At 42.7% G+C, this 144,179-nt stretch overlaps 4 protein-coding genes and 1 non-coding gene across 14 annotated transcripts; 3 read left to right on the top strand and 2 right to left on the bottom strand.

Moving 5' to 3' along the window:
* Positions 1-25,925: 25,925 nt before the first annotated feature.
* Positions 25,926-38,868, top strand: LOC110130351 (uncharacterized). Of its 2 annotated transcripts, XM_070473604.1 has the most exons (10): positions 25,926-26,274; positions 26,515-26,699; positions 26,853-26,978; positions 27,110-27,302; positions 28,020-28,142; positions 30,366-30,517; positions 31,548-31,634; positions 33,280-33,426; positions 33,862-34,059; positions 37,542-38,868. In XM_070473604.1, the coding sequence occupies exons 1-10, from the start codon at positions 25,926-25,928 to the stop codon at positions 37,692-37,694; spliced, it is 1,713 nt and encodes a 570-aa protein (XP_070329705.1). In that variant the 3' UTR covers positions 37,695-38,868. The 2 variants fall into 2 exon arrangements, with proteins under 2 accessions (XP_070329705.1, XP_020737922.2); XM_020882263.2 differs by having other exon boundaries at positions 25,926-26,699.
* Positions 38,869-54,082: 15,214 nt separating this feature from the next.
* Positions 54,083-80,904, bottom strand: BTG4 (BTG anti-proliferation factor 4). Of its 3 annotated transcripts, XM_020882244.2 has the most exons (7): positions 79,715-80,904; positions 69,068-69,209; positions 68,080-68,271; positions 67,441-67,639; positions 66,626-66,763; positions 58,022-58,220; positions 54,083-54,796 (listed from the first exon to the last, which is right to left on the bottom strand). In XM_020882244.2, exons 4-7 carry the CDS (start codon positions 67,611-67,613, stop codon positions 54,617-54,619), a joined length of 690 nt encoding a protein of 229 aa, XP_020737903.1. In that variant the 5' UTR covers positions 67,614-67,639; positions 68,080-68,271; positions 69,068-69,209; positions 79,715-80,904; the 3' UTR covers positions 54,083-54,616. The 3 variants fall into 3 exon arrangements, with proteins under 3 accessions (XP_020737903.1, XP_020737905.1, XP_020737906.1); XM_020882246.2 differs by lacking the exon at positions 79,715-80,904 and having other exon boundaries at positions 69,068-69,838; XM_020882247.2 differs by lacking the exons at positions 68,080-68,271; positions 79,715-80,904 and having other exon boundaries at positions 69,068-69,841.
* Positions 71,096-71,167, bottom strand: TRNAA-AGC (transfer RNA alanine (anticodon AGC)). Its single transcript has one exon. It is a non-coding gene; the product is annotated as a tRNA-Ala (tRNA).
* Positions 80,905-81,879: 975 nt separating the features above from the next.
* HOATZ (HOATZ cilia and flagella associated protein) lies at positions 81,880-115,396 on the top strand. 3 transcript variants are annotated; one of them, XM_070473603.1, is made up of 7 exons: positions 81,880-82,544; positions 83,601-84,076; positions 84,548-84,589; positions 85,084-85,154; positions 110,088-110,147; positions 111,162-111,214; positions 114,851-115,168. In XM_070473603.1, exons 2-7 carry the CDS (start codon positions 83,851-83,853, stop codon positions 114,876-114,878), a joined length of 480 nt encoding a protein of 159 aa, XP_070329704.1. In that variant the 5' UTR covers positions 81,880-82,544; positions 83,601-83,850; the 3' UTR covers positions 114,879-115,168. The 3 variants fall into 3 exon arrangements, with proteins under 3 accessions (XP_070329704.1, XP_020737910.2, XP_070329703.1); XM_020882251.2 differs by lacking the exon at positions 114,851-115,168 and adding an exon at positions 115,192-115,396 and having other exon boundaries at positions 81,882-82,544; XM_070473602.1 differs by lacking the exons at positions 81,880-82,544; positions 114,851-115,168 and adding an exon at positions 115,192-115,396 and having other exon boundaries at positions 83,549-84,076.
* A 3,388-nt stretch (positions 115,397-118,784) lies between these two features.
* LAYN (layilin) lies at positions 118,785-141,657 on the top strand. Of its 5 annotated transcripts, XM_020882253.2 has the most exons (7): positions 118,785-119,048; positions 122,780-123,077; positions 132,273-132,430; positions 136,999-137,031; positions 137,646-137,729; positions 138,699-138,795; positions 140,654-141,657. In XM_020882253.2, exons 1-7 carry the CDS (start codon positions 118,964-118,966, stop codon positions 141,015-141,017), a joined length of 1,119 nt encoding a protein of 372 aa, XP_020737912.2. In that variant the 5' UTR covers positions 118,785-118,963; the 3' UTR covers positions 141,018-141,657. The 5 variants fall into 5 exon arrangements, with proteins under 5 accessions (XP_020737912.2, XP_020737913.2, XP_020737921.2 ...); XM_020882254.2 differs by lacking the exon at positions 136,999-137,031 and having other exon boundaries at positions 118,786-119,048; XM_020882262.2 differs by lacking the exon at positions 122,780-123,077 and having other exon boundaries at positions 119,027-119,048.
* The last annotated feature ends 2,522 nt before the right edge of the window (positions 141,658-144,179 follow it).

Below are 144,179 nucleotides of genomic sequence, written 5' to 3'. Positions count from 1 at the left end.
GATTTTTGTTCACAGATGACTTTGGATGGGAGATAAGGAAGTTTGATTCCATTTTTATAGAGGCAAAGATGCTGCCACAAGAGAGGGGGATTAATTCGGACTTTGGGTCCCGTTCTGGCCCTTGCAGGACAGCCCCAGCAGCAAGTCCCTGCGGAGGGAAAGAGACGTCACTCTGTCACTGCTCTAAGTCTCCCTGGGTGTCAGAGGGGAGCCTTGAGATGGAGACCGCAAGGTGAATGGGAGATGGAGACCGCAAGGTGAATGGGAGATGGAGGGTTGGGATAGGGTTCTATCTCCGCAGCACCAAGGTGCTGAGTCACATCAACCTCAAGCAACTCCTGCTTAGACAGGCTTCAGCAGACCTATCTGGCCCGAACCAGCTGCACTCTCCCCAGCTCCAGGCAGGGAGAGGCGGGCATCTGACAGGGCAGTCGTCACCCCAGCAGCAAGTGTGCAAGGTCACGTAAGCCAGCATTACTCACAGGTCTTTTTTTTTTTTCTATTTTCTTCACTAATATGTTTCAAATTTTATTATGAAATATCCATGCCATACAAAAAGGAATAACTAATACCCAAACACCCATTCACCCACCCCCTAACTTAAGAAATAAAATGTTACCAATAGTGTTGAAATTCCCTGTCCCACATGTATTTTCAGGACCCTGGAGAGTTGGAGAGGAAAGGGGGTCTGCTCAATTTCCATGCAGGAAGGGAAGGGTGGGGAAGAAGGAAGCTATCCTTGGCATTAGCAACAGCTGCTCCAACTAGAAAGGGCTTCTAATTATAATTAGGTATTATAGCATCAAGGGATACTTTATAAGAATCTGGGAGTAGAATATAAAGAATTAAAACATTATTTCCAACACCCAGCTCAGAGACTTCCCACATCCCACAGTCTGAATTAATCACCACCTCCTTAAGGAATCTTTAGAGATTGACTTTTATGTCTCCATGTCCATCTACATCCCACCCTCGACTAAACTCCATGACTGTGCATTATTCATTTTTTATCTTTCTCAAAGTTCTTGTGCAGAGTCAGGATTTCTTTTGTTATTGACGTGAATGTGTAATTAACTCTTGGGTGATCCTCATGATAAATGGACAGGGCAGGGAAGACTTAACAGAATAGGAAAGAAAAAGTAGGTTGATAAAAATAAGAGCCCAGAGCACACTTAGCACTCAGATCTTTGTAACTAAGGCCATTCTCCCATAAAAAGAACAAAAGTTCCTTGGAGAAATGACTGTTTCTAAGACTAGGAAAAGAAATACACAAGAGGAGAGGATGAGCCTCAAGCATCTTACAGTGCCACAAAGGAAATGGCTTAAAAATACCCTAAAACCCACAAGGATGGGTTATATCAAAGGGCCCAGGAGCCAAGAGCAAAATTTCAACTGTTCACCACTGGATCATTTTGAGAAAAGCAAAACTTTCAACCCGAAGTTCAGTTCAGTTCAGTTCAGTCACTCAGTCAAGTCCGACTCTTTGCAACCCCATGAACCGCAGCACGCCAGGCCTCCCTGTCCATCACCAGCTCCCAGAGTCCACCCAAACCCATGTCCATCAAGTCGGTGATGCCATCCAGCCATCTCATCCTCTGTCACACCCTTCTCCTTCTGCCAAAGTATTAGAGTTTCAGCTTCAGCATCAGTCCTTCCAATGAACACCCAGGACTGATCTTTAGGATGGACTGGTTGGATCTCCTTGCAGTCCAAGGGACTCTCAAGAGTCTTCTCCAACACCACAGTTCAAAAGCATCGATTCTTCGGCACTCAGCTTTCTTTATAGTCCAACTCTCACATCCATATATGACCACTAGAAAAACCATAGCCTTAACTAGACGGACCTTTGTTGGCAAAGTGATGTCTCTGTTCTTAAATATGCTGTCTAGGTTGGTCACAACTTTCCTTCCAAGGAGTAAGCATCTTTTAATTTCATGGCTGCAGTCACCATCTGCAGTGATTTTGGAGCCCAGAAAAATAAAGTCTGACACTGTTTCCACTGTTTCCCCATCTATTTGCCATGAAGTGATGTGACTGGATACCATGATCTTAGTTTTCTGAATGTTGAGCTTTAAGTCATACTGATATACATATACTGTATAAACAATTGAATGAATGAATAACTAGGAAAGAAAATTCAAATTTCCCATTCAGAAGAATTCCACAAACTTACTGTAGGTGATCAGCCTTCAGGGAGAGGGAAGCATAGCTCTCCCCTTCTTAAGTGTGGGCTGTACATAGGGACTTCCTTCCAAGGGACACAATATGGAAAGGAGGAAAGAGAGTAACTTTACAGTGGAGAAAATCTGACAAACACATCCTCTTCCAGGTGACCAAGGTCAACATGAATGGGAACTCACACGTCATAGCGATGGTATGCATCCTTGATGTAAAGTGATGCAAACAGAACTTTATGGTCTTCCTCTCAAGAAAACATGACTCCTGATCAATCATGAGAAAAACGTCGAACAAATCCCAATGGAGGGACTTCCTGCAATATACCTCATGAGTTCTCCTCAAAACTGTCAGATCATCAAGAACAAAGGAAGTCTGAGACAGTGTCATAACGTAGAGGAACCTAAGGGGACCCAATAAATAAACAGAGTATGGTGTCCTAGATGGGATCCTTCAACAGAAAAGGACATTAGGGGGAACCTAGACAGATTGTGGATGTTAGTTCATAATAATATATTCATTCATTGATTATAACAAATGTACTGTATTAATAAAGATGTTTATAATAAGGGAAACTGAGTGTGAAGTGTTTGGGAATGCTCTGTGCTACCTTTGCAGTTTTTCTACAAATCTAGAACTGTTCTTTAAAAAAAAAACTAAAATCATATTCCAGGGGGGGGAAAAAATTAAACTGTAAAAGCAGAGGGAAAAATAGCCCGAGGGGACTTTGGACTCATTGAAGTTAAGAAGTCCCCAACCTGTCCAAGCCAGTGAAGAGTCAGGTAAAATCAAATGTGAAAGATGTCGCCCAGCCAGGGGTGCTGCTGGGGGCCTGGGAGAGGGCAGTGCTGAGATGACGGCCGTGGAAATCAGAGACCTGGGGGAGGCAGTACAAGGACCCTGGGGCAACAGCTGTGACCCACCATCTGAGAGTGTCCCTGAGGACAGACCACAGATGGGATGAAGCACACTTCCTCAGTCAGAAGCCTCAGACTAGATACACAGTGAGCATCACGGGCCTTAAAACAGTGCTGAGGCAAGAAGGGAAAAGCAGGATGAGATGGCACAGGCAGTTTTACAGATGTTTGTGGAGTGCATGCACGGGGCTTCCCCGATGGTCCAGGGGTTAGGAATCCACCTGCCGTGCAGGGAACAACAGTTCAATCCCTGGTCTAGGAAGATCCCACATGCCAAGGAGCAGCTACGACCCTGCACCCAAACTACTGAACCTGTGCTACAAGCCCATGAAGCCCAACTACTGTGCCCACGAGCCTAACGCAGAGCTCTACAACAGGAGAAGCCACCACAAGGAGAAGCCGGCACGCTGCAACAAAGAGGAGCCTCCGCTCACTGCAGCTAGAGAAAGCCTGAATGCTGCAACAAAGACCCACCACCGCCAAAAACAGAAAATGAATAGATCTTTCTAAAAACATTTCAAGGAAATAAAGTACATGCATATAAACACATGTATTTGTGTTGCAAAAACACTCACAAATACATGTTAAATTTATTGGAATGATTGTCTATGGGGAGAAGAAAATGAGAATAAATGGGGGAGATTAATGAATAAAAATAGGAAGGTGTTCTTGCCCAAATCAGAAATGAAAATATGCCATAAACTGAGTATAATTAAATCAGATCTTTAAACCTCAGGGATGTGTATGTATGTATGTGTGAGAGAGAGAAAGAGAGTGAGACTGTTGAGAGTGAAGAAAAGGAAGGAAAACAGAACAGGTAAAGGAATCAGGTTTTCCTCCAACCTGGAGGAAAGGCAGAAGAGAAAGAAATCATGCAAAGGCAGAGGGTGGTTCTGCCCGGGAAGGAAGGCAGGTGGGCACAGCACCTAACATGAGTTGGGGTTTCTCTATGGAAGGGGGGCATATCAAAGTCAACTGTCAGCCCAGAAAGCTTTGGGGAACAACAACAAAAATATGTATATTTTTGAGAAGAAGTTGTGGCTAAAAGGAAAGACTGGGAGCTCGAAAGAAAACCCAGGGATCCCATCACGGTCTTGTGAAAGAGCACTGAAAGGGTTTGGACAGTGGCCAGCTGTTAGACCTTGAGGAACTCTCACCCTCTCTGAGCCTCGGGTTCCTCATCTCTAAAATGGGGGTTTGGAAGCAGTGTCTAAGTTCCCTTCTCTGACTCCGCAGTGAGTGACATCTGTGACTTAAGGCAGGAAGGAAGATTAGTTGTGTTACCCAGCCGCAGCTGGTTTCCTATCCTGGTCTTCATCACTTCTCTCTTGCTCTTTTTGCTTATCACACCAGTGAAGTCCTGGGAATGTCCTCTCGCTGCGCCCTCTCAGCGAGTATAATCACTCACACAACTTAGCACTCAACTGTACATCTTTTCCTGTGCCTTCATTGCTCATACACAAGGCCTATGAGGGCAGAATCCTTTCATGTCTTGCATTCCTTCCATAGCCCCTCAGGACTGGGCCTTAGAAAAGCATTCATTATTTTGCCCCAAATATCCCCAAGTAGCTAAAGCATCTAAGGCCAATCTTCCCAAAGCAGTTCTCTACAATTAGGATCAGAATTTTTATTCAAACTTTTATGTGAGGCGCAATCTGAACTTTTCCCCCCTTTTCCAGTTTATTCCTAGAATCCAATCCAGTACCCTGGCCTCACGGGAATTTTCCACCTTGTCTTGTCCCAAGATAAGCCACTTTCCTTCTGTGGGCCTTGGTTTCATCATTTGCAAAATAAGAGGAATGGTGGACAAAACTAGAATGCCTTCTAACAGTCTTTACCCAACGGAGTAATCCGAAGCTAATTAGGCCCCCAGGATTGTCTCACCAAGCAAACACAATCTTACTGCCCCATTCGCCAGGTAGAAAGTAAAGTTCGTCAAGGTTGACTTCACAGCAGGAAGTAGAATGAGGAGGGCTACTAGCTGTGACTTTTAGAGACACAGGATGAAGAGGGTTCAGAAGGTGACTGAATTTTCCATAAGATCTCAGAACAGGAAGAAGCTCATCTATCTTCTCACAGAGGAAGGAAGGTTGACAAAACGAGCCCACATTCTGCCACCTGGGAACTGTGTATCAAAGAGCATGCTCAAGAACCAAAGTACCTGAATTCTACCCCGATCACCCCCTCCTATGAACAGGATAATCTCAGGCAAATGGTCTCCGAGCCTCCATTTCTTACATGATAAGATGGGTTAATTGCAATGCCTATGTCCAAGGTGGTTGAAATATCAGAAATCATGCTGCGTGTCAAAGTTCCTTATAATACTTTGACACTTACCTCCCCTTATCTGAGAGCTTGTTTGAAATGCACAATCCTTGGCCCCACCCCAGATCACCTACAGCACTGACTCAGAATCTCCCTTTTAGGAGCTCACTCAGTAGCAAGAAAACAAACAACCCCATTTTGCAAAACGGGTAAAGGACCCGAATAGACATTTTCCCAAAGAAGACATACAAATGACCAACAGACACATGAAGAGATGCTCAACATCACTAATCATCAGGGAAATGCAAATCAAAACCACAAAGAGATATCACCTCACACCTGTCAGAATGACTGTTATCAAAAAGACAAAAGATAACAACTGTTGGCAAGGATATGGAGAAAAGGGAACCCTTGTGCACTGTTCGTGGGAATGTAAATTGGTACAGACATTATGGAAAAGAGTATGAAGGTTTCTCGAAGAAATTAAAAATAAAGCTACCATAAGATCCAGCAATCTTGTTTCTGGGTATATGTCTAAAGGAAATGAAATCAGTATGTTGAAGAGACAGCTACTCCCAGTTCACTGCAGCATTAGTCACAATAACCAAGGTATGGAAACAACCCACATGTCCATCAGCAATATGAATGAATAAAGAAGATGTGATGATATATTTAGGCCTGTAAATCATTTTGAGTGTATTTTTGTATATGGTATGAGGGAGTGTTCTTACATGTAGCTTGTCCAGCTTTTCCAGCACCACTGGCTGAAGAGACTGCTATTTCTCCACCGTATATTCCTTCTTGGAGATTAATTGGCCATAGGCATATGGGTATTTCCGAGCTCTCTATTCTGCTCCATTGACCTGTATGTCTGCTTTGTGCCAATACCATGCTGTTTTGGTACTAACGGTTTGTAGTATTGTCTGAAGTCTGGAAGGGTTTTGCCTCCAGCCTTGTTCTTTTTCCTAAGGTTTGTGGTTCCGTATAAGTTTTAGGATTCTTTGTCCTAGATTGGAGGCTTTCCTGATGGCTCAGATGGTAAAGAATCTGTCTGCAATGCAGGAGACCTGGGTGCAATCCCTGGGTTGGGAAGATCCCCTGGAGAAGGGAGTGGATACCCACTCCAGTATTCTTGCCTGGAGAATTCCAAGGATAGTCCATGGAAAATGTCATGGGTATTTTGATATAGATTGCATTAAATCTGTAGATTGCTTTGGGTAGTATGACCATTTTAGTCTACTAATTCTTCCAATTCAAGAGCTTGAGATGTTCTACTTCTTTGCATCACCTTCAGCTTCCTTTATCAATGTTTTATAGTTGGAAGCTTACAGTCTTTTATTTCCTTAGTTAAGTTTATTCCTAGAGCTTTTTTTTTTGGAGGGAATATGATTTTAAATGGGGTTATTTTTTTACTTTCTCTTTCTGATATTTCATTGTCAGTGTAAGGAAATGCAATGGATTTCTGTATGTTAATCTTGTATCCTGCTACCTTGTTGCATTCATTTGTTCTGATAGTTTTTGTGTGGAGTCTTTGGGGTTCTCTGTGGCATCCCAGGTAGCTCAGTGGTAAAGAAACCGTCTCCAATGCAGGAGATGCAAGTTTGAGCCCTGGGTCAGGAAGATCCCCTGGAGTAGGAAATGGCAACCTCCTCCAGTATTTTTGCCTGGAAAATTCCATGGACAGAAGAGCCTGCCCAGCTACAATCCATGGTGTTGCAAAGAGCTGGACACAACTGAGAACAATTAGCTAGCTGGCTAGTTTGGGAGTTCTCTTCATAGAATATCATATCACCTGCAAGTAGTTCCATTTTTCCCTGTTCCTTTCCAAAGTGGATAACTTTTATTTCTTTGTCTTGTCTGATTGCTGGCCCTAGGACTTTCAATACTATGATGAATAGAAGTGGTGAGATCATAAAACTCCTAGAAAAGACAAAGGCAGAACATTCTCAGACATAAATCATGTTTTCTTAGATCTGACTCCCAAAGAAAAAGAAATAAAAGCAAAAATAAACAAATGGGGCTCAATCAAGCTTAAAAACTTTTGCACAGCAATCATCAGCAAAATTAAAAGACAATATACAGAATGGGAGAAAATATTTACAAATGATGTGACTGACAAGGGCTTAATATCCAAAATATACAAAGAGATCATACAGCTCAATATTTAAAAAAGCAACCTAATCAAAAATGAGCAGTAGACCTAAATAGATATTTCTCCAAAGAAGACATACAGATGGTCAGCAAATACAAGAAAAGATGCTCAACATCGCTAATTATTATAGAAATGCAAATCAAAACCACAATGGGGTATCACTTCACACTGGTCAGAATGGCTATCACCAAAAAAATCTGCAAATAATAAATATTGAAAAGGGTGCAGAGAAAAGGGAATCCTTGTACACTGTTGGTAGGAATGTGAATTGGTGCAGCCACTATGTAAAACAATATGGAGGTTCCTTTAAAAACTAAAAATAGAGCTACCATACCATCCAGCAGGCTCAGCTGGTAAAGAATTCACCTGCAATGCAGGAGACCCTGGTTTGATTCCTGGGTGGGAAAGATCAGCTGGAGAAGGGATAGGCTACCCACTCCAGTAATCTGGCCTGGATAATTCCATGGACTGTATAGTCCATGGGGTCGCAAAGAGTCAGACATGACTGAGAGACTTTCACTTTCACCATCCAGCAATCCCACTCCTGGACATATATCCAGAAGATATAAAAACCCTAATTCAAAAAGATACATGCAGCCTAACATTTATAGCAGCACTATTTACAATAGGCAAGACATGAAAATAATCTGAGTTAATTGCCTTAAGAATTTGTGAGATATATATATGTGCATATATATATATATATATATACAGGTTTCCCTGGTAGTTCAGCTGGTGAAGAATCCACCTGAAATGCAGGAGACCCCAGTTCATTTCCTGGGTCAGGAAGATCCCCTGGAGGAGGGATAGGCCACTCACTCCAGTATTCTTGGGCTTCCCTGCTGGCTCAGATGGTAAAGAATCTGCCCGCAATGGGAAAGACCTGGGTTCAACCCCTGGGTTGGGAAGATGCCCTGGAGGAAGGCATCATAACCCACTCTAGTATTCTCGCCTGGGAAAGCCCCATGGACAGAGGAGCCTGGAGGGCTACAGTCCATGGGGTTGAAAAGTCAGACACGAGCGACTAAGCACAGCACAGCAGCATACACACACATACACACACATACACACACACACACACACACACACACATATACACATACACACAGACACACATGCACACACATATATATACCATCTACAATGGAATATTGCTGCTGCTGCTGCTGCTAAGTCACTTCAGTCGTGTCCGATTCTGTGCGACCCCATAGACGGCAGCCCACCAGGCTCCCCCGTTCCTGGGATTCTCCAGGCAAGAACACTGGAGTGGGTTGCCATTTCCTTCTCCAGTGCATGAAAGTGAAAAGTGAAACTGAAGTCGCTCAGTCGTGTCTGACTCTTAGCGACCCCATGGACTGCAGCCCACCAGGATCCTCCGTCCATGGGATTTTCCAGGCAAGAGCACTGGAGTGGGGTGCCATTGCCTTCTCCACAATGGAATATTACTGAGCCGTAAAAAGGATGAAATATTGCCATTTGCAGCATCATGGATGGACCTAGATAATATCATGGTGAAATAGAGATAGAGCAAGTCAGGTAGAGAAAGACAAATATTATGATACTACTTATTTGTGGAACCTAAAAAATAATACAAATGAATCTATATACAAAACAGAAAAAGACTTAGAAAACGACCTGTGGTTTCCAATGGGGAAGAGGGAAGAGGTAGATTAGGAGTGTGTAATTAAGAGATACAGACTACTATACATAAAATAGGTAAGCAAAAAGGATTTACTATCTAGCACAGATAACTACATTCAATATTTTATAATAAACTATGATGGAAAATAATCTGAAAAAATATATAACTGAACCACATTACTATCTACCTTAAACTAACACAATATTGTAAATCAACTATACTTCAATGTTAAAAGATGTGACATGTATATTAGAGTATTGAAATAATAATGAAGCATTATTCAATCAAGAGAATAAAGGAAGTCCTGCCTTTTGTGACATGGATGACCCTGGAGGACACTAAGCTAAGTGAAGAAATCAAGATGGAGAAAGACAAATACTGCCTGACCTCACTTATATGTGGAGCCTAAAAAAAGTCAAACTCATAGAAGCAGAGAGTATATGGTGATTATAAGGGGTGGGAGAAATTGGGAAATGTTGGTCAAAGTGTACGAAAGTTTCAGTTACATAGAATGAATGAGCCTAACTAATGCACAACAGGATGATTATAGTTAACAACACTGTATTGAACACTGGAGACAAGTTAAGAGAGTAGATTTTAAGAGCCATTATCACACAGCCAAAAAAACAGGTAACCAAGTCAAGAAAAGTGAAGTGAAGTGAAAGTCGCTCAATCGTGTCCTACTCTTTGCGATTCCATGGACTCATCCATGGAATTCTCCAGGCCAGAATACTGGAATGGGTAGCCTTTTCCTTCTCCAGGGGATCTTCCCAACCCAGGGATCAACTCCAGGTCTCCCGCATTGCAGGTGGATTCTTTTAGTTAATTAGCTTAACTGTAGTAATCATTTCACATATGTGTGTATCAAATCATTTTGTACATCTTAAATAGATACAATTTTATTTTAAATATATATATATAAGAGAAATATGTAAGTAAATAAAAATTAAAATTTTAAGTAAATATAAAGATCACCAGATGATTAGTAGGGATAGTCAAGTTTAAGAAGAATTGTAAAGCACTGTATAGACATTAATCTTAATTTCCACCAAGATAATTAAAGTAGTGATGCTAATTTGCACATACACATGCACACACACTCTCCCTTGTGACTGCATTTCTTCCACTTTCACCATTCCCCACTCCCCATCACACACACCCACACCCACTCACACAATTTCCCATGAGCTCATAGTGCCACCTTCTGGAAAGAAAAGGGCAGGAAGCCTGCGCCATTCAGCAGAGAACAAAGCAGATGACCGAGGGGTGTACTGTGCAGGCATCCCTCACAGGCCGGCAGATCCCCTGAGAGAAGTGACCTTGGGAGATGTCATCCTGCCCTGTTCACTTTGGCAACCACTTAGCCCCATGGAGCTACTGAGCACTTGAACTTGTCCTAAGTGAGTGTGCTATAAATATAAAATGGATTTCAAAGACTTAATACTAAAAAAAAAAAAATCAGAAATAACATATTATTAGTTTTTATACTGATTACATGCTGAAGTAACAGTTTAGATACATTGAGTTAAGTAAAACATATTGTGATTCAATTTATTGGTTACTTTTTACTCACAAAGTGGCTACTAGAAACCTGTACAGTACTCGATTCCCATTACATTTCTATTGCACAGCATTGATGTAAGCTATGTTGCTTCAGAATACATGTTCCTAGGAATCTTAACCTCTTCCACCTTCAATATACCTGTAAAAGAGCTTTTGATTCTGCACCCCAGTAATTCTCCTTCCAGCCCCAGCTCCACAAGCAGCATCCAACAATCCTTTGGAGTTTGCAGCACTTTCTGTTAGATACCAGGAGACCAGGAGCCCCAGAAGAGAGTATGGAACACAGTTAAGATGCAAGAAATATCTGTGGAATAAATAATGAATAATAAATAAGGGAGCGAAGAAGGCACTCCACTGCACAGGGACACCTTGTCCTAGAAAACAGATCCCTTTTTAGAAGCAACCAAACCAAATTCAGTGGAAAATTTGCTGAATTATATCAGATACATGATTTACTATTTTCAAAACCAAGGCCTGATTACAAATCCATGCAACAAGTCCTCTGCAGACTCTCCCAATGCAGCACTATTCAACCTTGAGATCAGGGATCTTATTTACCAATTTAAGTTATGAGGAGGACAAGCTGGGTGACCTCGAAGTCCTGGAGCTTCCGTTCCCTTTCCCTGGAAGCCACACCTCATCTTACAACTAACTTTCATTAGCGCTTTATGGCTTTCTAAGCACTTCCTCACCTGTTAGCCTGATCAATTTTCACAGCTGTAAGGAAGAAAGCCGTGGAGTACTATTTATTTCCACTTTTTCTTTAGAAGTCTTAAGTCAACTGATTATCTGATTTCCAAGGGTAATTAACTATAAGGCCAGGCCTGGCCTTTTCTCTCCACCATATGCTGTGTGCTTTATCCATCACATCTCTTGGTTATTCCAAGGGCTCACCTGCTGTTTTATAGGTTTCAAGTGCTTCATGGATGCATATTCCTTAAGCACATGGTTTGACAGGTTGTGTAAATTTGTTCAAATTTCTCATCTTTCTGACCGTAGTCTTCTCATCTGTAAATTGGGAGGATAGAATGAAATGAACTGTAATGTTAAAATAGTATGTATCTCTGAAACTAGGGAGAAGCCTTGTTTCTCATTCCTCTTGCAGGATTTTGCACATGAAAAGTGCTTCAATGAGGTTGACTGGCTTTGCCTTGCAAAGGAAAGGAGATGAAATGTTCCTCCTCAGCATAGAGCCCCGTTCTAAACACACACACACACACACCCCAGGCTGCTTTAGGAAGGAAAATTGTATGGAGAAAGGAAAGAAAGGGTGGAAATGTTTCAGTTGCCTGGGCCAAAGCCTCCCAGAGGACCAGTATCTCAGATTTCCTTCCATGAAATATTCAGTGAGTGCTTCCCGCAGCTCCTGTGAGTGGCAGAGGCTGGCCCTCCGGGGCACTTGTCTCTGTCTCCCGGGTCCAGGCCCAGGTCTCTCTACCCCTCTCCTGTCCTGGGGAGGCTCTGTTACTGTGTCTTCGCCTTGTGCTCCCCTCTTTCTCCGTGCGTGTCTCCAGCAATCCTCCTTGGTGTCCGTCCTCCCCCATGTCCGCCTCCCTCCCTGCCACCATCGCCCTTGCCCAGAAGGTGAAGATGATCCCCTTGCGGAGCATCCCAGGGACATGGACCTGCCTGCTTCTCTTTGGCTTCGCCCTCCAGAACGCCATGTGCCTGAGCGGGGAGAATCCTCCGGACTGTGGGAACCAGATGCCTTGTGCAGAAGAGCCGGACCCAGCGGGGTGCCCAGAGGGTAGGGGCTGGGGCTGCATCTGCGCCAAAGGAATTGGGGCTGAAGTTGAGGAGGGTGACGAAAAACAGCCCTGAGGGAAGATGATGGCTTCAAGAGACCCCTGGGCTGGGCGGGGATCAGAAGCCCTTTAGTGGGGGAAGAGAGCTCCTGGGGGGAATCAGCAGGGGACCCCAGCCCTGGCAGCTTAGTCTCAGCCCTGACTCCTGTTTGCCCATCACTCCACAGGCGGACTCTGTCCTGATTCTCCACCTGCCCCCTGTCCCCCTGGAACGTTCTTTTCTGGAGCGAGTCCCCACAATGCCTCCTTCTGCCACCTCTGCCCTCGGGGATTCTTCAACCCCTGGCCTAGCCAGGATGCCTGCCTCCCCTGTGGCTCAGAGGCCACCCAGCCGGAGGAGGGCAAGGACACGTGTGTATGCCTGGGGTCTGGCCGAGTGTTCCAGGTATGTCCTCTGGCGGGGAACCCAGGAACAGCCTGCATTGTCATGACCTGTTTCGTTCTTGAGTCACGTGCAGCTCAGGAGTAACCTGATCAGGGGTGTTAGTTCAGGTTTCCAAGCGACAGGGTCGCCAGGTAAAAGAGAGGATGTTCAGCACCACTTGAATTTCAAATAAATGATGGGTACGTCTTTAGTGTGTCTCAAACACTGAACGGCACACACTTATGTGAAATCCAAGTTTGAGTGTTCTGCATTTTTATTTGCTAAATCTGGCAACCCTACTTGGAGAAAAGGGCAGACATTTTGTGGCTATCCTCCACAACTGCTCCTAAAATACACCCGGGCCCAAGTCCTTCCACTTTGAATTTGCCCTATAAGCCAACAAATGCGCATGTGAATGCTTCCTTCCCTGAGCTTTCCATGTCTTACTGACTGAAATGGTAGCATCACCTGGACCCTAAGAAGCATGTGTCAGTAAACTCCCCTCTAACCCGACCCCCCTCCACCCTGGTGATCCCTTACTTCCCCTCCCCCTGCCCCTATTCTCTGGTCTGTCTCGGGCAGGGTCACAGCCAGAGGGTCCTGCGTGGTCCCTTGGTTTCACAGCAACCAAGCTCTACCAGCCAACCTGAAATTGCATCCCTTCCCACCCAACCCCCAGCCCAGCGACGGGCAGTGCCCCTGCCTCCCGGGCTACCACGATGTTGGAGAGCCAAGAGGCTGTGTCCAGCGGGAATACAAGACCTGCAAGCGTGGGGCCGCCCGGAACCAGGAGGGGCTCTGTCTGACCAAGGATCAGTGGAATGACCACTGTTCCCATGAGGTAGGAGGCACCCATACAGTGCACCTTCCCCACTCCTGGACCTCTGCCCACCTGTCCACCTGCCCAAGCTCCTAGCCACTGGAGGCTTATTCCTCTAGTCCCCCTCTGGGAAGCCAGAGACCTGTGCTCTGCACTCTGAAGCTGGAGAGAGTTGGGGGCAACATCCTCCCAGGGACATGTCGCCAAGAAACTTGAGTCTTCCTGCAGGTTTGTGCCACTCCAGAGGATGCACATGGCTATGACCCAGGCCTGGGGCTCTGTCTGTGCTGGGGACCTCACTCAAGTGAGATGTGCGGTCCCCTGTGCCCCAAGAGACAGAGACAGGTCCTGCAGCTCAGCTGCCCCGAGGGCAACCCACAGATTTCCATCACTGAAGACACGGGAAGCCAGGTACAACGCCCCAGCTCTCACCTACTGAGGACCGCAGACCCAGGCCTGCAGGCCCTGCCTCTTTCCTAAAACGGAGTGGGTGACAGGCTTGTGCACTGGGTCTGGGGCCCTGCCCACTGACCCACATCCCTGACCCAGCCTCTGGTGCCAGAAAGTAAAGAAAGTGAAGTCGCTCAGTCGTGTCCGACTCATAGCGATCCCATGGACTGACTGCAGCCTACCAGGCTCCTCCGTCCATGGGACTTTCCAGGCAAGAGTACTGGAGTGGGTTGCTATTTCCTTCTCCAGGGGATCTTCCCAACCCAGAGATCGAACCCAGGTCTCCCGCATTTAGACAGATGCTTTACCATTTGAGCCACCAGGGAAGTAAGCCCCAACTGTTGATTTAATTACATCCTAGAAAACGTCTTGGAAAAGTCATTGGGAAAGTGTTATGGAAATCGTCCCACATGGAAGTGAGGGACCGTATTCAGAGTCATGACTCAAGGTTACCCCTGCCACCCCCAGGGCTCGGAGACTTATTTTCACCACGGCCACCCCTCCAACCCCCTCAGGACACTCAGACAGGGCTTGAGGAAGGACCTGTGCTCTCCCTGCCTCCCTGCCAGGCGAGGGGGTTACTCGTGGGTCTTAAGGGAAGAGCTGACACCACACCTCCCTGTTCCCAGGTGTTTTTCCTTCCAGACGGGCCTTCCTCACCCCGTGCTGTGGGCCACCCCTGCCACTTGGACCAAAGGCAGAATCCTGTCCCTCTGTACGTGGTCAGGGTGGACGGTAAGAGAGCAGGATAGAAGGAGGCCCCATGGAGGCCTTCGTGGGCAAGTCTCGCCCTTTCTACAGCACGAGCGTGGCCCTTGCATGGCCCTTGCATGCGGCAGCTGGGGGGTGGTAGGCAACTCCTACCCCAGAGATGCCTCCCCAAGAAGTGCATGTGGATCCTGACATGCCTCCCCTGGTTTTATAGAAAGTCAACTCCTGCCTCATGCGAGTCAAGGATTGACAGCTTCTGCTGTATCCATGCACCAGGGCTAGCTCTCTCCCCAGCCCTGCAGGTTCAGGAAGATGCCCATCTTGTTCCAGGGATCGGCTTCCTGGGCCTGACCACACCTGGTGTGGAACTACTGCACTCTCTCAGCCTGCCCCTCGGGGACCTGGGGCTCCCGGGCCAGGAGGCAGGTGAGCATCACGGCTGATGCCTGTTGCCTCTCCTCCCCCTCCTTCCTCCCTCCCTCCTCCACCCACCCCCAGGCCCCTGAAAGATGACTGCCCTTCCTCACATTCTAAATCTTGCCCAGGAAAGGGAAGGAATGCACACCTGAGCTCTCCTTCATCCCTAAGCCTCAACTCCTCGCACCCTGGGAATCTGTCATCCCCAGAGGCGGGCATCCGAAACCCCACAGTCTGCCTCCAAACCAGGGACACACTGGCCTTCCTGGTGACCCGTGAGCATTACCCTGAGTACGACCTGTGAGTGTCAGAGGGCCCGGCTCCGCTCCCACCGGAAATGCTCCTTGTGCCTCCAGCCAGGAGACAACATGCCCCCTCCTTCCTCCACCCCAGGGGCCACTTCTACAACACGCCGGGGCAATTTGACTGGGGGCGCTTTCGGGCCCTGGCTGAGGAGTCCCAGCTCCAAGATCAAAGCCCCCACCTCTTTCTGCAGCAGTTCCAGGAGCCTGGGGTCTATGTCTTTCGTCTGAACAGCAACTGGCATCGGAAGATGGTTTGTCTGTGATGGTTTGCCTTGTTTAAGACATTACCCCAACATTTCCCCACTCTCTCTTTCAAAAATACTGCCTCATAACAACCCGTGGCAACCCTCTCCAATATTCTTGCCTGGAGAAGCCCATGGACAGAGGAGGTTGGTGGGCTTCTAGTCCATGGGGTTGCAAGAGTCAGACACAACTCAGCAACTAAACTGCTACTGCTAACCACCCCTAGACAGAACTCCAGGGAAGGAGGGGCCCCAAATGCCCCTACAACATCTCACGGTCTCATGGCCCCAACTGATAATTCTGGGGATGCCAAGATTCATCCCATGGCAACCCAATCTGTGTGTGTAAGGAGGGGACGATTGTGAGGATGCTGAAAATACAGAGTGTCTCGAAGGACATCAGGATGTTTAGCCATCTCTCACAGCCGTCTACTTCATATCCCAGGCCAGTCTATGCAGGGTTGTATCTACATGACCTCTGCAAGATGCCACCACTGAGCCAGAACTGGTTACACACAGGGTTTAGTATCTCGACCTGTCAGTTCAGCTTCCAAGAGGTTGTGCTAACGCAGCCCCGGAACATGCAGACAGCTCCCCCAAACAGCTATCTGATACGAAATCATTTCCCAGGGAAAAGGCAAGTATGCACAAAGATCTGGGCTATTTGGTTAATGTTGACAGGCTTGGGTTCCCACTCTGTCCCCTGGCCAGGCTCCGGCAGACAGTGGGACAAAGGCTAAACAAGATTTCTCTCCACCCAGTACGTCCGCACCCTCCCACCAGGTGGCCAGTGCTTTGGGGAAGGGCCCTTTGTCCCCACAACTCCCAGGTACCTCATCCAAACCGGTATCGCCAAGATCCCCAGGCCACTGAAGAGGCCCAACTGGCCAGCAGTCCTGGGGGAGATTGTCCTGCTCCTGGGACTCTGCCTGCTTCTGTCGGTGAGTAAAGCTGGACAGATGATCTTAACCGCTGTGCGGGAACCTCTCTCCAAAGCTGTGGAAGTGGGTCTTCCACTTCCCATCTGCAGTAGGCATTATCCTAGTTGCTAAGATACTAAAGTGATAAAGGTCCAGCCTGTAAAGCCTCAAAGTTCAATAAGGAGAACATAGACAAGGAGACAAATTAATGCTAGCGAGTGTTGTAAAACTCCGGTGAGAGTGTGCCAATGGGCCCTGGCCGCACAAAGGAGGTGCATGACTGTTCCCCCTGGGTGGTAAAGACAGACCTTCCTAAGGAGGTGATCCCTGAAAGAGGCTTGAAACATGTTTGGTTCCTACACGGACAAAGGGGTTGGTGAGTCGGGGGTAGGAGAGTAATACTCCTGGGAGGCAAGGTGGGGGTGAGGAAGGCAGCGTTATGAGTCAGGCAAAGTGGCATGAACATCGTTCACCCGCTCAGGGAACCACACTTGGTCCCTGGGCCTGCAGGGATGAGGCTGAAGCCGGGAGGGAGGCCAGACTGTGGATGATCTCGTGCACAGTAAGCTCTAGGCAGTGGGGAGCTACTAAGACTTTTGAGCAAGGGAGAAAACCTGGTAAGACTTTTACACTTACTCTAGCAATACGGTGGAAGACAGAGATGGATTATGGAGAGAGACGGATTATAGAGAGATGAGGGCTGTTAGAATGGTCCAACAAGAGAAGACGGGGTGCTCCCTAAGCACCCTGAGCAGGATCCTCCTCCTCTAAGAGTCCGAGGAAAGAACGCTTCTCCCTTCCCTTCACATCACCCGCGATGCATCCTGTAGATTCAGTGTCACGGCCTGAGCTGGGCCCGGAAGGCTGCTCCCCAGCCCACCTTCAGGAAGCATCAGCAGAGCTACAACCTGGATGCCTACACTTCCCCAAGAACCAGGATAACATCAGTGAAGAGAGGCCAACCACACCAAGACTCTGATGACCCCAGGGTTGAGGGAGGTCACGGTGAGTGAAAGGCTTGGACTGGGAGCCCAGAGATGCCCCCACATTCAGCTGGCCAGGTCCTGCTTCCTTTGTTCATTGTTCCATTCCCCTCCACACATTCATTCATTCAATGAATAAGTCAATGTTTACTGGGTAGCCAGTGTATGCCAGACACTGCCAGGTTCTAGGGGTGCACAGTGTAGAAGGGCACAGAGACATCTAAGCACAACTGGCCAAAAGAAATGTACAATAATCACATATAACACCGAGCTGGGAAATGACCAGTCCCTCTACAGACGGTGTTATGAGTCACGCGGAGGTGTTCCACCTTCTACTCTGGCTACTCCAAGCATGGGCCTCAGAGAGAAGCAGTTTGCCCTTCTCAACTTCAGGGTGATTATGAACATGTGGGGAACTCCTGCTGCCATAGGTCTGGGACAGGGGCCTACATTGTTAGCAAGCTCTTCAGCAAAGTGCTCTCCAAATACCACACATTCAGCAGTAAGACCGTTAGGCTCTGAGGAGGCAGGTACACTGGGACTCATAATTGCATTTCAGGGAGAATAATCCTGCTCCCTGTCCCCTCCCAACCCCTGCCCATAGGTGGGAGCTGGGAGGCCAAAGAGCAGGTGGATCTGGAGGGGTTTGACACAGAAACCTTCTTCAAGATCCTGCTCAGGCAGTGTCTGTCAGTGACGACCAAACTCAGCCAGACCAAGGAGGAGGTGAGTGGGGAAGCCTGCAAATTTGTCTCTGGGAGAGTTGGTGACGGGACAGAGAACCTAAAGAAATCCTTAGTGTATCCAGGGGGAGAATTATTCAGGGAGGGGAAACAGAAGATTTCAGACTCAATTTAGGGCTGAGCCCTAGGCCCTCACATCACCGGTAGGAATCTAACCAGGCCACTTCTTGAGCGTCTTAAGAGTCCCACTAGTGATCCAGGTAGCCCACCCAGGTGAGCAAATGCAGACCAGTAGGGGACAGGCATTGGGGGCAAAATGAGCACAGTAGAGTCCAAGTCCCCAAGCCGGACCAAGGGTTCCCTAGGGGGGAGGTGCGAATTGTGACTTGCCCGGGGCGGGTCTTCACCAGACCCTCCCAGTGGAAGGGCACTTTGTCCGCTGCAGCCCCTCCACAACCCGGCAGCAGGGGGCACTGCGATCCCAGCCGTGACGGCGGCTTGGCACCTCGGAACAAACTCTGCGCTCCCTCGCACAGCTCAGACTCCTCTGCCTCAAACTGGGGAGCGAAGCGCGGCGTCTCCAGCAGCTGTGGGGTCCTGAGCATCGCACCGCAGCCTCCGCGGGCCAGCTTCTGGGGAGCCCGCAGAGAGAGCGACAACAGGTCGGACCGTGTTCACGCTTCCCACCTCTCCCCTGTGCCCACATGCAACTCCCCCTCCTCACTGAGGCCAGAAGCCCCGCAGCACCTGTTCCCCATCTCCAGGGCCCCCCGAGGTTTTAGTCCCTCCCGCTGCGCCCCCGGAGCCTCTGCTGCACGCCCACTCGCAGTGCTCCGCAGGGCCCAGGGGGAGCGCTCAGGGGGACCCCCCTAGGCCGCGGTCCCCGGAGGCTGTGGCGCTTGGAGCCTTAAGCAGGCAGGGTGGTCTCTGACCCCAGGATGCAGAGGCAGCCGCCAGGGCCGCGGAGGAGGAGGCCAGGCGGAGGGGGCGCCTGGCAGGCGAGTACGCAGCATGCCTCCGTCACCAACTGGTACTCCTTCGCCAAGACCTCCGTGCGAGGCAGGAGCAGTGGGGCTCCTTCTGCTCGGCGCTGATGGCCGCTCGGCGGCTGCTGAAGGCACGTTCAGGCTCCATGCCCGCGAAGTCCTCCCAGGCTGGGCAGAACCCAGAAGGGTATGTGCCTGGTAACTCCGAGTCAGGCTGCGTGGGATCAGGGCTAGGGAGGGGCCGCGTGGCCTCGTGGGGTCCCAGGGCTGGCCACGCCAAAGTGTCCTTCTTCCATCCCTAGTTGTCCCTCCCTCTGATTTGGTCCTCCCCTCCCCACCCCCGCAGGGAAGTCCCCCAGCTGGCCGCTCTTCTGGGCCGCCTGTCCCAGGTCGTGCTGCAGGAGGGCCACCGCTTGAAAGCCTGGGGCGTCCTGGGCACAGGTACTGGGGCGGAGCTGCTGCAGCCAGGTGAGCCCTGCTCGGACTCAGCCCGGACCACCCCTTTCCCCCAAGAAACCTGGCCCTGTATCGGGTGGGAGGAAGGCAGGAGGAAGGCTAAACCAAAAGGAAATCCCCAAGATTGGGAGGGGCTTCCTGTGCAGCGGCCTGGGCAAACGGCTGTGTTACCGAAGAGGGAACCTCCGCAAGGGGAACAGCAGAGGAGGAGACCAACAAAACCGCCACAAACATAGCTTTACAGACAAGGTAGCACTTCCTGAGAGCAAAAGCCTGGCTGCTGAATGCAAACGCTCTGGTTTGGAAAATGCTGGACTTGCCAGAAAAGAAAGAGGGGGGAGGGGGGTACGATCCTACAATTTGATTATGTCAGGCTCACATCCCAAATGTGGAGCCCTGACCTGGACTCTGCACACATACACACAAAAATGTCCTTCCCAATCTCCTGCTACACCCTCCTACCAGGGTTGGTTTGGGTACGGGGTGTTACCAGCTCCTTCCAGTCCACCCAGCCAAGGGAGCCCCTGACCTGCCAGATGTGGCCTCAGACCCAGGGCTAAGGTGGTGTTTGCTTTCCTGCAGCCTCAGCAAGCCCTCCGGGAGGCGCCAAAAGCATCAGCGTGCATCCTGTCACCAAGTTAATGGTCCCTGGCCCAGACTGTGTGATGCTTCCAGCCAGTGGCCAGGCAGGGCCCATACCCCCAGGCTACTTCATCCACCCTGACACAGGGCGGGTGCTGCCCGAGGCTGGAAATCTGGGTTATGATGTGCAGGAAGCGACCCTGGTACCCACCACTGACCGCAGTTCTGGTGAGACTCCTACCACTCCACCCAGTGTGAGCTGTCCAGAATGAACCCCACAGGGGCACAGCACGGGAAGCAGGGCTCTGCCCTTGGACAGTGCGGCTTGGAGACAAGCAGAGCAGTAAACACCTTCTCCCCCTCCCTTCCTTTAACATTCTTGCTACAAAGGTGCCATGCTCAAGAGAACAGTCAGATGAAACTCATGCCAGAGGCTCTCTGCCCCTGCCCTGCTGGGCTCGGGAGGGATGCAGACAGGCCAGCCCGTGTTAACGCCTCCCTGTCTCCCTGTCCAGGTGGCGTCCGAACCTCAGAAGCTGCCATCCTCCCCTACGTGCCCTACCCGCCCTGTCTTGCCACAGGCTCCCTGACAGCCATCCGCCTGCCTGTCCTGCAGCTGAGACGGACGACACAGTCCGGGGCTCTCATGACGGACCCCATAACGGGCATCGAGGTGCCCGTGCTGGCTGTGACTCTGCACCCACAAACGAGACAGTGGCTCACTCTTGGGGGGACGTACCGCAATCCACTTACCCAGACTCTGGCCCCTTTGGAGCTGGGGGGCCCCATGGAGGATCCGGTCACAGGAGGCATCTCGCCGATCCTGGGAGTCGGGTTGGATGAAAACACAGGTCTGCTGGCAGCTCTCGTGCCTTCCTTCTGCCCCTCCTCCCTCTGGTCTGGCTTCCCAAGCCCTTCCCCTCAGCACCCCAGACCTTCCACATTCTGGTCCAGTCTGCAGACTCTACCCCAGGCCCACCCGTATTTCCACCCTTCATGCTCTGGCCACCTTTCCTCTCCTTCCCGGTTTCCCTCACCCTCATCTTCAGCACAGTACCCCCCTCCGCTCCACCCAGGGTGGGGGGCAGGGACGAGAACTGAGATGCTTCTGCAGTAAAAGCATATGGATGTTTTACTATCAAGAAAGACATTCCTTCTCCCCCCTGCCCTCCCTCACCCGACTCTGCCCCACCCCCCAGCCTCCACCCCCATCCTGTCACTCACTCTGTCCTGGCCCCCGGTTCTCTCTTTTGCCTCATCCACCTGCATCCCTTCCTGCATCCCCCTCTCTCTGGTTCCTGCCTCCAGGTCAGGTGCTTGCACTGGGAGGACTGCGAGATGCCTCGGGGAACCTCCTGCTGCCTGGTGACAGCTTTGTGGAGCCACTGAGCAGGAAGCCAGTCCGGCTCCAGGGGGCTTCCCGACAGGAGGGCCGGACTGTGCCCCATACAGGAGGGCCCCAGGACCTGCTGGACGCCAACGTGCTGGCGGCCCAGAGACGAGTGATTGCAGTGCTCCAGAGCTCCCAGGAGATGCCAGGGCTGAGGGGACAGGGGCTCCTGGAGGCTGCCGTCAAGGACATGAGACAGGCACTGGCCCTGAGCCTGCACCACCTCCTGCAGCAGGCCTGGCGGCTACAGAGACAGCAAAAAGCAGCGGAGAACCTGGAGGCCAGCGGCGGCAGGATAGGTATGGCTCCCCAAGCCCTGACAGCCCAGACCCAGAATGACCTGGTGCTTCACTGCCCCCTCAGCCCGTAAGCTCAGGGACAGGCCTGCAGCCCCACCGGCCAGTCACACATGGGATCAAGGGAAGAGAGAAGGAATTCGGTGACTTCATGCCCTGAGCTCATGAATGCTTGGTTTTCAATCTGTCTGTTAACCTCCAGCCAATTCCACTGGGTCTTACATTTGATGTTAGTAAAGTGGATATCCTCTGGTAATTTCATAGGACCCCCAAGCACCATAACACGTGATGATGCCCACTTTACAATGCAGAATCTGAAGTCAAGGGAGCTAAGAGACTCACCCACCAGGATCCCTTAGCTAGTTAACTGCACAGCCGGACCTGAAGCCTGAGTCTCGGAGTCCCCACTCTCCTTGTCAACAGCCTTCAACTTACCGTGAATAAACTCAGGAAGGAGCCCATCCAACTCCTCCACGTCCCCTACTGCCCCAGCACAAGGAAAGGCAGGGAAAGGAAGTAGAAGTGGCGTCTTCCTGGAGCTTATCTCACACACTCCTTCTAGAAACTTCTGCCCAGGATGTGTCAGAAAAGAACCAGGCTTTGGGATCAGAACTGACTTGAGTTTGAAGACCTACCCCACCGTTTGTAACCTCTTTGACCTTGGGCAAGTTACTAAACCTCCCTCTGCCTCTGTTTACAACATCTTTAAAATGAGGATTAAAAGAGCACATCCTTTAGAGATTTAGCTGTAGTACCAAGTAAAGTCCATTTTATATGGAGTTCTGAGCTTAGATTCTGGCACATGTAGGTGTTTCAAGAAAGTCTGTCCCCTGTCTTCCACCTTTTCAGCCTAGCCTAGAAATTGCTCTCAGTTTCCCCCAAAGACCTGCTGCCTTATTTTTAAGTACTCAGTCCTTCCTTTATGGATTCAAAATGCTAAGGTGGGCAAACAGAGGCAGTCTTATCAGGGATGGACAGAGACACAGCCCCTCAAACCTCGGTGTGGCCCTCCGCCCTCACTTCCTCCCCCTGTGTCCCTCGCTTTGTGTTAGGGGCGATGCGCTATCTGGGGACAGCGCTGTGGGTCCCGGCCTTGTATGGGATGGAGATCCTAGACCCTGCGGGCTCAGGGCTCATGGTGCCCGTCCTGGGCATGGAGAGTGACGGGGATGCTGGCCATGCCACACCCGTGGCAGGTTCGATGGAAGATGCAGATGGAAAAGGTAGGAGGGAACCTGGGGGGTCCCTGAAAGCCCTGGGGGGATGTGGCTGAAGACCTCATAAAGCTTAGGAGGGGTGCCTGTAGCCTGCGCACTCATGAGCCAAGGAATGGGATCATTCTGATGCTACCACCAGGGCTGCTGAGACCCCAAATAGAGGAGCTCAGAGATTCCAGACCCCTGCTACCACAGATCACTTACCCCCCCTGAGAAAATTCAAAGATGAGCACTTCAAAAACCCCACTCCCCCTTCACCCTCAGGGTCCTGTGGCTTCAGGAAACCCTCTAATCCCGCTCAGAGCTCCTCAAAGGATCAGCATGTTTCTTAGGGTTCTTTAGCTCCCTCACAGCCATATTTCCTTCTTCCCACGACTACCCCTGCCTTCTTTCCCCATCTCTGGTTCCAGAAACCACCAGTGGTGGTCTTGGCATCCCACAGGTCTGGTCCCAATTGCAATTGGGGCACAAGCCATAGACCCCTTGACTGGGGAACCTGGTCCCGTCATTGGCGCTCAAACGGACCCTTCCACCGGGGTTGTGGTGCCCATTGTCCAAGTGCTGGAGGCCTTACCCCGGGCAGTGAGAGACCCTGGTCTGGTATGTAGGAGGCATTTATTCTATTTCTTCATTCAATCAGCAAATACTCATCAAGAACCTCCTGTGTCCCAGGCACTGTGTTAGGTGCTGAGAAGCAGACAGCTAGACGGGGCGCTGGGCAGCTGTAGGTGCCAGCCATGGTCATGGTTTACAAGGGTGTGGAGACAGCACAGAGGAGGGGCATCTAAGTCACAGGGTGAGCATTCTAGGAAGGCTCCCCAAAGGGGCAGCCCTGCTGAAACCTGAAGAAGGACTCAGAGAAAGGCCTCAGGGCCCAGCGAGGGCAAAGTGGCAGGTGTGAGACCATGAGTGTTCCAGGACAATGAGGAAGGCAGAGGGGCTAAGGCAGCAGGTGAGGCCAATGCGGAAGACAGGAAATGAAGCATAAGCAGCCTTGGGTGCTTGGCTGAAGCCAAGAAATGTGATTTATGATGAAAGCCACTGAAAGATTTGAAGTTGATATGATCAGAATCCAAGTGAAAAGATCAGACATGCATGTTTTCAAGGCTCTTAAATTTGGAAATCTTGGGACAATACAAAAAGAAAACAAATTACTCAGAATCCTACTATTAATATATTTTTTAAAGTATCCAAATAAAGATGAAAGAGCTTCCTGCTCCCACTTTCTCTCACTCCACCTGCCATCAACAACTCCCTCCCCCCAGTCTGCTCCTCTCTCCAGACACTACACACCTCTCCTCCAGTCTCTCCCTCCAAAGGCAGCCACTGTTAACAGGTTGGCACACCTCCTTCCAGACATTTTTATGCTTGATATGTGTGTATATGGGGCTTCCCAGGTGGCACTAGTAGTAAAGAACCCGCCTGCCAATGCAGGATACCTAAGAGATGTGGGTTCAGTCCCTGGGTAGGGAAAATCCCCTGGAAGAAGGCATGACAACCCACTCCAGTATTCTTGCCTGGAGACTCCCATGGACAGAGGAGCCTGGCAGGCTATGGTCCATAGGGTCACAAAAAGTCAGACACAACTGAAGTGACTTAGAACGCACGCACATGTGTATGTGTAGTCAGCATTCTAGAAAGTTCCCTCTAAGCAGTGCAGAGGACAGATGAGACCAGGGCCAGACTAGAGCAGGAGGTTCCTACAGTAATTCAGCCTTTGGCAGGTTCTCCACTGAAATGAAAATGATTTAGGGTCCTCCCCTGCATTCTCAGCCTAGTTATACTTCCAGAGACAAAAATGGACAAGTCATAAAAGATTCTGGTTAGAAGTCAAGAAATGTAATGCTAGCCCGGACATCCAGGGTCACAGACAAGTGTAAAGGGGCGATACAAGCATCCAAGAACAGTTTCCTGCTGCCTCCTGCCCATCCCTGGCTCCCCAGGAGACAGGTGGGCAGGGGCAGTGACCTAGGAGAGTCTAGGTGTTAGAAATAGGGGGGGAAGGCCTGAGAGCTTGCAGAAGGTGCCTGGTGATTATTTTTCCATCTCCCACGGAAGCAGCTGCCTCACCAAGCTTTGTCATAGATGCCCCGGGAAAGGGGAAGCCAAAGGCTTAAGAGGCTTTGGGGGGTCTGAAGCCAGACCCCAGGCTGGGAGCAGAGAAAGTGTCTGGGCCCTAAACAAGCTGAACGTTGTAGCTGGACACCCTGGAGAAGGAGCTGAGAGCGCGGGAGCAGTACTGGCACTGCCAGGAGCAGGAAGAGGTTCGGCTGGCAGAAGAGCTGGGCGCTGCAAGCCCGGGACTGCTCTCCACACCCGGCGAAATCCCGGGGCTGCGGGTGAGCCCAGAGGCCCCTCCTCCGGGCCCCAGTCCCCACAGGTTTCTCCTGGAAGCAGGGAACCTTTTTCTCCCACCAACCGCAGAAATGGAGTCCATCTCAGGGCAGAAAATGTTCCAGGATTCATCCCCCAGCTCCAAGCCCAGACTTCGGGGCTTTTGGTGGCTCAGAGGGTAAAGAGCCTGCCCTCAGTGAGGGAGACCTGGGTTTGATCTCTAGGTCGGGAAGATCCCCTGGAGAAGGAAATGGCAACCCGCTCCAGTATCCTTGCCTGGGAAATCCCATGGATGGAGGATCCTGGCGGGCTACAGTCCATGGTGGGGGCAAAGAGTCGGACGCGACTTCACTTTCCCTTTTCTTTCCTAAGTGTCTCAGCAGGATGGGGGGAGGGGGGAGGAGCTGGCCCAGCCCCCAGCTCCTGCCTTCCCCTCCTGGACCCATCTTTCTGTGCCCCTCATCTCCCGCCCTCTCAGCTGAGGGCCGCTGAGGAGGCCTGCAGAGCCCTGGAGGCCCGCTGCCTGCAGGAGACCCAGAGGAGAGCCGGAGCCCTGAGCGGCCAGAGCAGCCAGAGCGAGCGGGACCTGCTCGCTCAAGGTGGGGCGCCGATCCTCGGAGCAAAACCTCCCGGGAGGGGTGCCGCCAACCCCAGGTCCCCAGCCTGGGTCCCTCCATCCCTCTCCACGTGTTTCGGAACCTCCCAGGTATCCAGCCAGTCCCCGGCTCTGACCCAGCAGGTCCCTTCCCTGGGCTCCAAAAAACCACCGTGTCTTTCCTTCTCCTCCCTCCCTCCAGAGGCAGGCGCTGCCACGTGGCTCTTCTCTCTGCCCCTTGCAGCAGACAGAGAGGAGTGGGCGCAGGAGGCGCAGGTGGTGCTAAGCCTGCAGCAAGTCCTGCAGAGTTTAGGGCAGGCCGAGGAAAAGCTCAGGCAAGCGGTAGGCCGGCTGCGGGGCCAGGAGGAGGAGATGCGGCTACAGTGCAGCAAGGGCCAGAGCCCACAGGTCTGGAGCCGCTCCAGGAAGGTGAGACTCGGAGGCTGATGAGGGGATCCCATGAGAGAGCACGTTCACCCGTGACATCAGACGTGGCTCTTCTGCAGGTGGGCTGGGAGGGGAGTAGGGAGAAAGAGAAAGACTCTCCCTTCTACTCACGGCACTTCACTTCCTGTGTCCTAGGTGGTCCAGCATCTCTCCAATGAGCTTCAGGAGGTGGTGAGGGAGAGGCAGAGTACCCTGGATAGGGCCCTTGGTCAGCTGCAGTACCAGCGGGAGCTGAGCCGCCTCCAACTCTTGCACATCCAGGTACTGACCTCTGTCCTTGGCCAAGGAGATGTGTGTGTCCAGCTTTTGTTGGGAGCTCTCCAACAGAGAGAAGCTCCAGAGAAACCATGCGGAGCCAAGCACAGGACTAGGTTCTGACTGTTTCATCCTAGATTGTTGCCTCGGGGACCCCTGTGTGTTTGGAGAATTACCCTGCAGACAGGTTTTATGGAACCAGCACCACTTCTCCCAGGGACCAGGCTGCTGCCTGCCCCCTGTTGATTCCTTTCCTGAAGAGCCTCACTGGAGCATTAATGGGAGATCAAGGCCACGGCCTAGGACTGGAGGATGGGGGACCAGAAACAGGTGAGGTGGATCGTGGGGCCAGAGTTACCTTCTGACGCCAGTTCTGATCATGTGTGATGAAGTGCTAATGCTACAGTTAGAGCTTCGAGCTCCGTAAGGGTGTGGCTGTGGCAGGTTCTTCAAGAACATGAAGAAACTCAATGTATTTCTTATACCTTGCTGTGTAACAAACTGCCCCAAAGTTGTGTGGCTTGAAACAATGAACATTATCATCTCACAGTTTTTCTGTGGGTCAAGAAGCTTAGCTAGTGGCCTCTGGTTCAGGGTCTCATACAAGCTACATCGAGAGATCAGGCCAGGCTGCTGTCATCTCCAGGTCTGACTGCACAGTCTGAGTTCACTCTCATGGCTGTTGGCATAACTCAAGTCCTCACTGACTTGTGTCCAGAGACATCAGTTCCTTGCCAAATGGACTTCATAAGGCATTCACAACATGGCAACTGGTTTCCTTCAGAGCAAGTGAGAGAGCCCCCGCCCCAAATGGAAACAATAGCCTTTTTGCATCCTGATCTCATCGCTTTTGCCATATTCTATTCATTAGGAGCAAATCAGTAAATCCAACCCACACTCAAGGAGGAGATAACCCAGGGGCATGGGCACACACAGGGGTGCATGGAGGCCGCTGCAGAGCCACCTGTCACACCCGATGCTCTTTTAGACTTTGGCCACAGCCCTCTGCCCTTAGTCACAACAGCCACTTTCTTCTCCTCTGTTCAGATGCAGATAAAGTTGACATCCCGTGGACCTCACCACTCTTCTCAGCCCTGAGGAAAGTAGACATCAGGTCCCAAGCTCTCAGGGATGAAGCTGAACTGCAAGGACAGGCACATCACAAACCAGGTGACCTCCTTCCCCTGGGGGCTCTGGTTTAGACTTACCATGACACAGTGAAGGTGTCCAGTGGTGTAACCCGCAGGACTGGAAGTACCAAAATCCCAACTCACCATCATCCCTTTCTCCTCACCCCATCCTAAGATCCAAGGGGTTTTCCATATGAGGAATAATGAACAGAGATCAAAAGTCCCCAAGGGAATTCCTAAAGGCCCTCTATCTACCCACTAAGCACTGAATCTAAATCTTGAGATTCTATCCCAGTCATGTGTTACAAGCAGTTAATGGAAGAGTGTGAGATACAGGGAGATAGAGGAGACAGAGAGAAAGAAGACCTTGCCCCAGAAAGGGACTCCAGATTACTTTACTAAAACCACCCCCTTGAAATTGGAAAGGGAACATGGCTGGCCTGCCTGAACTGGAGACTCAAATCTGTTTCAACTCACCTACATCCCAGGTGGGAGAGGATTAACAGGAAATGAGTGCATGTCTTTCAGCTGACCATGATGCAGGCCACTAGTAAGCACAGTTCCAAAAACATCTTTGAATCTGATTTCACGTCAGCAAACCATTGCCTACAGGCCAACTCCAGCTTGCTACGTTTTCATGCAGTCCATAAGCTTAGAATGGTTTTATATTTTTAAATGATTAGAAAGTGAAAGTCAAAGTTCCTCAGTCATGTCTGACTCTTTGTGACCCCATGGACTATACAGTCCATGGAATTCTCTAGACCAGAATACTGGAGTGGGTAGCCTTTCCCTTCTCCAGGGGATCTTCCCAACCCAGGGATCGAACCCAGGTCTCCTGCATTGCAGGCGGATTCTTTACCAGCTGAGCCACAAGGAAAGCCCAGCAATACTGGAGTGGGTAGCCTATCCCTTCTCCTGGGAATAGGGAAAATGTCAAAAGAATAACATTTCTGCAGAGTGCTTTACAATATATCCTGTGGTATTCTAAATCTTTTGTTCTGTTAGTTCATTAAATCTTTACAACAACCCAGCAAAGTATGTGGTGTTAGCCATTTCATAGATAAGGAAACGGAAGCTTCTGAATAGGTCAAGTAAACAGTCAAAACTCATATTGCTAATGAGTTCAGCTAGAATTCAAGCCCAGAGAGTCTCACCCCTGAGTATGTGTCCTTAACCTCTCCCCCAAATGAAAAATTATCCAACATTCTAAAGGCAGTGCAGAAAGGAAGATGAAGGCAGCAATTTTGGTGAGTTCTCAGGAGGGCGGATCTTTGTGTCAGAGAAGCAAGGGGAGGTTTTGTAAGGGAATAAAGCCACACTTCTACCGGGATGATCGGGAACACTAACTGTGAACCCCAATCTTGCCTCTTGATTGTAAAAGCCTAAAATATTTACTGTTTGACCCTTACAGAAAAAATGTGCAGGCCCCAGAACTTGACCATTCTCAATATTAATTCTGCCTCCCCTTGGGGTAAACTAAGAAGAATACAGTCAGAGTAGCCACCACTGCTTCAATGTTCATTGTCTTTATAATGAAGCCTATGTTGACTTCATAATGTAGAAAGCAATTTTGTACAGATTGTCTTGTTTACACCCAGTAACCCAAATTCAGATTCTATGAGACAGTGGAGTATTTTTTTGACAGTGGAATTTTTTTATAGATGAGATAACAGATACTCAAAGTGGTGAAGTGACTTTCCCAGAGTCTTACCAAACCTGGACCAGAAATCAGGTCCTCTGACTGCTAGCTCAGCATTCTTTCCTATACCATGCTAGTCAAGTCTTTTTTTTTTATTGTCCTCTCAAGAATAAAAAGACAATAGAAAATGTTTAAAGACCCAAAGTGCAATAGAGACAATTCTGTGGGGCAGTGAGACTCTTAATACAACTAACATTTACTGAGTGCTTACTGGGTGCCAGACACTGTTCTGAGTACATTATATTTAAATGCTCCAAACAACCCTATGAAATAGAAGAAAACGTGTTGCCATCTTTTCTGGACCCTCATTCTGTTGTTCTGGTGACTTTGTTCCTAATGACTGGGACTCAGTTTCTTTTCCATGAACACTGGCAGAAGGCTTGAGCCACAATGTATATATAGGAGGCTTTAGCACAGGAGGATGGATGGATGGATGGATGGATGGATGGACAGATGGATAGATCCAAATACACCTTTTCCTAAGTTGAATTGTGTTGTTGTTGTTTAATTAATGTCTTGTTACTGCACAGAATAGTCAGTGAAGTCTTGCTGTTTCCCCTGCAGCCCTCAAAAGCTCTTTGCAAGATCTCCCCAAACCTCAGATAATGCAGAAGGAAGAGCTGATAACTGTGCCATCCACAGACCTCTCTGCCAGGGAGTTCGTGGTTTACCAGCATGGCCTCTCCATCCTACACCTCCTCACCCCCCAGCTTCAGGTGAGTTTGGTTCTGGTCTCTGTGGAGCAGTCGTCCATGGAGTTTAGAAGAGCAGGGTCACCAGGAAGGAGGCTTGGAGGTAGTGGATATTTCTTAGGCTGAAGCACCAGGAACAGAGAACTTTCTAAGTCTCTCCTAAGTGAATCATTTTACCAATTGAAAGCCTAATCTCTCAAATGATAGGATAATGGGGAGAAGAATACAGGCAGAGAGTGGGCTCTCCTTTGATTTGAGAGTTCCCACCACTGCTTCAACGTTCATTGTCTTTATAATGAAGTCTATATAGACTTTATAATGTAGAAAGCAATTTTGTATACATTGTTTTGTTTACACCTAGTAACCTGAATTCTGATTCTATGAGACAGTGTAATATTTTTTTTTGACAATGGAAATTTTTTATAGGTGAAATAACTGATACTCAAACCGAATGAATTACATGACACAAAACATGTTCATGATTGTTCTATTGCATATGCATACGCATGCTCAGTCATGTCCAACTCTTCTGAGACTCCACGGACTGTAGCCCACCAGGCTCCTCTGTCCATGGGATTTCCCAGGCAAAAGTACTGGAATCGGTTGTCATTTCACTGTTATATTAGTCTGTATGAATTAACTCATTTAATCATCACAAAACCCAAATGGCATAGATACTAATTTTTTTCTCATTTTAAAGTTGAGGGAAAAAGATACAGAATGGGTGAGGAAACTTTTCCAAGAACACACAACCAAAAGGGTTAGAAGGCAGGCATCATGGCCCGAGAGGCTTCATGCCTGACTGCTACTGTACCTCTGTTTAGAAAAGTGGCAAATCAAATCTGGTAGTGAGCATAAATTTCAAACACCAAGTTAACAAATACTCCTTCCACTTTCCTGTAGTCTATACTGAATCCACTTACCTGTTATAATTTAAATTAATACCCCAGTTCATTTACTTCCCATTTATTGGTTGGTGCTATGTAACTGAGCTACATGAGAATTTTTTAGCAAAGGGATAGGTTTTGTTTTTATTTGTTTTTATTCTTTTTAGGCTCCAGAAATCACCCTGCAGATTGCTTCTCATCTTCCTGCCATGGAAGCCTCAGACAATGCCTTCCAAGGTTCCTTCTTCTATCAGGTATTTCAAATTCCCAATCCCAGGTGTGAGGTTTGTCAAATTCTAGGTCTAGTAGAGACAGGCGCAAAAAGAGCAAATGTTATAGAACATTTTTCTCTCTAAGTCCTCAGATGTTTTATTCCCTCTAAGTAATAAGTCATCTGGCTAAGGCGTAATAAATGTTCCCATGTAAGAGCTTTCTCTAATTAGTGAAATGACTATGTCCTGGCCTGTGCCCAGAGAATCACAATGGCTTTGTGCCCATTAATGAATCTGTCCTTATCGAAGCCAGTGGTTCCAGACTGGTGTTTCCCGTAAGAGGCATGGTTCCAAGCTCAGGAAATCCTGCAGAGCCAGCATCTTTCTATGGAGAAGGATCTAAATTGTTCCTGTCCTGGTAGTTCCTCAAACACGTAGACTGGCAGTGCTGTGGCGGTCCTCTCAGCTAGTGTATATGGACCTTAAACACTATGACAGAAAACAGTGATTGTGAGAGGGGGCTGCTAACCAAGGTTAGAGGACAGGCAAGTGGCTTATACTTGGCTAGGAGGTTGTTAGGGGATTTAATAAGACCAAAAATTACCCATGTATAATATTCTCCAGGTATTATTTCACTTGATCCTCAAAGCATCTATGAAGTAAGCAATCTTTACTCCTATCTTACTGATGGGGAAGCAAACTCAGGAGCCACGGAGTGTTATGTGCCAGGCACTTGGCCATATGTCTCACATGCATTATCTCATTTATAATTATAGCCACCTAACCCCAAGGGTTGGGGAAGGGTACTCCTGTTGTTTCCATTTTATGCATTAGGAAATTGCGTCCCGGAGAGGCCAAGTTACTTGCCCAAGATCACAATGTGGCAAGAGTCAAAACTCAAGTCCAGATGAATTTTACACCAAACTCATTTTTTAACCATGCGTCTGTGCTGACACCCGCAGCTAATTCCAGAAACTGATCTCAGACTGTCTGATTCCAAATTACCTAAGGTTTTTCCATGCCAACCTATCACCTCTTAAGAGAATTAACAAGGAGTTATTTCAAATCAATTAGGCAAGACAAGAGATTTGAGAACTTGATTACAAAAAAGGCATGAAAGACAAAGAAAACCTGAGAGGCCCATAAGACTATGCTTCTCAAACTGTGGTCTTTGGGCCCTTGTGTATCAACGACCTGGGGAGCTTGGTAAAATGGAAATGGCGAGTCTACCTAAAGCCCACAGAACCAGAAATTCTGGGATAGGTTCCCAAAATAGAATCACACCCAAATGATCCTTATTCACACTAAGTTTGAGAACCACTGAATAAGTTTCTCCAATAAGTAATTGGAGTTCACGTATTAAAAAATAAAAATAAAAACAGAGATACATGAATAGTTTTTCTCTGAATTTCCAAGTTTGCTTTCTATAAGATAGGGGTAGCAAAAAAAAAAAAAAAAAAAAAGATGGGAGATGATGGATAAAGTGATTTATTCAGAGAGTTGAGCTGAAACAATTTTCCCTTGCCCTCTGAATCCTCCCTTCGATAAATTTCCATTTAACACAGGGGGTCTCTAACTTCATGATCCCCAAAGTTGTTTTAGATCAGATAAAACTAGAAAAAGAGAGAGGCAGTGGAAATATTCCCTGAGGTTGACATACCCATGTTTGGGTGTTTTCTCCACTCAGAGAGCTGAAAACACACTGTTTGTTAGGAGAGAGTGTTTGGCATCAGTGGGAAGTTTTGTTCTGCTGTTGATCCACTGCCTGGCCCACATTGCTGCCGATGACCTCCACCAGGACTCCAGCCCTGCCTTTCTGAGGTCATTTTACAAGGTATTTATAACGTGCAGAGGGCTTTTTGCTTCTCTTACTCTGTGACTCATGCCTATTCCCCAAGATAGTAAATGCTATAAGCTCTGAAACATTTCAGGTCTACTTAAGTCCCATTGGTGGCCCTTGGTTTCTACTGCCTGGCTAAGATTTTCCTGACCAAATTTCCCATGGCAGCATATGAAAAATGCATACACCTCTCTAAGAATTCTGGAAAGAAGTGGCCTTCCTCTGAGAACAGCATCGCCACTTTCTGTGGATATTTCATTGTCAGTATTTGAACCTCACCAAAATTACAAATGACAATAGTAACCCATGGTGCAGGCGAGTAAAGATGGTCCATCTCAAGCCCCATATTTTTTTAACTGTTATTTTAAAGCTTCACTAGCCATTTCCTAGAGGCCAGACTCATCTTCTGCTCTCACTTTTCCTGACCAGGGGCTGCAGGCCTATTTCAGAGAAGCATTCTCTATCACTCTGCAAATGTCGACAGTTTCCCAGGACAGTAAACTTGGCCAAAACATAAGTGCTCTTCTGCTGGGAGAGCAGCCCGTCTCTGAAAGAGGAAGAGACCTTCTCTCTAAACTCATCGTAAGAAAGCATGAGTCCCGCTTGGAGCCAGAGTCGTCGGAGGAGGTAACAGATTTTAACCTGTGTAGCCTGTGGTTTTGTTTTTGTTTGTGTTTTTTGTTTACACTTTCTATTTTATATTGGAGCATAGCTGATAAACAATGTTGTGGTAGGTCGGGTGCACACAGTGACTTAGCCATACATATACATGAATCCATTCTCCCCTGAGCTCCCTGCCCATCCAGGCTGCCACGTAACACTGAGCGAAGTTCCCTGGGTAGCACATGGTTTTAAAATCGACTCCTTCACAGAGTAAATGCCTCTGTGAACGACCTATGCAGGTGTTTCTTGCCTCCCTAGATGGCACATTGCCTTGACATTCAGGCTGCTTCTCAAACCAAATATGACAGTATTTTTTAAATCCTATGTTCTACAGGGCAGACAGTGGGGACCTGGCTCTTGGGGATTGCAAATATGGCTCCACAGTTCATTCATGTCCCATTAGCATATTATCAATAAATAAGCAGAATTCCATCTATAAAACTTACTGTGACTTAGAGACTACATTTAGATGCCCAAGTGGTAGCTTGTTTACCCAAATTTATTGTATGCTCTTTTCTGCTCAAGTTTGACAGTGGCATTCTTAATACTTATTAAGTACTTTTATAACAATATTATCTCAGCTTTTTAACTATTAAAATATAAAATTTAAATCTATCATCTTAAAAAGACTATTTTCTATTCTTCCATTAAAGGTCAATTCATTGTTGAGTTATAAATAAGAGCATATCTTTTTTTCATTATGTATATAAAACTTCATACATTTTCAAGGCATATATATGTGTGTATACACACACACACACACACACACACACACACATATAGTCTCATTCAAGCCACCCAGCAATCTTGGTAGCATACATATTTTTAGTCACATTTGTATTTAAAGGTAGATTAAGCAGTTTGCTCCAAACCATACAGCTATTTGTAGTGGTAGAATTGAGACTAGGTTCTTGATCACCTGACTGCTGAGGAAATAGTCCATATACATCTCCCTGTAATTAAATCTCCATTAGTTACTGATTTATCTTGTGGCTGTTGCTGGTGATGGTGATGTTGGTCATCCAGATTACAAAATTGTTACAGTCTAGCACAAGTTTCAGAAAACAGCCAACACTCTGTCCTCACCTAATAGCAGCATTTGACACACCTGATCACTTTCTCCAATTCGATCCATCTTCTTTACTTGACTCCCAGGACACTGGCCTCCTCTAGTTTTCCTCCTACCTCTCTGACTGTTCCTTCTCAGTCTCCTTTGCTGATCCTTCCTCTGCTCCCTAGCCTCTTTAATATTCAAGGGACAGGATTCAGTCCTGTCCCCTTCTATATTCACTCCCCTTGGGGATCTCGTCCAGTCTTCTAGCTTTAAATCTCATCTATATGTCAACAACTCTTAAATTTTTTCTTCACCCTCAACCCAACTCTATCTCAACTCATATATCCAACTGCTTACTCACCATCTGGGCTTCCCTGGTGGCTCAGTCAGTAAAGAATTTGCCTGCAATGCAGGAGACCCAGGTTCGATCCCTGGGTCAGAAAGATCTCCCGAAGAAGGAAGTGGTAAATCACTCCAGTAGTCTTGCCTGGAGAATTCCATGGAGAGAGAAGCCTGGCCAGCTACAGAGGGTTACAAAGGATCAGACATGACTGAGTGACTAACACACACACTCACCATCTCCAGGGGAATGTCTTACAAGTAGCTCAGACTCAACATGCCCAAAGCCAATCTTCTTTCCAGACCTGCTCCACTTAAAACATTCCCCAAAAAAAAAAAAAAAAAAAACATTCCCCATCTCCACTGATGGCAACTGTGTCCTTCTGATTTTTCAAGTCAAAGTCTTCTCTTCAGGCCAAATCTCTCTCTGTTTCATATACCCCACAACCGATCCATCAGGAAATTCTTCAGAAACTCATCCTTCACAAACTGTATCTTCAAGTATATCCATGATTGATCACTTCTCATCACTTGCGCTGCTACCAACCTGATGCAAGGCATCCCTTGCTTAAACTACCATCAGACCTACTAACTCATCTCCGAGCCCAAGCTTGTCTCTCTACAGTCTAGTCTGAGCACCGTAGTCAGAGTCATCCTTTGAAAGTAAAAGTTGGGACTGCTCAAAGTCCTGCTGTGTTCCTCAGTTCACTTGGGTAAAAGCCTAAGAAGTCATGTCCCCTTTGTGTCTCACACTGTCACCTACTCTTCCCCTCATTCACTCACCTCCGACCACAGTGTCCTCCTTGCTGTTCTTCAGACACTCCAGGGACACTGATCTTAAGGCTTCCACCTGCAATGCTCATCCCTCTAAGGCAGTAGCTCCCAACAAAAGCAATTTTATTCCTGACAGGACATTTGGCAACCTCCAAAGACACTTTTGATTGTCTGACTCAGAGGAAGTGGTGCTACTGACTGTTAACCAGTGGGTAGAGGCCACGGATGCTCCTAAACAGCCTACAGTGGATGGGACCGCCCCACAAAGAAAATCATCCATCCCCAAATGTCAGTAGCGCTGACTTTAAGAAACCCTGGTCTATGCTGGACTCCCTTGTCTTCTTCATGTCTCTGTTCAAGTGTCACCTCAAGGACTATCCTGACAAGCCTGTCTTACTCTGCCACCCTCTTTACCTTGCTCATCAGCTTCTCTTTGCTCCACATTTCTTTATCCTGTATCACGTCCTAACATATTACAGAATTTATTTTTGCCTGCCTGTGTGCTCAGTCGCTCAGCCATGGCCAACTCTTTGCAACCCCACGAACTGCAGTCCGCCAGGCTCCTCTGTCCATGGGATTCTCCAGGCAAGAATACTAGAGTAGGTTGCCATTTCCTCCTCCCGGGGATCTTCCCGACCCAGGGACTGAACCTGTGTCTCCTTTGTCTTCTACATTGGCAGGCATATTCTTTACCACTGCACCACCTGGGGAGCCCCTCAGGATTTACTTACGTTTGCTTATTCCGTTTTCCCTGCTAGAATATAAACTCTATGAGGGCAGAGTTGTTTGCTTTGTTTTTTCTGATATAATCCACATTCCAGCCTCAGAGCAGGCTTTTAATATGTTTACTGTGCTAATGAATAGATTTATGTCGACACTGATGCTATGTAATAAAACTTTTCAATCTAGGAGGCAGATACTAGCAAACATTACACACTTGCCATGTGTCAGGTGTTCTATTGAGAGCTTTACATACATTATCTCACTTAACCTTCTCCATGCCTTTATAGAGTAGATGTTACTCTTATTCTTAACTTACAGATGAGAAATCTGAAGCTTAGAAGTATTAAAAGCCTCTTTTCCAAGACAGAGATAGTTGCAGAGCTTGTATTAATTAGTACTCTGCCAACCCATTTATGAAGAGATCTCATTTTATTTTAGGAAAGCAGAACTGTGTATAGTACTCTGAGGTACTGGCAAAGAAGATTCAAGAGTACTCAGAATAAATGAGAGCAAAAATCTTAAGTTTATTATAATTTATCTTTCATACTCTCTACAGTATATTAAGAAAAACAAAGATCTTCTCCTTTTTACCAACATGGAACACTTCCTAAAAAGCATCCTTGCTTCAGAGCAAAAACTCCCAAAAGAAACAAGAGATCAGCTTGGGGATGAAGATAAGGTGAGATGTTCGGATGAGCTACAGCATTGAGACCATACTTTTCTATATACTTTGCAACTTTTTGGTGTGTGTTTGGGACCATGTTTATCATTGAACATGTCAGCAGAACACAAGATTGGAAATCAATGGTGATATAAGCAAGTAATATCATCAGTCATTTATTTTAAAACTTTATCAACAGATGGTGGATCTTAGATTCCAGAGTTAATCCCTCTGCTTTCAGGCAGGTCAGGTCTTAAAGAGCTGGAACTGAGACTTGGACTTGCCCTAGTTCACCCAGCTGGAAGAGAACAAGTAGTCACCAGATCTATTGCCTTCTCATTCACGATTTCTCCCACTGTTCCATAATGATACCTACTACCATTTTGTTTTTAATTGGAAGCATTTAAAACATTGTTATATCTTTTTTTTTCATTTATTTTTATTAGTTGGAGGCTAATTACTTTACAATATTGTAGTGGTTTTTGCCATACATTGACATGAATCAGCCATGGATTTACATGTGTTCCCCATCCCGATCCCCCCTCCCACCTCCCTCCCCATCCCATCTCTCTGAGTCTACCAAGTGCACCAGCCCCAAACACTTGTCTCGTGTATCCAACCTGGGCTGGAGATCTGTTTCACCCTTGATAGTATACTTGTTTCAATGCTGTTCTCTCAGAACATCCCATCCTCACCTTCTCCAACATTGTTATATCTTTAAAAACCACCAAATAGCTTGGTTCCAAAGGACAAACATTAATATTTGTCACATATAATTAGCAAAGAGAAAACCCCAAGCATTATTATACTCATTATTCTCATGCAGAACAGTGACCTAAACATGTTGAGATCAAGATCAGAAACAACCCAGAGACATGGCTGAGCACCAACTCTAGCCCTGGGCCCCAGTCTATTACAAAGTTATCACCAGTATCTGGGGTGAAAACTACATTTTTATTACATTATTTTATTGCATTGTTACAATATCATATAACTATACAAGTGCACATATTATTAATGGACACCTCATGAAACCATCCAAATAAGCATTCCCATGTAAGTGTCCAGACCAAGAAATAGAACTTTACCAGCTCCCAGCAGCACCCACGTCTCCCCTCCCAGTCACCCATCCCCTGAGAGTGGCCACCATCCTGACTCCAAACATCATAAATTGTTTTTGCTTATTCATGAATTTTACATCAATAGAATCATGAAATATGAATTCTTTGTTCTTCAAGCTTGTGAGATTTACCCATATTGTTGCAGGTAGTTGTAGTTTGTTGATTCTCTTTGTTGTAAAGTATTCTGTGGTACAGATATATCTTAATTTATTCACCATATACTGATCTACAGGTGGGTATTTTCCAGGTTGGGATTATATAAATAGTTCTGTGCACCTTTTGATGACTGTACCTAGTCAGGTATTAACTTAGGACAAGTGCTGGGCCTGAAGATATGGATATGCTCAACGTTAATACATACTATCAACCAGCGTTCCAAAGTGATCACACGCGGCCACCAGCCATGGATCAAAATTCCAACTGCTTTCCATCCTTATCAGAACTAGCATTTTCCATCTTTTTTACTTTATCCATTCTCCTGGGTGTGTGTTTTTAATTTGAATTTTCCTAGTGGCCACAGTGGAACTGAGCATCTTTCATGTATTTATGCAGCATTTGAAAGTCCTCTCTCTAGAGAAGCCTGTTCAAGTCTTTTGCTGATTTGTTATTGGATCACCTCTTTTTAATTGATTTGCAGGAATTTTTTATTCTGCAACTATTTTTCTTCATTCTATAGATTGCCTTTTTATAGAAATAACTACATGTTTCTTTTACTGTTTTATGTTTATATCTAGAAAAATAAATAAAAATAAAAGTCTGCATTTTTAAAAGTTGTTAAATATGTCAGTATGCCATCCAATGAAGCTGATAAGAGAACATGAATGTAAAAATCACATAAATATATATTATAATTTGGGGTAGATATATAACATTATCGGCTAGTTTTCGACACAGAAGAAAAACATGCTGATATTTTCACTGTGACTAAAAGATTAGATCATGTATATTATTATTATATTCATTTAAAGATATAGGCTAAACCTCTTTATAAAATGTAAAATTTGTATATATCATCAATTTTCAGACTACTAACTTACTTAAAATTGTTTGTTACCAAGTCACACAAAAGGAGATATATTTGGTGATATGTAATGCTGCTGCTGCATCACTTCAGTCGTGTCCAACTCTGTGCAACTCCATAGACGGCAGCCCACCAGCCTCCGCTATCCCTGGGATTCTCCAGGCAAGAACCCTTGAGTGGGTTGCCATTTCCTTCTCCAATGCATGAAAGTGAAAAGTGAAAGTAAAGTCGCTCAGTCGCGTCCAACTCTTAGCGACCTCATGGACTGCAGCCTACCAGGCTCTTCCGTCCATGGGATTTTCCAGGCAAGAGTACTGGAGTGGGTTGCCATTTCCTTCTCCGATACGTAATGAGGATACATAAAATATAGCCTTTGTGGCATGTGTAAAATTCACTTTGGAGGCCCTGACTGGAAAATTTCAAAGAGATAAGCAGTTATCTAAAACTGAAGCTTCAGGGTAGATTTGAATACTAATTAGGAGATATACAAACAGGACATGAATTCAATGGAAGCCAAAAAAATTTTACTACAGACTCCAAACCTCAGATTACAAATCCAATGTCTGCAATTCAAACTGTTTCTCACATGGATAAATTTCTCATTGTATTTCAAGATGAGTAGCAAAAGGGGCTTTTTTAAATATATAAACTGTTATTGAGTCTCTGAAGCAATGTAAGGAAGGCAGACGAGTACAGAATTAAAAGTCTAATTTAAACAAGCATTATATGGGTGGATTATTTAATTCAGTGACTATCTTACAGTTAATAGTTTTAGTCCTGCAGGTCTTTGTCCTAATTACAACATGTTCAGATATGGCTAAGGATTTAGCTCTAAATCTAACCAATCAAAATACTAATAGTAAATTACTTTAGAGAAAAATCAAATCACAGACAACATGACAAGAAAATTTATAATTAAGTTCTAAATCAAGCCATAAGGAACATCTGCTCAGGATCAGCTCACTGTATGTAGCTTCTCCATTTCTTCCACCTTACACTATCATTGAGTTCTCATTATTTGTTGCTAGAGACTGGTCACTTAATCTTCCTAAATGATTCAGGTTAAATCATTAGGTTAACCAGCAGGCAAAGTAACTACAAAATTTGTCAGCCTTTAAAATTTCAATTGAAATTATGTGCTGCCTTCATAGAACAGATACTGATAAAATGATAGTCATCCTTAATAATGGACTATGTGGCAGTTTTCTTGTCTCTCTCATGAACTGGGAATTCTTATGTAAAGCATACTCCCCAAATCATTGCATAATAACTTTATAAGATTAAAGAGTTCCCCAGTACTTTGAGAAGATAAATCTTATTTTGATGTGATAAATATTCAGTATGTGTCAAGAACTTCATCTACTCACATGAACTATGAAATGTATTTCCCAGAAAACATAGAAAACATTAATTAAGTCAGACATATAAGACTATTTCGAATAGTTAGACTAAAAGTCCAAGTCTTCAGAGAGCTAGCAAAGAAAAAGTCATCAAGAAATTGAAGATCATTTTTCTATATTCCTCATTCTTTGCTGAACAAAGCACCTACTAAAACATGATTCTCTTAGCTTCCTGGCTGACTTCTTGGGTCCTCCATTTGATTCTATTAGTATACTAACAGCTGGGGATTTTGCTAAGCACATGCTTTTTAATGGAAATGCCACAGATTATAAGGCTGGGATCATGTTCTCCTTCCTGCTGCATTATGTGTGTTTATTGCTGAATCAAATCAATAGTACATTTTTGAAGTTTTGAGACTCTAATTATCTTTAAGGAATTAGTTTGTGTGCACACACATACACACACGTGCACAGCCCACTGATCAGAAAGAGAATAAGAAAGCCTCAGTAGATATAGAAGCCATATTTTACCAACTACCAACAAAAAGAATAGTTTCCCCAAAAACACAATGCTTAAAATAACTCTTTTTAAAACAATTTTTATTTCAAAAGTGGTACACAGACTTCTGTTTCCAGAAGGATGGAACAGATAAACTTTTCCCTACTCCTCCCACCAAGAACAACTAAAGCCTCTGGACATTATTTATGAAAACAAACAAGAGGATTCTGAAATGTGTAGAGAAGAAAATAGACCAGCTAGGGACTTCATAACTCAAGGTGGGATATGGTGGTGAACTCCTCAGATTCCCTTTTCCCTTAATATTCCAGACTTGTAAATAAAGAAGTCAGCAACCCATAAATACCAATGAGCACAGACCAAAAAGCCCCCCAAAAGTCTGCTCTCTCCAGCCAAAGGACTATTAAAGGAGCAGCTTAGCAAGACAGAAAAATTTGAGACAGTAACGACTTTACTACAGTTAAATATCACAATAAAACTGACTCCACCCATGCCAGCAAAAGTTGAGTGGGGAGTCCAGACTTCCATTCTTGCTAGGCTGTAATGAAGTACCCCAGTCTCCTTCTGGGATAGTGCCAGAGAAGACAAAGCAGATAACTAGGAGGTTTTCTCATCCCCTCAAGGCAGTAATAAGCCCATTTATACCCTATGTTATCAATGGTGACCACATGGGGAATCTACATCTACCAACATATGGAGCACCTCCCTGCTGGAGTAGCATTGGTGGAGGCCAGCTGGAGGACTGGAGACTCAGGACTTTTACCATTGCACATTGGTAATGGGCTCACCCTCATTAAAGTATTAATGGATACCACGGGAGGGGCTGGAATTCCCATACCTACTTAGCAGGTATGAGAAACCCCTTCCCTGCATATCAGTGGAGACCAAATGGGGAACCTAGACCTCTATCTTTAATCAGGCAGTAACAAGGCGTCATCCTCTACCCATCCCCCACAGTGGGTGGAATGGTGTCAAAGGAAATCAGGTAAAACCAAGTTTAAATAAGCTCTCAAACCTTATAATATCAAAAAATGTACAGTTTTCAGTCAGAGAATCAGAAAGATATAAAACTGAGTGAAAAAAAAGACAATAGATGCCAAGACCAAACTGGCAAAATATTAGAATTATATTTCAAAGAGTTTAAAGGAGCCATCATAAAAATTCTTCAACAAGCAATTATGAACATTCTTGAAACAAATGAAAAAAAAAAAATGGAAGTCTCAGCAAGTAACTATAAAGGTAGCAAAAGAAATAGAAGATGGAGTGGAATCACATGAAAATTTTAGAATTGAAAAACAAAAGCCAATGAAAACCTCAATAGATAGGCTCAACAGTAAAGTGAAAGGGATAGAGGAAAAAAATGTGAATTTTTAGATAGAATAATAGAAATGACCAAATGTGAACAACAGAGAGAAAAAAACTGAACAAATGAATTTGTCAGTGCCTCAGGGACCTATGTTACCGTAACAAATAATCTAGCATTCAAATCATCAAAGTCTCACAAGGAGAAGAGAAAGAAGGTAGACTATAAAGGCATTCAAAGAAATAATAGCTAAAACTCCTCAAATCTGGAAAGAGATAGAAATCTACAGATCCAAACAGCTGAGTAAATTCCAAACAAGATAAATTCAAAGACATCCATACCAAGTTACTCCATAATTAGACTTCTGAAAATTAAAAGCAGAGAAAGACTTTTGAAAGCATCCAGAGAAAAATAATACCTTACCTATAGAGGGGGAAAAAATTACATAACATCAGACTTCTCATTAAAACCATAAAAAGCCAGGAAGAAGTGGCACATTTTTCTAGTACCGAAATAAAAGAACTATCAACCCAGAGTTCTATACCTGGTGAACATATTCTTTAGGAAAGAAGAGGAAAAAATCAATACATTCACAGATGAAGAAAAACTAACCCAAACCACCTTAAAAGAAGAGCTAAAGGAAATTCTTTAAAAATAAAGGAAACAAAAGGAAAGACCTTGGAACAGCGGAGGGAAGAACACAGTAAGCAAAAATAAAGATAAAAACAATCTTTCTTTCCTTCCCCTTTGAGTTTTCTAAAATTATATTTGACAACAGGATAATGAGAAATGATTATCATTTCAGATTTCTATGCTTCATTTGAGTTGATGAAATAACAATGATAGACTATGACAAGTTATATACTTAAAAATGCAATACCTAAAGCAACAAATGAAAAAAGAAATCAAGCAGACAAATGAAAACAGAAAAAATAGAAAACAAAAATTAAACAGCAGACTTAAGAACTATTTATAATTACAATAATGTAAACAGTCACTCAGTCATGTCTGACTGTGACCCCATGGACTGTAGCCCTCCTCTGTCCATGGGGATTCTCCAGGAAAGAGTACTAGAGTGGGTTGCCATGTCCTCCTCCATAGAATCTTCCCAACACAGGGATCAAACCCAGGTCTCTAGCATTGCAGGTGGATTCTCTACCTTCTGAGCCACCAGAAAAGCCCCATACTACTGGAGTGGGTTGCCCTGCCCTCCTCCAGGGGATATTCCCAACCCAGGGATTGAACCCAAGTTTCCCACATTGCAGGCAGATTCTTTACTGACTGAGTCACCAGGGATGCCCAAGAATACTGGATTGGGTAGCCTATCCCTTCTCCAGGGGATCCTCCTGAACCAGGGTCTCCTGCGTTACAGGAGGATTCTTTACTAGCTCATCTACCAAAGAAGCCCAAAATATTAAGAAGATGCGGCAAGAATACACAGAAGAACCATACAAAAAAGATCTTAATGACCCAGATAACCACAATGGAGTGATCCCTTACCTAGAGCCAGACATCTTGGAGTATGAAGTCAAGTGAGACTTAGGAAACATCAATACAAACAAAGCAGGCAGAGGTGGTGGAATTCCAGGTGAGCTATTTCAAATCCTAAAAGATGAAGATAGTAAAGTGCCACACTCTATATGCCAGCAAATTTGGAAAACTCAGTAGTGGTCACAGGAATGGAAAAGGTCTGTTTTCATTCCAATCCCAAGGAAGGGCAATGCCAAAGAATGTTCAAACTATCACACAATTGCACTCACCTCACACAGTAGCAAAGTAATGCTCAAAATTCTCCAAGCTAGGCTTCAAGAGTACGTGAACCAAGAACTCCCAGGTATTCAAGCTGGTTTTAGAAGAGGCAGAGGAACCACAGATCAAATTGCCAACATCTGCTAGATCACAGAAAAAGCAAGAGAATTACAGAAAAACATCTGCTTCATTAACTATGCTAACACCTTTGACTGTGTGGATCACAACAAACTGAAAAATTCTTAAAAAGATGGGAATACCAGACCAGCTTACCTACCTCCTGTGAAATCTATATTCAGGTCAAGAAGCAACAGTTAGAACAGGACATGGAAAAATGGACTGGTTCCAAATTGGGAAAGGAGTAGGTCAAGTCTGTATATTGTCACCGTGCTTATTTAACTTATATGCAGAGTCAGTTCAGTTCAGTTACTCAGTCATGTCCGACTCTTTGCAACACCATGGACTGCACCACACCAGGCTTCCCCATCCATCACCAACTCCCAGAGCTTGCTCAAACTCATGCCCACTGAGTCAGTGGTGCCATCCAACCATCTTAACCTCTGTCATCCCCTTCTCCTCTTGCCTTCAATCTTTTCCAGCATCAGGGTCTTTTCCAGTGAGTCAGTTCTTTGCATCAGTTGACCAAAATATTGAAGCTTCAGCTTCATCATCAGTCCTTCCAATGAATATTCAGGACTGCTTTCCTTTAGGATTGACTGATTTGATCTCCTTGCTGTCCATGGGACTCTCAAGAGTCTTCTCCAACACCACAATTCAAAAGCATCAATTCTTTGGCACTCAGCTTTCTTTATGGTCCAACTCTCACATCCATATGTGACTACTGGAAAAACCATAGCTTTGTGTGATGGACCTTGTCACTAAAGTAAAGTCTCTGCTTTTTAATATGCTGTCAACGTTGGTCATAGCTTTTCTCCCAATGAGCATCTTTTAATTTCATGACTGCAATCACCATCTGCAGTGACTTTGAAGCCCAATAAAATAAAGTCTGTCACTGTTTCCATTGTTTCCCCATCTATTTGCCCTGAAGTGATGGGACCGGATGCCATGATCTTCATTTTTTGAATGTTGAGTTTTAAGCCAACTTTTTAACTCTCCTCTTTCACTTTCATCAAGAGGTTCTTTACTTCCTCTTCATTTTCTGCCATAGGGTGGTGTCATCTGCATATCTGAGGTTATTGATATTTCTCCCAGCAATCTTGATTCCAGCTTGTGCTTCATCCAGTCTGGGATTTCACATGATCTACTCTGCATAGAAGTTAAATAACCAAGGTGACAATAAACAGCCTTGACCTACTCCTTTCCAATTTAGAAACCAATCCATTGTTCCATGTCCTGTTCTAACTGTTGCTTCTTGACCTACATATAGATTTCTCAGAAGGCAGGTATGGTGGTCTGGTATTTCCCTTTAAGGATTTTCCACAGTTTGTTGTGATCCACACAGTCAAAGGCTTTATTGTAGTCAATGAAGCAGAAGTAGATATTTTTCTTGAATTCTCTTGCTTTTTCTATGATCCAACAGACATTGGCAATTTGATCTCTGGTTTCTCTGCCTTTTCTAAAACCAGCTTGAAGCCTCGCTTGGAGAATTTTGAGCATTACTTTGCTAGTGTGTGAAATGAGTGCAATTGTGTGGCAATTTGAACATTCTTTGGCATTGCCCTTCTCTGGAATTGAAATGAAAACTGACATTTTCCAGTCCTGTGGCCGTGGCTGAGTTTTCCAAATTTGCTGGCCTATTGAGGGCAGCACTTTAATAGCATCATCTTTTAGGATTTGAAATAGCTCAGCTGGAATTTCATCACCTCCACTAGCTTTGTTCATAGTGATGCTTCCTAAGGCCCACTTGACTTCACATTCCAGGATGTCTGGCTCTAGGTGAGTGATCACACCATCGTGATTATCTGGGTCATGAAGATCTTTTTTGTACAGTTCTTCTGTGTATTCTTGCCACCTCTTCTTAATGTCTTCTGCTTGTTAGGTCCATACTGTTTCTGTCCCTTATTGTGCCCATCTTTGCATGAAATGTTCCCTTGGTATCTCTAATTTCTTGACGAGATCTCTAGTCTTGCCCTTTCTATTGTTTTCCTCTTTCTTTACATTGATCACTGAGGAAGGCTTTCTTATCTCTCCTTGCTTTTCTCTGGAACTCTGCATTCAGATGGATATATCTTTTTCTCCTTTGCCTTTCACTTCTCTTCTTTTTTCACTGTTTGTAAGGCCTCTTCAGACACCCATTTTGCCTTTTGCATGTCTTCTTCTTGAGGATGGTTTTGTTCACCCCTCTCCTGTACAGTGTTACAAACCTCCATCTATAGTTCTTCAGGCAATCTGTCAGATCTAATCCCTTGAATCTATTTGTCACTTCCACTGTATAATTATAAGGGACTTGATTTAGGTCCTATTTGAATGATCTAGTGGTTTCCCCTACTTCCTTCAATTTAAGTCTGAATTTTGCAATAAGGAGTTCATGATCTGAGCCACTGTCAGCTCCCAGTCTTGTTTTTCCTGACTGTATAGAGCTTCTCCATCTTCGACTGCAAATAATATAATCAGTCTGATTTCAGTATTGACCACCTGGTGATGTCCACGTATAGAGTCTTCTCTTGTGTTGTTGGAAGAGGGTGTTTGCTGTCGCCAGTGTGCTCTCTTGGCAAAACTCTGTTAGCCTTTGCCCTGCTTCACTTTGTACTCCAAGGCTAAACTTGTCTGTTACTCCAGGTATCTCTTGACTTCCTACTTTTGCATCCCAGTCCCCTATGATCAAAAGGAAATCTTTTGTGGTATTAGTTCTAGGTCCTGTAGGTCTTCATAGAACCATTCAACTTCAGTTTTTTCTGCATTACTGGTTGGAGCATAGACTTGGATTACTGTGATGTTGAATGGTTTGCCTTCTAAACAAACAGAGATCATTCTGAAAAACCTAGACAGCATATTAAAAGGCAGAGACATCACTTTGCCATCAAAAATCCATATAGTCAAAGCCATGCTTTTTCCAGTAGTCATGTATGGATGTGAGAGTTGGACTGTAAAAAAAAGCTGAATGCCAAAGAATTGATGCTTTTGAATGGTGGTGTTGGATAAGACTCTTGTGAGTCCCTTGGACTGCAAGGAGATCAAAACCAGTCAATCCTAAAGGAAATAAATCCTGAATATTCATTGGAAGGACTGATGATGAAGCTGAAGCTCTGATACTTTGGCCACCTGATGCAAACAGCTGACTCATTGGAAAAGATCCTGATGCTGGGAAAGATTGAAGACAAAAGGAGAAGAGGGTAGGAGAGGATGAGTTGGTTGGATGGTCTCACCTACCTGATGGACATGAATTTGAGCCAACTCCAGGAAATAGGAAGGACAGAGAAGCCTGGTGTGCTGAAATTCATGGGGTCGCAAAGAGTTGAACATGAGTTAGCAACTGAACAACATAGTGTCTGTACATGTAATTATATATTTCTGTTACATTTATATATAATATATAAAATTATTATTATTACCCTGATACCAAAACCAAAGACAGCACAAAAAAGAAAAACTGCAGACCAATGTTCTTTACAGCACAGATGTAAAAATTCTAAAGATACTGTTAATATCTAGAATACACAGCATCTAGGAAATACAGATAACTCTCAAACTCAATAATTAAAAATAAAAAAGCAACAATCCAATTAAAAATAAAAGATATGCACAGACATTTCACCAAGGAGAAGATATAGATGCAAATAAGCACATGAAAAAAATTGTTCAACCTTGCCAGCCATCAGGGAAATGTAAATTAAAATTACAATGAGATACCTTTTTAAAGCCATTCTGATACGTGTAGTGACAATACCACAGACTGGCACAGATGTGTGGAAAAACTGGTCACTCATGCATTGCCGGCATGAATATAAAATGATATAGCCACTCTATAAACGGTAATTGCACTCTGACACATTTATAAAAGAGAAATAAAAACTTACATTACACATTATGTACACAAATGTTTACAGCAGCTTTATTTATAATCCTCAAAACTAGAAACCCCAGTTGTCATCCTTCAGAGGTAAATGGTTATACAAGTTATAGTACATCCGTACCATGGAGTATGACTCAGCAATAACAAGGAATGAAGTACTGCTACACACAACAATCTGGAAGAATTTCCAGAGAACTAGGCATAATGAAAAAAAGCCAGTTCCAAAATGTTACAGTATGATTCCATTGATAATATTTCTGAGATGACAAAATTATAGAAAGGAAGAACAGACTAGTGACTGCCAGGGGATAAGGAAGGGATGAAGGTGGGAGGAAGGTGGATGTGATGGTTGTGGTGATGGAATTGTTCTGCATCTTGACCACATCAGTGTCACTATCTGCTTGTGATGTTATAGTATAGTTTCACGAAATGATACCATTGATGGAAATGGGTAAAGGACACACAGGCTCTATTTCTTTACAGCAAGTGAACCTACAGTTCTCAAGAATTTTAATTTTTTAAGAGAAAAATGTAGTATATACTCAGTTTAGTTCAGTCACTCAGTCGTGTCCAACTCTTTGCAACCCCATGGACTGCACCACACCAGGCTTCCCTGTCCATCACCAACTCCCAAAGTTAACTCAAACTCATGTGCACTGAGTCAGTGATGCCATCCAACCATCTCTGTCATCCCCTTCTCCTCCCACCTTCAGTCTTTCCCAGCATCAGGGCCTTTTCAAGTGAGTCAGTTCTTCGCAGCAGGTGGCCAAAGTATTGGAGTTTCAGCTTCAACACAGTCCTTCCAATGAATATTCAGGACTGGTTTCCTTTAGGATGAACTGGTTGGATCTCCTTGAAGTCCAAGGGAGTCTCAAGAGTCTTCTCCAGTGCCACAGTTCAAAAGCATCAATTCTTCGGTGTTCAGCTTTCTTTATGGTCCAACTCTCACATCCATACATGACTACTGGAAAAACCATAACTTTGACTAGATGGACCTTTGTTGGCAAAGTAATGTCTCTGCTTTTTAATATGTTGTCTAGGTACACACTCAAGAGAAATTCAAAATGCAGATTAGAAAGACCCAATCTGGTTATTATATACTGATATACCAATATATATATTCACTTATTTGGGGACTTGAACTATACTGACTACTTTTAATCACAAAAAAAAATATATATATGTTCCTTTTATTTTCCCCTATACATTTGCTTCAGGGTACATGAGAACTGTAGAGAATTTTATAGGGCTGGAAAGCTCACAGATGGCTCATTCTGGGTCAAGTCCTAAAGAAGTGATGGAATTGATTTCTTCTTGAAGACTGACTTGGAACAATGCATTTTGTGGCTGTCTCTCTGGTACTCTGTTACACAGAACTGTGAGATAATCTCTGCAATCAAACTAGAACACTTTGATTGATTAGCCTGTCTATCATGGGCAAGAGGTACAGGAGCAGCAATACATGTGATGGTAAATATAGAGATTTACCATCTCTGTTCACTAGAAGAAGTTCTTTCAAAACAATCTCACAAATTTCAAGAGACACTTTGCTAGTATAATTCTCTGTGTAAAGGTTCTTAGAAATCCATTCTCTGTCACAGCTACAAATTATATTGTGTTTTAGATAAAGAGGACTGTGTAAAAGTTACTCTATCAGTCCAACAAATTTTACATGTGAATAAAACCTACAGAAAAAATCGTTAAGTGAAATCCAAAATAACATCATTATGGAATATATAAGGTAGAAACAAAAAAGACTAGACAGGACTGAGAATCAAATTAGTAGTAAGAAAGCTTAAAATAATCATGGTTTTAAAAGGAAAGATATAAAAGCAATCAAATAATAGTTATGACAAAGCAAGTGATCCAGCAAAAGGAGTTGGTATCCCTGAAATGGACAAAGAAAGCAGTCAAGATTTCTTTCCTTCTACTAACCCTGGGGTTCTTCATTTCTTCCTTCTCTAGTTGCTTTAGGTGTACAGTTAGGTTATTTATTTGACTTTTTTCTTGTTTCTTGAGGTAGGCCTGTAATGCTATGAACCTTCCCCTTAGCACTGCTTTTACAGTGTCCCATAGGTTTTGGGTTGTTGTGTTTTCATTTTCATTTGTTTCTATGCATATTTTTATTTCTTTTTTGATTTCTTCTATGATTTGTTGGTTATTCAGAAGCATGTTATTTAGCCTCCATATGTTTGAATTTTTAATAATTTTTTTCCTGTAATTGAGACCTAATCTTACTGCACTGTGGTCAGAAAAGATGACTGGAATGATTTCAATTTTTTTTAATTTACCAAGGCTAGATTTATGGCCAAGCATGTGATCTATTCTGGAGAAGGTTCCGTGTGCACTTGAGAAAAAGGTGAAGTTGACTGTTTTGGGGTGAAATGTCCTATAGATATCAATTAGGTCTAGCTGGTCCATTGTGTCATTTAAAGTTTGTGTTTCCTTGTTAATTTTCTGTTTAGTTGATCTATCCATAGTTGTGAGTGGGGTATTAAAGTCTCCCACTATTATTGTGTTACTATTAATTTCCTCTTTCATACTCGTTAGCGTTTGCCTTACATATTGTGGTGGTCCTATGTTGGGTGCATATATATTTATAATTGTTATATCTTCTTCTTGGATTGATTAAGGAAACAATACCATTCACCACTGCAACAAAAAGAATAAAATACTTAGGAGTATATCTACCTAAAGAAACAAAAGACCTATACATAGAAAACTATAAAACACTGATGAAAGAAATCAAAGAGGACACAAACAGATGGAGAAATATACCATGTTCATGGATTAGAAGAATCAATATTGTCAAAATGGCTATACTACCCAAAGCATCTATAGATTCAACGCAATCCCTATCAAACTACCAAGTGTATTTTTCACAGAACTAGAACAAATAATTTCACAATTTGTATGGAAATACAAAAAAACCTCGAATAGCCAAAGTAATCTTGAGAAAGAAGAACGGAACTGGAAGAATCAACCTGCCTGACTTCAGGCTCTACTACAAAGCCACAGCCATCAAGACAGTATGGTACTGGCACAAAGACAGAAATATAGATCAATGGAACAGAATAGAAAGCCCAGAGATAAATCCATGAACCTATGGACACCTTGTCTTCGACAAAGGAGGAAAGAATATACAATGGAAAAAAGACCACCTCTTTAACAAGTGGTGCTAGGAAAACTGGTCAACCACTTATAAAAGAATGAAACTAGAACACTTTCTAACACTATACACAAAAATAAACTCAAAATGGATTAAAGATCTAAATGTAAGACCAGAAACTATAAAACTCCTAGAGGAGAACACAGGGAAAACACTCTCTGACATAAATCACAGCAGGATCCTTTAGGACCCACCTCCCAGAATATTGGAAATAAAAGCAAAAATAAACAAATGGGACCTAATGAAACTTAAAAGCTTTTGCACAACAAAGGAAACTATAAGCAAGGTGAGAAGACAGCCCTCAGAATGGGAGAAAATAATAGCAAATGAAGCAACAGACAAAGGATTAATCTCAAAAATATACAAGCAACTCCTGCAGCTCAATTCCAGAAAAATAAATGACCCAATCAAAAAATGGGCCAAAGAACTAAACAGACATTTCTCCAAAGAAGACATACAGATGGCTAACAAACACATGAAAAGATGTTCAACATCACTCATTATCAGAGAAATGCAAATCAAAACCACAATGAGGTATCATTACACGCCAGTCAGGATGGCTGCTATCCAAAAGACTACAAGCAATAAATGCTGGAGAGGGTATGGAGAAAAGGGAACCCTCTTACACTGTTGGTGGGAATGCAAACTAGTACAGCCACTATGGAGAACAGTGTGGAGATTCCTTAAAAAACTGGAAATAGAACTGCCATATGACCCAGCAATCCCACTTCTGGGCATACACAGAAGGAAACCAGAGGAAACCAGATCTGAAAGAGACACGTGCATCCCAATGTTCATCGCAGCACTGTTTATAATAGCCAGGACATGGAAGCAACCTAGATGCCCATCAGCAGACGAATGGATAAGGAAGCTGTGGTACATATACACCATGGAATATTACTCAGCCGTTAAAAAGAATTCATTTGAATCAGTTCTAGTGAGATGGATGAAACTGGAGCCCATTATACAGAGTGAAGTAAGCCAGAAAGATAAACACCAATACAGTATACTAACGCATATATATGGAATTTAGAAAGATGCTAACATTAACCCTATATGCAAAACAGAAAAAGAGACACAGATGTACAGAACAGATTTTGGGACTCTGTGGGAGAAGGTGAGGGTAGGGTCAGATGTTCTGAGAGAATAGCACTGAAACAAGTATACTATCAAGGGTGAAACAGATCACCAGCCCAGGCTGGATGCATGAGACAAGTGTTCAGGGCTGGTGCACTGGGAAGACCCAGAGGGATGGGATGGGGAGGGAGGCGGGAGGGGGGGATCGGGATGGGGAACACAGGTAAATCCATGGCTGATTCATGTCAATGTATGGCAAAAACTACTACAATATTGTAAAGTAATTAGCCTCCAACTAATAAAAATAAATGAAAAAAAATTACAATTAGTTTAGTTAAAAAAAAATAAAGACTGATGAGCATTTATTGAATCAGTTGAAATATACAACTAAGCAAAAACAACTGTGGAGAATAATCATTCCAGGAGAGAACATAAGTGTTAAACCTTGATATTAAAAGGCTTCATATTTGAAAGTTGCCAAGAGAGTAAAAAAAGTTCCCATTACAAGAAAAAGAAAAAGTACTTAGGCTGACAGTTAACTAGACTTATTGTGGTAGTCATTTCACAATGTATATAAATAGGAAATCATGTTGTACAGCTTAAACTAATAATATTATATGTCAATTATACCTCAATTTTTAAAGTGACATGGAAAATAAGGGGCAAGGAAAAAATGAAGAATGCTAAATTCTGCAGCTTTCATAGGAACAAATAAGCAATACAGTATTTTTTTTCAAAGTTTTAAAGACTCTTCTGGCCTTCTGGTGTTTTTTTCTTTAAAACCATAATAGAAATCTTTCAAAAAATAAAATACTTTGTGATAGACAATCATATGAATATTTCAACAGCTTCAGTTTCACTTTAGGTTTCTTCATTTTTCTAAGATCAAATAAAATCAAATTCAAATATCTAACAAATAGCTCATGTAGTATAGTTTTCTTGTTAAACTGTCTGTATATCAATTCTTACATTTGTATGTATATTAAGAATGACTGGAAAGATGGTCATCATTTAATGTTAACAATGGTAATTTCTGTCTGGTGGGAGGGATTTTTATTTCCTTGGTATTTTTATTTCCTGCTTCACTTGAATTCTTCATAATGAGATATAGCACTCATAAAATGTCATAACTAAGGCTATTAAGAGGCTTAGTAATAAACCAAAAATTTTTAAGAGAATTTTTTATTTTAAAATGTAATTTTCAAACACGCTCTTCTGACCTTATGAAACAGAAGAGTTACGGTAGATAAAAGAGTAGAACCAGAATACTATTCATGTATTGTGAGGATCAGTCTTCCCTAAATGAAGGTCTACTTTTTTAATGGCTAATGAAAAACAAGAACTTTTAAAACTTTCTTGCAACAGACTCAACTAGGAAGGTATTAAAAACACAGCACATTTATTTAAACTGTTACTTTTGATAATTCATTGACTCATGACAGGTCAGTATCTTCATTCTATTACCTTATTGGGTACAGTCATTAGTGTTACATAAAACTTCATGTAAAATTAAACAGTTAAAAGTACAGTTAAGAACATAGTTGATCTGCATGAGAGGATTCACCATCATGTACCCTAGTACCTAATGTGGTTATTTTTTCTGTTTCCTGGGTCTCTCCAGCTTAGATTCATTTTCATTTCAGAGAATATAAAAGTGGCTCCATTGAGCTCTGGCCCATGAGGGCCCAGCCGCTGCACTATCAGTGTGTGTTGACCCAGTGGTACCTGTCCACCCGGTGCCCAGCAGCAGGCCTGTGACCTTTAGGGGTCTTATGCAACACGTGATAAGCATTTCCTAGGAGGCCCACCCGGCCATCCCTCATATTCTTTTTTCGGGGAATTTGGAACCAAGATTGAAAGGGCTGTTTCAAATTTTCAACCTGGGGAGAAAATAAAAAGGAACATGATGATTTTCTAATCATCTAATAAGCCAGCTTTAAGGATTAACTATAAACCCATAACTCACAAGTCTTAAAACTTTTAAAAGCATGGGAAATACAAACAAATAGAAGTCAAGTTAATTATCATCTTTGGAAAATTGACTTGATGGAGGTTATGAAATTAGTCACTTCATGTCTTTTAACAAAATTCTTTACTCCAACTAAAACTTTTAAAAACACATTTACTCAAATTAGTATATATTCTGTATTCTCCCCCATCCAACTCCCACCTCACTCAATCCAAAACCATTTAATCACAATCTCTGGGGCTGAGGTGTAGAAACACCCATGTTAAACATCCTAGATGGCCAATACAAATGTTTTGCAGACTACACTTTGGAAGGACATTGCTCTAAAATAACATAGCTGACTATAGATCTGATCCTTAGATGAAGATGATCTTTCTAAGGATCAGAATAGAATTAAGAGCAAATATTTAACTACATAATTTTAAACTTTTATACATATAGAGGCTTCCCTCCTAGCTCAGTTGGTAAAGAATCTGCCTGCAACACAGGAGACCCCAGTTCAATTCCTGGGTTGGGTATCCCCTAGAGAAGGGATAGGCTACCCACCCCAGGATTCCTGGGCTTCCGTTGTAGCTCAGCTGGTAAAGAATCCACCTGCAATGCGGGAGACCTGGGTTCGAACCCTGGGTTGGGAAGATCCCCTGGGGAAGGGAAAGGCTACCCCACTCCAGTATTCTGTCCTGGAGAATTCCATGGACTATGGAGTTGCAAAGAGTCAGACATGACTGAAAGACTTTCACTTTCACATATAGAACTAAATACAAACAATATATATAATTTAGAAAACTATAACAAGCTAGGGGGAAAAAATTTGCCAGTAATATGACAAGGGGTTCGAGGGATTGACCCTGTGTCTCTTACATCCCCTGCATTAGCAATTTCTTATGTCTCTTTAATTAACAGTTGGGTTCTTTACCACTAGCGCCACCTGGGAAGCCCCAAAAATATTCCTAACCTTTGAAAAGCCTATAACAACAACACATTAGGACCTCAAATGATAAATGGGTGAAGAAAAAATTCTTTAGACAGATAGTACCTACAACATTTAGGTACATGGAGTTTTTGTTTTAATATTTAATTTAATTAGTGATATATTTAATATTATAATAGTCAAAGCTATGTTTTCTCATGTAGTTATGTACGAATGTGAGAAATGGACAATAAAAACAACTGAGCACCGAAGTATTGATGCCTTCAAACAGTGGTGCTGGAGAAGACTCTTGAGAGTTCCTTGGACTGCAGGGAGATCAAGCCAGTCAATCCTAAGGAAATCAACCCTGAATATTCACTGGAAGGACAGATGCTGAAGCTAAAGCTCCAATACTTTGGCTACCTGATGCAAAGAACTGACTCATTGGAAAAGACCCTGATGCTGGGAAAGATTGAACACAGGAGGAAAAGGGGACGACAGAAGATGAGATGGGTGAATGGCATCACCAACTCAATGGACATGGGTTTGAGCAAGCTCAGGGAGATAGTGAAGGACAGGGAAGCTTGACATGCTGCAGTCCATGGGGTTGCAAAGAATCAGACACGACTGAGTGACAGAACATAATTAATAAAATGCTATTTTTCAAGAAGAATATCCAATCTTAGGGAAAATGATAAAACAAACACTTTCACATAGAGCTGGTGAGACTACAAATAAAGACATCTTTTTAGAAAGTACTTTGCTATGTGTTAACTTGTAAAACACCCATACTCAATGACCTAATAATTCCATGTCTGAGAATCAAACCTCTAGCAACAACTTAAGATTCAGACACCTCTGTAAAAATTAGCTTTTTAATACCACAACAATGTGAAAGCAACCTAGATGTTTGACAATAATTTGTTAGCTAAATAAACTATAAGGGAAGCAAGTGGTTTAAAGTGTTAAATATTTAAATTGCTTTAACATGCCCATACATAAGTGGTTAAGAAAACAAATTACATACAAAATGTCAGAGATTCTCCCTAAATCAGTGTTTTTTCAACTGTAAGTTGTCACCATTAGTGGGTCATAAAAATCAATTTAAGTGGTTGATTTTAATTTGTCAAAGATTTGAGGCATTGTGCCTAGTAAGGATAAGTATGTCATGAAGCCTATTTCCAATATATAGATATGCATATCTTCCTATGATCATGGTTGTGACTTAAAAAATAAAAAATTTTTGTTGGTTTTTTTTTTTTTTTGGAAAACTGATCTAGTGGTGGAGTCACAGATCTTTGATCATCCCTTAATATTCCAAATGTTCTACAGGTGGTATGTTATTTTCCATTGTCAATAACTACTAATTTTGATATCTGATTCTGAAGGAATTTAGGTGAAAGGAAATTTATATTGTGTTGTGCTTAGTCGCTCAGTCATGTCTGACACTTTGAGACCTGTGACTGCAGCCCGCCAGGCTCCTCTGTCCATGGGGATTCTCCAGGCAAGAGTACTGGAGTGGGCCGCCATGCCCTCCTCCAGGGGATCCTCCCAACCCAGGGACTGAAGCCAGGTCTCTGTTGCAGGCGGATTCTTTACCATCTGAGCCACGAGTGAAGCCCGAAAGAAAATTTATGTATGTTCAAATACTATACAGGAGAAATTCAACTAGAAAAGATGGTGTATATCCTGAGCACTCAGCCAAGTTGAGGGAATAGAGAGAAGAAAGAAAAAAATAAGAAAAGTTTTGCCAGAATATTATTATTGTGATTTCAATCTTCATAATTTGTTTTTCCATGTTTTCCAATTATTTGTTTCTTTGCTTTTACAGTGAGCCTACCCTTTTTAGATTTAAAATAGAAAAAAAAAAACAAAAAACAAAAAATTGGGCGTCCCTGGTGGCTCAGGGGTGAAGAATCTGCCTCCAGTGCAGGAGACACCCGTTCAATCCCTGATCTGAGAAGACCCCACATGCCTGGGGGCAGCTAAGCCCCTTCACCCCCACTGAGCCTATGCTCTAGAGCCTGGGAGCCACCACTGCTGAAGCCCAAACACTCTAGAGACTGTGCTCCGAAGCACGAGGAGAGACCGCAGTGAGGAGCCCACACCCCACTCCCAGCACGAGAGAAAAACCTGTGCAGCAACAAAGACCCGGCACAGATAAATAAATCAAAGTATATTTTAAAAAGAAGGGAAAAGTACAGAGGAGAAATGGAAACACTTTACCTGATAAATACTCTTTGGATTGCTGACTTTAGGAATTATCTGAGGTTCTTTGTTACAACTTTCTTCATCAGAGGAAGTGCTGGAGGAGTAGTCTAACGTGGCTCTGTTAACAGCATCACTAATTTGTTGGGATAATTCCCATTCCTCCCACCTGCCTTTGAAAGAAGCAATTGTAAATGGATGATTTTTCTCACCATACCTAAGAAAGAAAGGAAAATAAAGCATTCATTAGGGACTCAAATTCTCACAGGTTTTTATTTCTAAACTTTTCTGGAAACAGCTCAGTAACTTATAAGAAGAGTTACTTGAAAAAAAAAAAAAAAACACAACAAATTGTTAGAATTAGGCCAAGACGGTGGAGACCCTGAGCTTACCTCCTCTCATGAGCACACCAAGATTACAACTATTTAGACAGCAATTATTGATGAGAGACTGAACTCTAACAGAAAAGATCTTCTACAATTAAAGTTATAAAGAAGGAACCACAATAAGACAGGTAAGAGGAGTGGAGTATAGTTCAGACACATACCTGCAGGTGGGCAACACACAAACAGAGATAATGATAGAGGTTCTCCTGAAGAGTATTCAGTGGGTGAGCCCCACATCACACTCCCCAGACCAGAGCCAACCCCAGGAAGATGAGCCCCCAGAATGTTTGGCTTTGAAGGACAAGGGGCTTACTTTCTGGAGAGCCAGATGGCTGTGGGAAATAGAGACACTGCTCTCAAAAGGCCCACACAAAATTTCACATGCGCTGGGACCCAGGGCAGAGGCAGAAATTCGAAAGGAACCTGCGTCAGACCCACCTGCTGATCTTGGAGAGCCTCCCGTAGACGCAGGAGGCCCTGGAGCTCACCCTGGGGACACAGAAACTGGCAACAGCCATTCCGAGGAGCTTGTTCCACCATATGAACACTGGTGCTGACGAGTGCCATTTTGAAATCCTCCCTCTAGCTGACTAGTACTAGGACTCAGACCCACCCACTAGCCCGTCAGCACCAGTGCTGAGTAGCCTCGGGCCAAACAACTAGCCAGGTGGGGAAACAGTCCCACCTACTATCAGCCACACTGCCCTAAGACCCCCTGAGCCCACAGCGGCCCCAGAATACTACACGGTCCACCAGAGGGCCCAGCACCTGGCCCCCACACACCAGTGCACACAGCCAGGGCCCTGGAAGCAGAGACCGAAGACCCAGCTCTGCCTACCAGTGTTCTAGAACCAACCTCAAGGCCTCCTGACCCCTGGGCCCACCTGACAACGAGCCAGCACCAACCTGGGGGCCAATTTCACACACCAGTGGACATCCTCAAGACCCCTGGGCCCTGGCCTCACCCACCAATGGGCAGACACCAGCCCTAGGACCACCACAGGCCCACAGCCTACCATGACAGGACCAAGAGCACCCACCAGCAGGCTAACACCAGCTCCAGGATCTCCTGGGCCCAGGCCCCACCTACCAGCAGGTCAACACTGGCTCCGAGACACCTTGGATCCCTCAGTCAGCCAATCAGATATCTAGCCCCACCCACCAATGGGCCAAATCAAGCTTTGGAACACCCTGGACCCTGTAGCTGGCTATCTCAGGGTGCCAGCTAAATCCAGGACCCCCAGGGTCCTGCACTCAGAAATCTCAAGACACAGCTCCACCCACCAAATGAGCTAGCACTAGCCCCAGGGCACCCTGGGACCCTGGGGCCCCGTCCCCACCTCCTAAACCCCCATCAACAGCCTGACACCAGTTCTGAGTCCCTTGCAGCAAGAGAACTCAGGGCCTGGTTCTGCCTGACGGTAGGTCAGCACCAGCCCTAGGATCTGGCTACACTCTTCAGCAGGTGGGCACCAGCCCCAGGATCCCTTGGGCCTTAATCCTGCCTACCAGCAGGTGGATACCACTTCTGGCATTCCTTGGGACCCTCATCCAGCAGCCCCAAGACACAATCCCACCCACCAGTGGGCTGACACCAGCTTTGTGATCCCCAGGCCCTGCAGCCAGAGACCCCGAGACACAGCTCTGCCCACCAGTGAGCCAGTACTAAGCCCCAGCACCCTCTCAACCATAAGCCACCCACCAGCAGGCCAATGCCAGCTTTAGGACATCTTGAACCCCCTCAGCCAGCCACTGTGGGATCCAGCCCTACTCATCAATGAGCCAGCACCAGCCGTGGGACACTCCAGAACCCACAACCAGTTGTATCAGAAAGCAACCCCACCCACCAACAGGCTGACTTTAAAATTAGAAACTTCAGCCCTGCAACCACCATCACCTCTACCCCCCAGCACCAGAAGCCAACTCTGCCCATCAGTGAGCGAGCACTAGGCCCGGGAGCCCCTTCCTCAGGGTTCCACCGACAACTGCCTCGACTCAACCCTGCAAACCACCAGCTGGCAGCCTCCATACAAGGCAGGGCCTGGCAACCAACCAGACCAGGGGCCAGCCACACCTACCAGACCACCCACAGTAGTTAGCCCACCACAGCATAAAGGCCCACATGAGGGCACCCCTAGAGCACACAGCTCTGGTAACCAGAGGGGAGAGCACTGCTGGGATGCCCTGGGTGTCTCCTACAAAAGGCTACTTCTCCAAAGTCAGGAAATGCTACCAACCAACCAGATACATAGAAATAAAAACAAATTAGGCCACAAATGAGGGAAGAAAGGAACATGTTCCAAATGAAGGAACAGGATAAAACCCAAGAAGTTAAGTGGAGAAAGGCAATCTACCCAATAAAAAGTTCAAGGTAAAGATCATAAAGATAAACAAAGAACTTGGGAGAAGAATGGGGGAAAATAGTGAGAAGTTGGGAGAAGAATGGAGGAAAATAGTGAAAAGTTAAAAAAGAGTTAGGAGATATACAGAAGAATCAAACAGAGCAGAACACAATAACTGAAATGAAAATATGCTAGAGGGACTCAGCAGTAGACTGGGTGACACAGAGGAACAGATCAGTAAGTTGAAAGACAGATTAATAGAAATCACTGAACCTGAACAGAAAAAAGGAATAAAAAGAAATTAGGATACTTTAAGAGATGTCTGGAACACCACCAAGCACACTAATATTTGCATTAGAAAAGAAAAGAAAAGGGTCAGAGGACGTATTTGAAGACATAATAGCTGAAAACTTCCTTACCTGGGAGACAAAACAGACATCCAGGTCCAGGAAGCATACAGTCTCAAACAGAATCAACCCAAGGAGAACCACACCAAGATACATTGTTATTAAAATGGCAAAGACAGAGAATATTAAAAGCAAGGAAAATGCAACAAGTTGCATATAAGGGAATCCCCATAAGGCTATCAGCATACTTTTCAGCAGAAACTGCAGACCAGAAGAGTATCATGTAGTATATTTAAAGTGATGAAATGGAGAAATTATGGCCAAGAATACACCACATGGCAAAGTTTACTATCAGATTTGAAAAAGAGATCAAAAGTTTTACAGACAAGCAAAAGCTACAAGAGTTCAGCACCACCAAACCAGTTTTGCAAGAAATGTTAAAAAGGGACTTCTCTAAGTGAAAAAGGAAAACCACAACTAGAAACATGAAAATTACAAAAGAAAAGAGCTTATTGGTTAGAGGAAAATATACACTAAAAGCAGCAAGATCAACCACATACAAAGTTAATAGGAAGGCTAAAAGACAAAAGTAGTAAAATTGCCTAGACCTGCAGTAAGTAATTAAAGGATACATGAAACAATTAGATGTAAAATATGGTATCAAAAACAGTAAGCATGAGAGAGGAGGAGTAAAAGTGAAGGATTGTTAAAATGCATTTAAAATTAAGAGATCAGCAACTTAAACAATCACATTTATACACACACACACATTTTTTAAAAAGCAATGGAATTCCAGAAAAGCATCTACTTCTGTTTCATTGACTATGCTAAAGCCTTTGTGTGGATCACAACAAACTGTGGAATATTCTTAAAGAGATGGGAATACCAGATCAACTTACCTGTATCCTGAGAAACCTGTTGCAGGTCAAGAAGCAACAGTTAGGACCTTACATGGAACAATTGACTGGTTCAAAATTGGGAAAGGAGTACAACAAGGCTGTATATTGTCACCCTGTTTATTTAAATTATATGCAGGTTACATCATGCGAAACACTGGACTGGATGAGTTACAAGCTGGAATCAAGATTGCTGGGAGAAATATCAACAACCTCAGATATACAGATGATACCACCCTAATAGCAGAAAGTGAAGAGGATCTAAAGAGGCTCTTGATGAGGATGAGGAGGAGAGTGAGAAAGCTGGCTTAAAATTCAACATTAAAAAACAAAGATTATGGCATCTGGTCCCATCACTTCACGGCATACAGAAGGGGAAAAAGTGGGAGCAGTGACAGATTTTCTCTTCCTGAGTTCCAAAATAACTGCAGATGGTGACTGTAGCCATGAAAACAGAAGATGCTTGCTTCTTGGAAGGAAGACTAAGACAAATCTAAACAGCATATTAAAAAGCAAAGATATCACTTTGCCAACAAAGGTCTGTATAATCAAAGCTATGGTTTTTCCAGTAGTCATGTATAGATGTGAAAGCAGACCATAAGGAAGGCTGAGCACCAAAGAATTGATGCTTTGGAATTGTGGTACTGGAGAAGACTCTTGAGAATCCCTTGGATACCAGGGAGATCAAACCAGTCAATCCTAAAGGAAATCAACCCTGACTATTCATTGGAAGGACTGATGATGAAGCTGAAACTCCAATACTTTTGCCACCTGATGCAAACAGCTGACTCATTGGAAAAGACTCTGATGCTGGGAAAAATTGAAAACAAAAGGAGAAGAGGGTGGCAGAGGATGAGATGGCTGGATAGCAGCACCAATTCACAAACTTGAACTTGGACATGAACTTGGGCAAATTTCCAGGAGATGGTGAGGGAAACAAGGAGGCCTGGTATGCTGCAGTCCATGCGGTCACAAAGAAACAGACACTACTTAGAGACAACAAAAATACACATAAAATACATATTGCTACGTATAAACCTCATGGAAACCAAAAATCAAAATCTATAATAGATACACACACAAAAAAAGAAATCTAAACATCATCCAAACATAATTTGAAGATAGTTAACTAACAAGGGAAGAGAACAAAAAGAACAAAATGAATTACAAAAACACCAAAACAATTGATAAAAAGACTGTAAGTACCAATCAATAATTACTTTTAATGTAACAGGAATAAGTGTTCTAAAGACAGAGTGAAGATACAAAAATAATACCCATATATATGCTATCTACAAGAAACTCACTTTAGACCTAAAGGCATACAGACTGAAAGTGAGATATAAAGAAGTATACCACATAAATAGAAATGGAAAGAAAGCCATGGTAGCAATATTTACACCAGAAAAAGTAGACTCTAAGACAAAGTAGACTTTAAAACAAAGACTGTAGCAACAAAGGAGAACATTATGTAATGATCAAGGATCGATCCAAGAAATGTAATTATAAATATATATGCACCCAACATAGGAGCATCTAAATTTGTAAGCTAATATTAACAGAGGTAAAGGGAGAAATTGACAGTAACACATAATATTAGGAGACTTTAACACCCCACTTATATCAGTGAACAGATCGTACAGACAGAAAAATCAAGAAAGAAACACTAGCCTTAAACTGACATAATAGACCAAATGGACTTAATAGATACCTACAGGCCTTCCATCCAAAAGCCATAGAATACATGTTCAAGTGTATATGGAACATTCTCTGGGACAGACCACATGCTAGGCCACAAATCTGTTCTCAGTACATTTAAGAAGATTGAAATCATATTGACCATCTTTTCTGATCACAATGCTATGAAACTAGAAGTTGCTATGAGAAAACTGCAAAAAACACAAATACATGAAGGCTAAACAATATACTTCTAGACAACCAATGGATCACTGAAGAAATCAAAGAGAAAATTCAAAAAATACCTATAGACAAATAAAAACAAAAACACAATGATCCAAAAATCTATGTGATGCTGCAAAAGTAGTCCTAAGAGAAATTTATAGTGATACAAGCCTACCTCAGGAAATAAGAAAAATCTCAAGCAACATAACCTTACACCTAAAGGAACTTTAAGAAAAACAAAGCCCAAAGTTAGTAGAAGGAAAGAAATTATAAATATCAGAGCAGAAATGAAACAGAGACAAAAACAGTAAAAAAAAAAAAAAAAAAAAAATGAAACTAAGAGCTGGTTCCTTGAAAAGATAAATTGATAAACCTTTAGCCAAATTCATCAAGAAAAAAGGAGACAGCCCAAATCTATAAAATCAGAAATAAAAAGTTACTAACAATACCGAATTACAAAGATTGTAAAGAGAGATTACCATGACTATAGTAATCTATATGCAAATAAAATGGACAACCTATAAGAAACAAATTCATAGAAACGTACAGTCTCCCAATCCTGAATCAGAAGGAAATAGAAAATATGAACAGACCAATTACAAGTAATGAAATTGAATCAGTAATGGAAAAAATACTCCCAAGAAACAAAATTCCAGAACCAGACAGCTTCACAGGTGAGTTCTAACAAACATTTAGAGAAGAATGAACATCTATTCTTCTTAAATTATTTCCAAAAATTTGCAGAGGAAGGAACACTTCCAAACTCATTTTATGAGGCCACATCACCATGATACCAAAACCAGACAAAGATATCACAGGAAAAAAATTACAGGGTCAGTATCATTGATGAACAGAGATGCAAATCAATGGAAGAGAATAGAGAGCCCAGAAATAAACCCATGCATCTATGGTTAATTAATCTATGACAAGGAGGCACGAATATCCAACAGGGAAAAGACAGTCTCTTCAATAAGTGGTGCTGAGAAAATACAACAGCTACTTATAAAGAATGAAATTAGAAGGAGTTGCTCATGCCATTACAAAAATAAACTCAAAATGGATCATAAACCTATATGTAAGACTGCAAACCATAAAAACTCTTAGAAGATAGCATAGGCAGAACTCTGATATAAATTGTAGCAATATTTTCTGGATGTCTCCTAAGGCAAAGACGACAAAAACAAATGGTACCCAATTAAATTTAAAAGCTTTTGCACAGCAATGGAAACCACCAACAAAAAGATTACCTACTGAATGGAAAAAAAATTTGCAAATATAACTGATAAGGGGTTACTATCCACAAGTATAGACAACTCATACAACTTTATATCCAAAAAAATTCATTTCAAATTTTAATTCAAAATTTATTTCAAAATTTAATATCAAAAAATTTAATTGCCCACCTAAAAATGGACCCGAATAGGCATTTTTCCAAATAAGACATACAAATAGCTAACGGGCACATAAAGAGATGCTTGTATTATTTAAAGAAATGCAAATCAAAACAATGAGACATTACCTCACACTTGTCAGAACGGCTATCATTAAAATGTCTACAAATATCAAATGTTGATGAGAACATGGAGGAAAAGGACCCCTTGTACGTATTGGTGGGAATATAAATTGGGGCAGCCACTATGGAATATGGAGATTCCTCAGACTAAAAGTAAGATTACCATATGATCCAGCAACTCAACTCCTGGTTATATATCGAGAAAAAGTACAGTCATTAATTTGAAAAGATGCATGTACCCCAGTGTTCAGAGCAGCACTATTTACAATAGCCAAGACATGGAAGTGACACAAATGTCCATCAATAGATGAATGGATAAAAGATGTGGTATATGTACACACTAGAGTACTACTCAGCCATAAAAAAGAATGAAACTCTGCCATTTGCAGCAACATGGATAGACCCAGAGAAGACTGTGCTGAGTGAAATAAATCAGAGAAAAGTCAAACACTGCATGATATTATTTATAGGTAGACTCTAAAAAAAATTAAATATATGTATATAGCAAAAAAACTGACTCAATGGATGCAGAAAACTATTGGTTACCAGTAGAAAAGAGGGAAGTGAGAAGGGGCAAGGTAGGGGTAGGTACAGACTACTATGTATAAAATATAATATATTGTACAACACAGGGAATATAGCCAATATTTTACAATAACTTTAAATGGGGGTATAATCTGTAAAAAACAACAACTTTGAATTACTATGAAGTATACCTGAAACTAATATAATTTTGTACATCAACTATAGTTTAAGACAACAAATTGAATGGCTTGTCAACAAAGCAAATTGAGAGACATTATGACCTTCTGCTACTATACTGTCATAATTGGTGGAGGTCAAGGATTCTGTAAAAGCTTTCTAGGAATTAGCTAAGGTAAAGACAGACTAACTTCTTTTGATTCAACTAATGGACTGACTTGCTGATGATAGATAATTCCTCTTTCCCCTTGATACTGCCTAAAATGCTTGGACTTCATGCAATTGGCAATAGGATGCCAAGTTTAAAATCAAATTTCAAATACTATGGAAAAATTTTTGTACTTCCCACTCCATCCACCCTAAAATGAAGCCTGTATTGTCTGATATAGCTTGCATCTAGTCTTAACAGGCTTGTGCCCTCATTGCTAATCCAGGGATTTGTAGCATCACCTTTCACAAAGATGCATAGGCTAAATAACCTAAGGTTCCCAAGAGTCATAGACCACACAAACTGGCTCCAATAAGATTACTCACCGGCAGCACACTTCAAAGGGATCTACCCATATGGTCATCTCCTTTGGAAGTCCCAGGTGAGAAAAATCCACATTACTCTCAGCACAAGCCCTTTCTAGAATAGGATCTTTATTCTGATTATTGTTTATCCTGATACACCTTTAAAAACGAAAAGGGAAACGACGTGGTGATAGTTGGAGAATCATGCTGCTGGCAAGGGTTTCTAATACACCTGGCTCCCACCTCACTCCCATCTTCCCTCAACTCCTTCATCACCCCTCGGAAGTTTTACGGTAAGAGTAAAATATCACATTTTTACATAACAACTCAGAATATGGATTCCATTACTAAATCACACAATTAGTTCACCAAATGTGCTCAGTCGTGTCCAACTCTTTGTGGCTCCATGGATTGTAGCCCACCATGCTCCTCTGTCCATGGGATTTCCCAGGCAAGGACACTGGAGTGGGTTCACATTTCCTGCTCCAGGGGATCTTCCTGACCCAGGGATCAAACCCTCGTCTCGAGTCTCCTGCATTGGCAGGTGGATTCTTTACCACCAGAGCTCCCTGGGAAAACTAAAGGTTCTCTGTATATACTTCACAGTAAACACAAATTAGAAATTGTTTAATCCACCTCGTACAAGGAGGTTTGCTCTATAGTTTTCAAACTGTGCTATCATCTACTGCTCTCCTCTTTTCAAGCCCAAGTTCAAACAAGTAAATTTTCATTATTTACAGGCGGCCAACAGTCATTGCAGGTGGTAGCTGCAATGCAAGCCAGCATTGCTGGCTTGTTACTGGCCTTTGCCATGCATACCACATCCTAGCTCTCACCTGAAGGCTTGCCCTTTAGAAGGGTGATCAGAGTGCCAGTGACTTCTGTATGTTTCAAACAAGATTGTCATCAGCTTTTCTGCAAAGTCTTCTATTTGCTGTTTATTCAGTTTATCATGTTTTTTCACTAATCTTGTTACAAAGAAGACTGTTGTTGCTATTTCATCTCTCATGATTCAAGAAGAGCCTATAAGGAGGTCTGAAACCATTGAAAGGAAGCAAGAAGAAATTAAACGGAAACAAGGGTCTAACTTATTATCAGCATGTAATTACCATTTGGAACTTTTATATATGTACCTTAAATTTAAAACAGAAGTTACTTGCTAGTCCTTAATGAACTTAAAAAAGCACATCAATACTATCAACAAAACAGCCAAGCAAACCAATTCCTCAACTAACCTTTAATGATTCTCAAAGAAAAAAAAATTTTAAATACTGTAATATACTTAAACAAATGATTATGCAAATTAAATGTTTTTAAAGTCCAGACCCAGGAGAGTAAGTTACACCAAGCACTACTGTTTAAAAACATATTTACAAAGAGCAAAAACATTTCAGGATATAGTCATTCCTAAAATGTGGCTTTCAGGTTGCACACTCAAAAGGTAAGATTAACCAAATATATATTATTATACTTGCCAGCGAAAGATCTTTAGCCCAGCAGAAAGGGGGCCAGAGTCAGAAGCCACTCTCACCACACCTGGTTTGTCAGGTCCAGCCTGCAGTTTATATAAACCTGGGTTCTGAGGCCGGATAGGCTTTCTTCACCTTACACAGCTGCTGCCCTTCAGGATAACTGACAGCTCTTTCCAGGTCCCCATCAAATTGCTCCTTGGCATACACAGAGGATATTCGTTACGTAAAGCGTTTAAAGATTTTTCAAACTGGATTTCTATCTTCTGTTTTGCTATCAAAGTCCCATCTTTTATGACATAAATGAGAATCAATCCTTCTCCTTCCAAATTCTAAGAGCCTACATTCCATATTTTTGTCTCTCATTTTGTCTCTCATAATTGTCAACATATTAACGCATTTTGTCTTGGATCTTTTTTAAAATTAAATACAACTTTCTTTGAACAGTCATTGTGTTGACTCCACACATTTTTCACTGTAAAATAAGTGGGAAAGACCTCAAAGTATATCTAGTCTTACTAGTTCTCAAAGGGTAGGTCACTGATCACCTGATTTGGACCCGCTGAGCTGCCTGTTAAAAATGCAGATTTCAGGGCTTTATCCCAGATCCACTGAATCAGTACCTCTAAAGGCAGGTCTGGGAATCAGTATTTAACAAGTTCCCCCTGGTGATTCTTATACCCACTGAATTTAAGAACCATTACACCCTGAATATGTCTTTAACACCCATGGTAAGTGGTCATTCAGGTTCTTTGTCAGTGAAAAAAGAGTTTTCTCTTACAAGGAAGCAGATTTCTTTTCCAAAAAAGCCCCAAATGCCAGGCAGTCCCTCTTCTTGAGAAGCTACATCCACCTCTTTTGATTCTCTATTTGTACAGTCTAGTTTTTCCCTCTGGAACCATACAGATTTTATCTAATTCTCCACCACAGGAAGACACTCCAAATACTAGCTATTGAGCCTCCCCTGAGCCGCCTCGTTAGGGAGAGCACTAACCATTCTTAGTTTTTCAGTAGTTCTTCCCGTAGACGTGTTACCCAGACATTTCACCACTCACATCTGGGTGAGTTTCAGGTGCGTCAGTAATCCTCTTCTAAAGGCTGGAGCCCAGAATCCCGCACAGTGCTCCAAGTGTACTCTGCCATAATGGAATAGAATGGACTGATACCTTGCTCTGACACCCGTGTGTCTAGAACACAGCCTCAGCTGGCATTTGCCTTCGTGGTAGCGCCATCACGTCTCTGCTTCACGCTGAACTACTAACAGCCAAGCAGTCTTTTTCACTAATGCTATTGTTTTGTCACATCTTTCTCTCCTACACGATATAATGTTTAAGAATATGAGCTTTAAGAACTGAGTAGAAATTTTTTCAAAGAGAGAATACAGGATGGCCAACAGGTGTACGAAAAGATGTTCATCAGAGCTAATCATCAGGGGAATGCAAATCAAAACTACAGTGAGTTACTTCACAACTATCAGAATGGCTATCATCAAAAAGAACACAAATAAATGTTGATGAGGATGTGGGAAAAAAAGGGGAACACTTGTACACTGTTGGTGGGAATGTAAATTGATGTGGAAAACAGTATGGAGGTTTCTCAAAACACTAAAAATACAACTACCATATGACCCAGAAATTCTGCTCCTGGCTATATTTTTAAAAAATCAAAAATATTAATTTGAAGAGATAATATGCACCCCAATGTTCAAAGCAGCACTATTTACAATTGCCAAGACATGGAAGCACTTAAGTGTCCATCAATTGATGAATAGATAAAGATGTCACACACACACACACACACACACACACACACACACACTTGAATATTACTCAGTTATTTAAAAAAAAAAAAGAAGCAGAACTTTGCTACTTGCAGCAACATGGGTAGACTTGGAGGGCAGATAAAGACAAGCACTGTGTGATATAACTTATATGTGGAAGCTAAAAAATACAACAAACGAGTGAATACACAAAAAAAGCAGCAGACTAGTGAGGTGGGTGGAAGAGGCAATTTAAGGGTGGGAGAGTTGGGGGGCACAAACCACTGGGTGTAAGACAGGCTCAAGGATATATTGTACAACACAGGGAATCTAGCCAATATTTTGTAATAACTGTAAATGGAAAGTAATCTTTTAAAAATGTATTAAAATATTTATTTTTTAAAAAATAAATTAAAAAATAATGGGCTTGGAGTCAGGCAGACCTGGGTATAAACTGCAACTTTACAACTCACTATGCACGTAACCCTGGGCAACTTGATTAACTTCTCAAACTTTGTTTCCTGAAATGAACAATAGCGACCTCATAGGGTTGTTAGTGAGATTACAACTAATAATCTTTTTTTTTTTTTTTTCATTTATTTTTATTAGTTGGAGGCTAATTACTTTACAACATTGCAGTGGTTTTTGTCATACATTGACATGAATCAGCCATGGATTTACATGTATTCCCCATCCCGATCCCCCCTCCCACCTCCCCCTCCACCCGATCCCTCTGGGTCTTCCCAGTGCACCAGGTCCGAGCACTTGTCTCATGCATCCAACCTGGGCTGGTGATCTGTTTCACCCTAGATAATATACATGTTTCGATGCTGTTCTCTTGAAACATCCCACCCTCGCCTTCTCCCACAGAGTCCACAAGTCTGTTCTATACATCTGTCTCTTTTTCTGTTTTGGATATAGGGTTATCGTTACCATCTTTCTAAATTCCATATATATGTGTTATATATATATATACTGTAATGGTCTTTATCTTTCTGGCTTACTTCACTCTGTATAATGGGCTTGTTTCATCCATCTCATTAGAACTGATTCAAATGAATTCTCTTTAATGGCTGAGTAATATTCCATGGTGTATATGTACCACAGCTTCCTTATCCATTCGTCTGCTGATGGGCATCTAGGTTGCTTCCATGTCCTGGCTATTATAAACAGTGCTGCAGTGAACACTGTGGTGCACGTGTCTCTTTCAGATCTGGTTTCCTCGGTGTGTATGCCCAGAAGTGGAGATCGAAAACTCCCAGATGGAGGTGCCGGGGATTGAACCTGGGGCCTCGTGCATGCTAAGCACGCCCTCTACCACTGAGCTACACCCCCGATAACTAATAATCTTTTGTATTGGAGCATCTTGTCTAGGGCCTACCTAGCAGTTGTTAGAGGAAGGCAGTGCAGCAGAGTAGTTAAGAAATAAGTTACAAAATCAAGCGTCATGAGATTGACTCCCAGTCCTCTAGCTGACTAGAAACCTGGAGCAGTTTCTTAACTTCTATAATTTAAAAAAATCTTTATAAAAAGGTGGGTAAGCCGTGTGTACCTAAGGCCTTGGAATCAGACTGCCAGATGTGGATCCTAGCTGAATTTACTGGATATAGTAAGTGCTCAAAAGTGCCTTTCTTATCATTAAATATGTTGATTTATTTATTAAATCATGTTAATCAACTTTATTTTTTAAAAAGTTATTCCTTGCCCAAAGGGTGGCCTGCAATCATTGACTGGCTGGTGTGAGGGGAAAAAAACCTGGCCCTCCTGCCTCAGTGAGCAACAACTCTGAAAAGCCATCTCATCTCCAGAGCTCCCATAAGATAGGCAGAGGCCTCAACAACAACCAGATCACTGACCCTACTCTCCCTCTTCCCAATCCTCTCACTCCCTTATGGGTGTATCTCTCAACAAAACTCCCCAATAAACCTTCTGCATGAAACTCCCCATCGCAGATTCTATTTCTAAGAAGCTCAGTCTAAGACAGTTTGTATCAGGAATGTTTAAGGAAGCAGACTCTAAAATGGGATTTGAGGAGTAGGTTACAAACCTGCTGGCTGGAATAAAAACCTTATCCTTGGTGGTAGCAGAATATGACTCCAGGCATGCTGGTGTGGTATGATTGTTACAAACCTCGCCAGTGATGAACTGAGATGGAATACAGATAGTAGGAGGTGCATTGGCTATTGTAATATCTTTGATGCTGAAGAGATATGCGAAATGATAATATAAGGACTGTGGAAACAGATGTTTAAACACTTTGATGTCTAGTAAAAACATGATTTAATAAGATTTGTTCAGTTCGATTCAGTGAGTATTTAAGTGGTGCTAGTGGTAGAGAACCCACCTGCCAAAGCAGGAGACATAAGAGACGCGGGTTCGATCCCTGGGTCGGGAAATTCCCCTGGAGAAGAGAATGGCAACCCATTCCAGTATTCTTGCCTGGAGAATCCCATGGATAGAGGAGCCTGGTGGGCTACAGTCCATGATTTGCAAAGAGTCAAACACAACTGAGTGACTAACACTTCATTTCACTATAAACTGGGAACATATAAAGGTGAGACTAGTCCTTCCATTTCTACAGTATATTAGTTACTTCAGCTGCCATGATGTGTTATTCATTCCCCTTGCTGTACTTGGAATCACCTGAATATCTTTTTAAAAATACAGATGCCTAGCTCCTACCCCTAGATATTCTGATTTAACTGATATGGAGTGCCGCCTGGGGCATCAGGATTCTTTAAAAATCTCCAAGTGATTCTAACTGGCAGCCAAGTTGGAATATCATTAAGATAGATCTCTCCTAGCTATCAAGGAGATTTTAGCTTTATTTAACACTTTTTTTTTTTTTTAACACTTTTGAATGCTTAGTAATGCCTTAAGCTTAACAAAGATTATTATGCCAAATTTGCATCATTTATTCTCATCGTTTCTAGTCTTTGCTGAGATAACTTTCGCAAGGTTTTTTTTTAACTTAGAGGTGACAGAATTGAATATCAGGATGGCTACTCATACATATATTGCTGAAATAAAATGTGCTTCAGAACCAAAAGTAACCTATGTATTAGCACATACTCAAATTTTTCCTTTTCAAATGGTTTGGATTGCATTTACAATATTAAAACGGTATTGAATAATTCTTCTATTATTTCACGTTCCCGGATGACATGCCATTCTCTTGCACGCTGAGTTGGTGAAAGACATTAACTGATGAAGTTTTGAATCGTTTCCTTGCATTATTTTCTGCAACAGGTCCAGGCAGGCCTTGGAAGTTATGAATAGAACAGTAGGGCAACAATGTACTTAGATTTCAGGAAAGAACAATCAAATAGAAACTAAACATCTCGCAAGACTTCCTTCAGTTACTTGTTTATGATGATCTTAAACACCATATTTAAACCACCTCCTACGCATTAATGACAACTATACTTTCTGTTATAACTAACATTTACTCTGTGCTTTCGGTAACTATCTACTGACAATCCACTACATATTAGCACTGCTACACTGCTGTGGGCTTAAAAAAATTTCAACGTTCAACAGGTTTGTTTTCTAGAGAAAGAAATCACCCAAGACCATTTGGATGCAGAGCTTGAGAAATGGAATACTCAAAAATTACTTCAAGATTCAAGCATTAGTGACCAAGACAGTAATGTTATCATTGAAATAACTGAGTTCAGCAGAATAACCCAGAAAAAAAGAACAATGGTTGGTTCAGAATGAGGTCTGCTGAGTTTCTTTACAGCAATTAAATACACAAATAGTAATGTCCATTGAAAAGGTACTAGAATTTATTGGAAGGTTCAGCCTGGGCAAGCCTAAGGCAACTTCATATTTAAGTGGAATAGAAAATAGCTATTGAATTTTGAAGACAAAAATGTCAGCTCTCTCATTATTTTTGTGTAATGTCTAAAATTCCCACTATCAGATGTTCATTCCTTTGATTTAGATACTGTCTTTCCAGGATTTCCAGATGAGTTACCCATAGTAGAGGGGGCTTCTCAGGAAGCTCAAATGGTAAAGAATTTGCTTGCAATGCCGGAGACCTGGGTTCGATCCCTGGGTCAGGAAGATCCCTTGGAGAAGCGAATGGCAACCCACTCCAGTGTTCTTGCCTGGAGAATCCCATGAACAGAGGAGCTGGCGGGCTACAGTCCATGGGTTCACAAAGAGTCGGACACAACTGAGCAACAAACATACACACATTCATAGCAGAACAAAAGAATTGTGTTCCACCTGGCAAAGTTTGGGAGAGCAGAGAAAGCCTGGAGGAGGCACCACAGAAAATGGCAGTTACGTGAGGTTTCTGGTCATACAGTCTAAGGATGAAGAACAGAAGAAAAGAGAGCATCAGAGACAGATTTTACCTTATTAGGCCTGAAACTCAAACAGTTTAAAACATGAAAATAACCCAAAAGATCTTCTAGAATAACAGTTTCCAGAATCACATTTCTTCATTTTAACATGAGGGAATTCAACTCCCATGCTACGGTATCTTCAAGCCCCAAGGTTCACCAACAAAGATTTATCTTGAAATCTGTCTTCCTAGTTTTAGCTAAACTTCAGCTATAAAATAAAACTATTTGTGCATATAAGTTTTCAAATAGGCAAAATAATTTTAAAATATCATCTAAATTGGACAAAAAATTGATTGGACTTTCCATGTCATAGCTAGTAGCCTTTATAATCGGACCTCTGATTTTCATCAGCTTCCCTTCCTTAAATTGAAAATTACATCCATAGACTCATCCAGCTGTTTGCAAAGGCACATCATTGCTAATGACGGAAAAAATACAGTTGCTTTAGCAAAACTCCCACTCAAGCAGAAAGTGCATTTTTTGGTAAGGGCAACTAAATAGCACCATTTTTTAAAGCAGTGAACTAGCCTACAACCCACACAGCAAGTCACTCCTGTTAAATTTGAATTACATACAAGGGAAGTCACATTAATTGTGGAAATGAAATTGCATATGCTAAAATGTTATCTAATAAAAATCTGCAGTCATGTAATGTTCATTTGAACCCAAAAGAAATTAAGTTTAGAGCTGCCTAATCCACTAATAAGTGAAACTCATTTACTGATCAACTAAATGAACCTTAAACTATATGCTACTTCTTTTTGATTAAGTTACCTACAAGTGTTTTATTTACCACAAGCCTTTTTCCTACTTTATTTGTATTTTCCATGTGCATGATGAAGCACACATAATGGTTAAGTGGCATAGTCCTGGAGGGCACAAAAATGTCTGTATCACAAAAATGTCTGTAGCCTGCCAGGCTTCTCTGTCCACAAGAGTCTCTGTATCATGCATCAAGTTGGAAACCAAGTCAGCCCACTAAAAATAATTCAGGGTGTAAGAAATTGTATAGACAAGATTCTGTGCTAATATAATAAATGTGTGTTATACAGAACAGCATTCTCTAATACTGCATTAGCCAAAAAGTTCATTTGGGTTTTTCCATAAGATATTATAATAAACTGCTGCATTCATTGCAATATTAATTGCAACATTATAATTACAGAATGATTTCAAAACTGAATTTGAGTATTGATTAATAATACTATCTTACTAATGGAAGATACAAATTGTAGAGTGAATACATTAAGTGCAAAGAGTTAGAAAAGGGAAATACCAAAATTAACTAAAAGCACCAGGAAAGATTTTACCCAGGAAGTGGAAGCTAAGCTTGAGATTTAAATCAGCAGTAGATGAGCTAAGAGAAGGACAATATGAACTTTACTAAATGTCAGCAAGATGAAATCCTTAAGATATATTCCATGTCTGCAAAGGAAATAAAGACAATAAATGTTATGTAATTCTTAAAAACTAAAGGATATAAATTCTACCTGGAAAAAAAAGACTTAAGTACCAAATGTGGGGAGTAGAAACAAAAACAAGAATAAGTAGACATAGAGTGATGCTTAAGAGAATCATACTTGAAAGCATTTTCCTTCTTGTAAACAATTAACAAGATAGCCAATTTCCCCTTTTGGTTTCACAGAACTCTTAAAGAGAATAGACTTTCTTCAGCTGTCCACTCTGTTTACTTGTTAGCTATACTGAATCCCTAGAATTGTCAAGTTATTTCTAAAAATCTTGAAAATCTACCTGAGGTGGGTTTTGGGGGGTTTTTTGGTTTTGTTTTGTTTAGTTTTTGAGAGGTGACAGAGATCAATCAGTGGTGAAGAGCAGTCAGGAAAGTTAATCTGTTTACTAATAGCCTAGAGAAGTTCATTGCCCTTTGAAAGTCCCACTGAATCAAGCCCTGAAGTAACCTTCTGGTGGAGCCAGTGGTCATCCTCTGCCCTCTGGCTAATTCCACTGACAAACTTTATGATGTGGTGGTGTCAAGGCAGCAGTTTCCTTTGAATTCATATGCATCTATGACCCTGTTTGAAACAGCTTGACTTTTGTGAGAGTCCGCTCTTCTGCTTCTCTTGTGGACCAACCTTCCTCAAGGTTTATTTCCGCCTGCCAGCCCCTAAATAGGAAATGGACGCTCTCAAAGTTGGGTCCTGAGCCTTTCACTTTCCTCATTCTATTCTCTATTCAAGAAAAGCACATTACTGGAACTTCCCAGGGGTCCAGTGGCTAAGACTCTGCACTCCCAATACCTGGCACAGCCAAATTTAAAAAGAAGAAAACAATTTTAGCAAGTTTTTTTAAAAAAGCACATTGCTGAAGTCCACCTACTCCTGAGTGAGCCACAGCACGCGCTGGAGATTCAGTGAAAAATAAGACAACATACCTCTCTTGGCGATCTAATTTATCCTCATAACTTCAACTACTACAGCTTCAGAAAAACTACTAAATTTCTCCTTTCAGTTCTGGTCTTTTTCCAGAGTTCCACCTCCAAATAACCCAACTCCATCACAATATCCTTCCATTACTTACAACTATACACACCTAAACCTAAAATACCTCATAATTCTCCTCTAAGTAGATCTGCCTGCCAACATCTACTTGTCACTGAAACCTGGAGGTTGATTCTGTCCTCTCTTTCTTCACTCTAACTAGTCACCAAAGCCCTGTGAAGCCTCCCTTCACAAAGCCTCTCTCATTCAGACCGTATGTTCTATGTGACTCTATGCCTGGGCTATTAAAATAATCTCATAAATGGACCTTCAGTCTCCTCTGTCTCTCCCTCTTCTAATCTATGTCACTTTATTAATCTCCATAAAACAACATGTCATGTAAGTCATAGGTACCTCTGACAGAAGAATAAGATTAAAATTCCCTGGCCAGATACCTAGAGTCCTCCAAGATCTATCTCCTACTTAACTCCTCTCTGATCTTATTACTATTTCCCCAATGGGGATACAATCCCCAATGCTCTCCCATCCACCATGTGTATTACTGTCTCCACACATTTGCTTGTGTTTTTTTCTTCATAAGTTGCTCCTACTACCAAGAGCATCCTCTCCATCTTCTCCCTTTATCTATGTCCTACTTTTCCTTCTTAGACCCATATTTCCCACACAGCCTTCTCTGTGTGCCAGTCGTTGGTGTTTTTCTTCTTTCCTTTTTCCTAAATGCTTGGCAACAACAAAGCTTACATTAGTATTCAGGAGTCTTGAAACACCTATTAATCTAACTATCTTAGTACTTAAGATCATTATATATTATATAAGTATATAAATAATACACAACTTATTATATTGTATATATTAATAAAATTAATATACTATCACTACCTTAATTACATATTGTAGAAATTATCTATCTTTCTATTAATAGACCATAGATCCCTAGATTGTGTTCTATAAAGATGATAAATATGCAACAAGCTTGCTCCTGCTGCTAAGTCATAACCAAGAGTTCAAGCAACTCTAATTATAAAGCTTATATTTTAGATTGTTTCTGATTTACTAAAAGATAAATCAATTTAACATTTTCATATAGAAGGCAACAGTATTGATTAATCAATAAACAGAAACTGAAGATAATCAAGAATCTGGTGCACTCTTACTAATGAGAGTACAATGAAATGCAATCAGAAGTATAAAATTAGAAAAGTTGCTGGCAGTTCATTTTAGCTTGAAAAAAATCTCCTCTCATAATTAAACAGATTCACTGATTTTTAGTTCTTCAAAGGCACCACACTGACTTCAATCTAGTCTTGCTTCAACAAATAAACTAGTTCTCATTTATAGTATCATGAATATTAATAAAATATTCTAATAGTTATTGATCTATATAGAAATCGAAACATGGTTTTCTATTTCTTCAAAGAAAATGTACCCTTTAAAAAAACAGGTTTAAAAAGAAGCTGCTAAACTCCAATCATTTCTCCTCAGTCTGATTGTTCACGTCTTCCTGCCTGACAAAAGCTATGGAGGACTTCCTGGGTGGTCCAGTAGTTAAGAATCCACCTGCCAATGCAGGGGACCCTGGTTCAATCCCTGGTCCAGGGGGATTCCACATACCACGGGGCTACTGGCTGTTGAGCCACAGCTCCTGAAGCCCATGCTCTGCAACAAGAGAAGCCAATGCACTGCAGCCTGAGAGCAGCCCCCCGCTCACCACAGATAGAGAAAACCTCAATGCAGCAAGGGCAACCCAGCGGAGCCAAACATTTTTTAAAAATTAAATGAAAAGAAAAAAGCTATGGAAGTTAGAAAATGTCCAGGCAGCAATTTGTGTATGCTGAAAGCAGTGCATAAGCTTTCACCATCTTTTGTAATTCCCAGCTCTCATCACTCTAGTTTTTATTTCAGAGTGGTAAGTTTAGCCAATATAATAAACTTGCTAAAGCAGGACGTGTTTGTTTTCTACACTCTTCTTGCTTTCCTCCTAACAACCAATCTCACCTCCTTTCTTTAGTGCACCGTCCCCATCTCCCTAATCACCAAATGCCCAGAAATCAAATACAACAGTAAACAAGCCCCTGAATAGTACCTTCCTGGTACTGTATAAAACAAATGCAATCTTCTGTTTGGGCATTTAAAAACACCACAAGCATTCTTACTTAGATTAAATCATGGATCTCCCTGGTCTCCAGGCATGTCTAGACATGAACCATAAAGGGAATGAGATCCTTGGAGTTTCTCTAGTAACTGCAGGCCAAACCAACAGCAACCCTAAGAACAAGCATTCTTTTTTTTTTTAAGCAAAACTAACCCACACACATTTTGTTAGGTTATTTTTTTAGTTGCACTACCTACAAAATAAACTGCATTTTAAATGTTTGATTTCAGTAGGCAATGCATATTGATGACTTTTACATATGAATTTTCTCCTTTTTTATCATCTTTGAAGAAAAGTTTTAAAAATCTAAATTTCAAGGCATCTACCTGCAACCACTGCCTTGGATGGCAGCAATTCAGCTCAGGTAAGACATGTAAGATGCAGCTAATAATCATAAAATATCAATAAGGAAGAGGTATTAAATATTGTATTGGGTAAAAATGACTAACAATTTGAAAGAATTGCCTTTGTATCCACGTCCTAACCAAGACTTATAAGATTGCATATGGTTAATGGAATGGAAGCTATTTTATTTATATATGTATATTTAACTAGAAAGTACAAATTGAACTCTACAGTTATCTCTAGAGAGTTTAGAGGTTAGCTAACTCTGATTACAGCATGTTGCCTGATAATGGCTTGGTATACTATACATGTTAAAGGCTTATGAAGCATTTATGTAATGTATTCAATAACGTCATGCTCTCCCAAAGATATGATGAATACAAATCACTGTTAGTTGTAAATAACCTGCCTTTTGCAATTTAACAGGTTAATTTTTACAATTAACATTTTCTGTATTGTACATTTTATACCTTAGTTTCTTGCTTTTCACTTTGGTATACACAGAGCAAATGATGCATTTAACAAAAAAAAAGTACTGTTTTTCATATTCAAAGATAATGCTATAACTTACTCAAATTCATCCTTTAGAAGATGTTCTTCAGGTGTTTTAAGAATGTGAGTTTGGAAAGTGTGTTGAATGATATAGATCATCTGGGCCTATCCATGTTGAGTGGCATCTGTTGAGACCACTTGCTGGGTTTAGGGAATCAGCCTATAGCTAGGGAGTTTTCCTTTGTGGACAATCACTTAGAATTAAGATATTTGGGTTAATAATGAGTACTCCATCCTGGGTGCATAAAGATCAAAGGGAGGGCTACTTCCAGTTGAGCCCTAGAAAGTGTGTAATCAAACAATATTCTTTATTCTCTCCTGATTCATGCACTGAAAAAAACAAAGGGAAGGAGTAACTAAGGGAAAGAATTATTAGTAGAGGTCTCCCAGAAATCCTCACTATCCTCTTCGCTCAGTCTACTCCAAATGCACACATAAACACATCTACATCCTCAAATGTGGAACTGGGAGAATAAGAAAATGCAACTGGTCACAAAACACCGTCTTCCTTCCACAGCCCTCACCCTGAACGTCCAAAACGACGCTGGCTTCAAGGACCTACTCTAGTACCACCCCCTCCATGCCACTTCCCTAACCGATTATAGTTCTCCTTCATGGCCCACCCCGCTCACTTCTATTTCTACGCCCCCCCTTGGGCATTTACTAGGCACTGTTTTGTATAGTAAATAATGTGTGTTCATTTTGTGTTACCATCTAGGTTGTACATAGGGAGGGTGGAACGACCCTAGGGGCTGAACATATAGCAGGGATTGAAATAAACAATGTACCAGAAGTAGGCATAGTTTTGCCTAAAGTTGACCCGGGCTCGACTCCTGGGTTGGGAAGATGCCCTGGAGAAGGAAATGGCAACCCACTCCAGTATTTTTGCCTGGAGAATCGCATGGACTGTAGCCTGTCAGACTTCTCTGTCCATGGGGTCGCAAGAGTTGGACGCGACCTAGCGACTAACCACCAAAGCTGACCTAGAGGGTACGAAACTTCGGCCTCGACCTTAAGAGGACCACCCTCCGATCTAACGAGCTGGCCAGCTCCCTCTCTTGACTAAAACAAGACCTGGCTCCCACCCCCACGGAATGGCCCTCCGACAGTGTGAGAGCACCCAACGGGAACACAAGAGGGCGGATGCGACCTCACGGGCACTCCTCAGGCATCTTACGGGCCACGCGGGCCAACCGCTCTTCAGAAACCTGGAGCCAACCAGCTGATACTCCAGCAAGCCGTTTTCCCTGACGGGGATGGGTTTTGAAAACTGGGAGGAGGGCCTGGGGTTTCTTGGGGGCGGGGAGGGGGGGGGGTTGGAGAGAAGGAGCTCCTCGTCCCTCCCGATAGATGAGGAAAAACAACTTCCCAAGATCCGCGCGTCCCGGTCCGGGGCCTCGTCCCGACCGGCGCCCGCCCCCCGCCCCGGCAGGCGGCGTCCTCCCCGCCCCCACCCGCCCCTCCCCCACCCGGCCCCCACGCGCCCGCCCCGCCCCCTCCACCCGCGGGGCTCCGAGGGCGGTTGGTCGGCCACGGCCACGGTCACTTGGCCACTCGGAGCGGCGGGGCGCACGGGGTCGAAAGAGCCGGCTCGAAGGGTTGGGGCCCAGAACTGAAGAGAAGTTTCCTGGGGCTGGCCGGGCCCGGCTGAGGGAGGTGGGAGCCGGCCCGAGGAGAGCGGAGGGGAAAGGGAAGGGAAGGAAGGGAACCTGAGAGGCAGAGCCCCGGGAGGCGGGGAGACTGCGGGCCGGGGACGCGGGGTCGGGCGCTCGGTGGTCCAGGTGGGGCCAGCCGGCCGGGCGCCCCCGGGAGTCACCTGGGCCTGGGGTGGGGGCCGAACCCGCGGGCGGCAGGTTCCCGCTGGAGCTCTGCCCGCCGGCCTCGCCAAGGGTGCCCGGCACGTCCGGCGGGGGCCCCGCGCAGCCCCACGGGCCGAGCGAGAGTCGCTGGGGGGCGACTCGGAGGCGACCTCTCGGGACCCGCGTCCTGGGCCTCGCGCCCCGGCAGTGTCGGGTGTCGCCCCCGGGGAAATGTGGGGTCGCGGCGGGCCCGATCCCTCCCGCCGCCTGCTCGGGGACACTGCGTCGGCGCTGCGAACCGTCTGAGAGCTTCGAGCTCGCGGGCGCCCGGTGCTCGGTTTGTAGGCAGTGTAATTAGCTGATTGTACTCTCGTGCTTACAATCACTAGTTCCACTGCCATCAAAACAAGGCACAGCATCACCCGCCGCCCTGCCGGGAGGAAGACGCCACCCTCGGCGGCTAACCGCCGACCCCAAGCGTTCGAGAAGAGTGCCCAGGGTTTCGAGATCTGATGCGTCAGCGTTTAGCGCTGCTGGCCGAGCACGTTGTCAGCTTGCTAGTAACCCCCTTACAAACTCCTGCAAGCTGCTGCTTCTAGATACTGTTAAACTGTTAGCCATCTCTAGGAGTAGAAGCAAAACGGTGCAATCCCATGTAAACAAAGCGAAATCCGTGGTGTTGAATGGCCTTAAGACTTCTTAACTGCTGGGTGGAGCCCCCACGTAGCGTTTAATGCTGTTTGCTGTGATTCGTTGTGCCTGTTTTTCATTATTTAGTACTTCAGTTCAGTCGCTCAGTCGTGTCCGACTCTTTGTGACCCCATGGACTGCTGCACGCCAGGCTTCCCTGTCCATCACCAACTCCCGGAGCTTTCTCAAACTCATGTCCATCGAGTCGGTGATGCCATCCAACCAGCTCATCCTCTCATTCTTTAGTAGGGTATTCACCAAGTCACCAAGTGAGCTACTACTGAACCGGTACTTTGCCTATTACAACGTATGGAGCACCAACCTGAAACGCAGTTTGTGATCAACATAAACCTTTTTCCTGTGAGTCTAGTTACTAGGCAGTGTAGTTAGCTGATTGCTAATAATACCAATCACTAACCACACGGCCAGGTAAAAAGATTTGGGAATTCATCCAAATGAGCTGCATGTATATATCAATATGGGGGGCTTGGCGAGGGGATTGGGATTTGCTGCTATTGCCCTTTGCTTATTTATCAATAGCTTAACCAAGAGAGAAGTCAACATTTTAGGTGCTAAATATATGATGTATGTTATATATATATATATATGATTTTTCAATATTCCTTCAGTCTCTGAACCAAAAAAAAATGTTCAGATATATTGGAGAGTAGAATTTTTTTCCTTAGCTGCCATTGTATAGATTTGTAATTGTCAACTTTTGAAATATATTTTTGTGAGAGACTGTATTAATATCTTGCAAGAATAAAGTGCCATAAGGAAATGAAATTGTGGTTATTACCAATATGTTCATGTCCTTTCCTAAATTGGTTTTATGATTTCCATCTCAATTCCTCCCACAGTAATTACAACTTTCCTATCGCTGAAAGAGTTAAATTGTTCCTAGATTAACCAGATCTCCGGGGAAAGCTACACACATAACATTTGTACACATTTTTGTAGAAACATATTAACAAAAATGTTCATAGTGTATTTTTCATCCCACTTACCCATTTACAACTCGTGCCGTAAAAGCAGCTTTTAGTGGGACTGACAATCTAAATCAAGCTTCTTTCCGTAAGATTGGCCTAACAGATTCAGGGGGCTAATGTGTAAAAAACTATACACACAGGTCACCTATCAGCCCAGTTCCGACCTCTAGCTACCATAGGCTATGATGTTAGCTGCCCTGTTGATTTCATCAACCAATGCAGGCCCAGAACCTCCCCATAGAGGGTGCTGCGCTACAGCAATCTGGTGTGGAAAAGGGTTTGGGGCGGTGGAACTAAGGAACTGAAAGCTTTATTTAGATACGTTTGGGGAAAAGGTAACTGGTCTGGCGGGGATAGGAGGAAGGAGGGTGGGGGGAAGGAGGCTGAGGATGAAAAAGCTGAAGTGCTCCCCCACTGATTCAAACAGGACAAGACGCCTCAAAGTGGATGCTTTGACTCTCCTATTTGGACCCCAAGGCTTAGACAGGTCCGGAAGCCTGTGATCACTGCAGAAATGAGATTCAGGTGACCCACAAGCGCGCGCCAGACCCCAACATCTACCGAGCAAACCAAGGGCTTCCGGCCGTGGCGGTTGCCAACTTGGCGGGTTTCCGGAGTGAGGGCGGGGCGGGGCTGAGAGACGGGCAAAGGAGCTTGGAGAAGCGTCCTGAGTTGCCATGGAAACGAGGCCCAGCAGCAGTCTCAGCAGCCCAGAGGAGTCCTGTGAAGCTCTTCCCCAAGGATTGCTAGTGTTCACCGGTTCTTCGGATCGCGATGTCAACTTGGCCAAGCAGTTCTGGATCGGGGCGTCCATGTACCCCCCCAACGAATCTCAGCTGGTGCTGTCCAGAGGTAGCAGCCAGCGTCTGCCGGTGGCGCGTCCTTCCAGGAGCAATGCACCGGGTGAGTAGCTCCTCTGTAACCCACGGGGAAGATACTAGAGCCCCGCCCAGGAGAAACTTCTGAACCTAGTTCTAAAGAACCTTTCATTCAAATATCTAAACCTCTATACAAACAGTTTTAATATCGTCTCTGCAATTTTTCCACCCCAAAATGATCAGTGATGTCTTTGTTATATCTAAAAGCACATCTGAAAATATCCCCTGGGTTATGACATCTGTTTGTCTAAATAGTGTAGAATAGTCTGGGCAAATGTTGGCTGAAAAGATACGAAACACAGTCGTTTACATAATTGAGTTCAAACATGAAAGCCCTAGAGAAGGTTGAAGGCAGAGTCAATATTAGGAAACAAGTTCCCTGACCTGTAAGGCCTAAGATGGGGAAACTGCAATTTTTATAGGTATAAAAAACTTAAATACCTTTAACGATATGGTTTTTCCAGTAATCTCTTTACTTCCCTTTTGTATTTTTTAGAGAAAAAAACTTACTTCCAGCCTTTTTTCCTTGAGGAAAGCAGTAAGTACAAAGTTTTATGCCTTTCAATATCCTGATTCCTAGATTCTTTAAAAAATCTAAGAACTTTTTTTAAAATTTAAAAAATATAGATAACAAGTATAAAGATACAACTTCATACTTTGGCATAACTTTCTGAAAGCATACCAGGACCCTGCCTCAGGGACCGATTCATTTATCCAGAGGAAGATGCCTAAATTCCTGTAACACTTTGAATAGGAATTGTAATATATGATACTGCAAGTTTGTTCTGTTTAGAGACCTTTCTTATCTCTGGACTCAGGCTACTCTTCTAAAGAGATTAAAGGTTCCTTGCAGTCAGAGCTAATTAATTCAGTCTCCAGTTATTTATGAATCTGGCTCATAAAGTTTCAAGACAGTACATATTTATGTTACCTTCCTACTCTATATATTACCTTTTAACCTTTAATTTTTATCAACATTATTGTAAAATCGTGATAAAATTATTTCAGATTGAATTTGACTGTTTTCTTTAGAGAGTAGAGATGTCACTGCTGAAACCCTAAAGATTCAAGAATCTGAGGAGAAAAAAAAGTATCTCCAAAAGGTAGGCCAATATTTCAGAAAGTTATTTGATTTTCATTAAAATTTCATTATTATCTTCTGTGTGTGTTTTAGTCTCTCAGTCGTGTCTGACTCTTTTCAACCCCATGGACTGTAGCCCGCCAGGCTCCTCTGTTCATGGAGTTCTCCAGGCAAGAATACTGGACTGTATTACCATGCCCTTCTCCATTATTTTCTAAATCATCCCAATATTCTTTTTTTTAATATACATATATAGAAATTTTCTGCTTCTGGTATATCAGGTTGGGCATTAAAGAATCTTTATTAGAACTTTAATTGAAGATTAAGAAATTCTATTAAACTTTGGCAGTTCTCAGTCTCTGCAAAAGCCCAAGGATGTATAAGAACAATAAAATGAGAGGGAAGTGGGGGAAAATGCACACACTTTCCATCCAATAAGGCCCTAAATCATATACAAAGTTTTAAGAAGAGAAATACTGTAAGAACAGGAAAAAGTGAAGAGAATTGACTGTCTTGCTGTGCTGTGTCGCTCAGTCATATCTGCCTCTTTGATGAACTGACTGTCTTAATAGGTCAAAATTAAGTGATCAGAGGAATGAGTCTGTCATCTAGAACCATTCTGATTAAAGGCCACAATTCAACACATTGGTGTTGTCAAATCAACTGAACATGTCTCTTCTTGGCACCCTTCCTTGTTGTCTTTTCTTGTTGCAGGCACAGACTTTAACTCAATAATTAGTACAGTGATTTATAGAAACATTTTGTTTGGCTAATGGGGAGATTCCATTCCTGTAACTGTTCCTGTACTATAAAAGCAAAGATAGAGGATTTGTCTGACCTAATGTCTTTAATCACCAGATCTATTGGCAAACTCCAAAAGACTTATTGGGAATTCTACATAAATTACAGAACAATGCATTTGAGTTTGCTGATCACATTAGTTCCCTTTGTGGACTCTTGGTGATTCCTCCAAACAAATTAAGTGATTAGAAATAGTCAGCATTTTCTTCTCTCCTGGGGATACTATATACTGTATATTTATACCAGGACTTAATGAGGGGGAAGAGAGCTTAAGTTTCAGTGAGGCAAAAATCATTAAAATTCTACTTCTTCAGCACATTTTAATTTCATTTTTGGAAGAGGTTAGAAACAAAAGATTAAAGGCAAACTATTTCCAATTTTTATCATTTTTTTGTCAAACAATTTAAGACAATTTGAGGAGTTACAAGTGAATTTTCTGTAAATGGACTATTAGTAGTCTTAGAACTGATTTCCTTGCCTCAGTTTCTTCTATTATTAATTAATTAATACCCAGATATCTACTGAGAACCTGTCACATGCCAAGTACTATCCTAGATGCTGGGAATATAAAGATGTATTCCCTGACTTCCAGGGGTTTATAATCTGGTGGGGGAAAATGCCAATTAAATAATGCATTATTATGATAGAGATACACATGTAGAACTATGGGAACATATTGAAGGACATCAAAGTCAAGCTTAAGGATTCAAGAACTCTTCCCAAAGGAGCTGCGTTTCAAAGAATGTATAGAGTTGACCAATCAAGTAATATCCTCCATGCTGGACTAGTTATCTTCCTAAAACCCACGTCCTGTTATGCTGCTTTCTTACTGTATTCGTCTGCTAGGGTTGCCGTAACAAAATACCACAGAACAGGTGACTTAACAGAATTTTATTTTCTCGCAGTTCTGGAGGCTGGAAGCCTGAGATCAGGGTGCCTCCAGAGTTGGTTTCTGATGAAGCCTCATTTCCAGGCTTCTGCAATAGATGGCCACTTTCTCAGTGCATCCTCACATAGTAGCAGGAGCTCTGGTGTCTCTTCATCAACTTAGAAGGACATCAGTCCTATTATATTAGGACCCCACCGTTATGACCTCATTTAACTTGAACCACCTTTCTAAAAGATCTGTTTCCAAATAGAATTACACTGAGGGTTAGGGCTTCAACATAGAAATTGCAGGGGTGGGGATGGGAATGATATATTTCAGTCTATATATCTGGTTTCATTTTTCTCCCTGTCTTTTCTGCATGATGTAGACCAAACTCTCCAGTGTGGTATTCAAGTTCTTTCCCAGTCTGACCATGACCTGACTGTCTTCTACCACTCTCCTTCCTTCCCCTATTCACCACCCCCTATCCCAAAAGCAGCGTCCTCTGTTCAGTTGGTTCTCAGCCACTAGGCTAGGGCACACTGTGTCCCCTTTGCCGTATGTGCTGAGATGGTAAGTGGGTAAATATTAATCTATTTTTGCTAAACCTAAACATTCACATTATCCTGTGATATCTGCCGAATTGTCCATTAAGTCAAATGGGTTCTGCAATGCAGTATAAACAAGACTCTTATCTGCTGAGGGTAGAAGAGGCCTAACCAAGCAGCAGACCAGCAGGACAGAAAGAGAATATTACTGAAACTGCCTTGTGAGGATATAGGAGAACCGAGTCAGTATGGTGCAATACAATTAAGAGAATCACGTAATAATTGAATGCTCTTAGAGATATCCTCTTTACCATCTGAGCCACGGGGGAGGCCAGTGGGTGTGAACTTGGACAAACTCCAGGAGATGGTAAGGGACAGGGAGGCCTGGCATGCTGCAGTCCATGGGGTCGTGAGGAGCTGGACACGACTTGGCAACTGAACAACGATAGATGTCCTCACATACCATTGTGATATAGTACTCATAACACCCAACTTAGTGAGTGCATACCATGTGGTATGTATACTAAGCTAAGCACTGTATATGCATCAGCTCATACTTTCCTTAAAATAACCTCATGATGATTATTCCCATTTAATCAAACGAGGCTTAAATGATCTTCCAAAGTTCCCACAACTGGAAAGTGGCTGAGTCTAAATTCAAAGCCTGTATCCTAATTCCAAAGCCCATGAGTCTCATTTTATTGTATTGATTGATGGCCATGGTATTGTTCAAGTATCAGCCAAAGATTCTAAAATTCAAAACTGTGGTATGAATACAAGTGTGAGAAACAGTGTTTCCAGCCCTGTGGAACTGTACACTGTTTCTTCAACCTGCAGTGCACTTTTGTGTGTCTTCCTAAAATGCTGTCCTATATTTACCTTCAAGTTTCAACTCAAATACAGCTTCTCTCTGAAGCCTTCCCAGAGGTGACTTGGACACTACAGAATGAATAGCTCCCTTCTCTGTGCTCCCAGAGCAAGTCATGATCTGTGTTACAGCTGCATGTGGATGCTTCTGTCTCTCCTGCTAGATTCCAGGCACCATAGTGTAGTGGACTTCGGAGACAAGCTGGGTTTGGATGTCTGACTCTGCCACTTACTATCTCACTGACCTTGAGAAGCCCACTTAACCCCTGTAAGGCTCAGCTTCCTCAGATAGAGAAGAAGCAGTGATAAGGATCCCCCTCATCCGGTTGGTAAAAGATATGTAGAACACCTGGCCATCGTTTGCTCTCAACAAATTCCAGTTCTCTTTTCTTCCATGAGGGCAGAGGTCATTTCCTATTTGCTTGACCCTGGTGCTCGTCTACCTATTGAAACTCAATAAATATTTGTTGATAAAATAAATAATTGCATATTGAGTTAACAAATGAATGAACATATGCTCTATTCAGTGATAATGTCATTTTGGTTAGCCTTTTGCATGTGTATACACCTGACAAATTTTTCTAGGCTGACAGTTTTTGTAAGAATATTCTCCAAAGCTAGTCTATTTGCAAATCTACTTTAGGATCAATTTAGCACATGCCCTCGCTTCTCAGTTTTGCTTTTACGTCATGGGTCTACATATGATGGGAGGAAATGTGACTCCTTGCAATTACTAAAACTTAGACTCTATTTTGGATGACACTGTTTTTTTAAGACTGTAGTACTTTCCCTACATTGCTGCCACCACCATTCTAGAATTTTCAGCTTGATGGCAGAAAATAAATGGGGGTGGGAGGTTCTATTTAACTAATAAAACATGTATAATGATCTATTTAATTTGCAGATCTCCTACATATTTTGAACATATACATTTGTAAGTAAATTCCTGGTATAATTTTCATTCTAAAGTGGGAAAAAATATTCCCCATCAAGTCACTTAAAGTTTTTTTTTTCTTTCACAGTCTCCTTAAAATTAATGAAAATCTAAAAATTTATCTCTCTCTCTCCTAAAAACACCTTTATAGCTTTTCTCCCCAACTGATACTGATTGATTTTTTCAGTTGTACTTTTTTAAACTTTAATGTTATCCTCCATCTTGGAATATCTTCCAGGTATACATTATAAATACTTTGGTTAGTGGAGAAAATGCTATTAATCACAAGTACTATTTCTGTGATGGATAGCCATGGCAGAAAATCAAGAACAATTTGAGTCCATCAAGATTAAATGGCTTACTCTGTCCATAAAGGAAACCTTATAGCTCTGTACTGGTCCATTATTCTTCCTTTGAGAGTTCTAAAGTAGTCTGAAAACATTATAATAAATGAATAGTCAGCTAATTCTTTGAAATCATAAAACTAATTTGCTTTTTAGTTTTGCCACCTTTAAGAAAGCTCTTTACCTGATTATCTCTTTATGAAAATGATTATAAATAATTCATTTTCTGGGAGGGGAAGAAAAGATCAGAGCAGTACTTTAAGGCACGTATATAGACAACATACTCATAAACATCCATCTGGAATCAGAGTTTAATGTGAGTGAATATAAACTAAAGGTTTTTAAAAGGAAAAGATCCCATCTGTGAATCAGCAATAAAGACATACCCTTTATCAGGCTTCCCTGGTGGTTCAGACAGTAAAGACTCTACCTCCAATGCAGGAGACCTGGGTTCAGTCCCTGAGTCAGGAAGATCCCCTGAAGAAAGAAACGGCTATCCGCTCCAGTATTCTCACCTGGAGAATTCCACGGACAAAGGAGCCTGGTGGGCTACAGTCCATGGTGTCGCAGAGTTGGACACGACTGAGCAACTAACATTTTATCAGGAGTGGGGTTTAAATCTGTTCAGCCTCACAACCTGTACAACCAATGCTAACTATGGGGTACGTCTTCCTTAAAAGTCAATTTGCAGGCTTCTCTGGTGGCTCAGTGGTAAAGAATCTGCCTGCCAAGGCAGGAGACACAGGTTCAATCCCTGATCCAGGAAGATCCCACATGTCATGGAGCAACTAAGCCCCTGCACCCCAACTATTGGGTCTGTGCGCTTGAGCCTGGGAGCCACAACCACTGAAGCCTGCACACCCTAGAGCCACAAGAAAAGCCACTGGAGTGGAAAGCCCGCACAGCAACAAAGACCCAGCGCAGCCAAAAATACATAAATAAATGTTAATATTTTTTAAGAAAAAAAGAAATTCCTATTTCTTAAACAAAAAAAGTCAGTTTGCTATATGACACTTCAGTGAACCAGAAGCAAATCATTCTATGATGCTTAGAAGAAGAATCTAAGAAATTTCACAAAGATGCGTTTTTAGATACCAAATCACAGAAGTGGAAACCTTTAACATTATCCTCCATTATCTTATACTTTGAAGGGACACTCAGAATCATTGTTAATCAGTTTTGTAGAGCCAAACCAAAGATGTAAGGAATTTCCTCAGTGTCATTGCCCAGGATGTTCAGTTAAAAGAAAATCCTTTTTGGTATCAAGTTGCCCAGGAATGGCTTCCCAGACAAATCAAAATTTTCTCAGTCTCAGTGTTACCTGGCTTTGTTCTAATTTTGCTTTCCTGCCCTCATGTAATAATAAAATTCCTTTTCCTCCATAAAATGAATACCACTAGGAGGTGATGGGTTTCTCCTTCACCAACAAGATACTTATTTAAATTCTTGTTGTTGCAAATTTGTCAAAGAATTCAAATGGAATAATCATAAAAACAGATTGTGCTTTCACTGTAGCAAGCAAATATTTTGGTAGCAAATGATAATTAAAAGATTGCATAAATATGAATTACTCTTTTATATCCTCTGTCATACCACTTTGTCTTCAAACATTATTCAGTCTTGGGAAACATTTAAGGTTGACAGATAAGGTTTCCCTCGTAATCTTCTAAACATCTACAGTCCACCAAATGCTTCCCAGGTGATGCTAGTGGTAAAGAACCTGCCTGCCAATGCAGGAGACAGACACGGGTTTGATCCCTGGGTTGAGAAGATCCCCTGGAGGAGGGCATGGCAGTCCACTCCAGTATTCTTACCTGGAGAATCCCATGAACAGAGGAGCTTGGTAGGCTACAGTCCACAGGGTCACAAACAGTCAGAAACAACTAAAGGGACATAACACACATACACACACACATACGCACACACACAGAGTCCACCAAAAGATGCTTGGGGTAAGAAATGATATTTGAGATCAAATAGTTGAATTCATTGCCCCAGACAGACCCAGCCCCAGAGTTGGATAGGGTCATGTCCCAAATGCATCTCATCTTTTTTTCCAAAGATCTGTATATGTTCTCTTCTGTATACATTCACTTAAAGAACAAAATAAAAGCATTTTAAGCCCTATAGTACAAATAGGCAAGGACCCATACTATCACCTGGTAAAACAGGAATAAATGAAACTATTGAACACAGAACAAAGCAAAGAACATCATGTATTTTTTAAAATAAAGTCAGAACTATTTGATTCCAGCTACATGAAGCCTTATTGTTCAAATTAGTAAACACCTTTAAGCAGTGAAAGTGAAAGTGAAGTCGCTCAGTCGTGGTTGACTCTGCGACCCTGTGGACTGTAGCCTACCACGCTCCTCCATCCATTGGATTTTCCAGGCAAAAGTACTAGAGTGGGTTGCTATTTCCTTCTCCGGAGGATCTTCCCGACCCAGGGATGGAACTCGGGTCTCCAGCATTGTAGGCAGACGCTTTACCATCTGAGCCACCAGTAGGGTTAATCAAATAGAATTTTTTGAAGAACTGGGTAATTCTGTGGATCAGGTCACTCAGAAAATAATCACAACATATATGCATCTCGATTCATACATTAATACAGGTGAGGGCCATACACTGAAATGTGGGGTCATGGGGCCAAGCTGAAATTTACAGAATGTTTGCCAAAAGCAGCTGAAAACTTTGTACCCTTATAAAAAGATGTAGGCAAGGAAAGAATCAAAACTTCAGAGGCAGTGTCCAACTCCGGCATGAAAGGTCAGACAAAGTCATCAACAGGAGGATGAGTTCCAGAGTCAAAAGGCAGGAGAATCCGATTTGGAAAAAATTGTGCAAGATTCATTTGACAAATATTTGTTGAGAATCTCTCTTAGTCTGGCATTGTGCTAGACACAGGACTATAATGATGAACAACAACAAAAAACCAAGCATTAAAGTTACAAACTCTGCCCTTATCTGAAACGTATAATCTAATCAACAAGAGAAATACTTATGAAAGAATTACATGTGATGTTAGGAGAACATCTGATCAGGCAGTATTGATCCAATCAATGGAGTTGGGGAGAATTTCTGCAAAGATTCAGCTGAGATTTGAAGGAAGAATGGGCTTTAATTAGGCCAGAGATGGGGTGGAGGGAACATTAAGAGAACATTCTGGACAGCAGAAACAACTTGGTGCCTGTCTGAAGCTGAATGGCCAGTGTGGTGATGGAAAACTTAGGCTACAGTACTTAAACAATAAGAAGCCATTGTAGGGTTTTAATTTGGGGGAGGATAATAACAGATTTATTTGAAAAAATTTAGGAGAAGAGGTTGAAAGTGGCCAGAAGTAAGGAAACCAGAGTGAAAGCCAATGCAGTCATTCAGTTGGGAGGTGATGATAGCTTGGATTAGGAACAAGTAGATTTATTTAAGAGATATACTTTGGAAGAAAAATAATTAGGACTTGAATTGTGTATTGAATGTGTACAGTGAGGCATAGCAAGGTATCAAAGATAGTATCATGGTATCCTGGCTTGCAGAACATGATAGATGGTGCCATTCAATGAAACAAGGAACGTTAAATAAACATCAGGTTGTTGGGGTTTTGCGGGGAGGGGGAAAGGGTTGTTGTTTAGTCGTTAAGTCATGTCTGACTCTTTGTGACCCCATGGACTGCAGCACACCAGGCTTCCCTGCCCTTCACCATCTCCAGGAGTTTGCTCAAATTCTTGTTCATTGAGTCAGTGATGCTATGTAACCATCTCATCCTCTGCCACCCTCTTCTTTTGCTTTCAATCTTTCTCAGCAACAGGGTCTTTTCCAATGAGTTGGCTGTTTACATCAGGTGACCAAAGTATTGGAGCTTCAGCTTTAGCATAAGTCCGTCCAATGAATATTCAGGGTTGATTTTCTGTAGGATTGACTGGTTTGATCTCCTTGCAGAGCAAGGGACTCTCAAGAGTCTTCTCCAGCACCACAGTTTGAAAGCATCAGTTCTTTGGTACTCAGCTCCTTTATGGTCCAAATCACGCATCTATACATGACTACTAGAGAAACCATATCTTTGACTATACAGACCTTAGTCAGCAAAGTGATTGTAATATGCTGTCTATATATTTTGTCATAGCTTTCCTTTCAGGGAGCAAACGACTTTTAATTTCATGTCTGTAGTCAATGTCCACAGTGATTTTGGAGCCCAAGATAATAAATTATATCAGTGTTTCCACTTTCCCCCCTTCTATTTACCACAAAGTGATAGGACTGGATGCCATGATCTTCATTTTCGAATGTTGAGTTTTAAGCCAGTGTTTTCACTTTCCTCTTTCACTCTCATCAAGAGGTTCTTTAGTTCTTCTTCTCTTTCTGCCATTAGAGTGGTATCATTTGCATATCTGAGGTTGTTAATATTTCCCCTGGCAATCTTGATTCCAGCTTGTGATTCATCCAGCCCAGCATTTCTCATGATGTACTCTGCATAGAAGTTAAATAAGCAAGGTGACAATGTACAGCCTTGTCATACTCCTTTCCTAATTTTTAACCAGTCCATTGTTCCATGCCTGGTTCTGACTGTTGCTTCTTGACCTGCATACACATTTCTCAAGAGACAGATAAGGTGGCTTGGTATTCCCATCACTTTAAGAATTTTCCACAGCTTGTGATCCACACAGTCAAAGACTTTAGCATAGATAATGAAGCGGAAGTAGATGTTTTTCTGGAATTCTCTTGCTTTTTCTATGCATCAAATAATGTTGGCAATTTGGTCTCTAGTTACTCTGCCATTTCTAAACTAGCTTATACATCTGGAAGTTCTTGGTTCACATACTACCGAAACTTAGTTTGAAGGATTTTGAGCATAACCTTGCTAGCATGTGAAATGAGAGTAATTGTATAGTAGTTGGAACATTCTTTGGCATTGCCCTTCTTTGGGATTGGAATGAAAACTGAACTTTTCCAGTCCTGTGGCCGCTGCTGAGTTTTCCAAATTTGGTGGTATATTGAGTGCAGCACTTTAATAGCATCATCTTTTAGGATTTGAAACAGTTCAGCTGGAATTTTGTCACTTCCACTAGCTTTGTTTGTAGCAATGCTTCCTAAGGCCCACTTGCCCTCATACAACAGAATGTCTGGCTCTAGGCCCATGACCACACCATCATCATTATCCAGGTCATTAAGACCATTTTTGTATAGTTCTCTGTGCCCTTGCCACCTCTTCGTATCTCTTCTGTTTCTGTTAGGTTATTACCATTTCTGTCCCTTATCGTGCCCATCCTCACATGAAATCTTCCCTTGATATCTCCAATTTTCTTGAAGACGTCATTAGTCTTTCCCACTCTATAGTTTTCTTCTATTTCTTTGCATTGTTTATTTAAGAAGGCCTTCTTATCTCTCCTTGCCATTTTCTGGAACCCTGTATTCAGTTGGGTATATCTCTCCTTTTCTTCTTTGCCTTTCACTTCTCTTTTTTTCTCAGCTATTGTAAAGCCTCCTCAGAAAACTACTTTGCCTTCTTGCATTAATCTTTATTTGGGATGGTTTTGGTCACCACATCCTGTACAGTGTTATGAACTTCTGTCCATAGTTCTTCAGACACTCTGTCTACCAAATCTAATCCCTTGTATCTATTCATCACCTCCACTGTATAATCAGAAAGGATTTTATTTAGGTCATACCTGAGTGGCCTAGTGGTTTTCCCTATTTTCTTCTATTTAAGCCTGAATTTTGCAAGAAAGAGTTCATGATCTGAGCCACAGTAAGCTCCCAGTCTTGTTTTTGCTGACTGTATAGAGCTTCTCCATCTTTAGCTGCAAAGAATATAATCAATCTGACTCAGTATTGACCATCTGGTGATGGCCATGTGTAGAGTTGTCTCTTGTGTTGTTGGAAGAGGGTGTTTGCTGTAAGTGTGTTTTCTTGTCAAAACTCTGGTAGCCTTAGCTCTGCTTTATTTTGCACTCCAAAGACAAACTTGCCTGTTCCTCCAGGTATCTCTTAACTTCCTACTTTTGCATTCCAATCCCCAATGATGAAAAGGACATCTCTTTTTGGTGTTAGTTCTAGAAGGTCTTCTTATAAGTCTTCATAAAATCATTCAGCTTCTTCAGCATCAGTGATTGGGGTATAGACTTGGATTGCAGTGATGTTGAATGGTTTGCCTTGGAAAAGAACCAAAATCATTTTGTCATTTTTGAGATTACATCCAAGTACTGCATTTCAGACTCTTATGTTGACTATGAGAGCTACTCTATTTCTTCTAAGGGATTCTTACCCACAGTAGTAGATGTAATGGTCATCTGAATTAAATTCACCCATTCTCATTCATTTTAGTTCACTGATTCCTAAGATGTTGATGTTCACCCTTGCCATCTCCTCCTTGACCACATCCAGTTTACCTTGCTTCACAGACCTAACATTTCAGGTTCCTATGCAATATTGTTCTTTACAGCATTGGGCTTTACTTTCACCACCAGACACATCCAGAACTGAGTGTCATTACCCGTTTGGACTATCCTCTCCATTCTTTCTGGAGCTGTTACTAATTGCCCTCTGTTCTTCTCTAGTAGCACATGGGACACCTTCTGACCTGGGGGCACATCTTCTGGTGGCATATCTTTTTGCCTTTTAATACTGTTCATGGGGTTCTGGAGGCAAAAGTACTGGAGTAGTTTTCCATTCCCCCTTCCAGTGGACCACATTTTGTCAGAACTCTCCACCATGAGCTGTCAGTCTTGGGTGGCCCTGCACAGCATGGCTCATAGTTTCACTGAGTTATGAAAGTCCATTCAGTTTAGACTCAAGGAGTTTGAGGTGCCTTTGAGATAAGCAATGATAAGTCTATTTGAGTGTCAAATAGGCCTGTAAATTTGTGAGCTACAGAAGTATGGGCCAGAGATGAGATAGAGTCATCTAGATGGGGAATCCCCACCTTCTCCTTGTTACAACATAGTGGACAGGACAGACATACCTGAATGATGAGGTCAACCCCATTCATCCATTCATCCATTCATCACATCTGTATAACCAGCAACATGATAAAAACCGTGAAGACTCAGTAGTTATTTGTTTGCTAAGGACAAGTCTTGGTGATTATTGTGGACCAGGTCAGCAATAATATATAATTCAATCACATATAGAAATATCTTTAAGGTGTATGATTTTTTTAATATGTTGTTGGATTCTGTTTGCTAGAATTTTGTTAAGGATTCTTGCATCTATGTTCATCAGTGATATTGGCCTGTAGTTTTCTTTTTTTGTGGCATCTTTGTCTGGTTTTGGAATTAGGGTGATGGTGGCCTCATAGAATGAATTTGGAAGTTTACCTTCTTCTGCAATTTTCTGGAAGAGTTTGAGTAAGATAGGTGTTAGCTCTTCTCTAAATTTTTGGTAGAATTCAGCTGTGAAGCCATCTAGTCCTGGGCTTTTGTTTGCTGGAAAATTTATGATTACAGTTTCGATTTCCTTGCTTGTGATGGGTTTGTTAAGATCTTCTATTTCTTCCTGGTTCAGTTTTGGAAAGTTATACTTCTCTAAGAATTTGTCCATTTCTTCCAAGTAGTCCTTCTTATTTGCATAGAGCTGCTGGTAGTAGTCTCTTATGATACTTTGTATTTCAGTGTTGTCTGTTGTGGTCTCTCCATTTTCGTTTCTAATTTTGTTAATTTGGTTCTTCTCCCTTTGTTTCTTAATGAGTCTTGCTAATGGTTTGTCAATTTTGTTTATTTTTTCAAAAAGCCAGCTTTTAGCTTTGTTGATTTTTGCTATGGTCTCTTTAGTTTCTTTTGCATTTATTTCTGCCCTAATTTTTAAGACTTGTTTCCTTCTACTAACCCTGGGGTTCTTCATTTCTTCCTTCTCTAGTTGCTTTAGGTGTAGAGTTAGGTTATTTATTTGACTTTTTTCTTGTTTCTTGAGGTAGGCCTGTAATGCTAAATTGAAAGATAAAAACCATATGATTATCTCAATAGATGCAGAAAAAGCCTTTGACAAAATTCAACATCCATTTATGATTAAAACTCTCCAGAAAGCAGGAATAGAAGGAACATACCTCAACATAATAAAAGCTATATATGACAAACCCACAGCAAGCATTACCCTCAATGGTGAAAAATTGAGAGCATTTCCCCTAAAATCAGGAACAAGACAAGGGTGCCCACTCTCACCACTCCTACTCAACATAGTTTTGGAAGTGTTGGCCACAGCAATCAGGGCAGAAAAAGAAGTAAAAGGAATCCAGATAGGAAAAGAAGAAGTGAAACTCTCTCTGTTTGCAGATGACATGATCCTCTACATAGAAAACCCTAAAGACTCTACCAGAAAATTACTAGAGCTAATCAACAAATATAGTAAAGTTGCAGGACCCACATCCCAGAATATTAGAAACAAAAGCAAAAATAAACAAATGGGACCTAATGAAACTTAAAAGCTTTTGCACAACAAAGGAAACTATAAGCAAGGTGAAAAGACAGCCCTCAGATTGGGAGAAAATAATAGCAAATGAAGCAACAGACAAAGGATTAATCTCAAAAATATACAAGCAACTCCTCCAGCTCAACTCCAGAAAAATAAATGACCCAATCAAGAAATGGGCCAAAGAACTAAACAGACATTTCTCCAAGGAAGACATACAGATGGCTAACAAACACATGGAAAGATGCTCAACATCACTCATTATCAGAGAAATGCAAATCAAAACCACAATGAGGTACCATTATACGCCAGTCAGGATAGCTGCTATCCAAAAGTCTACAAGCAATAAATGCTGGAGAGGGTGTGGAGAAAAGGGAACCCTCTTACACTGTTGGTGGGAATGCAAACTAGTACAGCCACTATGGAAAACAGTGTGGAGATTTCTTTAAAAACTGGAAATAGAACTGCCATATGACCCAGCAATCCCACTTCTGGGCATACACACCGAGGAAACCAGATCTGAAAGAGACACGTGCACCCCAATGTTCATCGCAGCACTGTTTATCATAGCCAGGACATGGAAGCAACCTAGATGCCCATCAGCAGACGAATGGATAAGGAAGCTGTGGTACATATACACCATGGAATATTACTCAGCCATTAAAAAGAATTCATTTGAATCAGTTCTAATGAGATGGATGAAACTGGAGCCCATTATACAGAGTGAAGTAAGCCAGAAAGATAAAGACCATTACAGTATACTAACACATATATATGAAATTTAGAAAGATGGTAATGATAACCCTATATGCAAAACAGAAAAAGAGACACAGATGTACAGAACAGATTTGTGGACTCTGTGGGAGAAGGCAAGGGTGGGATGTTTCAAGAGAACAGCATCGTAACATGTATATTATCTAGGGTGAAACAGATCACCAGCCCAGGTTGGATGCATGAGACAAGTGCTCGGACTTGGTGCACTGGGAAGACCCAGAGGGATCAGGTGGAGAGGGAGGTGGGAGAGGGGATTGGGATGGGGAATACATGTAAATCCATGGCTGATTCATGTCAATGTATGACAAAAACCACTACAATATTGTGAAGTAATTAGCCTCCAACTAATAAAAAAATAAATTTAAAATAAATTTTAAAAAAAAAGAAATATCTTTAAAATTGTTGTTTAGTTGTCAATTCGTGCTCTACTCTTTGCAACCCCAATGACTGTAGCCCGCCAGGTTCCTCTCTTCATGGGGTTTCCCAGGCAAGAATATTGGAACAGGTTGCCATTTCCTTCTCCAGGGGATCTTCCCAACCCAGGGATCAAACCAGAGCCTCCTGCATTGGCAGGCGGATTCTTTACTGATAAGCAACTGGGGTAGCCCATAGAAGAAAGGTTCCCTGACCAGGAATCGAACGTGGGCTGCAGTGGTGAGAGCACGGAATCCTACCACGGACCACCAAGGAATGTCAGATTGTCTTTAATATATCTATATTGAATTTTAAGGGCTTCCCTCATAGCTCAATTGGTTAAGAATCTGCCTGCAATGCAGGAGACCCTGGTTCGATTCCTGGGTCGGGGATTTGCTGGAGGAGGGATAGGCTACCCACTCCAGTATTCTTGGGCTTCCCTTGTGGCTCAGCTGGTGAAGAATCCTCCTGCAATGTGAAGTTCGATCCCCAGGTTGGGAAGATCCCCTGGAGAAGGGAAAGGCTACCCACTCCAGTATTCTGGCCTAGAGAATTCCATAGACTGTATAGTCCATGGGGTCGCAAGGAGTCAGACACGACTCAGCCATGTTCACTTATTGAATTTAAAAGTGTAATATTCATTTTATGATAATATTTTCCTCAACATTAAGATTCAAGTCTCACTTATTGCTTTTTAAAAAAGTAAGTGCCTTTTAAAGCAATATTAAAGCAGTTTTTCACTTCGCTGTACACATGAAACTAACAACATTGTAAATCAACTATACTCCAATAAAAATCTTTTAAAACAGAAATAAAAAATAGAACAAGCTGGGGAAATTTTTTTAAAATAAATAAATAAAGCAGTTTAAAAAATCATTTATTTTTTCCTGAATTTGCTTCGTGTGACACAAAACAAGAGCTATGCTCTTCAGGTAATTACTGTTGGTTTTTCATTAATATATATATAACAAAATTAAGAAAAAATATGTAACAGAACCAAGAAAATACACATTTTCCTTCTTTAAAACAGATAAATTATTATTTTACCAAAATCTACATTTAAGAAAAATTATACTGACTCCATTTTATATAATGACTGATATGTTTTTCTCATTTTAGTAAGCCATTATTTTTCAAATGAAAATTATATATGCCAGAGCTGGGAATTGAGCCAGGATCAGGCAATTTGCAGGACGTATGAAAAGATGCTGAGACATGCATTTTTTTTTTCTGCAAGTCAGCATTCTTCCTCCATCCAATTAATAATCGTCTAGCACCTTCCATCCACTCCCATAGATGACTGCCTTGAGGTCTACCTTCTAAATATCAGATTAAAGCTGGAGAAAGCCTTTTCACTGATTATTCAGGCTATCTTTTAAAGTGCATGATAGACCATTTGAGGTCCAACATTTCTGTATCTTATTATAGTAGATGTAAATTTACTGTATGAAATTTGTAGAATCTACATAGCAGATTTCGCTTAATAGACACAAGGGATGGTAGTAAATTAATAGTTGAAGCATTTTGTTATCAAAATCAACAGGCCAAGAGGCACATACTGCCTTTTGAATTCAAGCCCAAGTGTGACACATAGTTTTACCTTAAACCAATAGTAATTTTAACCTTCTTTAATTGCATTTTGTAACAGAATAGAAATGGAACCTACTCAAGATTAAGACTATGTAGACTCAGAACTAAAATTCCCTAGTGATCCCTTTGGGCATTTAACTTGAAATTCTTGGCATAGAAATAAAAATTATATTCTAGAGCTGCAGGAAAAAAATTTGATAATGTTCTCTAATCTCTGTAAAACCACAGAACCTTGGTTCTGCTTAGATAGTATTCTAAAATTGGAATGTAATTCTTGTTGTATACTTAATTTATATCAAAAGTCCTATCATAAATGTTTGCATGCATGCTCAGTCGCTCAGTCATGTGTAACTCTTTGTGACCCCATGGCTACAGCCCACCGGCTCATGTCCATGTGATTATCCTAGCAAGAATACTGGAGTGGGTAGCAATTTTCTCCTCCAGGGGATCTTACTGATCCTGGGATCAAACCTGAGTCTCCTGCTTGACAGGTGAATTCTTTACCACTGAGCCAGATGGGAAGCATAAATATCATAACTATTTAATATACATTAAACAAAATGTTAGAAAATTCATCAGTTTATAAGTACCCGTACAGTTCAACTATTCTTTCCCTTGGACCACTTTTTGCAAAGTGCTACATGATCCTATAAAATAAGTAAACTAACTTTTTATTGGAATGTAACTGTTTTACAATGTTGTGTTAACTTCTGCTGTGTAATGAAGTGAATCAGCCGTATTCGTACATAAACCCCCTCCCTCTTGAGCCTCCCTTCCACCCCTCCCATCCCACCTCTCTGGGTCATCGGAGAGCGCTGAGCTGAGCTCCCTGTGCTATATAGCAGCTTCCACTAGCTGCCTATTTACCCCTGACGTTGTGTATATGTCAATCCCAGTCTCCCAGTTTGAGTCACTCTCTCCTTCCCCTACTGTGTCCACATGTCCATTCTCTGGATCTGCATCTCTATTTCTGCCTTGAAAATAGGTTCATCAGTACCATTTTTCTAAACTCCACATGTATGCATTAATATACAATAGTTTTCTCTTCCTGACTTACTTCACTCTGTATGACAGACTCTAGATCCATCCACATCTCTTCAAATTATTTCACTCCTTTTAGTGACTGAGTAATATTCCATTGTATATATGTACCACATCTTCTTTATTCTTTCACCTGTCATTGGACATTTAGATTGTTTCTAAGTCCTGGTTATTGTAAGCAGTGCTGCAATGAACCCTGGGGTACATGTGTCCTTTTGAGTTATGGTTTTCTCAGAGTATATGCCCAATAGTGGGATTGCTGGGTCATATGGTAGTTCGATGTCTAGTTTTTTGAAAAATCCCACCATTGGTGGGATTGTATGTGGCAGAGAGTATGGAACTAAGACACCTTTGATCAAGCCGACCTCACCTCACTCAGGATTAGATCCCCTGCTGTGTACTCTCACAGCACACATTTTCCACTAGAATGTAAATTGTTCTGTGAGAGGAGACTGTGTTTGTCTCCTTCACCACGGTTAATCCTAATCAATTCTTCATTTTCATAATCAAGATCAATTAAAGAAACCATTCTGTTGCTGCATGTGTGTGTGTGTGTGTGTGTGTTTAAATGTACCACAGTCTCTAGTATGTGTTTTAAGTATTAATAGTTCAGCAAAAGAAGCCTGGAGGTAAACAACTGAGAATGAGTTTGAATCCTTTGCTCCGACAGTTACTAGTTACCTAATTAATTAATTACCTAATTAATTAGTTAAGTGACCCTGATTAAAGTGGTTAATTTTTATGTTAATTGAGTTCCTTCTATCTGTTAAAAGATAGTAATACCATCTACTTCAGGATTTAGATGAATTACATAAAGCCTGACATCCAGTAGGTGCCCAATCAAAGTTTGTTTTTATCTTTTCTGCTTCCCCTCTTTTTTAAACCCATAATTGAAAAATAAAATTTTAGGAAGTACAAAATAAGCTTTAATATTAAGTGAAAAAGTTTGACCAAAGTGGTAAATCTCAAAAGATGGTGAGTAGATTATGAAAGGCATGGTCACCCAGGTATCCTAGTCCTAATTAAAAGACACAGTCAAGATTGACTTGCTCATACTGTTCAAGAGAGCCTCATGTATTTCTCTTAATCCTGTCTTTATTTATAATATGCGAAAGGACAAATTACCACCAAAAATGTATTTTGAAATTTCAACTATGGAGCAAACTGTGTGGGCAAAGTTAATTTAAACATCGCAGATAAATAAAATATAATTAAATTTATCTTAATGCCTCTCTCTACAAATACAGATTAAGAGGTAAATGTCATGATAATTCTGAAGGTCTGGATCAGTGGTTCTCAATTAGAACCCTGCCAAAAATCAAGTAAGAAAAGAATATTACTATATTCCAACTATATACACCCATTGCAACAGTTCTTGGAGACCTAGAGAGAGACTATAGTGTAGAAGAAAAAGCCAAGACTATTAGAAATGGTAGGTTGTACAGCAAGCAGACCCAACTCAATCCAAGGCAAACCCAAACTATCAGCTAAATATTGACTAAAATAATTACTTGAAATGATAAATATGACCTTAATATGCATATGTACTATAGGTTTAATAGGGTTGTTTTGTTTTTGAGTAAATAAGGTTTTTTTCCCTTGAAATAATTTGGTAAAAAAAATTTTTTTTTGAAATAATGCATTTCATCTACATTTTCAAATTTATTGATATAAGGATTGATAGTGGTTTTAATCATCTTTATAATCTCTGCTGTAGCTCTAGTTATTACTCATTTTCATTTCTAATCATTCATATTCTTTTTTGTCAATAATTATACCAAAGGATTATCTGTTTTAATACTCTTTTCTGAAAACAACACTTGGTTTTATTATCCTCTGTAAAGTATTTTTGTTTCCAATGTTATCAGCTCTTGATTTTTATTATTTCTCCCTTCAGTTTTGAGTTAGTTCTTATTTTCATTCTAACTTCCTTCCCTTCTCACTTTGTTTCTTAATTTTCCACCTTATCTCTTTTCTAATACAAGTATTTACAGTTGTAAATATTCCTCAAAGTACTATTTTAGCTGCAACTCACAAGCTATATAGAGTTTTCATTATTATTCCATTTTAAGTATTTTTAAATTTTTATTTTGATTTATAACTTGTCTCATGAATTATTTAGAAGTATGCCTTTTAATTTCCAAATCTATGAAGTCTCATCTATTTCTTATTTCTAACTTAGTAATATTGAGGTGAGAAACATAGTTCCTGTCATCTACTAAGTACATTTAAACAGAGCTATCTTTATGTCAAGGTCCTCAGCATGATGCCATTCAACTATACTACCCTATGTACCTCTGTTCCCCAAAACACACATCTTGACCCTGTCAGGCCAGGGTTATTAAGCAACTTTATGCTCACTCCTGCCTCCACGTCTCCATTTATTTTTAATTGGGTGAATTGATATCCTCTTTTCATCAGTGAGCATTTTTTTGGTATTATGATCATTAAGCTGCTTCCCTAGTTGCCTTTCACCCCTTGATGTATTATTTTTAAATCCTCAGATTGTTTATTTTGAAGCTCCCTTAGGGTTCTTCTGAAATTTTTATATGTTTTAAAATTTTAAACTTATGTTAAGATTTCAGCAGTGGATTTATGTAAATATAATTTTCCTCTATGTGTTTTTTTTCACATACTTTGATGTTTGTGTCATATTGCATTGATAGTCAATGGAAAGACTAAATGCTTTTTTAAATCTGTATTTGAGTGAATATATTTCTCCAGTGCTTCCTAAGCCTATTTCTTCATGTCTTTTCCTTTTCCGACTATCTGCTCCTTTCACCAGAGAATAGTAATATTTTTGAGAACTAACTACATAGCATATACACACTAAGTTCTTTACTCACATTCTTATTTAATCATCAGAAAAGCTCTGAGAAGCATTATAATTACCTCTATTACAGATGAGGAAGCTGAAACAGAAACCTGTAAGTGACTTTTTAAGGTCACACAGCTAAAATATAGCAAAGACAGTTTGAACCTGGACCCATCGGACAATGGAGCCAAAGTGCTTAAGTACTAACCCACACTGGTTTCAGGAGTTTCTGGATTCTCTAAGCATTGGGATGGTTGCCAGGTGACAAAGCAAAGAGCATATTGAATTGGAACCAGTTCAGTACTCTTCTAAGATATTCTTAAGATTAAATTCAGTCATTAGGCTCTTATACAATGGTAGTGAAGAGAAAATTTCTTTTGGTAATGTAGATAGGTAATCAGTGAAATAAGCACTACCATATGCTATCTTTGATGAATGTTTCAGTCAAAATGTTTAAGCATAGTACAAGGAAGAAATGCATTCTTCATATGAGAACAAGTTCTTGAGAAGAAAGGATTTTTCTTTTAGAGTTTAGTGCTTATTAAGATCTTCTTTATAACTGAAATTTAACTGAGAAGAAAGTTTATAATATACTGGAGACTTTGTAACAGAGGGATTTCTACTGCATAAAAGACAAATAATACCTTAGATATCCCTTCTTGTTTCTTCCTTCTTCCTTCCAACACTATTCACTGATTTACCTGAGGTTGAATCATCAGAAATCTTTCATGCTTATACACAAAAGGCGGTACACATCCTTCCCCTTTTTCCCACTTTTCACATTTTAAAAGCATTGAAAAATGTTTTTCTATAATAACAATAGCTGCCATTTAATAAAAATCCACTATATGCCATGCATTGTTAAGCAATGTTTGTATTATCTCCAGTTTTCACACCTTTCCTTACAGATAAGAAATCAATACCCAGAGAAATGGTTCTTTGATTTACCCAAGGTCACAAACCTCTAACCAAATGGGATAGTGATTACAGTTAGAGGATGATTAGTTGAGATATTATTTGCCATTAATCACACAGAATTGGGATTCACACCCAAATGTGTTTGGCAACTAATATATGTTGCCACCCAAACTGTTTGGCTCTGAAAAGCCAAAAATAGGAACTCAGCAACTTAATTCTTGAAGTGACACTAAAATTCGTTAACCTTCTATAAGATATTAAATTTATATATTGTCAAATCCTAATTTCCTAAAATTACTTTTTATTCTGTAATTTATTTTCTCAGGAGTAGTATATAAATATAAGTAATATAACTAAACTTTAGATTATAAGAAAATGTCCAGTATTAAAATATTATGAATATAAGATATAAAGTCCTGGGGATGTAATATACAACATTATGGCTGTAGTTGAAAAAAAATACTGCATTGATGCATTTGAAAGTTGCTAAGTGAGTCAATCTAAAAGTTTTCATCAAAAGGAAAAAAGTTTCTAATTATATAAGGTGATGGATGGTAACTAAACTCATGTGGTAATCATATCACAACATATATGTCAAATAATTCTGCTGTACACCTTGAACTTATACAGTGTTGTATGTCAGTTATATTGCAACAAACCTGAAAAAAAAAGAAAAAATATTGTAAATATAAATTCTGACCCCCTTATGCTATCATTTTAAGAATTAATAAATGACTTAAATGCCTTATAAAATTCCATTAATGAACACAACAAATGCACTGTAGTTAGAAATGAGAATTCTTTTGTTATGAAATTAATAAGTAAATTATTATTACAACTAATAAAGTAAACTGTAAGAATTTTCTCTTACCACTGAATTTATTTAGTTGTCCTGGCTGAGAGTTCTTAAAGTAGTTGGAAATGTTTTTGTTCTGATGACACAGTTGCCTACAATAGTTTTGTTATTTATTCCCAGGAAACATATCCAGGAAGCAAAAATCAAATCATATTTGAAAACTTTGTTTCTGGTGCATTATATTATAAAACTGATTAGATATTAAAATCCATTATAATAAAAAAGGACATGAAATCAAAATTCAAATGAATGAATTTTACCTTAATATTATTTAGAATCTTATAACTAAATATTTGACCATTTATACTAGAAGCATTATGACAATATATTAATATCTTACCTGTGACTAACCAATATTTTCTATTACACAGAAAATAATGATATTTGTTTTGTTTATAGGGGATTTTAAGAACTAAACTTCCTACTGTTTAATTTCAATCTCTAAGACTTTTGTTTTTGCTTAAACTAGTGATTGTGTATTAGACAATGTAATGGTTTCATTCATTCATATTTCATGACTCAATCAATTCAGCAGAAATTCACTGAGTATCATTGACAAGGCACTGCTAAGCTTGGAGGAAGGATAAAAGGATGAGTAAGACTTTGAAAGAGACATGGAAGCATCTATGAGATAAAGCAGGCAAAGTAAGATCAATACTGTAATAAAAGTATAAAGTGCTATGTAATCACAGTATGGGAGCATTTAATTCCCACTGATTACATGTGTAATGGGAAAGTTAGAAAAGAAAGTTAATATTGAATGTGCTCAGTCATTCAGTCATGTCCGACTCTTTTCGGCCCCCTGTAATGTAGCCTGCCAGGCTCCTCTGTCCATGGAATTTTCCAGGCAAGAATACTGGAGTGGGGTGCCATTTCCTACTCCAGGGGATCTTCCTGACCCAGGGATCAAACCCACATCTCTCACCTCCCCTGCATTGGCCGTTGGATCCTTTATCACTAGTGCCACCTAATACCTACATTGAAAGTATCCCAGGTCTTTTTCTATAAGTGCTATTTTATTCGATCCTTAGCAAATTGACAGATACTTTTAAATTATCCTAGTTTGTCAGAAACAGACTCACAGACTTAGAAAATAAAACTTATGGATACCAAAGGGGAAAGGTAGAGGGGGATAAATTGGGAGTTTGGGAATGACATATGCATGCTTAAAATAGATAACTAGCAAGGGCTTCCCAGGTGGCACAGTGGTAAAGAACGTGGGAGATGCAGGTTCTGTCCCTGAATGGGGATGATCCCCTGGAGGAAATGGCAACCCAGTCCAGTATTCTTGCCTGGGAAATCCCATGGACAGAGGAGCCTAGTGGGCTGCAGTCCATAGGGTCGCAAAGAGCCGGACACCACTGAACGACTAAGCATGCTAAGCATGCAAGCAAGGGAATAGATAATAGCACAGGGATAATAGATAATAGCACAGTGCTCAATATTCTGTAGTAACCTAAATGGGAAAAGAATATGAAAAAGAATAGATACATGTGTATGTATAGCTGGAAAAAATTAGCTTAGTTTTTGAAGGATTCTGAATTTTTTTCTTTTATTATCTGTGATATATGATGCCTTTTCTTATTTCAATATCTATGATACATGATGCCTTAAATTCAAGTGAAAAATAGAAATCTTGTCCCAAAATAAATAAAACTAAAACTTTGTAGGTTCTTAGAAAGCAAGACTAACATGACTTGAATGGAATGAAGCAGAGCCAAAGCAGCAGTGTGCCCCACTGATTACTCAGGCCCAGCACCCCTCCTCCCTCCCACGTCTGGGTGGGGTGTGCCTAAACTTTGCAGCTTCTCTTGCATCTGGACTGAAGAAGTATCTTGAGTAATTACTTAGCAATACACAGCTTCTAGGGCTTTGCAAACCTGTCTCCTCTGCCTAGAAGCTTTCTTCCCCATCCTGTCTGTGATATTATCTGATGACTATACTTTCGTGTCTAATCTTGGACATCACCTCCTCTGAGTCTCAGCCATAGATACACACCCTGTGTGTAAGGGTCCCTCTTCAGTTCTCTATTTGCATCCTGTTCTAACCTCACTGTAGTCCTTTTATCTACAAGTCTGCCACCACCTGGCAGGCAGGAATGGTATTTTATTTTGCCCAGCCCCTAGCACAGTAATATTACATCATAGGTGCTTATTATAGACTGAAGTGTTGTTCAGTTGCTAAATGTGTCCCACTCTTTGTGACTAACTGGTCACAATCTGTTAGCAACGGAGTGAAGTGTGACCCACTGAAACAAGAGATATGTGGAAGTCCTAATCCCCAGTACCATCGAAATGTGACCTTATTTGGAAGTAGGATCAGGGAGAAAAAGCAATGTGACAATGAAAGCAGAGATTGGAGTTACACAGCTGCAAGCCAAGGGATGCCACAGATTTCCAGCAAATGATCAGAAGCTAGGAAGAGGCAAAGAAGGATTCCCCTACAGGTTTCAGAGGGAGCATGGCCCTGCTACAGTTTGATTTTGGACTTCTAGCCTTCCGAACTGTGTGACAATAAATATCTGTTGTTTTAAGCCACCTGATTTTTGATACTTTGTTACTGAGTCCTAAGAAAGTAGTGCAACACCTTTGAATGGATGACCTAGTACTTTTACCTGGCTGTGACAAATCTAAGTCCATTCTGTTTTATTTTCCTTCTAGCTTTGTTCTAAGCTTCTCTCACTGTACTTGGCTGTTTGAAACTATGAGTTTCATTTTTCAGATTCTCAGGTTTCTTCTCTAGTTCTTCTCATTATTCCAGATGCGATTTTCTGCCTGGCCATCTCCAACACTGAACATATATGGATTCTATGGGGGGAAAAAAAATGTGTACCTATATTTGCCTCTTTGTATACAGTCTGAAAAAAGTGAAGTGAAAGTGCTAGTCGTTCAGTCATGTCTTTGTGACCCTATGGACTAAAGGCCATCAGACTCTTCTGTCCATGGGATTTCCTAGGCAAGAATACTAGAATGGGTTGCCATTTCCTTCTCCAGGGCATCTTCCCAACCCAGGGATCAAACCTGGGTCTCCTGCATGGCAGGTGGATTCTTTACCGCCTGAGACACCAGGGAAGCACTGTGTGCAGTCTATATCTTGGTAAATCTTTGTGCCTGCATTAACTTTTTTTTTTTTTAACTTTTAAAAAAACTCACCTGAGCATATGCATGTCTCAATGTCTAAGACAGAGGAGCAATGGGGTGTGAGGCTCTGTTCTATATACAAGCTGCTCAAGAAAGCCTTCACGCCATCGCAACATGTGCTGGCATGCTGTTTGAGCTGGCTGATGTGCCTTGCTACCTGTTAATGGCAATTTAGTGTAACGGCCGATACCTTGGGCTTTGTTGTCAAGTAGAGTGGGTATCAAATCCAATCCTGCCATTTTAAAGCTTAGGTAAATTATTTAACCTCAGTACTCTTCACACTCCTCATATGTGAAATGGATGACAGCAGTGTCAAACTTCTAACATATTATAAGAAAATAATGATGTACTACATATATCAAGCTTTTAACATGGTTCATATACTAAAATCAGTGAAAGTTATTGTTATATGGGCAAGAAAAATTCCCTCCATTTACGATCGAAATCAAGTTTATTTTGTAAAGCAGCACCTCTGGAATAAAACTGAATTGTATAGATGAAAAGTATAAATCTATCAAGGAAAACAACTGTTTATTTCTGCCCCAAAATACAAGAAGGAAAATGGGAAAAAATCCATCCCTCCTCCCATGGACACAAAGCTTTATTATTAAGTCAAAAGACTCACCCACTTCTTTTTCTCTCTTTAAACAGGCTAAAAAGAGAGATGAAATTATCCAACTCTTAAGAAAACAAAGAGAAGAAAGGATCTCGGTGAGACTGATAGTGAGGCATTCAGATAAATCTTTGGGGGGGGTGGCAAATGCTGAGAGGTTTTATAGCTTTATCCTTTAAATCTTGATGCCCATGGTCCAGAGCCTTCTATATGCTGGAGGTGGGCAGGGCATAGACATCAGATAATTTGAGAATCCTTGATAAACCAAAGATATCTCCAGAGTGTGCAACTCTGCTGGCGCGGAAATGGCGCTATTGTCACTGGGCTTATTGTCACCGGGCTTATTGTCACCTGTTATAAAGATGTCAGATATTAACATGGGCTACTTCATTGCTCATACATACAAACAAGTTCCATTCTGAGAGCACGTTTGTAAGTTCAATTTGTTTGTAAGTCCAACAAAGTTAGCCTAGGTACCCAATTAATACAGTCGACTATATAGTACAGGACTGTAATGGGTTTATAAGACTTTTCACACAAATAATACATTAAAAAAAACAAAAATTAAGCATTTTTAATCCTACAATACAGTTACCTTGAAAAGCACAGTATTATAGTACAACAGCTGGCCTACAGGGGCTGGAGTTGCCGGCTGGAGGAGGGAGAGGAGCGGGGAGACGGAGAGCTGAAGGATGGTCAGCAACAGGAGATGGAGGGCGAGCTGCAGTTCCACTCACACCTTTTGATTGAACATGCAAACACACATTTGTATCTTTGAAAGTTTGGAACTCGAAGGTTCACATGTTAGGGGACTTACTGTATTGTTTTATAATGATTGATCTTGCTTAGATCATACAAAAATGCTAAATAAACAATATAAACAAACAATAAAAGCAATAGCATCCCATAGTCTTATGGATGTACAAACACACTCTCCTGAATGAGCCCCAAATGCCTTAATCTGGACCATTTCTAACACCACAGTCTCCAGATTTAGGAAGATAGTGATTATAAACTCTGTGATAATTTTACCTCAGATTTTCCCTAAGTAAGTAAATTTCAGTCATTGCAAGAAGTAAAAATTTTCCTTTTTGATGTTTGTTTTGTTTTAGAAGGAACTGATTTCCCTTCCACATAAACCAAAAGGCAAAGTACACAAAGCAAAGTAAGTTTACCTCTGTCAAAAATAGTCTGACCTGTCTGTTGTTGTTGTTCAGTTGCTAAGTTGTGTCCAACTCTTTGTGACCCTATGAATTACAGCACACCAGGCCTCTCTGTCCATCACTGCTTCCCTGAGTTTGCTCAAACTTATGTCCACTGAGTCAGTCATACCATCCAACCATCACATCCTCTGTTGCCCCCTTCTCTCCTCCCCCTCAATTTTTGCTAGCATCAGGGTCTTTTCCAACAAATCAGTTCTTTGCATCAGGTAGTATTGGAGCTTGCATCCATCCAAAGTATTGGAGCTTCAGTTTCAGCATCAGTCTTTCTAATAAATATTCAGGGTTGGTTTCTTTTAGGATTGACTGGGTTTGATCTCCTTGCTCTTCAAGGGACTGTCAAGAGCCTTCTCCAACACCACAGCTGGAAAGCATCAGTTCTTCAGCGCTCAGTCTTCTTTATGGTCCAACTCTAACATCCATACGTGACTGCTGGATAGCCATAGCTTTGACTATACGGATCTCTGTCGGCAAAGTAATGTCTCTGCTCTTTTAAACACTGTCTAGGTTTGACATAGCTTTTCTTCCAAGGAGCAAGTGTCTTTTAATTTCGTGGCTGCAGTCACTGTCCACATTGATTTTGGAGCCCAAGAAAATGAAATCTGACACTGTTTCCACATTTTCCCCATCTATTTGCCATGAAGTGATAGGACTGGATGCCATGACCTTAGTTTTTTGAATGTTGAGTTTTAAGCCAGCTTTTTCACTCTCCTCTTTCACCTTTGTCAAAAGGCTCTTTAGTTCCTCTTCACTTTCTGCCATTAAAGTGGTATCATCTGCATATCTAAGGTTGTTGATATTTCTCCAAGCAATATTGATTTCAGCTTGTAATTCATCTAACCAAGCATTTTGCATGGTGTACTCTGCTTAGAAATTAAATAAGCAAGGTTACAATATACAGCCTTGATGTACTCCTGTCCCAGTCTTGAACCAGTCCATTGTTCCATGTCTGGTTCTAACTGTTGCTTCTTGTCCTGCATACAGGTTTCTCAGGAGGCAGATAAGGTGGTCTAGTATTCCCATCTTTTTAAGAATATTCCAGTTTGTTGTCATCCTCACAATCAAAGGCTTTAGCATTGTCAATGAAGCAGAAGTAGATTTTTTTTTAATTCCTTTGTTTTTTCTATGATCCAGCATTTGTTAGTAATTTGATCTCTGGTTCCTCTGCCTTTTCTAAATCCAGTTTGTACATCTGGAAGTTCCTGGTTCACGAACTGCTAAAGCCTAGCTTGAAGGATTTTGAGCAAAATCTTGCTGGCATGTGAAATGAGTACAATTGAATCGTAATTTGAACATTCTTTGGCATTGCTCTTCCTTGGGATTGGAATGAAAACTGACCTTTTCCAGTCCTGTGGCCACTGCTGAGTTTTCCAAATTTGCTGGCATAATGAGTGCAGCATTTTAACAGCATCAGCTTTTAAGATTTGAAATAGCTCAACTGAAATTCCATCACCTTTCTGGTTTCCCTATAAAGAAGTGCTTCTTTTTTCCTTACTCAATTTTCTCCCTAACTTCAAATCTTATTTAAAAAACCCACCCACTGTTTTAGAGATTTCTTGCTTTGAGAAAACTTTCTTCTTCTCATCTACATAGAAGTGTGTGTCCGCTTATCTGTCTGTGCAATACAAAAGCATAAGTTGATGCAAACAGGATAATAGATCAACCTTGAGCCTCTGTACACATTCCATTCCCCTCCTTTCTCACCCCAGGGAATTGTATCCACCTGCCCTCATACTCTCTCAGCTCCCCTCTCTCCCACCAACACTGAGCCCTCTCATTTTTGGCAAAACAGCATGTCCTCTAGATTTTCAACTCTGATACAACCGAAGGCATACCTAAAATAGCTATATCTTAATCCATGTAGCAAGGGCTAGCCTCACAATTCAGGGTTAATCGCCTTATTCCCAGAATACTGCTGCCCAGAGCAGCACCAGGCACAGGGTCCAGGAGAGTTTAAAGGAAACTGGCTATCACCTGATAATGACTAAAGAATCCCTAATAAAAAGTGTCTCCATCTTTGTATTATGACTGAAACCCAACATGTCTAACTCAACATTAACTTGACAGATGTTTATTTGCATACTACATTCATGAATTAACAAGAAGTAATAGAATTTTTGTTTTTATCTTATTGGTTCTGAGGCCAACTTCCATTAATGTTATCAGATGTTATTAAAGAAAACATGAATATGTCTACCCTGATTTTTTTAAAGTTCTGAAAAAAAAATTGGAAAAGTCACTTAATGACCTAATATTGTCTACACAATGTTTAGCAACTTAATTTCTTGCTTTTCAGTCAGATGATTTGATTTAACTTATAAGGATGGAGCAAAATTAGTTTAGTGAAAATTTCATTTGCCTGATTCAAATAATAAAGATTGCTCCTTGAATTGTATCAGCAGATCTGTCTGGGTACCACAGAGAAAGTAAAAGTGTTAGTTGCTCAGTCATGTCTGACTCTTTGCGAACTCATGGACTATAGCCCGCCAGGCTCCTCTGTCCATAGGATTCTCCAGGCAAGAATACTGGAGTGGGTAACCAGTCCCTTCTCCAGGGGACCTTCGCAACCCAGGGATGGAACTCAGGTCTCCTGCATTGCGGGCAGATTCTTTACCATCTGAGCCACCAGGCAAGCCCCAGGTACCTTAGATTTCTGTGCATATTTTTATAGGGATGATCAAAACAGTCCTGTTACTACACATATGGATTCACCTAAGAATAAAACATTATTCCACAACTTGGACAGATAATTCCCTTAATGATATAAGTGCTTACCTAATTCCTTCTGTATACCTGCTTGGCCTCTCTCCTCTGTTCTGAAGCCTTGAATTTCATTCTGTTTCACTGCGACATCTTCTTCCTCTGAGCTTCTTACACAGTTCCTGTCTGCACCGTTTTTTTTTTTTTTTTTTTGGCAATTAGTCATGCACTACTTTCTGCACATATTTTATAATTATTCAAGTCTTCTCTACTATGTTTTTATTTAACTTTTCACCTGTTTTTTACTTGTCTGTGACTGTATCGTATGCTCCAAAAGAAATTGGGTCTAGCACAAAATGCCTAACACACTGCCTCCCTGTAGGAATTCAGAAAATATTTGTAAAAAACTAAAAAAAATTTGGCCACACCACATGGCTTTTGGGATCTTAATTCCCCAACCAGGGATTGAACCCGGACCCAGGCAGTGAAAAATGCCAAGTCCTAACCACTGGACCACAAGGGAATTCCATGTAACAAAAAGTTTTAACTAAAAAAATGTCACATTGTTCAGCATTAGCTAATTTAGAAAGTAGTATTTCTATACTGTACATTAGTTTGTGAACAATTTTAAATTTGTGAAATATCTTAAGATTTTATTTTAATTTATTTTAAAGTTTAGTTTTATTTTAATTTTACCCCCTTTCCTTTCCCTCCATCCTTTCTTGTCTACCCAAAACTTCCCTACATAAACACATTTGCCTTTACCATCACTCCTTCACCAGATCTTAGAATACTCCAGGTCCCATTCTGTCAGAAAGAAAGAACTAAAAAAGTGTGTACACAGTAAGGTTTTAGTGGCATTATGTTTTTTATCCACCCAGGAATATTTGCATTTTAAAAGAGGGCTGACTAGAAGGAATACTGGGTAATCCAAAGAAATCAGTCACCAGTGATGAAATCTCAGAAGTTTGACTCTTAGGTGAGCACATTATATTTACCTTTAGGAGGTCCACTCCCAAACCTTTCAAGTCACTTCACAGTGGAATGACTGTTCCTCCCACACAGAAATTTATACTTGGTTGCAAAATCTAACCCATAGTTAGAATCCTACACAGTAAATTTTTATTGGAGAAACTTTCAAAAATTGTTTTCATGCCACATTGTGTTCATAGCTACAGAGTTCTGTACAGAGTTCTGAATTGACTCCTGTTACTGCCAACAGGAAAGTGATTTCAGAGTCAGATAAAGAAGACCAGGAAGAAGTCAAAGCCTTGGATTAATTTGACTGACACCTGGGAGAGGATGGCTCATTTAGATCTTCACTTTTGAAGCAACTGGCTCTGATATCAGGATCACTGGAATCAATTAAATTAGACCAAGAAATAAAAGTTAAATATGCATCACTTCTAGGAATACCAGCTATTGAATACTTGTGTCTGTTTTACTTATTGAAAACCACTGTATTTGATACCACATAGTTATCATCTCTCTCATTTTATATATTCTCAAGTTCCAACTTATCTTGCTTTCATTTGAAGGGTATTTCCAGAACTGCTATATTTGATCTATATTATCAATATCAGATAAACAAGAAACAAGGACTTTATGTGCCTCACTTTGTAGACCATCATAAAAACAAGGGCTTCCCAGGTGGTGCTAGTGGTAAAGAATCCACCTGCCAATGCAGCAGACGTGGGTTCTATCTCTGAGTCAGAAAGATCTCCTGGAGGAGGAAATGGCAACCTGCTCCAGTATTCTTGCCTGGGAAATCTCATGGGCAGAGGAGCCTGGCGAGCTACAGTCCATGAGGTTGCAAAGAGTCAGACACGACTGCGCGACAGCATAAAAGCACTACATATCAACAAAAGTAAAAACAATAAGGAAATAGAGATGAAAGATCAGTCCTGAAAACTTTAAAGTCTTCTTGCTATAAAAAAAAAATCCATTATCCAAAATTTGGTTAATTCAGCTTCTGGGACATGTCTGAAGTCAGAAATTAATTACTTCCAGTTTTGTGAATAGTTGGCTCAACATCCCCATATCTTATACACATGTCCATAATCCCAGTGCTAACCTGCCTCACTTACAAAGGTGGGATACACTGGAAAAGAGAAGGTTAAGACTTTGTCCCTTCTGCATTGCCCAGCTGGCAGGCCTACTCAGGATTGTACATGAGATTCCAGAGCTCGAAGCTCTATTTAAAAGCACCATGCACTTTGCTCCTAGCCTCCACCTGCAACTCCCGAACATAAACTTCGCACCGTGCAGCTTCCATCCACAGTGCCAGGAGCAGAGCGGGTGACCCACTGGTCGGAACTTAATCATTAAGGGCGCACCAAACTGCAAGGAAGGCTGGGAAACAGTCTTTAAAGGGGGTGGATGAGGGGGTATCTGCCTAGTTGGAATTCAAGGACTCATCACTAAAAGAAGTGGAGAATGGATATTAGCATTTCTGCTGTGACACTATTTGGAGAAAAACGTTTTGAACAAAAGAAAGGTAATCAGACCTAGAGAAGGGAAATTTAGAAAGTTACAAGTTGGCAATCTCATCTCAGCATTATCAAGATTAAAAATTACCCTGTCAGGATGATGTGTTTGTCTGCCAGACAGCTCTCTTATTGCGAAGATGGACATAGCTGGATATCAAAGCCTAAATTTCAAATCGTATAGCTGATTCCCTTTGTTCTGATGCCATGCTCACTGAGAAATCTTTTCTGCCCCCAGAGGGCGAGTATGTGCTCAAAAGACCAAGGCAAACTTTGGTTTACCTTATGATTATGTTTCTCAATGGGTGAATATATTAGTCTCTTAGATTGGGCTTGAACTTGTCAAACTAAGGATTGGAGCCTGGATCAAGACAATTTTACCAAGAAAAATTCCATTTTATGAGCTTTTTCAGCAACCAGCAGCATCGTTTTGTATTACCAGGTGTAATGGTCAGGTATTGCTGCAACAGCATTGCATAACAGAGTGATCTAAAAAATTTATTATTGCTTATATATCTGGAGGTCAGCTTAGGATTTGACTGTCTAAGTCTGGCCAGATAGCTCAGCTTCTGGCTGCAGGACAGCTCTGCTTCTCACTATATGTCTGTTGATTGACAGAGGCCACTCCGCCCCAGGTGTCTTCTTTGGGATCTACCTGGACAAGTGAGATATCTGAGCCCTCAGAGGGTGGCAAAGAAGCAAGAGAACAAACAAAACCATGTGAGGCCTTTTCCAGCCTAAGCTCATTCTGGTCAAACACAAGGACAAGGGAGGGGGGCAATGTACTCTGCTCCTTTAGTAAGAAGAACTGCAAATTCACCTAGTTAAAGGCTGAGGATATAGGGTGGGGTGAAGAATTGGGGTCACTATTGTAATCTACATTAGATTGACTGCATACCTCAACAATGTCCATCTGGACCAAGGGCCAGGGTATCCAAGGGAGAACTCAGGACACAATTTAATTATTTGGGCCAAGGTTAAACAGCTTCTCTAAGCTGTAATACGTGCTGTAAGATTGGAAATAAATCCTTTGTAATTGCCATTAAGTGTCCAGCTATCTGCACACTTACATACCCAGTTGCCTTATCAAAACTTCACAAGTTAAAGTGATGATTTTTATGGTTACCAAGAGTTAAATGTAGGCAAAGAAACTTGCGGGAGTCCACAGAGACATTAAGTGAAAAAAAGCAGAACCAGAAACAATTTCAAATGTTGACTTGCCAAATCAAGTCCTTCTACTCACCATATCAGCCCACTCTTTGGATGTTTTGATAATCAGGAATTTCTAGAAAGAATGTGTCCTTGACATGAAATATTCTAATTCAGGCATGAGGACAGGCTGTAAATGAACTTGCCTTAAAGGTCAGCCCTCCTCCTGCCAATTTTGTCCTTTCTGCAGTAGCAGAGCTTCCCAAAAGGTCAGCTGATACTGAAAACAGATGCCCCAGCCTGTGATCAATTTGGCCTGTTTGTCTCAAACGGCAATGGCTCCATCTGAGACCAAAACTCAGAAGTCAGTGGACCAGATTGGGCTGGGCCGGGGCGGGGAGGAAGTATGCAAATCAGACCCACCTTCCAGCACTTAGCACTTTAGTTTTTGGACATAAGTCTTACTTTTATTATTTGCATTTATTTGAAGACATTTCGTTTACAAGGTGCAAATGTAAAACAGGACTATTGTGAGAGTTTGGAAGAAGATTGGGTTCCTGAGGAAAGCTTTGCCACAGGAAACGAGGGTCACTCTTTCCTGGGGGGGACGGGGAGAGGGTCACCTCCTTTCTACCAGGAGACTGAACCATCACCCACACCCATGTGCTCTGCAAAAAGCGGTATTATTTCCTCGCTGGTCTCAAGGACGCTCTGGGAGAGGCACTTTTCTCCTCTAAGCCAGAACTCCAACTCAGCCTCAGCTGTACGGTATCCACGCTGCGGCGTAACTTGCCGGGCCGGTGGGCACCCCGCCTGGGTGCGCGTGTGTTCTCGACGTCCACAGCTCCTTTCTTAGACGTAGCCGCGAAGGCCTGGACGGCAGCCTCCAGAGTCCCGGCAGTTCTCGGAGTTTGCTTCTCCCGCTGGCCCAAAGGCGGAGCCGAGGACGCTGGGAGGAGGAGTTGGGGCGAGACACGGTCGGTTTTTAGCCAGCGCCGTCTTCATTGCATTTCGGAGAAGCCAGACCGGGATTTTCCTCGGCTCTGCGCCCCGGGCAAACGCAGGATGTCCCTGGGAAGCTCCGAGTGGGGCGGGCCGGGTGTCTGGCGCCGAGCGCGCTGGAGGAGGCTCTGGGGGCGGGCCCGCCGGCGGGGCTGCCCTCTCCGCAGTGACGTCCCCCGGGGCGGAGGGGCGACAGGCTGGCTCCTCGCCCTCCCCGCCTCCTCCGGGTGCAGGGTCCGTCGGTGCTGGGGAGATGCTGCAGCCGCCCGCCGTTGGCGTTGCGGAGCGCGCCGCTGCGGGTCTGTCCGCTCCCCCGCCGTAGCGCCCTGCGGTCCGAAGGCGCACCCGAGCCAGGCCATGCCGCGGGGAGCGGCGCCGCGGGCCGTGCTGCTGGCCGTGCTGCTGGCGGGGCTCCTGAGGGCGACGGGTCGCCTGCTCAGCGGTGAGTGCGCGCTCTGGGGCGGGGGCTGGTTCCCAGGCGCGCTCGGCTGCTGCACCCACTGCACCCCGGCTGCGGCTGACCGTCTTCAGGGCCACGGCGCCTTTTCTCTGGCCCTCCGAGGAGAGGGTGGAGGGGTGGCGCCCCCGCCCCACCAGTGGACTCAGCCCCACCGGCTCCCGCTGCTTCTAGAGGAGCAATCGCCGGGCGGCTGAGCCCAGCCAGCGCCGGTTCCCTGCGTGTCCTAGACAGCTCGACGTCCACTCCCCGCCCAGGGTTACCAGATACCGGGAGACGGAGGCTAGATGGGACAGTGAGCAAACTGCTCCAGGAGACGCCCCTCGGTCCGCCCCCATTGAGCGAGTCTCAGTAGTCCCCAGGACCCCCACACAGGGCTTGTCCTGCCCACCGAGGAGGTCTCCTGTCCCCAGGGACGGAGGGGGCGCGGGGCGTACAGTAGCGATTCTAGCTCAGCTGTGCGGTGCGAACCCAGCCTGTTACTCCTGGTGTCTCCTGATGGGGGGTGGGGAGGGCGGCAGAATCCCGCGCCTGGAATAAGACCGTTTAGAAAAAGCAGCCTAGTTGTCGCGGGACAAGCCCCGCCTTACTGGGGTGAATGACTGTCGGCTTCCTTCCTCCCGTCGTGTGACTGCAGCCGCGGACTTGGGCTTCAGAGGAGGTACAGTGCTCTGGCTTCTTGCCTCTTGCATTTGCTCCGCATGTCGTGGCGGGGGCCGGCGGGAGGGCGATGTCCGTGTCTCTTCTCGGGTTTCCTTCGTGACCTTTGCAGGCAACAGATGGGCCACGAGGGATGGAGGAGAAAGAAAACCTCCGCTCAGTTATCTATGCTTCCGAAGTTGGTTGAGAGACCCTAAAGTTGGTTTTAGGACGGGGTGGGGTGCCGAGCGGCAAAATGGGAGGGTAACCGAATTCAGCTGTTTGGGTGACCGCTTCCCCGGGCTCTGTCGTCCATGGAGAGGAACAGAAGTCCCTCCCGCCCTTCCCTTTCCTGAAAGTGAGAGATGAGAGACACTTCCTTTCAAGCAAGGGGACCAGATGAGCCCTGGGCCGTCTTCCAGCTCTGGATCGCTCTGGCACTCACTGGCTGACTGGGGATGTGTGGCCAGGCTGGGCCATACAGGAAACTCGTTTAGGGTGTTATGATGATCACCTTGATAATCCAACGGGGGAAAAATGGAGGCTGCCTGTAAATTCACCTCCAGATTTGGGGTTCCTGGGACTCATTTGTTTTTCCTCTGCTTCCTCATCTGGAGCCACCTTTAAGGACCCATAGAAGCTGAGCTGGCCCAGCCTTCTCCCAGGTCTCCAGAACCCCTCCTCATTGAGAATGCTGCTCTTAGGAGGGCTCCTAATTTTCTGTTGGAGCAGTCCTGCTAGAGTTTCTCAATTTAGCAACAGGAGAAAAATGGCAGAGAAAGGGAGAAGATGCAAAATGAAAAACCAACGTTTTTCATTTAAGAATTTATTTACAAAAGCAATGAAAGAAGAATTGAAAATAAGAATTCACAAGAGCTCTCTGGATTATCTGTATGTACTCTGTTCCCACTTAAGCACTGAAAATGCAGTTCACTGCCTGCGGCCTTTTGCCCTGTACTCTGGGCAGTTTGGGGAATAACGAATGCTATCTGGCTCCCTGCACAGTTGCAAAACAGAGAGGAAAATGAGAACATTCTATGAGAGCTGGAAAGAGTTCTCCAAACACAAATCCTCAACTCCTCGCTCTGTGGCAGCAATGGACATCCAGAGCCCAAGAACTGGCTCTCCACTGCAAGGGATTCTCCTTGTTGAAATGTGGTTTTCACTGTACAGCTGGATCCAGAAACATATGCTATGTTCTTCCTGTGGGCTCAGAAGCATGTGTGTTTCTGTATTCCCAGCACCTAGCCCAGCACCAGGCACCGAGTGTACACTCAGTACATACTGACTGGACAAAGGAGCGATGAGGCTAATGTTTTGGGTGCAGAATTGCAATCATGAAATTAAAAGACTTGCTTCTTGGAAGAAAAGTTATGACAAACTTAGACAGTATATTAAAAAGTAGAGACATCACTTTGCCAACAAAAGTCCATATAGTCAAAGCTATGGTTTTCCCGGTAGTCTTGTACAGGTGTGAGAGTTGGGCTATAAGGAAGGCTGACCACTGAAGGATTGATGCTTTTGAATTGTGGTGTTGGAGAAGACTCTAGAGAGTCCCTTGGACAGCAAGGAGATCAAACCAGTCCATCCTAAAGGAAATCAACCCTGAATATTCATTGGAAGGACTGATGCTGAAGCTGAATCTCCAGTACTGTTGCCACCTGATGTGACGGGCTGACTCATTGGAAAAGACTGATGCTGGGAAAGATTGAGGGCAGGAGAAGGAGATGACAGAGGATGAGATGGTTGGATGGCATCACCGACTCGATGGACATGAGTTTGAGCAGCTCATACTTCAGGAGATGGTGATGAACAGGGAAGCCTGGCATGCTGCAGTCCCTGGGGTTGCAAAGAGTCAAACCTGAGTTAGTGACTGAACAGAACAGATCAGAAATGGCTTCAGGAGCCCAGACACAAGCTAGGGTGGTATGTACTGGTGAAGGATTTGTAATCTCTCCTCAGTAGAGTCCCATCCATTTGTCTTTGTCTTCAGCCTTTCAGGTGTCAGTCAGATGAGACATATTACACAGACCCCCGGTGCAACCTGAGCCCGCGTTGGCATGAGGGATCGAACACATGTCTCTTATGTCCTCCTGCATTGTCAGGCGGGTTCTTTATGACTAGCACCACCTGGGAAGCCCTATGTGACCTTAGCCAAGCAAATTTCTCTGAGCCTCAGTTTTCTCATCTGTAAAATGAGGCATAAACAGCATCTACAGCAGAGGATTACTATGAGTGTTCAGTGAGATAAGGTATGTATGTAAATGTAAAGCCCTTAGTGTAATGCCTGACACATAGTAAGAGTTCACTAAACCTTAGCTGTTGTCTTTAAGCAAGACCAGTAGCAGAAATCCCCTTGGATCTGATGCTCATAGCTTCTGCTTATATCATAAACTGGGTGAATTCTCAGTCCTGCTACCTAGGCAGAGGGTTCAGGGTTGAGAAGCCCACACCAGGTAAAAGAATGCCTCTTTTACCTGAAGGAAACCCCAAACAGACATAACTCACTTTAAACCACACTATCTCCTGAGACTCCCAAATGGCATGAAAGTGTTGTTTGTGTGCCTTTAAGTGAAACAATAAATCTTCATCCACTGCTCTTTTAAAGATTAATTTTAAATGTCTGCTTTTTAATCATCTGTAATGGAATAAACAAAAAGGATGAAGGTCCTACACAATTTAGGCATCAGAGTCTAAATCACTGCATCTCCACACTGGAAGGGGTATTAATTTGCTCTGAGAGCCTAAATGACACTAAAACAGTCCACTGATGAGTAATCAGAATTCCTGCCCAGCTTCATTCAGATGTCTCCAAGCGTCTCTGCTCTGGTATATTTTAAGTGTTAGTCGCTCAGTCGGGTCCGACTTTTTGCAACCCCATGGACTGGAGCCAGCCAAGCTCCTCTGTCCGTGGAATTCTCCTGGCAAGAATACTGGAGTGGGTAGCCATTTCTTTCTCTAGGTCATCTTCCCTGTCCAGGAATCAAACCCAGGTCTCTTGCATTGCAGGCAGATTCTTTACCATCTGAACATGTGTTGGAGGGCACTAAAATAGGTAGGCTTCTTTTCTTCTCCAGGTCAGCCAGTCTGCCGGTTAGGAACCCAGAAGCCTTGTTATGAAGTCATTTACTTCCATGATGCTTCTCAAAGACTGAACTTTGAGGAAGCCAGAGCAGCCTGCAGGAGGAAAGGGGGCCAGTTAGTCAGCATTGAGTCTGAAGATGAACAGAGACTGATAGAAAAGTTCATTGAAAACCTCCTGGCTTCTGACGGCGATTTCTGGATTGGACTCAGGAGGCGTGAGGACAAGCAAAGCAATGGCACAGCCTGCCAGGACCTTTATGCCTGGATCGATGGAAGCAAAGCAGCGTTTAGGTAAGTGTGCGGAACTCACAGCGGCTAACTCACTTGACATGGCTCAAGAAAGAGGCAGGCTAGCTCCCCGGTGCCAGTCAGGGTGGAAGAGAAGCCCAGCTGGGCAGAGCCCCAAGGGGATTGCAGCACTGGCACAGCCACGGACCGAAGCAGCGTGGCAAGGGTGACAAATCAGCCTTACCTTGGGCCCAGCTCATGTCCAGAGAGCTCTGCCCAGGAGGGTGGCCCAGACGCACTGCTTCAGTAGCACACAATGCATGATGTCAGCGGTTCTGGCTCCCTGGCCTTTTGGACTAGAACCCTAATGAGAGGTTGTTTAATTTTTATTAGAGTATAGTTGATTTCCATTGTGCTAGTTTCAGATGTACAGCAAAGTGAGTCAGTTATACATATACATATATCCACCCTTTTTTAGGACCTTCCCTTATAAGCCATAACAGAGTACCGAGTAGATTCCCTGTGCTATACTGTAGGTCCTTGTTAGTTATCTGTTTTATATATAGTCGTGTATATATGTCAATCCTAACCTCCCAATTTATCCCTCCCTCCACCCTCTTACACCTTGGTAACCATAAGTGTGTTTTCTACATCTGTGACTCTATTTATATTTTGTAAATAAGTCCATTTGTGCCATTTTTTTTAGATTCCACATATAAATATCATATGATATTTGTCTCTGTCTGACTTCACTCAGTGTGACAATCTCTGCGTTCTCGTGTTGCTGCAGATGACATTATTTTGTTCTTTTTGTGGCTGAGTAATATTCCATTGCATATATGTATCACATCTTTTATCCGTTCCTCTGTTGATGGACATTTAGGCTGCTCCACGTCTTGGCTACTGTAAACTCTGCTGCGGTGAACACTGGGGTGCGTGTATACTTCTGAATTATGGTTTTCTCTGAGTATATGCCCAGGGCTTGCAGGCCCAGTGAGAGACTAAAGGGCTAGGGGGCTGAAGGGCTTTAGACAACAAGGAATTATGCTGCTGCTGCTGCTGCTGCTAAGTCGCTTCAGTCGTGTCCGACTCTGTGCGACCCCATAGACAGCAGCCCGCCAGCCTCCCCTGTCCCTGGGATTCTCCAGGCAAGAACACTGGAGTGGGTTGCCGTTTCCTTCTCCAAGGCATGAAAGTGAAAAGTGAAAGGGAAGTCACTCAGTTGTGTCCGACTCTTAGCGACCCCATGGACTGCAGCCCACCAGGCTCCTCCGTCCATGGGATTTTCCAGGCAAGAGTACTGGAGTGGGTTGCCATTGCCATCTCCGGAATTATGATGACGGGCAAGAAATTAGAGCCAGATCTAATTCTCTGGCGTGGCCACGAGGGGACACAAAGAAGCCTGCTGTTTGCAGAACGCTTCTAAACCTCCAGTATTGCACTCACTTCACATACTCGCCCTAGCACCATAGCACTGCCATCATTCTTCCCTGAGGAGAGCAGTGACATGGAAAAATGTCAACAAATATCAAAATTAAAAGGCAGACTTAAGACCAGAAATGTGCTGTAACAAATTTAACAGTTACTGTCTTTTTACAGTAAATAGTATATATAAGTCAGTGAAACACTAAATGTTTAAATGTCAATAAAACCCCTGAGCAAAAGACCTGAGCAAACAGTTCACAAAATAGACACTCTAACTGGTAAACCATCATATGGGGAAAAAGTTTAAACTCAGTTTCAATCAAAAGAATGAAGATAAGAATATATCTCTTTTTACCTACTCCGTTTAAGACAGCGTGTCAGCATTTATCGAAGCCCACCCATTTGGCTATTCTGATCCACACCTTCGTTTAAGCTCCAGGAGTGTCTCCTCCAAGATTCTCATGGGCCTCTCTTCCCAGGAGAAACTTTTTTTTTGTCTGCTCTGGGTCTTCACTGCGGCGCTCAGGCTTCTCTACTTGTGGCACACAGGCTCTCCAGTTCCCGGGGACAAGCTTAGTTGCCCGTGGCATGTGGGATCTTAGTTCCCCAACCAGGGATCAAACCTGTGTCCCCTGCATTGGAAGGCATGATTCTTCACCACTGGGCTGCCAGGGAAATACTCCTGGGAGAAATTTTAAAAAAGAAGATTAGCAGGAGGAACTACCCTCTCCACCACTGCAGCTGGTCGCCAGAGCCATGACATACTTACTGAGCCCCCCTCACCTCCTCCGTCCTGTCGAGGCTCCCCTCCCCTCTTCTTGGGGAGCCTCAGTGGCTTGCTTACCTTGTGGCAAGACCCAGACCTTTATCCCTGAGGAGTGTGAAGCCCTAGTCAACTTGAATTTCTCAGTCTGGAGTGATTTCACTTTTCTATTTACCATCAAAATGGAGCACATGAGTACCAACAAGTACCCAAGTAGATACCTGAGTGCCAAACATATCCCCCTGCCTATAACAGCAGAGATACCTTCACCTCATGATTAGGGTCAGTACCTCCTGCAAAGACAATTACTTCTCCTCTTGCCTGCTGGTTCCTGAACACAAGGATCCCTTGGTGTTCAAGTGGCAGGCATTGGTTCAACAACATTCATGGTGTATCTTCTGGTGGAAGGATTTCTCCTTTGGGTGGCAGGCCCTCTAAACTCACAGGCCTCAACACTGCAGAGACAAGAAGCACAAATTCCCCAAGTGGGTACTGCCAGGGATGGTAAGCAAGGGTTCTTCTCCTTTTGCAAGCTGTAGCCTTGATAAATGTATTTCTTAAAGAATAAAGCTTGAACATCAAAATTACTTCCTTATCCATGGACTGCAGAATGGATGTAGTTACCAGGCATGAAAATGACAATAATCTCATTGTACATCTCCATCAGAGCGCTTGGGTGACTAGGTGCATCATCAAGGAGCAGTAATATTTGGAAAGGAATCATTTTTCTCATAGTAGGTCTCAACAGGGGGCTTAAAATATTCAGTAAATCATGCTGTGAGCAGTTGTGCTGTCATCCAGCTGTGTTGTCCCATTTATACAGCAAAGGCCAAGTAGATTTAGCGTATTTCTTAAGGGCCCTAGAATTTTCAAAATGATCGATGAAAACTAGCTTCAACTTAAAGTCACCGGCTGTGTCAGCTTTTTTTTATTATTATTATTTATTTATTTTTTATTGAAGGATAATTGCTTTACAGGATTTTGCTCTTTTCTGTCAAATCTCAACATGAATCAGCCATAGGTGTACATATATCTCCTCCCTTTTGAACCTCCTTCCCATCTCCCTCCCCAGCCCATCCCTCTAGGTTGATACAGAGCCCCTGTTTGAGTTTCCTGAGCCACGCAGCAAATTCCCTGTGTCAACTTCTTTAAAAAATCTTTTTTATTGGACTAAAATTGCTTTACAGTGTTGTGTTAGCTTCTACTGCACAACGAAGTGAATCAGCTGTAAGAGGACATATATCAGGCTTCCTAGGTGGCATCAGCAGTAAAGAATCTGCCTGCCAGTGCAGGAGATGCAAGAGATTCAGGTTCGATCCCTGGGTTGTAGAAAATGGGAACCCACTCCAGTATTCTTGCCTAGAAAACTCCACAGACAGAGGAGCCTGAGCAGATACGCACGCATACATCCCTTCCAGTCATCCTGCTCTTTGAAGCTTTGAAGCTGAAGGTTGACTTCTCCTCTCTAAACTAGGAAACTCCTAGATGGTATCTTCCATTAAAAGGCTGTTTATTCTACATTGAAAATCTGTTGTTTAGTGAGGCCACCTTTGTGAGTTATCTTTAGCTAGATCTTCTGAATTACTTGCTTCAGCTTCTAATCAGCGTCTACTGCTTCACCGTGCACTTTTATGTTATGGAGACAGTTTCTTTCCTTAACTTCATGAACCAACCTCTGTTAGCTCCAAATTTTTCTTCTACACCCCTTGACTTCCAGACCCCAGAATACTCTTGCATGATACAGGATGACACAAAGGTCGATGATTCAAAGTCTGCACTGCTTCTGGGAGGATGTTGCCCCCTCCTCACAAGTATCGCCACTCAGTTAGTGCTTTGGTTGTGTTTTCAACAAGATCATTCCTCATTCTGTCAGACTGGCAGCTTTAGGAGAGAGAAGTATGTGGTCCGGCTAGTAAATCCCCTGCTTACTCCCACATCTCCTTTGCTAGAAACTTGGTTTTTTGGTCTGATTAGACCTTATTTAGAATCCTGAGCTGGTAGATCAAAGACTGTGTAAGTGTTTGGATAGTGATGCTAAGTCCCTGAGGTAGGAAAGGCAAACCAATGGCCAGGTTATCTATTCCTATCCACATGAATCATCGCCCCTTCCAGGATGAAAGGAGTCCAGCGGGGTCTAGTTGCCACCACGTGTTAGGCCCGTCTCTGTTCCTGGCAGCAGCTGGATCAGCCTTGGTTGGTGGGGACAGCTACTGCTGAGCCCGCGCATGGCCTCGCTCCTGCCTCACGGCCACTCTACATACGCCTGTTACATCATCACGGGGGCAGCTGCTCACAGGTTGAGCTGTTCTGTCTCCCTGGTTAATCAGTGCCTCTTCTGTGCTAGAGGCTTTTTGCTGGGCTTTAACATATGGTCGGTTTTCATGCTTTATACCTCCTCCCATATGTCTGTTCACATCACTCTATCCAAGAGCTCCTTGTCCTCAGCCTCCCACTCTTTCTCCTTTTAGACTCCCGATCAGCTGACCAAGCTCTTTGCCTTAGTCTAATGTCCAATAACTTCTCTTTCCACACCAAGTGGTTAAGAAAGTACACCGACAAAGCTCTGGCCATTGGGAGGTTGTCTCTTTGCCACTAGACCTTTCAAAGCCTCTGAGTGGGGCTATAGGGCAGCTGCTGCCCATGTGGAGCTGTCCCCCCATGTTTGGCTGACCTAACCGAGCTTAGGCTACCTTTACCAGCTGGTCGTAAGGGATTCCTTTAAGCAGCTATAGGTATAAGCTGAGGGATAGGCTGGTACAATAGAGGAAGATGTCACAGTGGTCTGCTCCATTTGTCCATGCCCATTGGTCCTAAATATACCTCTTCCATCTTATAATGAGTTGATTCCTGCCTAATCTTTTGACAACGTCTGACAGTATCTCACTCTCACTGAGCAAGTTGGATTGTATGGTCTCTTGGTACTCCTTGCCTAGAAAGCCAGAGTTGCTTGCAAAAGATGGTTTTTTTCTCAGTTACAGGTGATATGGCCTTGCTACAGAATCTTAAGGGTTTGCATTGTGATTCTCTCATTGGAGCTTGCGTGGATGCCCCATGGCATTGTTTTTCTCACCACCGATGCCTCTAACAACAGGGGGTCTGATGGATCATATGACCCAAGTGGGAAGTCTGCTTCCATCACAGCCTAGAACTGCTTCAGAGTCCTTTTTGGCTCTGGACCCCACTCAAACACAGCTGTCTTTCATGTCAACAGGTATATAGACCAGAACAGTATTCCCAGGTATGAAATATGCCACCTCTAGAGCCCAAAGGGACCTACCACATGCTAGGCTTCCTTCTTCAAATGGTTGCAAGATGCTTCCAATTATTGTGAGATGAAATAATTTAACCAGTAACTTGAAAGAGGTGTTGTGGTGTCCCCTAGACTACAAAACACCTACACATTTTCATGAAGTAGCAGGCCCCTAGATCTTCATAGCATTTATCTCCAACCTTGGGCCTTCCCTCATTGGGAAGTTGGTAAAGAATCCATCTGCAATGCAGGAGACCCCGGTTCAATTCCTGGGTCAGGAAGATCCCCTGGAGAAGGGATAGGCTATATACTCCAGTACTCTTGGACTTCCCTTGTGGCTCAGCTGATAAAGAATATGTCTGCAATGTGGGAGACCTGGGTTCAATCCCTGGGTTGGGAAGATCCCCTGGAGAAGGAAAAGCTACCCCCTCCAGTATTCTGGCCTGGAGAATTCCATGGACTGTATAGTCCATGAGGTCACAAAGAGTAGGACTTTCAACAGTATGGTGGACCAAAGTAATTTTCTGCAAGATGTCCAGGAAGTCTCTCTTCATGTAATATTATGACAGAGGGTAGGAAAAGTAGTATAGTCCTGGGGCAAGACCATAAATACACACTGATGTCCATTCCAAATGAAGGCAGACTGTTTCTAATTCTCTTTCGGATACAGATGAAGAAGAATGTACTCACCAAATCTTCATACTAGGTACTCAAGGATGTGTTAACCAGCTCTAGCAAAGATGCCACATATGCCACAGCAGCTACAAGGGGGCTTCTACTTGGCTGAGTCTGTGCTACTTCAGTCTCATGCTTCAGGACCTGCCTGGGGCCAGGGGCAGGGGCCAGACTAGTGATTACACAGAGATGTGATGGGGAATACCATCCTGGCATTTCCTAGGTCTTTGGAGGCGGCACTACCTTCTGTCATGTTTGCCTGGATAAGGTATTGTTTTCTGTTTACTCTCTTGAGGACAGGGAAGAATGCAGTTTTCAAGGCTTCCCCTTGAGCTTCTCCACTGTTTATAACTCTTGCCCCATAAGTTTTCAATTCATATATTTTGAGACTGGAGAATGACCACTGGATGGGTCCCACTGTGAGCTGATCCTTATCTCAGAGAGACAGCACTGAGCAGTCCTGAAGAGAGATCTTAGTTCTCTACCCAGGAATAGGACCTGCATAGCCTGGATAGAAACTAGGAATCCTAGCCACTAACCCACCAGGGATTAGAGGCTAAAAGCAAAGTTCCCCTGACCCATTGAAAAATACATTTCTCACAGAGGCAAAAACATTAAAAACAGGTACAAAGTTTATTATTAGAAACACAGCATAACATGTGGGAGAGCACATGGGTGCATGCTCAGTCGTGTCCTACTCTTCGTGACCCTGTGGACTGTAGATCACCAGGCTCCTCTGTCCATGGCATTCTTCAGGCAAGGATATTGGAGTGGTTTGCCGTTTCCTCCTCCAGGGGATCTTCCTGACCCAGGGATTCAACCCACATCTCCTACATCACCTGCCTTGCAGGCAGATTCTTTACCACTGAGCCACCGCGGAAGCGTGGGTAAACACACAGAGAAGCAATTTGTTTATTTAAGTCAGCAGCTAGGCAGAAATACACACCCAGAGAGAAAGAGTATGGGAGTCCTCTCTAATGAGGAGGGGTGAAGTAAAGAGGTGATTTAAATCACTGATATAGGATAATCCTTCTGGGGCTTCATTTACCTTTGGCCAGTTATCTTGTTTCTTTTTTCACACCTGACAGGTCCTAGGACCCTCCCCAAGATGCATGCACAACTTTTTGTTAAGATGGATCTTACCACAGATGCCTGTAGGTGCATGCACCTACTTATTATGGACCCCCTCCCTTTTTGACCACCCCACCCCCAATGAGCATTCCATGGGCAGACAGGGAACTTTTCCTTGACCAAGAGTGGTCATCTTATCTCTTTATTCCAGCAGAGCGAAGCTTCTGCCACTAGCTTTGTGCTTGGAGTGTCTGGGTGAGAACATAGCCTCAAGCAAACACAACTTTGCTTGACAAACACCAGCTGTTCAGCCTGAGGGCCCATCTATCTCCTACCTCAGTCCTGAGCCAGAACTCCATTTAATACTTGGCCTCAAAAAAAAAAAAAAAAAAAAATACTTGGCCTCAATATGCTCCCACTCAAATGGGTAACCTTAATGACGCTTCACAACTTTGGGTAGCAATGTTAACTTGCACGCTCTGTCCAACAGCCTTTGTAATATCAGGGTATTCCTCTTCCCCCAAAGTGTGATTCCTCAAATATATGGCCATAGGTCCCTTGGGGAGAATAAAGGAAAAATACCATGTGCACCTGGGGCTTCCCAGGTGGTACTAGTGGTAAAGAACCCACCTGCCAGTGTAGGAAATATAAGAGACTCAGGTTCAATCCCTGGGTTGGGAAGATCCCCTGGAGGAGGTCACGGCAACCCACTGCAACCCACTCCAGCATTCTTGCCTGGAGAGTCCCATGGACAGAGGAGCCTGGTGGGCTACCGTCCAGAGGGTCAAGAGTCGGACATGACTGAGGCAACTGAGCTCACATGCACACAGCATGTGCACCTACTGGGGTGTCTCAGGGTCCTTCCTCTTTCTAGCAGTGAGTTCCAAGCCTGCAAGCTGGCTCAAGTCCAGAAACTGGATGCCAGGCATCATATTCCATCCATTCCATTATCTGCGAAATAACATAAAGCCAAAACGCCAGTGGGGAGGAGAACAGACAAGTGGGAGGCCCATCAACAAGGTTGGAAAATTGCCTGGAGGTGACTAGTGAGATGCAGAGCCCAGCCCCCGTCAGGAACCCCAGCTGACCAATGTCCAAGCAGCGTTGCAAGCTCAGCTATCATCCAGGCAAATTCAACCCAATGAGTTCAGCAGAGGACTTTCCTTCTGGTGAACTGCAGCACCAGACTCAAGCAGAGCTCTCCTGGGGTAGTACACGGAGAGCTGTCTCTTAGGTTTCCATAAGGAGGGGCTGTGACAAGCTCTAGGCAGAGCTGCAGGGCTCATATAAACAGTCTGAGCATCAGCGCAGAGATGGGCCCTGGAAGCAACCTGCTTGGGTGAGTAACCAGGCAGAGTACAAAGCCCAGGCCTGAGTCAGTACGTGGCCTAGGTGCTCATAGCATCGAAACTACCTACGGAATCCAAGGCTTTAACCTGGCACCCACAGATCTATCTGGGCAGAAGCACCATTTAATTCCAAGTACCACTGGGGCTGCAGAAGCAGAAGCTAACAAAAGGTCTCATCAGCCTGATGAGCTAGAAACAACTTAAAAACTGAAAAAGACTAGCTGGGCCTCCTGCTTTTTCCTGAACTCTGTCTCCTACTTTGAAGCCTCAGATGCTTGAATATTCTCTCCACTCCTCAGAGTTCAGAAGGCAGTTGTGGCTACTGAAAAGCATGGGGAGATGGAAGCAGGGCAAGCTCTGGATGCAATAAGCCATGCCTCTCCCAGTGTGTCTGATTTCTTAAAAAAGAGAAACAAAACCCAGTTAGCCAAAAGCAAAATAAATAATAAGATTGTCCAGACTGGCCCTGTTGGCTGCTTTTTCTCATAATAACTTTGCAGACATCATATGGTAATATATTCCTCCCTGCAAAGAGGCTGTGGCAAATGTCAGATGATTGATTGTGATGTCCATATTCGAAAGCATGGTTCTCCTTATTGGCCGCACTTCAATTCCTCACTCTCTCTTAAGTTCCTGGCTCCGTGGAACTTGAGAGGAAAGCAAAGGCTTTAAAGTCTTGCGGGATCCTTCTCCAGCTGCCTCCACTGTTGACCCCTTTCCTACAGGAACTGGTATGTGGATGAGCCTTCCTGCGGCAGCGAGGTCTGCGTGGTCATGTACCATCAGCCGTCGGCCCCCGCCGGCATCGGGGGCCCTTATATGTTCCAGTGGAATGACGACCGATGTACCATGAAGAACAATTTCATCTGCAAATATTCTGATGGTAATGAATCCTCTCCCAAGTTATGTGACTGCACTCTCAGCCTCCTCTCTCCTTTCCTAATCAGCTGCTGGTTCCAAGAATTTGTCACCTAGTCTCTGAGAAAGCTTGCTGCACATGCCAGCAGTGTTAAACTTTGGGAATCCTTGTAGGGGGAGATGTCCTGATTCCTCCTTGCTGAGGAGTAATTCTAGCAAAGGAGAGGGTATTAGATGCTAAGACATGAAGGAATGGAAGGGTCTAATTTATGGATGATAAGGCAAGAATTATGAGAACTTCAAGGAATAAAAAGCCTTCCAGGTGGACAGTTAAATTCTTATTCCCTCCCTATGTGAGGTTGTACGCTGTAGGAGCTTGGAGTAAGGAAGAAATATGAACGGAAGCTGGCCATTTTTCTTGCATGTCTTCTGCCAGCCATTTTCTGGGGCCTTAAGGAGACAGGATAATGACCACAGGAGGTAGATGATAAAATATGCTAATTTTACTGACACTGAGCAGATAGCAGTCACTTTGATGAGCAGGCTTAAACTCCTTACGCCACCCTCTATATACATGCCTTGCAAACTTAGCTAGCTTTTTCTTCTAGATCTATTAAGGGTTTTGAATTGGCTACAAGCCTGTAATCTCACTGTGCTGGGGTTTCCCAAATTTCTCCATTATGATGGACTGGAACCTAAACATGAAGTGATTCTTGATCTGTTAGTGAAGTTTTTCACCACCCTGAAGCCAACTGCTTGATCTCATTTCTGCATCTTTTCCTGACAGGAGTAGAATGACTTGTTAGTTACATCTAGTTGGGGACTAAACAATCCTGTCATTTCAAGATTGTTGGAGCTTGACTGTGCCTTTGCTGCCAAAGTTGTTTTTCCTCCCTCTTCACCCCATCAGACGAATTCTTCTCTCCAGAGATCTGGTCTTCCCCACCACAGAGTTGTCTCAGGCAGGGAGATTGCAAGGATCGAGGCTGACTTGGCAAGGCCCTTTTTTGGAGCAATTAAAGCAAGGCACTTATGACAAACTGGCTCCCCATCACTTTTGTTCATTATATCCTATTATCATCATGATTTAAAATTTTGTACCTTAAACATTTTTTGAAATGTGAGATTTTGGCACTTGTTTTCATAGCCTTTTATTTTGGGGTTAGAATCAGTTAGTTTTTTAAAAAGTAATTTTGTTTATTAATTGTGCTGTTGCGTGTATTAGACTGAGTCCTGGCAGGGAAAAGATGGCACATTCAAAGGGTTTAATGAGAGGAGTATAATAAAATGGTATTTACCAAAGTGTGGACACAGAACATGAGATGGTGAAGTGCCCAGGGACCAGCTACAGTGGGAAGCTATTACTACCCCTAGGCTTCAAGGAGCGAAGGGAGGGGATGGTTTTAGCAGAACCCAGAGAAATCTCGGAGTCATGCAAGAGGAGCCAGCCAACAGGAGCTGTAACCAGACAACACAGTGCTCTCAAACCACCACGATGTGAGAGAGAGGTCTGGGGAAGAATACTAGGACCTGCCTCTTCTCCTACCCTCTAATCTCCTGCTTCTGCCTCCTATTGTGTGTTAAGTCCAGTCGAGAACCAGAGGACAAGGGAGCCCAGGACACATCCCCAGAGGTCAGCCTCCCAGGACACAGAGAAGGACCAGGAATAGACTGAGCGGGGGATGTGGGCACACGGAAGAAGGCTAACACACTGCCTCGCTGCAGACCACCCCCTCCTTCTCAGGACAAGTTCACGGACCTCAGCACACCGCGAAGGGACTGGCTTGATCAGACCCTTGCCTCTCTGCAGCCCCAGTTCGCACCACTTTTATTCCATCCCCCAGCCAGTTCCCTTCTGTGTTTTGTGAAGTTCCCCATCATCTCTTAACTGCTGTTTGCAGTGCTTGGAACATCCTTCCCTCTTTCCCAGTCAACTCATTCTCAACCTTCAGGTTCAGGTTAAGCATCACCTTCTCTCATAACAATAGATGGTCCTGGATTGTACCTTTGATGATGACAATAGTAATTTTCTGTAAAGGGCATTTTTAGGACAATTGGCATAACTTAAATAAGATCTGTAGATTGGATGATACTATACATATCAATGTTGATATTTTGGTTTCGATAATTGTACTATGGTTATGACAGAGTATGCCCCTCCCAGTCCTGTTTTAAATACACTTTGAGGTGTTTAGGGAATAAAGAGTAACTATGGCTACAGCTTATTCTCTGGAAAAAAGTTATGCATGTGTCTGTGTGTGAATGTATGTAAATATATGTGTGTCTGTGTATATAGAGAGACTTAGATATAGATACATAGATATATAGAGATATATATAAAGAGACAGAGAGAATAGTTATATAAATGAAATGTGATAAAATGATAACTTTTGGGTGAAGGATACATGGGAATTCTTTGCAGTAGTCTTGCAAATTTTCATAAATTTTAAATTATTTCCAAATAAGTTAAAAAAAAATCACTTCCTCTGGGAAGCATTCCAGGGCTTAACCTCAAAACTAGGTTAAGTGTTCCTCCTATGAGGATCATAACACCTCACACACATAGTACAAATACTGCCTGTTGACAAGTTTGTCCACTTCACTATATGGTTGGCATGAAGTCTGGAAATACACATTTGACCCTACACCTCATGAACTAGGGGAAGGTCACCCAGTATGGCTCCAACATTATGGCAAAATATCCTACTATACCAGAGGGCAAGCGACCAGTTGAAAGACAGCATCTAAAATGAAATTTGACAATATGACCACATAGAGTAGGTGGCATACCAGCCAGATCTGAACACTTGATTCCTTCCATGGTGGGCTAAAAGCATAGACACATTCAGTGGAAATCAGAGACAAATCATCTGAGGCAATGTCACAGACCATTGCATTGCATTGTTGATGGAAATGCTGCATTAATTTGCTGTGTTCATGGCAATTTTGCCCAGTGGATTGAACTATAGAGGGACAACAAAATGACTGCATCTTTTTCTGTAATGTCATTGAATATATGATGTATTGTAATATAATATCACAAAATTAATATGTATGAATATTCCCCTATAATTCTATATTTTATTGCCATCCCATAGAGTGTCAGTTCATTAGAGAGCTGGGACAGCTTTTGATTTGCTAGTGTATCTCTAATATCTAGCATGGGGTTTGTCTCCTTGTGATCTGAAATTTTCATTTGAATATTTTAAGTTCAAATCCCAGTTCAACTACTTATTAGCTGTGAGATTTGAGTAGGTTGCTTAATTTCCCTGTACCTGAGTCTCCTTGTGAACAAATTCAGAATAGCACTTACTCACAAGGCTGTTATCAGGATAAATTGTGTTTGTTTTTATAAAAAACATTTAGAACATAAGAATGTTTCTATCATATAGCAGACATTTTTAATAAATAAATGGATTTGCATCACTTCTACACACACACACCCACACACACACACACATATGATTAAAATTTCCCTTCTTAATAAAACCTCAGAATAGCTTTGACATCTTGGCCTTTTGTGTGCGTGTTATTCGCTCAGTCATGCCTCACTCTTTGTGACCCCACAGACTGTAACCCACCAGGCTCCTCTGTCCATGAGATTCTCCAGGCAAGAATACTGGAGTGAGTTGCCATTTCCTTCTCCAGGGTATCTTCCCAACCCAAGGATCGAACCGAGGTTGCCTGCATTGCAGGCAGATTCTTTACCATCTTAGCCACCAGGAAGCCCATCACAGCCTGAGGACTATGAATTCTAAAATTTTGACCTTAAAGACTCTGACTCTATGATCCCAGAGTATCTGATCAGCATAAGAGTCACTGCCAGTATAAAAGACTGATACAATTTATGCCAGAAGTAAAAACATTACTGTAGGTTGTCTGTGGAGCCTGACTATCCTGAGGCTCTTAGAATTATTTTAAATAGCTCAGGTTCTAGATCACAGCTCTGCTTTGGGGTGGGCCATATTCTATTTAGTCCCCAGCCCCCTCCTCTGCTTGGAGATCAGTGTTCATTGCTCTAAAACATCCCCAGTAGGAGCTGATAAAATGTCTTGGATTGCTTTAAAACAGTTCAGGGGACCTCCCTGGTTGTCCGATGGCTAAGACTTCATGCTCCCAATGCAGAGGGCCTGGGTTTGATCTCTGGTCAGGGAAACTAGATCCCACATGCCACAACTAAGACCCAGTGCAGTCTAATAGAATAGAATAAAATAAAATATTCAGACCTGGGTTTAGCCAGGGAGGAATAGGGATTATTGTTGAAACCAGATTAGCCATATGTTGATAAGCATTGACACTCCATAGGGGTTCCTTATACCAATCTTTCCACTTTTGTGTATATTTGAAAGTTCTCATATTTAAAAGTTTTAATGCTTTTTTTAAAAAGTGTCCAAGCAAAGCTGGGGAAAGGCTAGTGTTTGTGCAGAAGGGATTCTTTGGACTTACTAACCAGGTTCTGGAGTCTGATAGCATGAAATGAAGTTTGTTGGACGACTGAATGAGCAACTAGATGGAAGATGTGCCCTGGCCAGCTTCACTCAGAGGGTGTGGCGATTTACCTATTACTCTCATTCTTATTCCTTTCTGCTGCAGAGAAACCAACAGTTCCTTCTACAAGGACTGGAGGTAAGACTGTCATTGGAGATTTGAGTTCATTTGGGCTGTTTCACAGGTTTAGAACCTCTCCATAGGTTTAGAGTCACATGCTCTTTAGACTAGATGATTCGATGGAAAGACACCGACTCTTTGGATGGGTATAAGTCACGCTGAGACATGGCACGTGGTTCATTCATCTCACCCTCTAGGGTTGCCTTTCAACTATGTGAAAATGAGCAATTACAAATCAGTTTGTGATGTTACCTATCCTTATTGACAATATGAAAGGAATAATTCAATCTAATGAGACAAGTGAGTCAAACTGATCATTGTGGTCCTAAAAGTGAGTCATTGGCCCTTCCCCTGTGTTCTGCAGTAGTTTATGGGCCTTGATGTCAGCTGCCTGCGGGTTGTGTTCCCACTTGATTCTTGGCAGCAAGAGTCATACCAGAAAGATCACGAAAAGTAAACCTCTCGGTCAGCAAATTCAGTTCTTCACTTTCCGTGATTATAAACTACACTAGTCACTTTGCTAGTGCTTTCTGACACCTCCCCCCCCCCACCCCCGAAGCTGGTAGGACCTCAGAGAATATCTGGATGTTAATGCCTTTCTCCAGGTTCTGAGTGCATGTGTCTCTCTCCAGGTGAAGAGACAGAGCCAGCAACACCCGTACTTCCAGAAGACACAGAGAAAGAAGATGCCACAGAAACGCTGAAAGAAAGCAAAGGTATACACAGAGCTCTCCCAGGGAAAAACAGATAGTGGGGCTCTCCTGATTACAAATCCCCATGGTTACATACCCTGCTTGTTCTCCCCACGGCTACTTAAAAATGAAAACAGACAGGGCACATGTGGCTTTGTAAAAACTGTATTAAATGTTAGATTTGGTCAGTAAAATAAGACAGTTGGGGCAATTAGATGAGGCAGGAGGTAAAAGGGCTTCAGGAAGACAGTGGGAGACTTGAGAACCTCCCAGAAGTTGTTTGGGTCAGGGTCAGGGGAGGGGGTGGAAATTGAGAATGAATGTTGAGAAATAAGAGCAGAAAGACCCAGGCCATGATTAGTATTTCTTTACAAGACAAACAGAGGAAATGGACATAGAAGATAAAAGAAAATGGGGTGATAAACTGGAGTGCTGATGGACTTTGAACCTCAACTCTCACCTTGAGTTTCAAGAGGAAGATCTGGGCTGGTAGCTAGACTTAATAATGTGTGCAAATGTCAAATCAATATAGGATACATCTGAAACTAACATGATATTGTATGACAACTTTATTTCAATTAAAATAAAAAAGAGAAAGATCTGAGTTTTTGTCATTGGGTAACTTTAAGAAAACAAACACTTAATTTTTCAGTTTAGTTATTTACATAAGAGAAGTAATAGTATTTTTCTCACCTACCTAAGAGCATCCACTGTGTCCATATAATGAAATAAGATATTGAAATACTGCAATTCAGCCGTGACACTAGCCACCCCAAATTAACACAGACCATACCGGTTAAGGGCTCAGCCCCCACCCAGACTGCCCTTGCTTCAGATATCAGCCACAAGATCGGGGGTCCCCAGGCCACCTGCACTTCTAATCCACTGACTGCAATTCCAGGGAGTCACATTCAGTAATTCACTAGAACAACTTACAGAACTCAGAAAAACACCATACCCATAACTACATTTTATCTGCCCTTTTCTTTTCAGAAGCTGCCTTGAATCTTGCCTACATCCTAATCTTCAGCATTCTCCTCCTCCTTGTGGTCACCACAGGTGTATGTTGGGTTTGGATCTGTAGAAGGAGGCAAGTAAAACGTTGATCTTGTAAACCTTTGTGTTTTCTGAACTTGGATTTCATTAAAAGGCAAGGCAGCTCCAAGAGAATCTCTTCTGCAGATTTGAGAATAAATCTGATGGGTTCGGGGCACTCAGAAGTACTAAGCATTTGTACTCAGTTGTAATTAACAGAGTGATCTTACATTCTTTAATTTTTTAGTGTGGAAGATTTTAAATGACTTGAGGGGTGAGACTGCGTTATTCACCTGTGTATCCACACATCACTCAGCAAAGTTTTCTCATGCATGTACATTCTCACTCCAGAAATGTTTTTTGGGTGAGTAAAGGAATAAATAGTGAGCCATATGAAAATGACTGTTCCAAAGCCTCCTGGCAAACCTCTGAAAGTAAAACCACTTCATTCAAAATAAAATAGCCAAATCCTTTTAATTGACTTTTACTTGAATACACAAGTATAGATGGCTACAAAATAGCTACCTTAAGTAGCTTAGAGCACCTCTGTTAGTGGATCATGGAGCCACCAGTTTGGAGGTACCCAGAGCTCTTCTCAGCTACCTTTTTATTCCCCATCATCATGGTCTATATAGAAGAAGGTGGCATTGCCACTTCACAACAGGAAAGCAAAGGTACATTTTAAGGCTTGACTCCCTTTGATGGCCAATTTAAGATAAACTAGCAAGATTTCAATGTAGAACCTATTTCATTTCATAATAATTCCTTAGGGGCTTCCCTGCGGCCCCGCAGGTAAGATTCTGTGCTGCTGGTACAGAGGGCAGGGGTTCAATCCCTGGTCAAGAAACTAAGATCCCACATGCCATGCAGCGTGGCCAAAAGATCAAAAAAATAATAACCTCCTTATAGAATTATAAGAATTAAAGCAGTTAATACATGCAGAGTGAGTATATTATAAGCACCCAAAAATATCTCTTCCTATAATCATTTTTTTAGTTAATTCCTTTTAATCCAAAATATCGACAGAATTCAGTTCACAGGAGGTGGTAGAGAGGTTCAGGAAGGAGGGGACATAGGTATACCTATAACTGATTCATGTTGATATATGGCAGAAACCAACACAATATTGTCATGCAATTATCTTCCAATTAAAAATAAATAAATCTAAATTTTAAAAATGTTGACACGGCCAAAAAAACAGAACTCAGTTTAAAAAACTGCTAATATGTTTTCTAACTGCTTACTCTGTGCTTGGTTCTTGATTTCCCTTCCTTATCTACCCATTGAGCAGCTCACCCCAGTCTGGGAATTGTAACTTTGAAGCTGGAGTCTACTCACGGTTTTAATCGTTTTGTACCTCAGACACAAAAATACTAGCAAAATATTTCCAAAAATGTATGTGAAACAGTAATACATGAGCTTCTTTATTAATGCTTCTTTAGATATAATTATCATAATATTGAAGCAGAAATGAGCATAAAATATTTTAAGGCATCTTAAACAATAACTGTGATATGAAAATATCTATGATTTCCATTGGTGAGCAAGTCAAAGATACTACTAATTCTACTCAGCTTGGTTGCCCACATTCAGAATTGAAGGACAGTTTCCCTTGGAGATGGATTTGTTTTAATGTGGCATTTTCCCCCCCATGCAGTTCTCTCCATAGACCCTCCGGGTGCTCTGGGGACCCTGGGATCACCAGTTCTGCTCTGTGTTCAGGCCACTGTGAATGGCAGATAGCACACTTTCCTCGTTCATTCCTGCCACACCCGAAACCCTGCCCTGAAGGCTGACACAGATGAGAAGTGCAGCGTAGTGACCGCGCAGGGATGACCCTGTCCTGCCTGGACAGGGCCCGGGGACATTCTCAGGCCCCTTGCCTGCTCAGCCCTGGTTCTCTGTCTTCCTAGGAAACGGGGGCAGCCGGACCCCAGCACTAAGGAGCAGCGCCCCTCCTGGCCGGCTTCTCAGCCCGGGAACAGCCCGGACCTGGAGGTTTACAACGTCATACGAAAGCAGAGCGAAGCTGATCTGGCCGAGACCCGCCCGGACCTACAGAACATCTCGTTCCGGGCGCGCTCGGGAGAGGCCGCGCCCGACGCCGTGTCTTGTGACTATGAAAACGTGGCCGTGAACCTGTCTGAAAGCGGGTTCGTGACGCTGGGGAGCTTGGAGAGTGGCTTCGTCACCAACGACGTTTACGAGTTCTCCCCGGGCCGAGCGGGGAGGAGCAAGGAGTCCGGATGGGTGGAAAATGAAATATATGGTTATTAGGAGGCTCGAAGGAACCCTGAACTGACAAGAATGGGAATTGAAGAGAGAAGCAATTTTCCTATAAGGGAAACACTCAGAAGGTCTCAGAAAGGGCTCAGATCACATCCTGGGGGTGAGCATGAGACGGTTTGAGCCCCCACTGGAGCCCTGGTTTGGGCTGTGTCACAACCCAGCCCCTCGCAGGGCTGGAACCTCTAAGAAGCACCTTGCCCAGGGGCGGGCACGTGGTAGAAAACAAATACCTAATTGTTATAACTGACTTTCAAGAGAGAGTGCTTTCCTTGGTGGGGGTGCTGTGGAGCTAGGGAAACCAACCTCTGGGTTCTGTTCCTCTTCTTCAGTACAGCGGCAAACATCATTACAAAGAGACAAAAATCCCAGAGGCTTTTCAAAGCTGAGATATGCTAGCATCGGGCTGGCCTACACATAGCAATTCTTATATCTGTTTTTGTTTTGCTTTGTTTTTTCCCAAAGAATCAAATCAAACCAAAAGCAGGAAGCAGAATGTTAGTCAGTTTGTGTCTACAGTCCTTCCTCTGCGTGTGGCCTCGGGGGACCTGTTTTTCTTTCTCCTGACATCCAAACTTGGCAAAATGTAACTTGGAAACAATTTAGAAACTAAACATGAAGTTTGAATCTAGGCTTCTTGGCTTAACTGTGTTCCCAATCCTGATACTGCACACTGTTCTGTTTGTGTGTTTGTCTCACTGCAGCCTCAACATAATATTAGAAATAATGCTAATGATTTTACCTTTTTTTGTTTGGGGGAGCTGACTATCTCAAACACTTTAAGACTCAAATGCAGAGAAATGCAGCCTAACACCAGTCATTTACCATGTGAAATTCTGAAGGCCATTATTTAAAACACCAGCAATGTCCTACCATCAGCTTAATGATTTTATTATTTTTACCATTCCTTGTATATCTTGTTTCTGAATGGTTTGTAACTTTAACACATGGAACCCCAAACTAGACAGAGTAAACTCATCTGGGTCAGAGTGGTATTGAATGTAGAGGATTTTAATCATGGCCAATTTGCCTGACTTGCCAAGGCAGAGAGCGTGGTGGATAACAAAACACCATTCATGCCTGCTTCAGGGATGTGTTTGGTGCAGTTAACACTATTTCAAGTAAAAAGAGTGACCCTATCATAACATTTTTAACCAGCTCTACTCCAATATAAAGTGAAAAGTTTTAAAAAAAGAAGAGTGACCATATGGTCTGAAGGACTGATCCATTGTCCAAAACATCGAAGTTCCTACTTTGCATCAAACTTCCTGGCTCTGTGATGTGTCTCTTTATCCTCACCTGTCCCCTTGTCTTCTGATCCCTACTAGACTGCAAGCTCCATGAAGGTTGGGGTCCAATCCACCCAGCCAGACGTGTGCTTCCTGCACCCGAGGCAGTGCCGTGAGCAGAGTAAAATCAGTATTTCTTGGATGGATGAACAGTTCATCTTTCAGAGTGAAGTACAATCCATCTAAATATTTCAGCTTGAAAGTTTGGAGGACGTGGTTTTCACACTCCACCTTGGTGTTGGGGGAAGATAACTGAGTTATTTTAGTTTGGAAAGCACTCCCACTACCTGGGAAGATGGAAGCATAGGGACGAGTAAACAGAAGCTGGTGAAATAACAACTTATTTGGTGGCACTAGTGGTAAAGAATCTGCGTGCCAATGCAGGAGATGCCAGAAACACTGGTTTGATCCCTGGGTCTGGAAGGTCCCCTGGAGAAGGAAATGGCCACCCACTTCAGTATTCTTGCCTGAGGAATCCCATGGACAGAGGAGCCTGGTGGGCTAGTCCATGGGGTCGCAAAGAGTCCAACACAACTGAGCATGTATGCATGCATACATACACACACACGTCACTAAAATTTAAAATGAGGATTCAATCTTAAGGTTATAATCAGAGATAACCCTCTGCATCTTGCCTTTTTCATTAGTGTCTTATATCTATTGGGACCCCCAGATCTCTTATTCTGTGTTTATACATAGCCAGTGTGGGAGTACCAGATCACTGTACCTACCTCCTGAGAAACCTGTATGCAGGTCAAGAAGCAACAGTTAGACTGGTCCAAAATTGGGAAACAAGTATGATAAGGCTGTATATAGTCACCCTGCTTATTTAACTTATATGCAGAGTACATCATGCAAAATTCCAGGCTGAATGAATCACAAGTTGGTATCAATATTGCCAGAAGAAATATCAACAACCTCAGATACGCAGATGATACTGCTTTAATGGCAGAAAGTGAAGAGGAACTAAAGAGCCTCTTGATGAGGGTGAAAGAGGAGAATGAAAAAGTGAGACTGAAACTCAACATTCAAAAAACAAAGATCATGGCATCTGGTCCTATGACTTCATGGCAAATAGAAGGTGAAAAAGCAGAAGCAGTGACAGATTTTATTTTCTTGGGCTCCCAAATCACTGCAGACAGTGACTGCAGCCATGAAATTCAAAGACACTTGCTCCTTGGAAGGAAAAAGCAGAGACAAGATATCACTTTGCCAACAAAGGTCCACATTGTCAAAGCTATGGTTTTTCAGGAGTCATGTACAAATGTGAGAGCTGGACCAGAAGGAAAGCTGAGTGCTGAAGAATTGATGCTTTTGAACTGTGGTGCTGGTGAAGACTCTTGAGAGTCCCTTGGACAGCAAGAAGATCAAACTAGTCAATCCTAAAGGAAATCAACCCTGAATATTCATTGGAAAGACTGTTGCTGAAGCTGAAGCTCCACTACTTCAGCCATCTGATGCAAAGAGCCGACTCACTGGAAAGGACCCTGATGCTGGGAAAGTTTGAAGGCAAAAGGAGAATAGGGTGGCAGAGAATGAGATGATTAGATAGCATCACCAACTCAATGGACATGAGTTTGAGCAAACTCCTAGAGGTAGTGAAGGACAGGGAAGCCTGGCGTGCTACAGTCCGTGGGGTCACAAAGAATCAGATATGACTTAGCATCTAAGCACACAAGCATGTGCTCTACTACGTATTATGCCGTGTCCCTGATAATAAAATTTGTACCTGTTTTTATGTTTTTTGCCTCCTTGATAAAGCAGGCTTCCCAGGAGCCGCAGTGGTAAAGAATCCTGCCAGTGCAGGAGACACAAGAGACACAGGTTCGATCCCTGGGTCAGGAAGATACCCACTTCTGTATTC

Source organism: Odocoileus virginianus, chromosome 10 (assembly GCF_023699985.2).
Source record: "Odocoileus virginianus isolate 20LAN1187 ecotype Illinois chromosome 10, Ovbor_1.2, whole genome shotgun sequence".
Classification (NCBI taxonomy): domain Eukaryota; kingdom Metazoa; phylum Chordata; class Mammalia; order Artiodactyla; family Cervidae; genus Odocoileus; species Odocoileus virginianus.
The sequence above is the reverse complement of the archived record's forward strand: the minus strand, read 5'-3'. Positions and strand labels throughout refer to the sequence as shown.

Excerpts from the sequence above, each read along its gene's own strand:
- LOC110130351 (XM_020882263.2), top strand. The coding sequence starts at position 25,926 with ATGGCAACCCGCTCCAGTATCCTTGCCTGGGAAATCCCATGGATGGAG. Across the intron at positions 26,700-26,852 it reads TCTGGAGCCGCTCCAGGAAG|GTGGTCCAGCATCTCTCCAA; the intron begins GTGAGACTCGGA and ends CCTGTGTCCTAG. Across the intron at positions 33,427-33,861 it reads TTCTGAGGTCATTTTACAAG|GGGCTGCAGGCCTATTTCAG; the intron begins GTATTTATAACG and ends TTTCCTGACCAG.
- BTG4 (XM_020882244.2), bottom strand. The coding sequence starts at position 67,613 with ATGAGAGATGAAATAGCAACAACAGTCTTCTTTGTAACAAGATTAGTG. Across the intron at positions 66,764-67,440 it reads TCTAAAGGGCAAGCCTTCAG|GTGTATCAGGATAAACAATA; the intron begins GTGAGAGCTAGG and ends TCGTTTTTAAAG. Across the intron at positions 58,221-66,625 it reads CCCTTTGAAGTGTGCTGCCG|GTATGGTGAGAAAAATCATC; the intron begins GTGAGTAATCTT and ends TTTCTTTCTTAG.
- HOATZ (XM_020882251.2), top strand. The coding sequence starts at position 83,851 with ATGGAAACGAGGCCCAGCAGCAGTCTCAGCAGCCCAGAGGAGTCCTGT. Across the intron at positions 110,148-111,161 it reads AAAGAGAAGAAAGGATCTCG|AAGGAACTGATTTCCCTTCC; the intron begins GTGAGACTGATA and ends GTTTTGTTTTAG. Across the intron at positions 111,215-115,191 it reads GGCAAAGTACACAAAGCAAA|GAAAGTGATTTCAGAGTCAG; the intron begins GTAAGTTTACCT and ends TACTGCCAACAG.
- LAYN (XM_020882253.2), top strand. The coding sequence starts at position 118,964 with ATGCCGCGGGGAGCGGCGCCGCGGGCCGTGCTGCTGGCCGTGCTGCTG. Across the intron at positions 137,032-137,645 it reads TCCTTCTACAAGGACTGGAG|GTGAAGAGACAGAGCCAGCA; the intron begins GTAAGACTGTCA and ends GTCTCTCTCCAG. Across the intron at positions 138,796-140,653 it reads GTTTGGATCTGTAGAAGGAG|GAAACGGGGGCAGCCGGACC; the intron begins GCAAGTAAAACG and ends CTGTCTTCCTAG.